Source organism: Chironomus tepperi, unplaced genomic scaffold (assembly GCF_022539635.2).
Source record: "Chironomus tepperi strain 1889 unplaced genomic scaffold, CSIRO-AGI_Ctep_v1 contig_359, whole genome shotgun sequence".
NCBI classification, from domain to species: Eukaryota; Metazoa; Arthropoda; class Insecta; order Diptera; family Chironomidae; genus Chironomus; species Chironomus tepperi.
The window spans coordinates 2,543,668-2,685,045 of record NW_027226481.1 but is presented as its reverse complement, the minus strand read 5'-3'; the positions used below and the strand labels follow the sequence as shown (position 1 = coordinate 2,685,045).

Here is a 141,378-nt window from a genome sequence, read left to right as displayed (position 1 = left end):
AGATATACTTTTTTTTGTGAATTTTCATGTTGTTTTGATTGTAATTTGAAGATGTTTTTGAGGTATTTTAGATTAATTTTGTGTCTTCTGTTTCAGTCTGATGAGCAGTAAACAAATTAAGATTAGGCATCTTGTAATCCGTTTAATGTGTGTTAAGACTGTAAGATGATATTGGGTATGGATGAGGATAGTGGAGATGTTTGAGGTGTGCATGGCAAAAATGATCGATTAATGTTAAGATTCTGGAATAGCAGAAGATTCTCGAAGCCAGCTAGAAGACAGGGCCAGCTTTAGACGTTTTCTATACCTTGCAATCGGCCTACGTGCACTCTTGCCAAGGCAGTGAAGTAAGTAAATAATGTTAATGACTTTCAAACAAATAATTTCAATTTTCATTCAAAAACACTCTAAAATTCTCTTAAAAAGTCTATATAAAGCCACAAACTCCTTCAAAACTCACCAATCGTGACAAATTTTTCATGTAAAACAGAATTTAAATAAAAATTTCCATATGCTTATTAAAAAATCCTTTAAAAAATATTTTTCATGCAACTGGAACTAAATTAATTTTTTTCAGATCCTTAAACGATTTGCGACGCTGTAATATTCCTTCATTGATTATGCATTACTTTCTTAGAAAGTTTTATTCTTTTGATTCATTCTTAAAAAAGTTTTCTTTCAGAAATTTTTTAATTTTCATGTTTTTTGTGGATGAATAATAATTTTAAACACACGATTCATTCAAATTAAGATGTATTTAAGAGAAACGAGACATCATCCATCAATATTTAGGTTGGAGGTATAGAATGTTGAGGTAGGTAATGAGTATTGGAACTTTGTCTTGTTGTCCGATGATTTTGCCTCTTCAAACCGGAGCTCGACGTCGACTTGGATACTAAAGTGTGGGCCATGCTTCAAATTGAGAAGCAAAGCAGCTTAATCTTAGCATTAGACACAGAAGTGTACTATTTTTAATTAGAGAAAGCACGAGGCTTCGTCCTAGAAACGCAGACCTGTAATTCATGCATTTTAGATTAGCAGACCTGCAGTTTTAGACTCTTGCTTATAGTTTGTTCAAGGTTGCATGCCTGCAATTTTGAACTAACCCTAAAAAATACAAAAGCGGCGAGTTTTGTTAAAGACCCAAAATTTGAAGCTAATATAAGTTACCTAATAAGGAACACCAGCTCTAAATGAACAGCAATGCGTTCTAAAATACCTCTTCTATTCCCATAAATCCCAAACTTTCTTCAACATTCTCCTTTCACCTTTTATTTCCAATATTCCATTTCCATTTTCATATTTTTTTTTCAATAACTTTCTTTAACTCACAACAAGAATAGAATCTAAAGAATAAGAAAGAAAAAAAGTAAGACTAATGAATATTTGTATACGTAAATCATGTAAATATGGTCTTTAGCTTGTAATCTCAGGGATTTATGTCAATGTAAATGCAAATAAATTGCTTCGGCACCGGTATATGTGAAAAGGAGAATTGAAAGTGCAACAAAGCATTTTTTTCTGCATTTAAATGATGAATAAGAAGCATAGAATGGCATAAGAAAAAGGAATGAGTGATGATGCGATGAAATTATTGCCATATGTGATGAAAATTATGAATATTATTAGGAATCTGGCAATGCGGGTGTTTGTAAGTGATGTTTGAAAATTGGGGTTTGGACATGAACTGCAGTCTTGAATTGCTGCATTTTAGTTGCTAATTTAATAGTTGCACTCTTTAAGGATTTAGCCTAGCCTAGCAAATTGAAGAATCTAGAACAATTTAGTACTAGACACTCATATTGTCATAAGCACTTAAATACCTCTGTAGAGTAGTCAGCAAGACAGATTGCTCAAATTTGGCGATGCAGCTCAAAAGTCGCAGGTTCAAATCCTGCCATTTGTAGATTTTCAGATCATTGCATATACCTACACTGCTTTATGAACCAAATCAATTCGAAAATGGAACTTAAAACAAACCTTCCGGTCCCCTTTCCCCTCCCCAATCTGGCTAAAGTCACATCCCAAACAAAATGTTGACAAAATATGTAAATTACTCTAAAATCAATCCAAAGTTCACTATCATTCACTAACAGCCCCCAAAAATTCCAACAGATTATTTAATGACAATAGAAGGCTTATGGTCAATAGAATTGTAAGTTGAAAGGGGTGAGGATCCTTCCGATATCATCATTCAATGTTTATTTGTTTTGTGACCAAAAAAAACCAAGTGCATTTCCGAAGATGTTCTCAATAAAGAAGATAAATATTTTGACAATAATAAGTTTTTTTTGTTAAGATAATTTGTCATATGGAACTGAGTGAATGGCTTTTTTACTGCCCAGTTGCAATTCCACGAAAATTAAAATCTCTCGAGTCTCAAAAAAAGAGTTTTTAAATTCAAAAAAACTAGACAAGAATTCATAGGAATTCAGTATGTCAACAAATGGCATGCTTCTTATGTTTACATATTTCAAAATCAATTTGATATTTGAATTCCGGCTAAAGAATAAATTGTCATTATTATAGATATATATTCATACTTTTTAGTGATAAAAAAAAAATTAGGTTGGGTCGTTGCGCGACTTGTCGCCAATTAATGAAAGCATTTTCTTCTTTATTGCACGTGTGTATGAGAATTTTATTTCAATTTCTGAGCTTAATAACTCACTTCCTTTTGGATGAATATTGATGATAGTGAATGTCGATTTATAGTTTTTTTTTGGTAAGCTAGACTTTTTGGGAGTGTAATTTGAATTTATGAATGAATTTTTGTAGATTTTCGCAAGGTTGTGAGCCAAAACGTAAAAAAGTTTGAGCATGACTGTTTGTAATCTAGAATAAATTCTATTTTAATATTTATGGAGATTTTCAACTGATAACTTGAGCAAAAATATTTATTTTTTGATGACTTTATGATTAAGGAATATAAAATAATTTTTTTGTTGTTGATAAGTGCGAAAGCAGCCAGATGGGCAAAGTTCTGTGTCAAAAATTGTGAAATGATTGGAGTAACTTAATGTTATAGTTCATGGAAATTTCATTCATTTTTATATTAGGGAATTAGACAATTCTATGTTAGAATTGGACTATATTTTAGAACTGTAGATGAGAATGACATTGATTTCCTTTAAATCAAAAAAATTGCGATCATCAAGCGGTTTCTAGCGATAGAACCAGCTTCAGACGCAAACCAAGGGACGCCATAGATCACAATTGATCTGCACGGCCAGCAAAGCAAAACAAGCAATCAGTTAAATTACAGCATAACATAGAATTTTGAGAATCTTGTGACATATCAGCGTTTACCTTTATATTCCCCATAACCTTGAAAACCTTACGCACAACTTATAATTTACTCTCAGATTTATGACATTAAAAAGTATGCAGACTATATTTTGAGAGTAATTTGAGCATAACATGTGTGTAAAAGTCTCAGAAATTTAATCTCATTAAATTCATGTTTTCTTATTATGCTTATCATGCTCCTCTGTTCCCTCTTTTCGCTTTCGTAGACAAAATGTATAATTCAACAAGTTGTTGTCTAGGTATTTTTAAGAGAAAAGAAAGTCAAATGAGAAGAAATTACGCTCACAATCTAAAAATAAATAGAGCATTTTGCCAAAAAGAAAATATCCAATTATGAGAAGTTGTAGCTCAATTGGAAGCAACGAAAGTTTCCGTAGTGTAGGGGTTATCACGCGAGTCTAACACACTCGAGGTCCCCGGTTCGAGACCGGGCGGAAACAGTTGTTAGTTTTTTGCAATTTTTTATTATTTTTATTTGAAAAAATTGAATTTTTTGATTTTTTTTGCAGTTTTTAATTTTATTTAAAATATATTTATAGCTTATTAACCCAGTTTAGGAGCTTGATGCTTAATAAATCACCAAATCAATTCTAATGGTCCATGGATTTTGCACGTGCATTAAATTTCCAACATCTTTAAAATCCAAATCAAGGAATTAAAAGGCCTCATCCTCGACCTCACATGCCTTCTTTTCATATGTCCTTAACACAATTAATTCCAACATTTCACCATAAATTTCTATCGATTCCTCGACCATCTGTCTAATGTCAATGTAAATATCTATAGCAAATAATGCACAAGCCCCACAAACAATTATTACAATTAAAATAATACGCTTTATGTCCAATTCTTTCAGCATAAAAATGAAAATAATGGAAATTTCCTCAGAAAATGAGATGTCAAAATATTTTTAAAATTTCTGTTAAATGATCTCATTTCTTTTACATTATTGAATTCATGCATGCACAATATTTGAATAGATTTACCTGTGAGGTCTGTATTGACCACAAAATACCCTCATGATGACGATGAAGTAAATGTAAACATTGACTATTGTTTTCTAGACTAGAATTATTTTACGTCCTTTTGTGTCCTCACTCCCTCCCGGGGATGCATGGAATATGGTCTTATTATTGTCTCGTGTTTATGCACAACGGGGGTGGATGTGCAGTATCTCAATCATGCAGATCATGTCATCCATTTATCAATATAGCAATTTATTGATCGAATATCCATTGATAAAGACAATCATTTAGCCCCTAATGGTGCTATTCATTATTGTTCTTGCCATTCTTAAAAAAATATAATTTCTGGAATTGAATTCTTATCTTCCTTTTTTAGTTCTGGCCACACGTCGTGTGTAATGCAAAAAAAAAAAATATAAAATCTACAGAAAATTATTTCTATAAACATTTTTTGTGTGTGTCCAAAGAAATAAAAAAAGTAAATTCTGTTGGGGGATAATTAAGGATAATTTATGGTTCAGTTAAAAATTTAACAGAAAAGTACGTGTGATTTAATTACATGGTAAATATTTTTTAAGTAAAGAGAATCAAAATTTTTTACGACAATGTAGTTTGTTATGAAGATAGGTAGTTAATTGGATGGCTAGATGATGGAATGAATTTGATGCTCTATGGTTACTCAGGAATTATAAATAAGGAGGTTGGAATTCTAACTTAAAGAAACAGAGAAATTAAAAATTTTTAGCAAAGCTGAGATATGTGAGCTTGAAAACTGAGTAAATCAAGCGTTTACTGAAATGCTGAGAAAGTGAAGCGTTGACTTTCGATGATGAGAAAATGAAGCATTAACTTGACGGTTGATAAAGTGAAGCGTTGATTTCAAACCTGAGGAAATGAAGAGCTGAATTAAGAAACTGAGAAGCACTGTCATAAGAATCTGGAAAAAGCAAAGCATTGATTTTAAAAAAGTAAAGTGTTGATCTGAAGTGTGAAACATTCACTTGAATCAATGAGTCGTTGACTTAATATTGTAAAGCATTGTTTTCAGAAATTGATGTATTGAGCTGAAAATGAAGAAATGAATAGAATTAGTGATGCATTGACTTAAACTAATGAAGCATTGACTTAAACAAATGAAGAATTGGTTTAAAATAGTTGTTTTAAGTTGTTTTAAGAAAGTGGAGCGTTGATTTGAGATAGTTAGATGTTTACTTGAGCCAATAAGTTGTTGACTTGAGAGTTAAGTATTGAAACCTAAATATCAGAAGCTAAGACATTAAACGATCAAATTAAGAAGCTAGGGAAGAAAACATTTAACTCTTCAATTTGAAAATTAAACGCATTGACTTAAGAAATTGAATCCTTGACTCAATAATCTTAGAAAGTTAAACATTGACTAAATAATTTAAACAGGAAAATCACCAAATTCAAGTGCATAGACTCATAATGTCAACAATCAACCTAAGAACCACCTAGCCATCCAACTTCTAATTCACACAATGTTGTGCCTCTACTGATACTTCACATTTTCATCTGCAATTACACCATTGCACAAATCACCGTGCTAATCGAAACAAAGCAGCCGAGAGAGCCAACTACTCGATCGCAAATGTTAATGTATCTACATGCATATTAATACATCCACGTTCAAATGATTTGAGACATTAATGACAAACATGCCTCGAAGGATGAAATTGAGCATTTATAAATTTTAACATTTTTGTTGTTGTTGTTGTTAGATCATTAATGTGATGTACATTAGCTTCTCTATCCTCAACAGGAAGATTTTGGTAAGAAAAAGGAATTTTGTGTGTGAAAATAAAAATTTAATTAATGGAATGAAGGCACACGAACGACTGTGCGTTTAGATGGCCTAAAAGTATTCATTCATATTGTGGGTAATAAACTCACTGCAATCATATCAAAAAACATTTGCCGACGTCGTTTAATGTGCCGCCTGAATCTTTCTGTTCCTCTTTTTTTCCATACTCGGACATCTACAACCTAAATATTATTGCATGTTCCTTCCTTTACCATCTATAAAAAAAAATTTGAAGAAATGGATAGAATTATAATTGCGATATTACATTCACAGATGAGTTCTTATCAATTTAGGTAGGCATCATATTTTATGCTAAGCTCTACTTTGATCACGTTAATCTCCCATCTATTTTGGCTTAATATCCACATAATTGGAAGCGCCAAAATTGTAATTATGATTTTGGGTGTGTGCTCTTTTGATCGGCATATGGAATTATCTTGTACAATTGATCTGATTTTGAAGTTCGGTTTGTCTAATTTTGGCTGTTTGAGTGTATTTTTGAGTGTATTTAGGATGGGCAGTTTGGGATACATGAAATTTGAATAGAGCCTGTCTAGCGAGAGCAAGGCCTCTGTGGTCGGGTGATTGATCAAGAGACCAGATATCTACGTTGTTAATTCATAAGGACATGAGTTTGATTCCTGCATGAGTTTTGAACTCTCAATCATTAAGAATTGTGTTCTCGATTTCCCAAGGATTCGCTCAATGCTCTCGACTTTTTTGGATTGATTTTAGACTTCAGAATCAGATATTTAATGGGATTCAAAGCACACAGCCCTAAATATTAATCAGAACTGGTTCCTAGGTTTGCTAGCTGCATTAACACTGTACAACTCACTGCTGTATAGCTGAACTATTGTGGATATACCAGTCAAATCTCTCAAACCTTCCATAACACACCGAAATTCCAACCATCTAACAATGCCTCTACAACTTGCACACTTAGTTCTACACACATTTCCTTCATATTCACTTATTTATAGTCTCCCAAAAAAAAAATTTCTTTATTGCTACACAAACGCGCACTTCAAATCGAAATTGCAGGTTTTCCTATCGCCATATTCATTATTGAACAAAAGAGCAAAAGTAAATTGGCTACCTGAAATGTTGCGCCTTAAAGCAGCAGATTTACTCGCAAAAAACAACGATATTTATTCGATATCATCCCGAAAAAAGTATCGTGTAAACTGAGTTAAGGTTTACTTTAAGACACAATACAAATGAGATCAGTAGTCGGGATAATAAATTGGATGAACATTGTGCTCAATAATATGCTTCACATGGATGAAATTAATCGTCAAGTAATAAATGATCAATTATGGATGATAAAGGCCATGAACATGATGCTTATATTTGCTGCTGGTATGCATTTCATGTTAAGGTGGATTGGATTTTTATTTTTGTATCTGTTGGATTGAGATTAGCCCACATTATGTTAAACAATGAGGGTAGATTATTATAGTAATTTGGATTACAATGTATCAAATGGCGATGCAAATTACTTGAATATGCAAAGTTGATTGGATTTTTTAATCTAAAGTAATCTATCTTTGGCTTCTGGTTTCATGTCCATAAAGTTGTAGTCTTCTAGTCTCCTGACCAACGGTCTTCGGTCTTCGGTCTTCGGTCTTCGGTCCTCGGTCTTCGGTATTTGGTCTTCTAGTCTTCTAGTCTTCTAGTCTTCTAGTCTTCTAGTCTTCTAGTCTTCTAGTCTTCTAGTCTTCTAGTCTTCTAGTCTTCTAGTCTTCTAGTCTTCTAGTCTTCTAGTCTTCTAGTCTTCTAGTCTTCTAGTCTTCAAGTCTTCTGAAGTATCTCATTAATATCAACCCATTTACTTCATTCATGCACCTGATTCACATAATCCTGAATGAGATCATTTTGTCAATGAGTTAACGAGGTCGGCATAGTCATAAAAGCATAAAAGTGATCAAATACAATAAAAATTCACCGATCAATGGAACCAGCACTTGTCGTAATCTTCTAAAATCACCTACTTCCAACTCAATAGACACATTGTCTCATTGATTATGCGATTAAATGTAGAAAATTGTCTCATTTTAAGTGCCCGTACCTTTCACACCTTTCGGCATATTCAAAAAAAAAGTCCCTATTAACTCCTTTATTTTACAAATAAATTGAATTAAATTCACATAAAAATTGTTCCTTTCATTTGCCATTTGTATTCCCATTTTTATTGGATTGTCCACTTAACATTTTGAGAATTCCTTCTTATTTTCAGGATGGAATTTGACTTTATCAATGAATTTTTTTCTCTAACCACATTTTTGGTTTATTGTTTAATAGCTTTACAAACAAAGTTTTTTTTTTTTGGGCAAAGAGAAAAAAGATGAGAAATTTCCATCCATTGTTCAACTAGGCAGTTATCTTTCCTTTGATATCGTCCATTTAACATGAAATATGTTTGTTTTTCTTTGACCGCATCTTTTTTTATTATTATTATTTTGGGATAATATCCGCGCACTATTGTGTAAATTTGTATTTGTGTAAAGTGAATTTTATGCTTGTTTAAGAGAACCAATTTTTCATATTATAATGTTTTTAATGGGGGTCGTTCATAAGTGATGTTCATTGTAAAATGGGATTTTAAATAGATGTAGCATTCCAAGCTTCTTCATTGACTATGAACGAATAGCTATGAACGACCATTTACTGATTATAGCTCCAGAAGGCACATGGGTTAAAAATGGAGCAAAATCTGACTCCAAGCCGACTTGACTCAGGCTTGAGGCCAGAATTCATCGAATCTGACATAAAACCAGAGTCATGCTGGGCTTCGGGTCGTATTTTTGGAGATTTAGTGCCAAAACAGCAATATTACATCCAACAAATGAACCAAGCTTTAATTCTAGAATGACTCTTTAATTTCTATTAATCCCTAGTTGTACCCTGCATCAAGTCTCATTTCTCACTGTGAAAATGGGCCCAATTCCTTATGTTGTGCAGTTTGCGGACTAAAATGCATGATTTTTGACAGTAATTGATGCAACTTCAAATAAGAATCCAGCAAAAATCTCCAAATTTTGATAAAACTTAACAATTCCCAAATCTTTAGACATTCCCAACCAATGAATCCCCCTAAATTTGACCAAATCAAACAATTTCGTGTGTTATTTACTCCACTAAAAAGGCACTCAAACTACAAAAAATTCACTTTTTATTTTGGTGTGAATTTTTTTCCCATTTTTTTCGTTGTTCTGAACTCTCGCTTTCGTTTAAAGGCATTTTGTTGATAAAGATGTATGTATGTACATAAGGGCATACAACAATGAATAAACTGCGGCGTCGGCATAATTCCTTTTAAGGATTTATTGTTGTTCGCCTTGCTTTTCTCTTTAAACAACAGAAGAGAATTTTTGTTCTTCTTTTCTTCTTCATTTTGATTCAATCGTTTGATTTTGAATCGAGTGAAAGAAGGAATGAGTATGGTGGGGTATTGGGGTTGGTGGTAGGAGAAGCATTTGGTGATCAGATTAATAAGAATTTGGTCTAAATCGCTAGTTACTTACTTACTTACTTTGCTGGTCGTACAGATCAGCTGAGATCTATTGGCTCCCTCAGATGACGTCTAAAACTGGCTCTATCGCAGGCTGCCCTTTGTTAATTGACAATATCAAGTGCTAATGGCTAAATGGCTAGTTTTAACAACGACTTATGTCGTCGGGATGTGATTTGTTGTCTTTAGAACTGGAAATACATCTACATGGTCAAATTGTCAGAACTGAACATGAGCATGCTCATTAATATGCTTACAAAACTGAGTATGGCAATAAGTATGCTTCCAAAATTTAGTATACCCTTGAGGATGCTTCCAAAATTGATCAAATCCATGAGTACGGTCATTTGGGTGAGTAGGGTCCTTTTCTGATAAGATATAAGCTGGTCCAATCCTAATGATCCTAAATTCAGAAAGTATTACCAAAGACGAGCCTCAAATTCCCCCAAAATGCACCTCATCATCCACATTTCACCTCAATATTCCAGCTCTAAAGGAAAAATAAAAACTGAAAATAACATCCTAAGTAAAGGCTAACGTAAAGTGAGGTGGTTATAAAAAGGAATGTGCTTGATGATAAAATATACATCGACGAATACAAATTGATATGAACTCTGTGACTTCATTAAATGAAAATAAATGTACTGACTGTGCTGCTGCATCAGCTTCCTTTCACAATATCGATTTTTCTTTTATCATCCGATTGAATCAGCTTCGGGATTCCTTTATAAAAACAAGGAATTTAAGTAAAACATAAAAGGAATTGAAAAATCGATTATTTGTTTTCATATTTTACGCTTCGTTTTCATGTGAAAAATAAATTTATCGTGTTTTAATGAAACTTTCAAGTGCTTCTTTTCCATTTCATTAAACTTCTTCCTTTTTTTTCAGGTGAGGATTATTCGATTATTATTCAAAGACTTGATCATGACGGATGAACAGATAAAAATTTTACTTTTTTTGAATTGTTTGGGGATGGTAAGGATGACGGAATTTATTCGGTAATAATATTTTATTGGAGACAATGAGGAGTTAATAATGAGGATGAGAAATGTAAATAGAATTGGAATTTTAAGGAATTTGGTGTCCTGATGAGGAAGCAACTCATGCAGGGAAGCTAGATGGGTTGAAATCCAATTTTGGAGCTGAATGATACTCTTTAGAGAATTTGTCATGTTTCTCGAGTGACACAAATGAAGAAGACTGCGACATAGACATATAGAGACTCAGCTTTGCTTCTTTCATTAATACCAAACAGAAGCTGCCTATTTTTGATAGCCTATTGTTGATTTGTTCCTATTGAGTCTCCTGAAGTCGCGAAAAATCTTGAGTTATATAATCCAAAATATTATAAAAATTAGCCAAAAATACACCACGGGGAGATGGAATTAGGTACTTGGGTAAGATAGGCTGAAGGGCGTTTTACACCTGTATTGCGCGTCACAACCCTTTACATTCCCCAAAAAATTAGAAATAAATGTTAATTAGGATTTATAAGAGTCAATTTAATATTAGTAAATTTTGAAGTCGAATACTGTCGAGTTGTGGCTACTTCTATTTCTTGACGTAAATTTCTGCCAATACCTAAGCTTCATCAAGCCAAAAACTTTACTTAAATAGAAATTGCAACCTGAAACCAGCAATTTTCCCTCTAAAATTCCTTACTCCACCTCAAAATTTCACACCATAATTAATCTTGATTTAAAAAATTAGCAATAAATCCAGCATCTTTCACATTTAAGCAAAAATGCCATCCCAGCCTCCACCTCAGCTATAATTTATAGACACAACAGCATAAATTATGTATCGAATCTAGCATAAATTAAATCTAACACTGTAAAAATTTTCATTAAATAGTTCTCGAATTAAGCAGCTCATAAATAAAGTTTAATGATTATCAATTTTTTGTATTTTCTTTCATTTACACTAACGAAATTCCATTCCTGTAATGTATTGAGAGCTCGATGCAGTTTGTATATGCATATTAAGGTAAATAACGTGAACTAAGTGACCGTAAAATTTATTGATATCGATTTAAATGCAAAAAAAATATTGTTGTCGATACACAATCGAATTTTGTATTGAATAAGGTCTTAATTTATTCATTAAGCATAATGAATGGATATGATTATAGTGCGATTATAGCTTTTGCTGAGCCGGTAGCTGTGAATTCTTCTGATGTGTTAATATCAGGGTATGGAAGCCTTTGAGGTGAATTTTAAGGTAGTTACTTGTGGCTGAGATGAGAATTTTGAATATTTTGAATATTTCTGCCAAAATTAAGCCATAAATTGCACGATTCATGTCAGAATATGTAAAAATATCAAAAAAATTACTAAATTTTCAGTTCTTAATCCCCATTACCATCCCTAGCTAACATCCACCAACCTCAAAAAGCCACAACTTCATCTTAACTTTCGCTGTTCATGAAAAAACACTTTATATTGTAATTGGATGAGCTTCACCTTACTCCGTGCACAAAATAAGATTGTGATAAAGTCATACAAATTGTAATTAAACATCATCACGGAATACAGCATGCAGTGCATGGCAATATTATCATTTAGACTTAAGTCGTTAATGCTCACGAACAAATTTAGATAATCAATGATTTTTGCTTGTAATTAAAATGAGAAAAGCTTATTCGGCACGCAAGTGGATGATAAAAAATTTAAATTAATAACATTTTTGATAGTATTTGTCGTGTGATGGTTTTTAATTGGTTTTGGATTAAGTTTTGAGTTATGGGATATTGGTTTTGGATGGGAATTTGAGGATTTAGGCATTAAATTATGGTATTGTCCATAATTGTCCACATTAAGGCTTTAAAGACGAATTTTTAGTCATTTTAAGTCTAATTTAATGAAGCAAGTTGCGAAAAATCTCAGATTTGTAGTCAAATGGCTTGAAACTGGCCGACATAACGCCCTTATTTGATGGTGACTTAATGGTCACTTAGGTGGTTCAATTGGTGCTAATTTGACACGAATTCAGGCAATTTTTACAATTTTAAAAGCTATAAATTTGAGTCATTTGAAACTAATGCTTCTAAAACGCTCCATACCTTGTAAATTTACAAACTCACTTCCTTACTTCCTCATAATTATCCATTTCAAGTGTTAATTCCCACAAACCTTCAAAATCCATTACAAAAAAACATCACAAAAAGCTTTCATTTAAGATCAAAAATCCCACAAATTTTGTTGATAAAGAAAATTGCGCTTCAAATTACAGATATTTCGGCACTTCCCTTAAGATAAAATTGCGTGATGCTAAAAGAGAAAGAAAATAAAATAATTGCATCCTTTATCCTGTGTCCCGTCATCGTCAAAAAAAAACGAAAATGGATTTGTTACAATTTTCTATCAGCTATGAGACATCTAAAACCAATATCCGATATCATGTATGGATGTGTCAATTTTTTCGGCATTTTCGGAAAGGACGGAGCAGCAAAAAAATGGGAAAATTTTTGTAATTTGACATCAAACACAAAAAATAGATACTTTTTAAGCGAGGCCTATAATTTATTTTCATGTCTCGTTCGTTTTTCGATGTCATGTAATTGTTACCAATCAATTCTTCCTCATCTACGGGCTATAGAAGAAAGGTAGGAAAGGAAGATCGACAGAAAATAAAGAGAAGAAGCATAAAAGGTATCAAATAAACAATTTTCCTATCAGAATCCAATTAATTTTATACAAAAGGCGAGTAAATGATTGAGTCAGAAGCAACTGAAACACTTTCTTATCGGAAATGAAATTTTTTTGTTTAAATTTCTTTCAATATATTTTTTTTTAAACCCGTCTTTGGGATGAGAGCTCATTTGTTTATGTCAGTTAATCAAGATGTTTTGAGATTTTTTAGGGATTCCTACTTAATCGAGTATCTGTTTTAAGTCGGCGCCATTTAAATTCATTGGACTAAAAAAAAAGTATCTTTTTTAGATCGCAACCTTCCAAAAACTCGTCCTTTCAACTCTGCTGCTTGAGACTATTGTCCGAGTGATGGAGCTTCTTGGCTGAGCCTTCTTGTGTCGCTCATGTTGTGTACCTTTGACATTCAAAAACTTGTTGACAAAGTAGACCGTCCTCCGAATTGCTGTGATATTGCACTTGTAGTGCTAAAGCTCAAGCATCAATTCTGATAATGCTCGCGGTCCTGCAAGGATCCAAAGAATCCAGTTGTTTAGCTTCAAATTGTTAAGTCATTTTATGTTTGAACTTGGTCGTCGTTGTTAGTTCTAGACCGACACTTTCATTTGGTTTCTTAGCTGTAGCTTAAGAATTACGCTTTACTTACGGCCAACTCAACCTGTATTAACCAGAGTCTTGTTTAAATCTGCCTCACAATGTTGCTTAAATTGACGGTCATCACCACCAGAAGGAGAGGTTGATACATGGTGTGGTTAGGTAGTACATTACGTGTCTGCGTATATTTTCCATTCTCACACCTTAAATAGACCACTTTATTACAGTCACTGCTACATAATATAATTTCAAAACCGTTCATAACCCTTTCAAATCCCAAACAATTGAATACCCTATTCCATCACAAATTACATTCATCCACTTGCTACCGCTTCGAATACAGTAACGCATCATGAAGACGATGATGAACAATGAAAGGTTCAATCAACAAGTTGTTAAATTGAAATGAGTATGATATTACACCATCTAAATGGATATTCAAGTCGGTTAAAAAGTATGTAGGTAGCATACCATATCGTGATACAATTCATGAATGAATATCAAGAAATTGAATGAAAGGATGAAGAAATAAAGAGAAAAAAAAATCAGAAAATGGAAATGAGAATCATGTCGGTGGTCCAAAAAAGCATTTCTTCACCTTTCCTTTTTCTTTATCTCGTCCGTCTTATTTTTCATTATTCAATCCCAGTAGTTACTTTACATTTCTCTTTTTTTTTTGGTTCTCGCGGAGTAAATGCGTTTGACATGCTTATCATTAACTTATTTATTTTATATATGGTGAGATGAGATAGAACCCATAAGGAAAGGATTCGTAAAAAAGAAGAGAATTTCTTCTTGCTGTTTTTGGAATTTGATAGCGTCATTGACATAAGAAATCGTTCATTTGTGAGATATATCCATAAATTGTTCAGACCACACTTGATCGAAGGTTAAATTCGGTAGGATGTATTTGGAATATTGAAAAATGTTGAGAATATGGAGACGTTGATGATAAGTGTGTGAGAATTTCAAGGTTAAGTGATATTTTGTTGCATTATGTGATGGAGTTTACAATGTTGGTGATTTTAGTTGAGTCAATTTTAAGTTGTTGCTTCAAATTTGATTCAAATTGAAGACTTTGCTTCTAAAATGATTCAATTTTATGTTTTCGCTTGAAATTTGAATTGCCGCTTCAAAATTGACTTAAATCTGAGTTATTGCTGTAAGATTTACACGTTAATCAAGTCATTGCTGCATAATTGACTCAAGTCTTTAAGTTTTTGCTTCAAAATTGACTAAATTTTGAGTTTTTGCTTCAAATTTCCCTAAACGCTTCTAAATTGACTCAATTTTAAGTTAAGACTCTATAATTCACACAGTATTCAAGTCATAGCTGCAAGATTGACTCAAAATTCTCAAAAAATATTGAAATATTGAGTCATTGCCTCAAGTTTCCAAAAACCCGCTAAATAATTCCCAATTCCCATAAATTCATGTTTTTAATTAAAATTGTAATTCAGTCCAAAGCCATTATGCAAACAAATTTATCAGTAATTCCACTCTATTTAGCATAAAACGGTAGTTTATGCTTATACTCCCCCTAAAAATTCAACATCGCACAGCTCAACCCTCACAAAAAACTACACTTTTTTATTTACCTTTCTTTCCCATGCTAATCAATATACCTTAACAGCTACACCATATAAAAACTTCATGTAATTCTCATTAAAATGCAAAAAAAAATATGAATTTTATATTGCGTAACGTTTACTTTTTTTTATGCCTGGACATGCTTGAGGGTAGAAATTATTTTATATATATTGAAATATAATTTTTTCTTTTTATTTGCGTGACTGATCATTGATCTTACTTTTATTCTCTGTTGCAAGTAAATAAAATTTATTGTATGTGATGATGATTGATCGGACGGATATTATTGGAGTTTTGTGTATGTGCTTTGTATTTGTCTCTTACTGATGGATTGATAACAAAAAAAAGTGGCGGTAGAAGATGATGTGGGATCTTTTTGTTGGCCTGGAGGGCATCAAGGTATGGAATTTTAGGTTTTTTGGTAGATGAAGGAGTTGCAGCGCAGTTTATGGATTGATTTTGGTGTCTAGTCTAATTTGAGGAGCTGATTAGAGACAACGACCTAGATTTGAACTAAAATTACAATATTTCCATCAATTTTTGACAGTCGACACTCAAAAGTTAAGGCTTAAAGCTCCAGATTGACCATAAACTGTCAAAACTACAGTCACAAGACAATCTGACCAATATTCTCATCCCGTCCTAAATTTCCAGTTCCAAAACATCTCCAACAGACTCTGCAAAACTAGATCTAAAAAACCATCGACCCGACTGCATCCCAAGCAATCAATAATACATTTTTTTAATGGACATTTTCTGGCGTGTGAATCTTGACGCCATTTATCGCTCATGCCGCCGTCTTTCAATCTCAATTTTTTTAAACTATAAATATAATTTTCTTTCAATTTTCTGTCTTCTTTTAAGCGATTTCTTTCTCATGAATTCAAGTCAATTTCAGACACTTGTGGATTCTATGAAACATAACATAAAAAAAAATATTTCATAAAAATGATGATTCTCGGCTTGATGTTTGTGTGGATCATAAAGAAAAATTGATAATCATTGAACCGTCAAAACAAATGTAAGAATAAGAATCAGATTTTTTTTTTCATTTATTTATCGCTTCACAGAACATCATCCTCACTATATAGACATCAACATCTTCATCTACATAGAGACGCAACGAAAAGGATTAAGTTGTAGTTTATTGTATTATTTAAAAAAATGTTATGTCTATTAAGCGCTATAACATCATCTTAAAAACCAATTCAACCAACGCATTTAGTCGATGATTTAACTTTGAACTCTTTTTTTTTTTCATCTTCCTTTTCATCGCTTTTACTTTGTTCTTTCGTGAGAGAACTCGAGTAATTGCGTGGTTTGTGTAAATTGCGTCACAATTTTTGGATGTTGAGATGCAGTGTTGGGTTTGGGTGGCTTGTGTACAATTGTAGTGTTAAATGCTTACTGTAACTTACTGTAATCATGCTTCTATGTGGAATTCAGTTAATCCATCTATTTATGTTGCTGGATCTCTCACTTATGCTGTTTCAGAACTAAAAATGACAAAACCTTGTCTTGATTTGGGTTTAGATTGATTTTCAAGAACGTCAATTAGTCCAGCTAGCCAATTTGAGATCCAGTAAGTACAATTGTCCGATTAAAGCTTGAATTAACAATCTGCATCAAATACAGACATCCAGTCTGACAACACTGCCGGCTTCTTGTGGTTTACTTGAAATTTTTCGTAAATTTTTGTTTGATTTTCTCAAAAATATCAAATTAAGGCAATTTCTTGCGGTTTCTTCCACATGATAACTAGTTTAATGTTCAACCTTTGATGTATTCCTCAAGTACCTCCAATTCCCAATCATTATCCACATCACTTACAAATAAACAGTCCTAATACACTAAATTTTACGAGGTAGATAAATAACCAATGTTTATTAAACAAAGCATCAATCGAATGATTGAATAACAACCGAAAATCTACGTTCTTATTATGTTCCACTCTCTTATTCCGGACTAATATCCATAAATAAAAAGTAAAGCGGGTCCGATGCAGAACAAAATAGCTCTCTCATAAAGCGGCGGCGATGAAATTTATTGAAGCGTTTAATCTCATGTTCATTCTGGACTTGAACAATTATTTATCTTTATTTTTTTTTCCTCCCATTTTTATGCTTTAAAATGCAAGTATTGAACGATGTCTTATGCCTCATCATCGTCATCGGAATCATTACTGACCGGATTGTAGATTTTTTTTTTTATTTCAATGGTGGGACTTTATAGCAAAGGAAATGGAGTTGATTGATGGGAATTTGTCTGGATGTTTGTGAGGTGGAATTGGAAATTGAGGCGAGAATTTTTACTGAATTTTTACTGAACGCACTTTTGATGCGAGATTTTTTACTGAATGCACTTTTGATGCGAAAATTTTACTGGACGCACTTTTGATGCGAAGATTTTTACTGAATGCACTCTTGATGCGAAGATTTCATTTATTGTCCTTTTGATGCCTTATATACTAAGATCTAAAAATGCGCCTCATGTATCAATTTCGCAAAATCCAACTACTCAATGTCCAGACTCACAGCACACAACTAGAAAAATCCTTTTGTTGTGTAATTTGAGAAGCTCAAAAATCAAACAAAAAAGAAGAAAAAAATCGACCTTATTGTATCATTTTTTAAAAGATTCGCAATGGTGGACAATGGACTGAAGATCACAATTTGTCATCTTTTTACGATCCCCATTCATAGCTATTGTGCATGTAAAAAAATGTCCTAGATATAAAATTTATTGTCAATATCATTGTTTATTTCTACTGACCTGTGTAATTTTTATCATTTTGCTTCTTTTATTGCTGCAAAAAAAAATTTATGTCAATGAATTGCAATTGAAAGAATCGAAGACATAAATTCAACAAGAAATGGAAGCAAAGTGAGGATGAAAAATTAATTGATTGGCTTTCATGCGTGAGAAGGTTTCACTTCTTATTTTTTACGTGCTTTTAATTTCATGTTCAGATTTTGCAATGTGGAACAAGAAAATTATTGAAAAGATTTGAAAGGATCTTGTGTCTGAATTGAAGATGGTATGAAATTTTTTGGATTTTAGTCAATGGGACATTGTTGTGCATTGATTGCAGATTTGGGAAGGTGAATTGATGAGCATTTTTTGTTGGAAGCCGTTGGAAGTATTTATCGGTAGTTGTACAGTTTTAGTCGAACATTTAACAAATATGATCAAAAATTGAGCAATTTTGGAGGTAAATTGAATAACTTTGAAGACAAATTGAGCAAATTTAAAGGCAAATCGAGCAATTTTAACCAAAAACTGAGCAATGTTAAACGAAAATTGAGCAATTTTAAATAAAAATTGAGCCACTGAAGCCACAAATAGAGCAACTGGAGCCAAAAACTGAGCGTATTTGCTGAAAATTAAGCAAATTTGGCAGAAAATTCCCAAATCTTAACAAAAACTAAGCATTTATGAACAGAAGTTATAAAAACAGTAAATTGAGTAGATTTTACCATAAATTGAGCAAATTTGACCAAAACTTTCAAAAATTAGAATAAATATTGAGCAACATTGACATTAAACTAAGCAAATTGGAACAAAAATTGAGCAAAATGGCCAAAAACTGAGTAAATTTGAATAAAAATCGACCAACTTTTGCTATAAATTGTGATAATTTGAATGAAATTGTCAAAAATGAAGCACTTCCAGAAAAATTGGTCAATTATGATCAATTCAAAACTAACAAACATTCAATTTCTTTTAAAATTGACCAAACAAGCCATTAAGAATCGAAAGCATCTCAATATTCAATCATTAATCGTCAATCAATAAAAAGACGTAATATACATAAGATCTGAAATGTAAAATAATTAAATTTAATTCTCATTCTATCGCTTCGATGTAATTAAGATAAGACGATATAAAAGAATAAAATAAAATATTGAAATTAATTAAAATAAAATTTTCATTTAGTGTCTTCATATTTAGCTGGTGGATAAATAAGGTATGTCTTATTTTTGTTAAGCATGAGAATATAAATGTTTATGTCGTACGTTGAAACTCGTTCCTTTTTTTCGTTCACTTTCAGTTCGTTTCAATCTCAATTACATCAGTGAAAAAAAAAACATTAAGTGCTTCTTAAATAGCCTTTGAAGCGCGCGCCTCGATTGGGTGGAATAAATGATTTCGTCCGTAATTTTTTTAAGATCATTTTATTAAGAATATGTATGTGTATATAAAATTAAATTGCAATTTAAATGCTTTGGAGATTTGAGACATAAATCGGATTGAGGGGGACTGAGGCTTGGGTGAAAATTTATTTTTCAATTTTGTCAACCTTAAAGACCCTCAGAAAATCAAATAAATCCTAAAAATTGCCTTAAATTGTAAAATTCCATCATTCCCCATAGCATGTCCCCCTCAGGTGCAACCAAGCAAATCCACATCCATAAAGAAAACTCAATAAGACCATTATACTCGTTTTCTCATTAATTAGATTCATCAAAATGCTTAAAACATTGCTTCTACCACTTGACTTTGACACTCAAACGATCGACATCGTTAAAAAATTGCTGTAATTTTTACGCACATTTTTTTATTTTCTCTTCCTTTTCTTGAGAAATTGTTTAATTACGACTGCTTTGTGAGACTTTAACGCCCACATTATTAATTAAATTCCTTTTTGTTTTTGCTATATATAGGTTTTGGCTTACTCACTGTGGCTTCACATCGTCTGTAAATGTAATCTATACGTTTATGTATGTTATCATCTTAAATGATCCAAACAGAAGTTTCTGTGAATATCGATGTTATGGAGTTAATGGGATGTGAGAAGAAAGTGGTAGGAACTGAAAAAAAGGAAGACGAAGATAAATAATTAATAAATCAATTCTATGGAAATAAATCAAGTGTGATGTTTTCTTTGCATGAAATATCATGAAATATTTGGATATCTGGAGTTTGAAGGCTGTTGCATGGTCGTTGTCTGGTAGCTCGTCTCCGGAATGATAGCTTTGAATGTCATCTTTAGGTTGCTGTTCTAAAAATGCTTTAAATTGCTGCTTTAAGTCATTGCTTTTAGCCTTAGCTTTGAATCGTTGTTTGTGGATCAATTATAAGTTCTAGCTTTAAAGATCAGCTTTAGACATAGTTTACACTAAGCTACGACATCAAGACGCCGCCTCAAGTCTAGTCTAACCATATTTACATGACAATTATTGCATAACTTTCTCAAACTCAAAGAAAAAGCCGTCAGACCATCTTGAACACTTATGCAAAAAATCCCAAAATGTTGTCTCAATACGAACTGTTAAAGCATGCATCCACTTGAAATTCTTGTGCATTTTTAAATGGTCATTAACCAGACAGACGACAAATATTATAGAAAGTAGCAAGTTTTTCAAGATCACCGCTCAAAGTCAGTCAAAAATTTCAAAATATTATCGAATATCCACTTGAACAAAATTTGTCTCATAAATCCCTAACTTCCACTTATCTCACATAACAATCCCTTACTCTTGATCCCCATAAATCTCCATAATCCATTAAAATTTCGTCCATCGTTTCATTCCAATGCTCATGTCCGTCGCAAAGCAATTAAAATTTGTACAACACAAGGCATCAAGAGGCACTAGCCGATCATAAATCTCTAAAATTTCTCCCCGAGGCGATTCTCTAAGGCGTTTGTCAATTTCCTCTATTTTTTTGCTGCTATTTCCTTGAATTTGTCAGATTTTTTTTTGTTGGATATGTTTCACATGTTAAATGTTGTGTCAAGGGATGGAATGGATAGTTAAAGATCAGTTCCTTTTTACTAGAGAAATGTGCAATAAAGTGACGAAGAAAAAGTATCACTTTACATCATAGAATTAATGTATCAGCAACTGGCATTATTAAAATATTCAAAAGTGTGCATCTTTTTTAATTTTTTTCTTCATTTTTGTCACTTGAAAATTATAATTATAGTGGTGCATGGGGTTGATGTTTTGAGTCTATGGCAACAGTCGACGACGACGACAAAAAAAGATGCCAAAACTTGTTGAAGCGTGTGTCATTCATTGATTTGAATAAGACTTCCGATTCTATTGCTGTCTAGTTCTTTAATAAAGAGTAGGTTTGGCCGTTAGCATAAAAAAATCGCTCGCTTTTCAGTCACGTGTATTGTGAATTGCATTTACCTTTCCTCCTTCTTTTTTTTCTGTGTGCTTCCTTTAATATTTTTTTCTATTCCTTTACATTACAATGTATGATGAAGAGTATGAAAAAGGATGTTAGGGGCATTCGTTAAAGGAAGTAGGAGAGTTCATGAATATTCTTTTTTGTGTACCTTGTACTGTGTTAATCACATGATCAAATGGCATTGCAAAGATTTCATAATTCATAATTGCATCTCTTATTGTAAAGGTAAGAAAATTTTATTATTTTCAAGGACTCCAAGGGGTGAATAATTTTGGGTTGGTGATGGTAGGAAAGATTTAAGGAGTTTCATACTTACTTCCTTATTTCTATCGGCTCCTGAAGTTGGCTCTATCGCTGACTACCGCTTACCAATTACCAATTCAGTGTTTTATTATTACATAAATTAGAGTGTTCGTGAGTATACTCGATCTATATAATAGTGCATGCTCATTTTATTAAGCATACCTATGATGTTAGTTGTCTGTCTGGAATTATGATAACCTTTGAGCTATCAAAGGCTCTGGAACTCAATTTTTTAGTATTTAGCCTCAAGATGTCCCAGCAAACAGAGTAACGGTATCCAACTTTCTGTATGTTAAGTGATCTCAAGGAAGACCAAAGACTTCCTAGATTGTATGTTGAGAAAAAGACGATGTATTCCTCAATGTTCCAAACTAGGAGAGGGTTTTGAAGGATTGATCGGCTTTAGACACTCAACGCACGCCAGTAGGTCCATGTGCCCTAGTCTTTGAAGTTAAAGTAAGTAATATGTTGCATTAAATCAGATCTAATTCGAGTCATAAGTCACTTAATCAGAAAAGCACCTTTAATCATAATAAGCAACGTAAATTCATCCAACTCTACCATAAAAATCCATATTAAGAACAAACAATCTACAAACATCCATAAAAAGTTCCCCATCCCCTGCCCTAAGTACTCTCATAGCAGATATAATTCTACACAAAAATAATATTACAGTAATATGAGATATGCACATATATTCATGATATAAGCAAAATAATAACGTACCTTCTGAGTAGTTTTTAGAAATTAAAATCAAATCATGCACAAAAGAAGATCAGAAAAAAAGTTGAAGAAGAAGAAAAAATGCAAAAAAAAAGACGAGAAGCAAATAAAAGAAAAATAAGTTGAAAGAGATTTGATTTTGTGATACACGCGTCGCTCATTGTGAATAAAAGCAAAACTAGACGTCTTTAGAATTTGTTTTTTTTTTCTTTAGTTTTGCTCCTCTTTTTATGTATAACAATTCAATAAATTGAGAAGAAGAGTCATTCGACAAGAAGATGTTTTTTTTTTCTCCTTGTATGCATGTATTTAAAGCTATAATTTCATTTAGATGAGTATATTATTAAGTAAATCGTAGTGCAAAAGGAGGGAAAAATAATTCTTGAATTCTATAGAAAGCATGAAAAAGTCTTTTTGTATTTCGATTTCACGCAGTTTATCATTTGAGATTTTTTTGTTAATTGTAGAAATTATTGAGTGATTTGCATATTCTAACGGAGATTTTTAAGTTATTTGGGGAAATTGTTGAGATAATTTTGAATGCCCAGTAAGAAATAGTCTTATTGTTGTTTATAATCTATAGTTTTAGGCCAGATAAGAGAAAATTCCTTTAGAAGCAGTTCAAGGAGCACCAGTCGGTTAATCGATTCAAAATTCGGTTTAAGGTCGACGTGGCTCAGACATGATGTTGAATTTAAACCGATTCCGTCAGACTGGAGCCAAAATTTTGATTGATTAACCGATTTCTACTATATGAGTAGATATTGACCCCGAATCACATCTTTCGCCGCCACAATAGGTCGGTATCAGCAATCACAGTGCCATAGGAGCAATTTCATGTCTTATTGTTAATACAACGATGCAGTGGTGCCCTAAAGAACACCTTTTACTATTCGAGAACTGGATACTAACATGCTATTATGAAATTTTGACGTAAATTTGGAAAACGAAACGTAAATCTTCCAGTACAATTGAAAGACCTCAATGACCGAGTGTTTCTAAATAGCATACATATAGAAAAGCTTGAAATACTCTCTTTAATAGAACAGTGAGTTCGTTTCCGTTTAAATGTTGATTCCTCGATTATTTCTTAGAAATTTCAGTTCATACAACAAGGAATTACATTTTGTTTACTATCTCCACACTATAATCTGCTTAAAATCACTGATCAGTATGAATTATTTCACAAATGAAGCGATCAAATCACATATTGTGTCAAACAGTTCCAATACTTCCGGCTATGACAGAGATTCAATTGATTTAATCTTATAAAATTGTCATAAAATCCTTGCTAATGTGTCAAAATATACTCAAATAGCCAATAGATTCAACAAGTCCATTATTCCTTATAAAACTTCCTTCCATTCTCAAAAAAATCTTTCTGACCGGGGAAGTATTAACTGTTTACAGTTAATAAATGCTTTCTAAAAAATGTTCCTTTTTTATATCCTTTTGAAATTTATTCACCTTTTTTGCTGAGTGCTGTGTGAATTTTTAATAATATTATATGGACATTCACAGACACTTCAACCTTCAATTTACGAATAAATGGCAATTTTGTACCGTTGTTGGGGGTGTTGTTCTGCTTTCTAATTCTTTTTACCTGAGAAATTGAAGAATTTTTTTTTTAAAAATCATGAATTTATGAGGACTGTCAGCATTTTATGTGTGAATTTTGAAGGATGAAATTAAAAATTTTGAAATATTAAAGTTTAATAAAATTCAAATAATATTGAAAAATTATAAAAATTTTGAAAGAAAAACCAAAAATTGCAAATTCACTAGAATGTTTAAAAATTCTCAAATGTCAAAAATATTTAATAAAAAAGTTGAAAATTTTAAAAAATTCAAAAAACTTCTCACAATATTCTGAAAAATCAAAAACTCAATTAAAATTGACAGCATTTTCGAATGTCAAAATTTAAAAAAGTCAAAAAATCAATTAAAAATTTAAAAATTGAAAGAACTCAAAAATTCAATGAAAATTGAGAAATTCTGGAAAATTAAAAATTCAAAAAAGATTTCAAAAATTTCAAAATATTCAATAGAAAGTTTAAAAAATTCTCAAAATTCAAAAAAAAAATTTAAAAGTCCTGAAAAAGTTAAAAAAAATTCAATAAAAAAACACAAAAATTTTCATTTTCAAATAAACTTTAATCAACGATTTATTATTTTCAATAATCCTTAAAGAAATAAACATTTCAGTACCGAAAAATATCTATTTTCTAAATTCTTATATTTAAATGTCTTCCAATTTTGTATCTTAAACATAAACATAATAGTTATAATAATAATAAGAATAGTTCAATGGCAAAAAAATTCATTTTTTCTCTCATTTTTCGACAACATCATTGATCATATTTCACAAAATATAAAATAAGGTAGAATTATGCACAAAAAAGTGCGCGTCTTTTTACAAAAAAGAACATTTTTAAGGCACAATTGTGAGTTACATCACAATGATATTCTAATTTTCTTACATAACAAAAGGTCCAAAAAAAAAATGAGAGAATTTTGCTTTTTATGACATAAAAATATTGAATTTCATTTATTGTAAACTGTGGCCCCATGAGAAGACTTCTTTTTGTGTCAAAAATGTCTTGAGGGATTTTTAATTTTTTTTTTTTTAAAAAAGATGTCAAAGATATTTCTTAATTCTTAAGAGATTGAGGTTCTTTACTATTCATAATTATTTTACATGTCGAAATGACTAGAACAACTTTAGTTAATTAATTATTTTAAGATCTTATGCTTAGTACCTTCTAATAACCTCATATCCCTTGATTTTTTAAGTTTCTCAGTCTAATTATGACAATATCAAAGTTATTTTGATTGAATGCTTTATAAAGTTGTGGATTTTTAAGGTTTTTGATTCACTGGGATGCAATTAAGCTGAATTGTTGCTGAATTGAGCTGAATTGAGCTGAATTGAGCTATTTTCTTGCTGAATTGAGCTATTTTGTTACTGAATTGAGCTGAATTGCATATAATCTTCTCAAAAATCCCCAACTTCCTCTCCACAAGTCGCTGCTAACTCAAATTTCCATTTTCAAATTTGATTCACCTCGCCGATCCAATAGTCCGTCACTTAATCCTAAAGTTTATTGTCTTCCATTTACTATATACAAATTTGACATTCCATTGGATCTAATCTCAGGCTGCATCTCATCCTAGTCATGAAAATTGAATCATCAGCAAGTCGCGTTGATAATGATCGGCTTCTGGACATGCCGCAACATTCGCAAAAATTTCAATTAACTTGTGTGCCAATGCATGTTGTACTCTTTATATCGTAATCAGCCGCATGGCATAAATTGTCTCTAACTTAATTTGTACTCTCTCACGTTAAAAATGCTTAGAACTCATTGGTTTTAATTAATTATGATGTTCGTTTTTTTTTTATTTGGCTGTTTTGGCTGCTGCTGCACGCAACACACTTTCTTCTTATTTAGTTTTTCAGTGTGCATATCTTCATTTGGTGATGAGTATCAAGTAGACATCTGTAAATGTATAAAAAGAATAAAAATTCATGAGTTTTTGTCACAAAAGAATAAGAGAGAGAAAATTATGTAGAACAAGAATATTCTGACGATGAAGGAACTGGATGTCCTTATGGTGACTTTTGTGCCAATTTTTAAAATTAATTAAAATTGAATTTTTTATTTTTTGGAAGAAATTGAATTAAAATTTAAGAATTTGAATTGAATTTCTAACAAAATTCCCACAAGGGTATGTCAACATCTTATAGGAACGAATGAGATGAAGAAGCAAGAGAAGACAGATTTTTTTTATGTTCCTTTTCCGTCGTGCATTTCTTTTAGCCATACATAAATGAACAGAAATAAAAAGAGCGACGGCAAATCTGCTACACATATTACGATGAGAAAAAATAAGATGCTGCAGAATGAAGACAAGAATAAGAATGAAAGAAGATTTTTGAGAATTTCATTGTGAAATGTGTCTTGATCGGGACTGTGAGATAGTGGGATAGGGCAGTTATATGTTTCAATTTTTTTTTTTTTTTTTTGGGAATGTTTGAGATGTTTTTTGTGAGATTTGATCTAGTTTTTGCTGGATTTGAATGTAGGGGGTGTAAAGATGAGTTTTGAGATGTTTTGAAGATTTTGTAGATTTTTTGCAGATTTTTAAATTATTTTTCATCAATTTTTAAACATTTTAAATAGAAATTTAACTAAAATTTCCAATTAAATCCCCAAAATTCTTTCTCACAATTCCAAAATCTATCAATCTTCTAAATAACGATCACCGAATAGACGGCATGGAAAGATAATTAAAAGAATTTCTTTTTTTCATGTCATTTTAAAGAAAATTGTGAAAGATATATAGAAAGATATGAGAATAGGTTATTAATATCCCTTTTTTGTTAAAAGAGTGAAAAAAATATTTATTATATCCTTAATGACTTTAGAGATTTTTGTTGATTTTTTAAGGGTGTTGGATATTTTTTTAAACATTTTTGAAATTTTCTAATTATAAATTAAAATTTTGATTTTTTAAAATTTTAATTTTTTTTTTAATTTTAAAATTTTAAATTTCGTTAATTTTTAAAGTTTTAAATTGAATTTTCAAATTTAAAATTCTTTAAATTTAAAAAAATCTTAAAAATTCCCAAAAAATCCATCAACCTTAAGAAATCCATCCCCAAATGCAGCAAGTAAGGCACACGTGAATTCTTGCTCAACATTTTTCAATTCTTTGTCCTTCACAAAAGATGACATTTCTTAAGGAACAACACAAAAAGAAGTCTTTTCATCCGTAAACATTTTCGATTTCTTTATACGCAAAAAATGCTCAAAGTGAGTTTCCATTATTTTAATGCACAATTCCTTCATATCGTCAGGTAAAAAAAGTTAAATTTAAGAAAAATTCGAAACCTACCTTCAAAAATTTTATTTCATCTCATTCCGTCGATTTTTATGCTTGTTTACTGTGTTTGCCACCATGCAATTGCATCAAGTAATTCATCATCATCGGCACTGACTGGCGAATAATTATTCTCATATGTAGGATGAACGGGTTTATAAGGTGTTGATGATGTTGGATACATTTGATGATGATTATGAACAAGTTGATGGTGTGTCATGACCTCTGAATGATATGATGGTGCAGGTGAGGTTGATTGTTCAACATAATTATCAAATGGTTCCTGTTTGAAGTTCATTTGATGTCCCTGAATGTGATTTGGTGTATAACTCATTGTACTTGATGCATCAGATGAATATGATGGAGTTGGTGACAGTGATGCTTCCGATCGTGGTAAAAATTGTGATTTTTCTGAATAGTATGAACTTGTGCTGGCACTTGCTGAATCACTATTTTCACTATCTTCGAGTAAGTCTTTTAAGCCACGAATATATTCAACTGCCATTTTTAATGTATCAACTTTACTCAATTTTTTGCTTGCACCACGTCCACCTTTTGTCAATGTTGTTACAATTGTCTGTGGAATGTGTTGTCTTAAATTTGAGAATCCATTATTCACTTGCTTTACACGATTTCTCTCGCGTGCATTACGACGTTGTACGGATGCAGTTTGCGTTGCTGGATATTGCATTGATCCGTAATTATATTTTTTCTTCTGAACATTTAATTGCACTTGATTGGCACCGTTCGATGTAAGAACTGTTGGTGCTGGTGCAATTGGACGTTTACCATACATCGGCTGTGATTTTTGGGCCGATTGAATCATGTTTGCTGGTAGCATTATGTAGTTATTTGAATGCATGGCTAAATTTTGTCCTAATGTCATTGTATTGTGTACTGCTGATGCCATAAAATTTATATTTTTTCACTTGATATATTTTTTTGGTCCTTTTTTTCACAAAAAGTTTTTTTTATTTTTTTAAAGTTCGATTTTTTTCACAATTTTTTAATATTTTTTTCAAGATCAACTTTATACGTCTGATCTGTTGCACTGCTATCGATGAACTAAATTCTTAATTTTTCTGTGTCAAGAACTTCCAAAAATTATTTTTTTTTTGCGCTCTTTAAATTTTTTTAAATATTTTTTATAAAATAGTTCAAGAACTAAAAAAGTACGTTTGAACTGTGTGATGATCGCGAGCGTTATGTATGCTTCGTCCTCGAGCCCTTCGCTTTAGTACTCTGTGTACTCTGTTGAATATTATCTACCTGCTCAAAAAATATAATATTCCTTGTTCTTATGATTCTTTATGCTCTTCTATGCTCACTCTCCCTACCCTCCCCACTCTCTCGTCTGTGTCTTTTTTTATCAATTCCTCTTTCATTCCGTCTCCCACTATATTCGGACGTAACACGAATGAAGGAAAATATCAAGTTGATCCGAAGTTGAAGCCGAAGTCGATGTGTATGAAGACGCGTGCCGGTATCCGAATACAACAAATACAAATGCAATGGCACATGTCTTGCAAGATGTTTTTGGTGATCGTGCGGCACGATCGTGTGTTGAAGAAAGACAGCAAGATGGAAAAATTTCTCTGGTAGTTGGAATTTCCCCTTCGACTTTTTTTTTTCGGGAGAGACACCCACACAACTACAAGTGAAACACAGCACTTGATGCCCAAAAAAATAAAGAATAAGAATTAAGGAAGAAGTAAGAAGAATCTAGAGCATGTAAAATGAGAAGATGCTGCTGTTGCTTCTGTTAGAACAGCCAAAAAACTTCTTATTTGAGAAATTTAATGAGAAGCAGTTGTGCACCAGATTTAATGGAAGAAGGATGGCAGGAAAGGTGCTACACGATCGCTTGCTTTGTCTCACGATATATACGAAAAATTTTAATATTATTTTTTTTTCGAGAGCACAAAATTTATTTTTATGATTATGTTTTATTTTCATGCATCGGAATTGCCATTTGGGGGACTTTTTTTGTTGTTGAGGCTAAGACATTAAGTGAAGGAAATTATTGCAACATTTGCACTTAAATTTGATCGTAATTTTTGGGCTCTTTACAGTTTTTTTTTTAAAAAATTTTAAAAATTATTCAAAATTTATTTCTTAAGTTAAGCCGAGGAATTAACAAAAATTTGGAATATTTTTAATTATTTTATAAAATTATTTCTAATTAATTAAGTTAATAAGTGTCAAAAAAGTCGTTTCAATATTAAATAATTACACAATTTACTTAGTTTAAAATCATAAATTTATTCTAAATATGCTGAAGATTTTTCTGTTCCTTTTTGTATTTTTTTTAAAAGATGTTTAAGATTTTTTAAGGTTCCTAAATTTGCTGCACAAAAAATGCTCATAACAGAATCATAAAATGCATCGAATGACCACTTATGTTGAAGACCAATAATTCTTTGAAAATATTTGGAAAGGAAAAAATTGGGAATGGACTTTTTTGGAGTTTTGCAACTTTGTTGTTGGATAAAATTTGTGAAGAATTTAATTTTTTTTCGATTTTTTTTTTTTTTTTGGTATTTTAATTTCAATTTCATCCTTTATTTTAAAATTTGAATTCAAATCTAGATTTTGAATTTCAAATCAATTTAAATCTCAAATTAAATCTAAATCTGAATTTCAATTTAAAATTTCATTTGAAAAAAAATTTGAATTGATTAGAAAATCTTAAATTTTTTTAAATTCTTGTTTTTTTTTATTATAATAACAATTTTTACAAGAATTTCAACAAATTTAAAAGTCAACTCAGATTTTAAATGAATAATCGATTCAACTTCGTACAAAATTCATCTTGAATTCTAATTTTGAGTTTTAGTCCAAAAATTCAAATTTAAATCTGAAGTTTAACCCAAAATTTCACGGTAACTTAGCCGATCACCTTAAAAAGATCTTGTAAATTAGTCAAATGCCGTCTAATGTGACGAAGATCAGAAACCGTTTTAACAGATAACATTAACAGCAATAATCCATCAAAAGTTTGAAATATCTGACTAATTAATCAAATTTCAAAAATAAAGTTAATTTAACATTAATTAACTCAAAAATTCCGTCTTAAAAAAATATATTCTTTATTATGACCAAGCACATCATCGAAAATATTTATCAAAGATCGAACAAAATTCAAGAATCCTTCCAATTTTTTTATTATCCTTTAACTTCATTATTAGAAGTAAAATTTATTGCATGTCAAAAAATAAGTCGAAAACCTGAAGGATAAATGATTGATTATTCCAGCATTATAATCCTTTTTGAGCTCTTTGTTCTTCAGACGATGGCCTGATGATCGGCAGCTTGAAACAATTTCTCATTGCAAGAAAATGAGAGAAATATTAATAATTTATTTTATGACTTTCACAAATTTTTTTAATATCCTTTTTTAAGGTTTAAAGTTTTAAGCGCCGATTTGAAAATAAATCTGTTTAATGAGAGATTTGAGCATGAAAATGATGAATTTTTTGGGAGGATATAGGAAGTTCTGTTGGAATTAAATTGAAGTTTGAATCAAATTTCAAATCGAATTTCAAATTTTATAATTTAAAAAATAAACATAAAAAAGATTTAAATTTCTAAAATTAAATTTGAAATTATTTAAAAGTTTAGAAAAATAAATTTTAAATTTGAAGAATATTAAAAAAAAATTAAAAGTTTAAAACCAAATTTCAAATTTTCCAATTCAGAGAAATATTAATATCACACTTTTAAATTTTAAATTTAAAGAATTTTAATCAAAATTTTAAAATTTTGAATCAAATTTGAAATTTTAAATTCTTAAAAAAATTTTAAAAAGTTTTAAAGTTTCAAAAATTCAATTTAAAATTCATTAAAAATTCAGTCATTTAAATTTCAAATTCTAAAAATTTTAAATACCAATTTTAAACACAGCATTCAAATTTAACCAAAAACTTCGAATCTATTCTCAATAATCCGTCATATCCACCTATATATCCACTTCAAAAAAAGTACAAAAAAACAACTTTTTCTCACAATAAATACAAAAATCAGAAATTAAAAGAAAATAAAAAAATTTTTCAAGTGCGCAAAAAATGAAAGAAAAAAAAATATGCAAAAAAAGCAGAAAAGTAATAAGAATTCCAACAACAAAAAATCAGACATTTCAACAGCAGCAAGAGAAAGAAAAAAAAAATCATTAAAAAATTTGTTCGAAAATTAAATGCAATTTATGTTGCATTGTTATGAACACTTGTATGTTTATACTTTAAAAAATGTCGAAATCTACTCGACTTGCTGCATAGTAGCTTAAGAAGATTAAAAAAAGAACAAAGGAGTCAGGCAAAGAAAGGGGAGAACTGCACTTGATTTTCATACTTATTTTTGTGCATTCTTATAAGAAATTATATTTGGAATTAAAATATTGGAAATTATGTTATGACTTTAGATGCATGCTGGGGTAAGCTATTGTTAGAATAGAGCGACTTGATGGAACCGTTGGGATTTGTTTTCTTTGATGGAATTTCAAGGAGCCTTAACACGCAAACAGCTTGCTTTTATGGGACAGAAAGACCACTACGGGATATAAAAGCGGTATCTTTGCTTGAAAGGGATTCCTGAAATTCGAGGTGACTTCAAGCTCTGGTTTCAAGTCTAAAGACCTGAACTTGAAGTCGAGTTCAGTTTTACATGAAATCGAGTCGATTTGAGTCGACTTTTCCATACAAAATCCGAGTCGACTTCAAGATCTGCTATAAATTAGTCTAAGTGAGTCCTAGCTTCAATTATATAGATTAAATTAGACTATTTGGAAATTCCTTGTTAATGCAAACCAAATTTCTGATACTTCTGAGTGAGTTCAAGTCCCAAAAACGGTTTGAATCCAGAAAACCTACCTAGATTTATTATTATTATTATTATTAATAATACCTAGATTTATCTATGCTACTTACATTCTTGGTCAAAGCAAATTTTCCTCATTGCTCCGCTTTAAAAATGTCAAAAACTGCTTCTATCCTTCTGCCAGCTCAGAATAAGCCAAGTCTGCCTTATATCTTTCCTAAATTTATGTCAAAAATCACCTCAAAAACTCACAAATTCCTCAACATCTTAATCTACAGCAACAATGTAGCACCAAACAACACATAAAATCTCCTTTCTCAAAAGTACAATTTTATTCCCATCCATATAACCATAACTTAATAATGCACAGCACATTCCAATTAGCACAGAACTTAATGACCATCATTGTCCAACTCCCACACGAACAAATTGTTCACGATCATATTTCTTATAACTTAATCTGATGAAATTTTTATGTCTCAATTTGATGATCGTAAAAATCCACAAAAAGTCGTCACTGAGACAATTTTCATCAAAGAACGAGAGAAGTCAAAGGATTGAATATGACATTGCTTACACGCAAATTCAAACCTGCTCCTAAATGGCGTTTGTTCTTTCATGTTATATGCGACTATAAAGAGTCATTTTTATCATGAAATTCACATAATCATGTGCAACATTGTTGCTGAAGACTTTTTTTATCCTCTGGACTTATTTTTTTGATGAGGACACTTAAAAACCAATATTAAGCACCAATAAATGTGATCATCAACTAAGTCGATTTTAAGAGATCTTTAGATAATCAAAAAATGTTTGAGGTTGTTGAGGATTTACATGGGAAAGTTGATTTATAAAGCGCATTTCACTTGAGGTTAAAAAAAAATTTAAAATTTTAACGGCTTTTGAAAATTTGAAATTATAAAAAAAAAATTCTTGAAAAAAAAGTAAAAATTTACAAAAAAAGTAACAACTGTTTCCGCCCGGTCTCGAACCGGGGACCTCGAGTGTGTTAGACTCGCGTGATAACCCCTACACTACGGAAACTCTCGTTGCTTCCAATTGAGCTACAACTACTCATAATTGGATGTTTTCATTTTGGCAAAATGCTCTATTTATAGATTGTGAGCATAATTTCTTCTTCTTATTCCTTTCTCTTTTCTCATTTCGTGAGAAATCACTCTCTATGAATCAATCTTAAATATATACGCTCAAAATGAAATCAAAAATTGACTTCCAAAAATCCCAGCTCTAAATTCCACTTGCAAAATGGCAAAACAAATTTCTACTGACATAAAGTCTTTAAATATGACTTCATCTCACATTTTCGAGAGCAAATAAAAATTCAATTAACGCTCAAGTGTTTGCCTGTTGAATGAAACTGGTTCTCTTTGTGCCTTTCTTTTTGCACTGTTTAATTCACGCGGTATGTCAAGACTGCAGAATTGAAATGCAACTTTAGTGCAAAGTATAAGATCTGATATGAGAGATCGTGTCAAAATAAAATTAAATGAAGGAAATGAGGAAGAATTATTGCTTTTTGTGGAGTAGATAATGTGTTTGGACGTCTATATGTCTTCTAATTGTGAATTTTAATGTTATCGAGATTTTGGGGATTGGACTTGATGGATTGTTCTTGTTATTCGCTGGTTGTACTGATCAATTGTGATCCATTATCTCCCTTAGATGTTTTTTAAAGCTGGCGTTATCACTGGCTTCTGTCTTCTTATCGCCGATACCAAATGCCGTACTTTCTCTATCAGGAGCTTCTCTTTATGTGTTCTTAGGTCTTCCTCAGGCTCTTTTGTCATCAACAGAATTTGACGTTAAGACCTTATTTAATGGAGCTTCTGCAGATCTCCTTAGAGCATGTCCTGCCCAACGGAGCCTGTTCAGTTTAATTCTTCTCACTACATCAGCTTCGCGATCGGATTTAACGGATGTAGGGGCCCAGAGTTAGACACTCCAATGATAGAGTTAGTTCAGTAAGTACAGTACAATACATTCAAGTGTCTGGCTCTTGGTAGCGGCATAATAGTTCGTATTGAACGCCGTATTGAACGTCGGATCGCACCCAATTCCATTCACTCCCCTGCATTTGAGTACGTCCCTTGCTAGATGAGACTAAAATACAGTATTGAATTTACATTTGAGATTACAGTTCCCTAGAAATTAAAAATTCATTCCACTTACAGCCATTTACGTAAAATATGAAAATCACATCGACAATAAATCTACAAAACAAATCTCAACAAACCGATCCTTTCCCTTTCCATTACTCAATCTTGAACTTTATAAATCATTCATCTGAACGTGACTAGTTTTCATAACAAAAACATAGCAACAATTTCTCAAGAATAAAAAGAATATCCATCTACAGGAAACATTTAGCAAGATTAAAATAAATAAAACATTAATTACCATGCAATTTAATTCAGTTCTGATCGTAAATCAATTAACGCATAATTTTGAGATTTTTTGTTTGTGTGCGTAGGAGAATTATCAATGACAGTTAATTGCTAAAGCAGATTCTGCCTGCTAATTATGATAGATGCTGAAGTTAGAAAATGTTTTTTCATAATTTATGTGAATTTAATAGCTCGTTTAATTTATTAAACATAATTCGTTTGTTTCTGGTGTGTAGGCTGCGCCCTTTTATGTAAATTGAGCTGATTCTGAGAATTAAAGGTATTAAAATGATGAAGTTTTAATTATTTATAGACTAGATTTGATTTATTTAATTAGATTTGTTTAAAATATTGGATTTTAATGTCTAAAAAGTGGTTTTGAGCTCATCGATAGCTATCTTGTGGTTTAAACTAGGATTGTCCTGGTAGGGGTTCATTTTAGGAGTTTAAGGACTTTACAGCACACAAAACTGCTTCAAAAATATTCCAAAAATCAATTACCCTTCCATATGACTGACCATATGCCCTCCAGTCGTACTCTAAATTCTACACCTTTTTCAATATTTTATTCACAGCTATATCCAATATCCAATAAAAAAATCTCTCATGCCGCGCACTTGGCCTACATATTGAATATTCAAATCATCTCTTCCCAATAAGAATCCCTTACAATAATTTGAATAAAAGATTCATTAATAATGCCTCTAAATTAACCATCATTTAATGATGACTCGAGTCAATCGTTTAAGGCTAATTCCTTCTATTATTCTAATTTTATTCCTTTTCGATCATCATTCATCCAACGGCGCTTATTTGTGTATCAACAACACATCTTTTATGGGTGCCATATTATAAATGATTTTGTTATTTATAACGACAATAAAGATTATGTCGGTCGACTGTGGTCGGTTCTTTACTCTTATTTTTTGGAGTATCATGATACGATGTGTTGAGTGGCTTTTCATTGTACAACCTTCAACCTTCACAGCATACAAAATTTAAATAAAGAAACCATTAAGAAATGTGGATGAGTGGGAAAGGATTAATCAAATTATTATGTTGAATGGGACGACTTTATTGATTTATTATGTGAGTGTTGAGTAGTTTTTGGAGTGTTATTTACATGATTAGATGATGATGAGGATGATTTGAAGTATGTTGAATTGTGATTGATACTTAAATCATGAAGAAGAAGTTAAGAGAAGTGCTCGAAGTTGACTCAAATTTTATATGACTTGAATCATTAAAAGATTGTTGAATATTGAGGTTTAAGAGCTACTTCTGCTGGCCGTATAGATCAATTGTGATCCAAGACTTCTCTCAGATGACGCCTAAAATTTGCTATATCACTGGCCGCAGTCTGCTTCCTTCCAAGAAGCTGAGGAGAGCAAGACATGAAAATGGTCATCCTGAATTAGGCTCAGGTTCCTTCAGTATTAAAAAATATTTAAATCAAATAGGTGGATTTGTCATTCATCAATTCCTAGTAAAGAAATTCATATGATGTTCAATTATCGGCAAAATTTCATTGGCAATTCATAGTAAATTTAATAACTTTTTGCTGAAATTTTCATTAAATTCTCAATTCAATCAAATGATTCTGTGTGCAATTTACTCCTCAGATTCCCACCAAAAACCCATAAATTACCAAAATAGCATCATCAATAGCATAGAGACACTTAAAACTTTCCACTCGAGTGAATTCCTCAACTGAAAATCTCAATACTCTTTAATATCTGCGACAATAAATAAAAAGAAAGTCCAACAATAATAAAATCCACAAGAATATTCAGTCGGAAGTCTTTTGAGGTTTTTTTTTTTTAATATTTTTATATTTTTCTGCGTCAATGAATAGCCATAAAAATTTTGGCTTCTGTTAGTAAAAGATACCTTAGTTCCTTCCTTTATGACCTGCAAGATGTGTCTATTTGCAATTGAAATTTGCAATCCTTTCTTATTGTCACACACATAAATTTTTTTCGGCATTGTCATTTTATGGCCCTCGTCTAATGATGGGAAAGGTGAAATTCTTATGGATATAAAGACATCAAAAAATATGAAAAATAATAAATTGATTTTGTGTTCAAATCCCTTCCATTGAATGAAATCACTTGCATATCATCAGAAGAAAAGGAGTCTCTATTGTCCGCATTGATACACAACCAAGCCAAACAATGGAGTTGTATTACTATTATTTATGAGAGTAGGAAAAGGACGAAAAGGATAAAAATTTGTGAAGGATTTCTTTCTTTTCTCATAGATTTCTCATAGTAAACAATGGATTTGTCTGTTTTTCGATCAAAAATATACAAATTTTTAAATTATGAGAACTTTTTTCTTTGTAGCTTCTAATGATGAGATTCATAGACGTTTGCATTTGAATAGATGGTATTATTGGTAGGGAAGTTTATACTCAGTGTTAGGTGAAGAGGCGCATTTTTTGAGATATTAAACCTTGTTGAATTAATGACGTATTCAGAGGGTAAGGAGCAGGGTGAAGGACAATCGCAAACGCCTCTCCCTAAATTTTTTGGAATACATATTCAACTCCTCCTCGCTTTTCAAAAACGGGAATTTTCCCGGGAATTCTCGCTCCCGATTCCTGAAATCAGACGGGAATATTTCCGTTCCCGAAGGTCATTCCCGTTCCCGTTCCCGATTCCGAAATTTCACGGTAATCAGATATCTGTAAACCCTACTTCAGCAGAACGCCGACTAGCTAGATCCAATTTAAATCACAGTCTCCTATCGCCGACCTGATAACGGATTTTGGATCGACTAACCAGCTTGTGCTATTTTCAAGCTATATATATGATAGCTATAGACTATAGTCCGTGTTGTGTCAACAGGATCGACAGAGTATGTCAATCCATTCGAGCCATTCAATACATTCATATTCTAAGTGATTATTGACTTAAGAGATTTGGTTTTAAATCACACCTTAGTCCAACCTTGTATTACATGAATTCCGAACAGGACAAATCAGTTAATCAGGGTCATACCAGCTAGGCATCAAATGAGAGTCATACTGGCTTGGGACTGGAGGTTAACCGATTTGTGCTATACAAGAATCTGGATAACTTTTAATCAAATAAGGAGAAAATCTTGAAAAAGAGTCAAAATTTCATATTTAAGAACAGTAAAACGGACAAAACGTCATTTCTACAGCATTCAAACATCTCCAAATTCTAAGTCCACACACCAAAATCAAAAAAGGATTCAAGCCGTCATAAAAAGAGAAATTGTAATTTTGGATGCATTTGATTATAGACATAAAAAAAGTGAATCCTTCCATGAAAGTTGGTTCTACCTAAAGAAAGATGATCCTTTATTTTATTGTCTCATAGACTCCACAAACACAAAAAGTTACGATCTTTTAGAAATAAAAATTATTCATAAATTAAAAGGTATAGCATAGAAATTTATTGGAATCAGCATTTTTGATTTTATCCGATCATACAAGTGATTCTACAACAACAAAATATTAAATTCATCAAATTATCATAATTTTCATTCTTAAAAAGCTATAAAAAATGTGAGAGATGTTATCGCTATGAATTTATTAAGGAACCACACACAAGAAGACGTGATTGTTTGCGTGAAAAAGGCTTGATTTGTAGATTTGAACACGAAAATTGGTCATTAATTAGTCGGACGAAATGGAACGTGGAGAGATAGGGAATGATTTGATAAAATATTTCGGTAGAAAGGCGATGATTATGGATGAGATGTGAATAATGAGCAGGAAATGCTAGGACGGAGGCTGTTTTGGACATATTGTTGGATTTAAATCTGTTCAATTTTAGTTTGTTGCTTCTCAAAGTGATGCGAATTGAATTGAAGCTTCTCAAAGTGATGCGAATAGATTTGTGGCTTCTCAAAAGTGATGCAAATAGATTTGTGGCTTATTTAAGTGATGCGAGGAGATTTGTCGCTTCTTTAAGTGATTCAAATAGCTTTTCTCCTTCTTAAAATGATGCAAATAAATTCATAGCTTCTCAAAGTGACTCAAACAATTCAGTTTCTTCTCAAAATAATACAAAAACTAATAATTCGTTTAAAATTTCATCCTTTTTAACAGTTATTGATAAACTAACAATAAATTAGCAGAATTATTAAATTTATTGTCTGAATTTCTCAGAATCAAAATGCAACATTATACTTTATTCCTCATCTATCTTCCATTCATTTCCAAAAATTACACAATTTCTCAATATTTTCTTCCTTACAAATTTGAAATTCGATATTTTAACAAAGTCTTAACATTGTTCACCTATCAAATAAAGTGTTTATAGTGCAATTAAGTTATCATTCATCATACTTTACGATGTAAATTTTTTTATTTGTTCCTTGAAAAAATTACAACAATTTTTGAAATTTAAAAGCCAGCAGTGAAGCGGAAAGTTTTGTAACAAGAACCTTTGATAAATGACGAGTGTATGCAATTGATGATTTGATAATTGAAGTAAAAAACAATGCACAAAAACAAAAACATCTAATTGCAAATTAATTGCACATTTCATGGTTCAAAACATTTGTCAAAAATATATAAAAATGTACTTTTTTTTGGCAGCCGCTCAAACAAACAATTGCCGGTAAATTTAAAGAGGAATTGCCGAAATAACATTTTTATTTGTTTCGATTAAATGAATATTTATCGATTCACATAATAAATTTGACATATTTTGAATGTTTCAGGAAATATAAGTAAGTAAAAATTTACAGTAATGCATGAATTTGATTTGAATTTATAAATTGTGAGAATGTCCAGAAAATTTTGATTATCGCAGATTTTCTTTTGATATTATTTCTTCGTTTTTCTGAGTCAAATTGACTTAAATTCATTACACGAAAGTCAAATAAAAAATGTAATCGCATCAATTTATTTCAATCGTTAAGTGAATCGGCCAAATTGACACATCATGCACGCACAAGTGCATCAATCTCCCTTGGGTTGACTTCTTGGGAGATTTGTGGAATGTAATTTAGACGATTTTGATGCAATCTTGGTGGTTTTAAGGTTGAATTGCTTCAAAATTGTGAATTAAATTGAAAATTAATTTTTAACGGTTTTTTGAAATTTAAATTGAGTTCCTACAACTTGAAGTTGGTTGCAAATTCAGTGAATTTCAAAATAATCCAAGCAAAATGTCAATTTATCAAATCTAGCTAAATTAACAATTTAGTTAAATTCCAAGTGATCAATCTCATCCTAAACAGTAAGTACAGCAACATTTCACACCAATCAATATGAAAAATCTCCCAAAATCATTCAAAGAACAGTAAAAAGTATTTTTATTTCATTTGAAATTAAGTTCTTATATCATTTACGATGGTACACAATGTTATTCACAATTTTATTTACTTAAATACTTTATTTCTTAAAATAATTCATTATTATTATATAGCATGATATCACATGCAATTGTACAATTAGGATGTCAGAGAGAATTTTGCACCAAATACATAATTTGATCATCAACAGAAGTTAAAGAAGGAATGAAAAAAAATCGCAGAATTAAATTACATTTCAATCATTTGAGGCAGTGGCTAAGACTTGTGGCTCGATATTTTAATAATTTCTTTTCGTTTTTTGCTGTTCATTCTCACTTCTCATCGTCGGCAGTATGTCAAACGAATTATTGAAAATTCACATCACATGCTTGCTGCTTTTTGTGGACTTTTAAGCAAATTTTGATGTATTGTGTGGGTTGAGTTGGGGTTTATCATCTAAAACATTACAATTCCCATCAAATGCTTTGAAACCATATAAATGTTTTAAAATTTCAAATTTAAAATGACCGTTATTAACTTTAATTGCTTTAATTTAGTCAAATTGATAGTTTTTGATCAAAAAAGTCATGCAAAGTTTGAGAATCTCGAAATTCCCCACAAGCACTTAATAATTCCTTGAGGACTGTCAAAAAACATTACAACAGGATGAGAAGTGATATCTTTATTTAATTATAATAACATGAATTACACCTGAATAAGTAATTCATCACGTATGACACATAAATATTAGTACTCCAAACCGAATATTAAGGCATCACACATACACACATACATACATGATGAACAATCAGGATAAACATTCATTTCATAATTATGATGATAAGTACTATATACTGTGTATCATTTTCTTTTAAAATTCTCCAAAATTCTAAATAAATGGAGTATCGACCAGATGAGCTTAAGCAAGTGAATAACAATGAAGCAGAATAAAGAGGAACATGATGATTTCTGTCTATAATTTTCGCACAATGAGAAATGCCGGCAAACGCGTGAATTTAATTTTTTTCACAACTTCTCACCTTTTCGCTCGATTTTTGTTATTTTTCAGTCCATAAAAATGCAATGAAAAGGTTGACTGGTGAGAAGTTAGGTGTAATGTGCTGCTGTGCTAGAATATTATTGTGTTTTAAGTCGTTGCTTTGTAGTAAAATTTAAGTCGTTGGCTTATTGTTCGGCTTTGACGTAAAGTCGTTGCTTCATATTTAGTTTAAAGTCGTTGCTTTACATTCGACATTAAGTCATTGCTTCATAGCTTGAGTTCAAGTCATTGATAAACAGCTTGGCCTCAAGTCGTTGCTTTATGTTTGGCTGAAAGCCATTGCTTTACATTCAACTTAAAAGCGCTGCTTCACAACTTGACTTCAAGTCGATGCTCCACAACTTGGCCTCAAGTCCCTGCTTCATAGGTCGGCTTCAATTCATCGCTTCAAGCTTTAGATTCAACTTAAAGTCCTGGCTTCTTATCACAGCTTCAAGTCGTTGCTTCATAGCTAAGCTTCAAATTGTTGCTTCATAGCTCAAATTTAATTTATTGCTTAAAAGCTCGGTTTCTAGTCGTTGCTTCTTAGTTTGGTTTCAAGTCGCTTCACAATCGACTGAAAATCTTTGCTTAAAGTCGTTGCTTCCTATGTCGGCTTTTGGTCGGTTTGAAGATCATTTTAATGTCAAATTTATTTTATTTGCCAACTTTACCCAAATCCCACAAAATTTTAGGCACAGATCTTCTTGATCTCTCATCGAATTTCGATTTAGGTGCAATTTTTAGGCCGAAATCTATAATTTACTAATGATATTGCATAAAAAAACCTTTAGAGCATATACCTTTGGCACAACGAACAATGAATATAAAAAAAAAATGCAATTTAAATGAAGTTACGATAAATTATTGCTGCTTTTAATGAATTACACATTATTGCTGCATGTAGATGGTCATTAATGGGTGAGGAACAGCTAAAGTGTTGCTCATAATGATTTACTCATTAAACTTGCTTTAGGTCAATTATAAATGACTTTCCAGTCGCATCACAATGAACAAAATTAGAAATTGCTGCTCGTCTTTATCGGTACGAATAAATTATTGGACACTTTATTAAAAAAAAAAAATTGGATGTGCTTAGATTGAGCTTGAAATATTTTTCAACACCTATATAAGGTGCCGATGGAAACAAATTAATGATCATGAGATGTTTAGTTGAAAATTATTGGATGGATGTTTAGCTTTAATGGCATTTTTGTCACTTAGCATTGGCATGGTCAAATTAATTTTGGCTATTATTGCAAATTAGATTTTTTGATAATGTGCAGAAATATTTAGGGATAATTTGTAGCCTTCTTCCGTTGAGTCCTGAGGGCATTTAGACACCTTAATGGAACATATTAGTAATTTAGATTGAAAAAGTAAATTAAATTTTAACGACTTTTTGAAATTTGAATTTTTCACTTACAATATTTAAATCTCAAAAAGCCGTTAAATTTTATTACTTTAATCTTTATTGAATTCTTCACGACTACTGAATCAGCTACCTTAATCTCCTCCAATCAACTCTCATTTTAATCCACAATCTAATTTATTCATCAATATTATATCCATGCCATCGCATTATCTGCACAGCTTCATTTTCCTGATAATCAATTTTTAAAATCGATAAATTTCATAAAATGTAATTTAATCCGCGACACTTTAATGTCTTCATTAACGTCGCTTATTCTTATGACTTAAAAAAATTTATTCTCATTACTTTACCTTAATCTCTTCCATAATCCAGCAGCTCATGAGACTTTTTCTTGTGGCTAAAATAAATTTCGGGTTCCTTTCATCAAGTGCCAATCATCAAAATTAGATCATATCGATTTATTTGATGAAAAATCATCAATACGATGCGATTTAAAGGCACAAAATTACAGAGCGGATGGTTGATATTGTAGGTGACAGTGCTTTTATGTAACCTATGTAATTATCTACCCATGAGCCCCTGATTAGCTTCTTTGATTTTGGGAGAAATGGGAAAATATTAATTAAAGGTTATCGATGGAACAAGAAAGTACCTTTCTCCCGGGGACTAACGGATGTATTTGTTAATACTTAATAATTATTGATTTGAGTCATGAGAACTATGAATGGGAATTTTTTTTTATAATTCTGGAGCAGTTCGGAATTGAATAAATATTTTATTGATGTTGATCTTTAATAAAAATTAGGAATTTAAATGGGAAGGTAAAAATGGAAATAAGGTGAATTTTTTAAAGGAGAAATTACAAGTTGCGGAAGGGTCATTAGAGGCTTTGAGGCATTTTGGAGTGGATGATGAGTTATGGATTGATATTCTGTCTCTTGAGTCAAATTGTTGAGGCAATGACTTACATAACGTCAAATTTTTAATGCAATGACTTACATGAAATCAAACTTTTGAAGCGTCACGTTACATTAAAGTCAAATTTATAATAAAGCGATGATTTAAATTTATTTGAATTGACGTAACGGATTTAATGCGTCGAATTAAATTAATACTTGAATTTTAAAGCATTGACTCAAAAACAATATTTCAAATCGTTGATTTAATACTTGTTTTCAGTCGTTGCTTTCTTTAGAGCTAAATTTATAGTTTTTAAAGCGTTGACTTAGAGATAAACTTACGAAACATTGAATATAGGCACAAACGGTTTGGAATAAAATTCAATAATTAATTTAAAGTCACACATAAAGAACGTCAACTTATTGTGCAACCAAAAACTAATTTAATTCAAAATTAGTCCCTAATATTATACCCAAATATTCAAATTCCAACCAATAAATGCGCTTATTCCCTAATCAATTCCAATAATCCACCAAAACTTCCTCCACAGAACCTTCATATTTACATTTAATACGTGCGTATATTTTTGTATAAATAAAACACTTTAAACAACAAAGACTAAATCAATAAAAATCGAATCCATTCTTATGGTACGAAAGACTGCAATTAGCGGAGAAGAAAGAAGCGCCCGAAATCCAATAAATTTCTTTTAATTTTATTTCACCTTTCTCCGATGATTTTAAATTTTTGTTTTATGGATTCTCAGGAACAGGTCCATAGTTTTTAGTTCCACATATCACGAAATGTATATCCACCCGTAAATTTCCGAATAAAATCAAATTGATTCGCCTTAAATTAAATTTATTTTCACATGTAGAACAATTGATGGTGGCGCTTCAAACATAAAAGGAAAGAGGTGGCAGCATGGCAAATTCAATTAAACAACTGTAAAGGTAGGCGTTAATGGAAAAATGTTTTTCTTGTTTCTGTAATTTTTTGCGCAAAGGCTGCATTGATGATGCAGCAGAAATTTGCTTTTTTAAATGTTGCTGATTGACCGAAAACATTTAACTTTTGCATCATCAAAATATTTGTAGATAAACATTTTTACATCCCATTTTTCTGTTGGGCAGGTATAAATTAGATATGGATGATGATAATCTTATTAGTGATGTTTTATTTACGGGTGTGTGGATTGGTGTGATGAAGTTCTTAGGAATTTTGAGGTTTTGGATAGTTTTAAGGAGAATTTTGGGGTTTGATTGGTGATTAGGTTGCTGATTTTGATGAAGCCAGCCATAACCAGCTGAATTTTGGCTCATTTCGCCTCGAATGTTGCTCAATTCTTTCTAAAATTGCTCAGTTCTTCTTAAATTGCTCAATTCTTCTTAAATTGCTCAATTTTATTCAAAAATTTGCCAATTTCAATCAAAAAATTGCTCAATTCTATTGAAAATTGCTCACTCTTGTCTCAATTTGTTCATTTTCATTCAAATCTTATTAAAATTAAAGCAATTTATCAAATTAGCTTCAAAGCCCAAGAGAATGTTGCTCCTGTACACATCAAATCCACACCATATCCAAAATTACACCAATTTAAATTTCCATGCCAAAAATTGCATGACGAATTTGCCACGGATTATTACATTAAATTACTTTTTCTTTACTTTACAGCTTCATCACTTTCCAATACCTCTTAACTGTCCCATTAATAACAATAAAGTAAATTTCTCTAAGGGCTTTATCTCATAATACTTAAATTGTGATGATGGTGAAATTTTTAAATAATTCAGTGCAATCCATTACAATTATCTTTATATGCTTTTATTTGGTGCTGATAAATAAGGAAGTGTTTTTTATTTGTAAATTACAAATTGTTACACGCACAATCGGCATTACTTGAAGGAAATGAGGCAGTGAGGTGGATTGAGAGGATTTTTGAAGGTTTTTCATAAAATTCTTGAATTTTGTTGAGTTTTCGACAGGAAATTGACCAAATTCAACAGAAAATGGTCTCTAGACTCTCATCAGACTCCCAACTAGCCTTTCAGACACCCAAAACATCAAAATTCCAAACAACCCAATCTCCAACTCTGTCAAACCAAATCAAAATCCGATCAAAAAATCCTTTTTTTATTCCGCACTAAAAAATCACAAATTTTTATGAGAAATTCCACGACACAACTCAAATCCGACCAATGAAGATTTTATAGCTCCTTTCAGAATCATAAAATTGAGTCGTAAGATCAACATTTACACAGTCTGGCCAACATTGTCACCCCTACATTATTAACAGCGTTAAATGCTTCTCAACGATAATTAACTGCAAGGCAAATATTATAAAAAAAATCATTCAGTTAACATTGTTGCATGCTTATTATAATTTGGAACGTGTTCGTTTTGTATCTCAATTTGTTAAGACGCTTACGAGACGGAGATGGTATGGAACACACAGGAAACTCTTAAAGCCATTAGATAAGTCAGTAATATCAATAAATAAATTTTAATTCATCGACGACATAATTTCAATTCAAACACATAATTTAATACTTTTTATTTGTTGATCACGGTTCAGTAGCTAATGAGAATCTGAAATATTTGCCATAAAGTCACAATAAAGTTGGATATGTTTATTGGCATCTTAGAATTTAATTTCATTATAATTCTCGTACGTTTTTTGTATTTTTATTTGTTACGTTATGAAAGTATGAGTAGCTTGTAGTATTTCGAGTAGCATTGAACCTTGGCAAAATTTGAACACCTTGCAATGTTTTGTTTTTTGTTTTTTCTTTTTTTTTCGGGGCTCACATTTAGTTTTCTTTTAGATTTCGTTGGGGTAGTCACACCGTGTATTATGATAGAAGGATCTATGAATTTAATGGGTAATGTTTTCATATCTGAACAAATGAATGTTTATTTAGTATTTTTACAATTAATTCGTATGGCCAGAAAATTAGGGAAGGAAGAACATATCAAATGGGTTATTAAGGACGAGCAGACGCAATTATCTACACTCTTAAAAAAATTCTAAAATTTAATTTTAGATTTGTATGAAAAAATCTAAAATTTAGTTTTTAACATAGCACCTAAAACTAAATTTTAGATTTTAAAACTAAAATTTTAAAATTTAAAAACTTAAATTTTTAATTTTAAAATTTTAGTTTTAAAAATTTTCCTTACAAAAACTAAAATTAAAGTTTTAAAATTAAAAATTTAAATTTTAAAATTCTAAAATTTTAGTATTAAAATCTAAAATAAAGTTTTAGGTGCTATGTTGAAAATTAAATTTTAGAATTAAAAATTAAATTTTAGATTTTTGGTTATTATTTCCTGGAATAAGGAGCAGAAAAATTTCAAAGTAGCCATTAATTATGACTAAAAACACACAAGTGTAAGTAAGATAGAGAAAGCATGCATTGGTAGTTGATAATTTGGTATCAACTTTTTTAAATTTTTCATACAAAGTTGGCACATACTTAATCAAGTGATTTCTGCATGCTCTTGTGAAGTTTTATGAGAAAATTTTTTCTAAAAAAATAGTTTTAGAATTTTAAAATTCGGGTTTTAGATTTTAAAAATTAAAATTTTAGAATCTAAAATTAAGTTTTAATATTTTAAAATTAAGTATTAAAATTAAAAATTAAATTTTTAAAGTAAAAAAAAATTTATTCTAAAACTAAAATTTTAGAATTATTTCTAAGAGTGTAGACACACGGAGTAGAAATGGTCGAAAATCCTACCCTAACCCAATTTGGTTCTAATTTATGGCCAGAATTGATCGAATCTGGATTGAACTATAGCCACGCTGTCCTGGTGCTGGATTTTCAGCCATTTTGACGAAGTCAACCTTGCGGATTGAACCAAAATTTTTGGAATCATATGAATTTGACTAACAATTGGAATAAAGTAGCATAATAATATCCCATTCTAGATTTTGGACCTTAGTATTGAAAATTCGCAAGCGGTAGCCAGCGAAAGAGTCAGCTCCAGGCACAAACTGAGGGAAGCCATAAATCACACTTGATCTGTATGGCCAGTGAAGTAAGGAATTAAGTAAACCCTTCAAAATCTCAATTTTCCCTTCAAACCCAACTTTCCATTCAAAAACCCATAGAACCTTCTCCATACGGCTCGAATACACTCAACCAAGTTCATTACAACAACACACTTTGTTTCATTATAAAGGAAACAAAAAAATATATGATCAGGAAGAGACGAGAAATTAAGAGAAAATAATATTTTTAGAGTAGTATTTTTTTTCAAACATGCGTACATATAGTGTAAGGTCTAAACTCGATTCGTAAGGAACACGAATAACAAAAAAAAAATGATAATAGTAACAATAATGGAAGACACATAATATTCAACACACACCTGCCTCCCTGTATTTAAACTCTCAACGATGGTAAAAAAAATATATATGAAGAACCAAATATTGTGTGTATATAAAAAGGGAGCGTGTGCTGAAGGAACCAAGTGTCTTATATTGATTGTTGCATCGGATGTAGATGAAGAAGTTTCTTTTGTTTTTAATTTCGCCTTTTTGGCCTTTTTTGTTTAATATTTGAACTTGCTTTTTTTGTTTCTTTTAAGTAAATTTATTTATTTGCTATGCAATTTAGAGTGTATGTGCGATATTTGATGAAAGTTTTTGGAGATTTTTAGAATGAGGATTGAGAAAGTTGAGTTAAAGGACTATTAAGTCTAAGGACGATCGAAATTAAGTTGATTGTTGGAAGAAAGTCTTTTTGCAGGTTGTCTTGAGTCAGATTGACAAATTGTCTCAGTTTTCATGGACTTCAAAATTGTTCGAATAGCACAAGTCGGTTAGTTGATCCAAAATCCAGCACGAATCTATTTAAGCAGAGTTTAAGCTTAATCTGTCAAAGTCTCACTTGTTTGGGGTCGGATTTTTGATCGATTAATCGATTTGTGCCATTTGTGGTGATTCTTAAAGTAAATTTAAAACTTAAGGAACACAATTGATCGAGAAATGAGAATTTTAGAATTTCTTGGAGCTTAAAATCTTAAATTTTGTAATTTTTGTTTTGCGAACAGCTCAAAGTCTTATAAAGTGCATCACGACGTCGCGATAACAACGTCAGACTCAAAACTACCCTAATGGCACCCTGGTGATTGATTTCATAACTTCATAATGGCAACAAGAGCGATTTACTATATTGTGCCGCTCAGGCTTTCCATTTAAAAGGCATCGCATTGTTCAGAGCTTGATTTCGACTCAGAATTTGCATCAAAAAGTCAACTCGACACCATGTGAAATTCGAGTGGACTTCGAGCTCTTTCTTTGCTTAATGAAATTCAACCAATTGTCTATTTTTCAGATTAATCAATTCAAAATGTAAGTTAAATTGTAAAACTAACAATTTCAGCATGAATAATTCAAAATTCATATGCTAAAAAACATTTTCAATCAGAAAACTGTCAAAATTTCATCAAACTTCCTCAATATACCAATCAGATCATCCACATTCCCATATCCTTATCCATACATCCATGAGAAATTGTAACAAAAACTTTACAATCTTCCTTAATCCATCCAAAATAATGCATACAATTTGTTTATTTCATGAAATTTAATATTTTGTAATACACATTGCAATTTTTTTTTTATTTTTTACAATCGACATTTCCAATTTTTTTTATTATTATTGTTACTTAAATCTTCTTCCTATTCCATCAATATCATTTCACAAACAAAAATATTTTAAAGCATGAATATCCCCAAAAAAAAAGATGTTTTTGTATTTATTGAGCCGGGTGTTTCCGAAAAACGCAACTTTTTTATCCTTAGGATTTTTTTTTTATATAATGCACGTGAAAATAAAACTCAATTTCTGAGTAAAGACGATGAAATCTAAAAATTCATGAAGTAAGGAACCTTCTTCTCGTCCTTTTTTTCACTTTCGAATGAAAATTTGAAATTTTTTACTTCTTTTTATTAACAAATTTTTTTTTTTTCTGTAATGTAATTTCAATGTGCCGGTGTTGAGGCCTCCACATACTTAGTAAGTGAAAAACATCTGCTGATGGAATGGTTGTAAATGCATATTAAATGAAGAAGACAAAAGAGATTAAAAATAAGAGAAAGAAAATGAATAAAAATTATATTTTTTTTCTGGAATAAATTCTTTGATTAAGGATGGATTTTGGAAGTTAGAGCAAGTGTTTTTATTGTCTTTTTACGGATTTTGATTAGATTTGGACTAGATTGTTATTGAAAAATTGTAGGAAGTTTGATAAAGTGTGGTTACTGTCAAAAATGAACATCTCTTCATCAATTCTAGGTTTTAATGCAAAGTAATTCCTTATAATCCTGATCAGAGTAGACAGGACTCAATTGTAGAGGTACCTCCACTGAAGCCCGGATTCCCAAAGTCCTGTCAACTCTTATTTGGATGACGGGGATGACTTTAGATTAGTAGTTGCTTTCTCAAGTATTCTCTCAACTTATTCGCTAAGATCGCTTAGATTTTCCTCATGGAAACCGCTCTTGGTACCCGAAATCGAGTCAAATCTTCTGCCAGTCTAATGACTTCGCACTCTCCAATGAACATTTTACCAAAAAGCAGTTGATGTTTCAATTTTGATTTGCATAAATATCAATCGACACAATTAAACAAGACTTCGTCACATGCCTTTAAGGGTTCCAATATCAAAGCTCTGTTATCAACATCAAATGAAGGCCGCCTTCATGTACAAATCATGACATATTCGCTCACAAACAATACAGCCTAATAAATTTTGTCTGAAGTCGTTCGACATCAATTTTATATCAAGTCCAGACGAATTTTCCATATAATTTCATAATTAAACAGTGATACAATTCAGCACACAGACGCTAAACATCAATGACCAGTCAAATTTAGTTTCAATACACACTAATTATTTTATAAATTAATGGAATTTGTAATTTTATTCAAAAAAAAATTTAGGACCGCATGTCTGACAATAATGTATATATTTACCTCTCTTTTACGGCACTTAAATATTTTGTTTTTACCTCATCTCAAAATGATAAAATTGAATTATATAGCAACATGTAACTCCCCAAACGATGTCCTCAATATACAATGTTTCTAACAACAAGTGACACAATCTGTAATTGGAGTTGAATTTGCGAAAAACAAAATTGAAAGCAAAATGTGCGGCAATTATGAGCACAAGAACAAGACATTGTTAGTTACATATCAATTAACAAATGGATGTCTGCTTGTTTACACAATGTTCTGTCAAAGTTCTTCGTATTGGATGAATGGGAATGAGCTGGAAGGGCACACGTCGTAGAGAAGGTGAGCATCAGTTTCTGCAGGTTGATGTGACTCTGGGGTTTTACTGGATCTACTTCACATCATAGTCATGCCAGCATAGACACTAATTCTCTTAATTTCTAGGCCGTATCTATTTGAGGTGGAATTTGTGAATTTATAAATGGATTTTAAGGAAATGGTAATTTTATGGAAGGTTTATGAAGACCCAGGGTATATCAATGCAACGTACCTAAACACAATTTGTGTGTAAGGAAGGATTTATGAATTATTGTGAAAATTTGATTGAATTTCGATTGGATTTTAGAAGAAATCCTTAGAAAATTTCAGAAAAATTCAGGAAAATCTTGTAAAAACTTCAAAAATAAATCACCAAAAAAAATCCAACAACATCATCAACAAGACACCAATTAAGCCCAAAAATCATTAAAATATGATAACTCAATCAACATTTCCGCATTGCAATTTCGGCCGTTCAGTCACACACCATCCATTCATTATCATCTCATTAGAGAAAGTATTTGAAAATTTCCCATCGGTAAGCGAGACGGTTAAATTCAACAAAAGAGACCACGGCATGAAATTCCTTATGATTGCAAAACCAGCTGCGAAACTGCGTGAAGTCAAAGCATTAAAATTCATAATGGAACACGTTTAAAAGGCACTTAATTGATAACAGAAATGAAAGAAGTTTTTTTTTATAATTTCATTAAAATTAAATTGATGAGTTTGACGAACTTGATGCCTTTGTGGAGCAATTCAGTCTCAATATTTTGTGCACATAAAAAAAAGATGTAATTAAGACATCGTCATGAGATTTCACTTTGATTGACACTGACAATTGACTACATTGTCGATAATTTGATCACTTGCTTGTAACTACCATAAAAAGGCACTGGCGTCACTTTACTCAGAATCTTTAAAACTTCAATGATTTTTAATCTTTTATGTATTTTTACTGAAATCTTCTCGTAAATCTTTCGGTGAATTTCACAAGACTCATTCCTACCCATTTTTGGTCATGACAAATTAATTCCAATCCAAAAAAATAAAGTCATAAAAAGTAGCGAAATTTTTGTATGTCTTGATTCAATTTAAATTTGAAATATGTTGACGCGTATGCCGTCAAATTTGAAACGTCTCAAAGTGATCAGACAAAAACTAGTCTGAGTCAATACATGATGTATGAATGTTGATGGATTCAATTGTCCTGGACTAAGAAACGCATGAAAAATGTGAAAAAGTCGTGAGAATAAAATATTTTTATCCACAAAACCTTTTATACATCTATTGTAAAATTATTTATTAATGCGAAATGTGATGGAAAGGGCAAGGAAAGGGAGAAATATTAGCGTGGATTAATGGAGCTGGATATTGCAATTGAAAAACGCTTTTCAGGTAAATGTCGGTCAGAAGAAGTTCTCATGTCTGCTGAATGTCTGCCTGATGAGCTTTATTGGTTACAATTCTGTCAGAAGACTCTGCTAAAAGACTGCCGAAATTATTTTAATTTTGAAATTCTGGCAGAAAATATTTATCGGCTAAAAGTCTTCAAAGATTAAAATTTGTCTGCTGAAAGTCTGACTTATATTCTTAATCATTTAGAATTCTGTCAGAAGAGTTTTTCGGCTGAGAGCCCGTCATATTAAACTCATTAATGGAAAGTCTGTCAAAATATTTGTCCGCTTAAAGTCTGCCAAGATTAAAATTTGTCCGCTGAAAGTCAGTCATATCAATTTCAGCTAGGAGTCAGTTGAAAGATTTTTTTCCGCTGAAAGTCTGCCATAAGATTATTCCAGATGAAAGTTAGTCAGAAGGTTTTTTCGGCTGAAAGTCTGTCAACTGAAAATCGGACTTAAACATTTTGTATGCTAAAAATCTGTCAAATGATTTTCATGATAAATCTTTTCGGCTGAAAGTCTGCCAGAATTTTTTTCGGCTGATAATCTGTCAGAAGTAAATTTATCAGCTGAAAGTCAGAAATAAAATCATTTGCTGCCTCAAAATCTACCCCCAATTTCCCATTCCACTCAATCCACGCTAAAGAATTTCACCTTCAACTTCCATCAATCGTCCACCAACAGCTCAAAAACCCATACCAACATTATTCATTCATTCTATATACATTTTTCATAACTCAATTGATTTTTATGTGTTACCATATCCAACAAGCACTAGTGCAACTTCATTGAATGAAGTTATCTAAAGCATTATACGATCATACATCTACATCAAAGCGCACAGAGCGCAATAACATTGTGGCTTTGAATAAGAATAAGCAAGAAAAAACAGACGAAGAACACGTCGTTTCATAAAATGCGATAAAAGTCATGTAAACATTATGCTCGATGCTTTTTTTCATTACGTTTTCTGTCCATTCGTTTTTATTGCAATGAATTGTACACCTAATGGCATTGTTTTCAATTCTTTTAAGACATAACAGAGTTGAAATGTTAAATAAAGAAGAAGACGTGAGGTTTTCTAATCTCCATTCATAAATTCATGATGTATTATTTATGGCTATTGATTTTCAATTGTCTTTAAATGCGAGACTTGATGGGGATTGTTATGATGGTGTTTTTGAGATGTTGGATATTTTTTAGAAATTTGCTATTTTTGTGTTGGTTTGAGGACTTTTGGGAATGATAATGCTTCACGATACACGAAATGTTTCGTGATTTCAAATCCAGAAAAGTTTTAAGCCGTTGCTTTGAAAATTGAAGTTCTAATGCTCAAAAATTTTGAAATCAAATCAAATTTGAGACGTTTTTTAAAGATTAAGCTTCATTGAAGTCTTTGCTTCAAAATCAAAGTAAATTTGAGTCATTGATTTAAATCCAAACTTAACTTGAGTTATTGCTTTAAAAATTTTATTTAAATTTGAGTCGATGCTTCAAAAACCTTCCAATTTAAGCTTAAAATTCAAAAATTATATTGCATTTTTGCTTTAGAGTCAAGATAAATTTAAATCGTTGTTTTAAAATCAAGGTAATTTTGAGTCATTTCTTTAAATTCAACTTATGTTTGAAGCATCGTCTTAGAATCATTTAAATTTAAGGTATAGCTTTAAAATTTGATTAAGTTTGAGTAATTGCTTTTTAATCAAGTAAAATATGAGTTGTCACTTTAAAACTTAAATTAATTTCGAAACTTTCCTTTAAAAATTGAACTTAAATTTAATAAAAATCAATAACTCATATCCTCAATATTTCACCTAACCAAACCCAATCAAATACCATCCTTATATCAAACAAATGTCTAAAAAAGTGAACATATTGATAATTTCACATATCAACCCAATTCCCATTAATTACAATTTTAATTTCCTCAAAACATTATGACCAGATCATTCACAATTTATTCAGCATAATTCACCGTAATTAATCAGAAAATAAAAATTCATTTAACATCGATTTATTTTCTAATTCATTGCCCTTTAAATTATTCGATTTTTATTGTTCTGAACAGGACATTGAATTATCGATCAAATAAGGATATTTTAATGCACTTTTCATGAAGGGGTCAGGCAATGAATTGCATTAATTTAAGGAATATAAATAAAAATTGTTGATAGCAAGTAATGATATGGTTGAATGGGTTTGTCGATGGATATTTTGATATGGATATGTTGTAAAATTGAGTTTTTTATTGTATTTTGTAATGAAAATAGAAATTTTAATAAATTTTGAAATTGTCTTTTAAATTTGAAATCTTGAAAAATTCAAAATTTCAACAATTTTTTAAATTCAAAATTCAATTCTAAATCCCAAGCAAAAACCATAATTTTAAATCCACTTTGCATTTGCAATTTTATGAAACACTTTAGTGTGTGCTTATTGGTTCATTATCCTAAAGCGACTCATTTATTGTTATAGGATTTGCGCCTCATAACATGCTTGCGAAATGTGAAAATTTATAGTGAACATTATTCAAATTTATCAGCTCATGAGTAGAAACGAGAGAGAGACCCCAGCAGCATTTTTGGTCTCTTCTTTCACGAATAAAAAAAATGAAAAATAAGTTTCCAATTGGAATGTATTTAACTGAAAACAAATATTTACAATCTTCAATACGATTTTATTGGCATTATAAATACAGAAATAATAATAAATAATTTAGAGTTGTAAGAGTGAGGATGATGAGGGGATGAGATGGACTTCCAGGTGGGATGAATAATTATAATTATATTTGAAAGATTTGGCATTAAAAATCTTAAAATTTGATTGATTTTAATTGAAAATATTCAAATTCCTCCAAAAAGTTTCAGAATTTTAGGCGAGAATGACAAAGATTGAGCAACAATTGACAGAATTTCTTCCGAAAATGATAAAATTTTTGAAAATTCTGACTGAATTTTAGCCAAAAAGGACAGATTTTTAGCTTAAAGCTGGGAAAAATCAGTCGAAAATGACATATTTTGGAAATATGTGACAATATTTTACCCGAAAATGGCAGAATTTCAGAAGAAATTGTCAGACTTTTAGCTAAGAATGACAGACTTTTAGCCGAAAATGGCAGACTTTTAGGAAGATTCTGACCGAATTCTAGTCGAAAATGACAGACTTTTGATAGAAAATTGCCAAATTTGGCCAAATTTTAGCTGAAAATTTTTGAAAAAATTGAAAAAGTCACAAAATGAACCCCTTAACCCACCCGGAAGTCAATAAAAGAAATAAAACTTAATTCAGTTTTGGAAGTGGATCAACAAACAGTCAGTACAGCGTTCATATAAAAAGTTAATTTATTTTTATTTTGATATTTATTTTTTGTTTTGTTTTGAGGGCACGCACATAAAAGTCTCGAATTGTTTAGTGTGCCATAATTCGCAAAATGCAAATATTCTCCATCCAATGAAAGGGAAAATCAAGAACAGAAAAATAAAGATTTTTACATAAATTTATGTGCTTTACTTCAATATGAATTAAGATGCAAACTAATCATTAATTTTTAATCTAATTCATGTTTATGGGATGGAGAGAATATGCAACATATTAAGGCTGGAACTGATCTCTTCATAGAATTTGTTATTCCTTATTTTTGTTGTATTTTGTTCCATAGATACAATCACATGCATGTGCCAAGTGGCGAAAAGTAAATATTTCATATTTTTATGATTTATTAGAGGATGTTAAAGTCATTATATCAAGAACGTGTAAAAATTGTGGTCAGGGAATATTCAAGTTTGAATAATTGCTAGAAATTTCTATGACTTATGGTTATAATTACTATTAAGTGTTGGTTAAACGTTTGAGCTAGTTTCGGCAATCTAAAGGAAGTTCTAGCATTAATTTCTATGCATTAATTGCAGTTAATTATTAAGTTCTGCAAAAAATCGAATTTTTAGACACTCCCACTGTTGTTCAAGCTGTTACAAAGACTCAAACCCTCTTATTAACCTATAAACCTAATGCAATAGCTGATCGACTCATCAAGAACCCAAAAATGTCACAATAATGACCTAATTCAGCACCACATCATCCCCACTGGTTGATCAACATTCTAAGAATAAACAACCGATCGATAGCAAAAAACTATAACATAAATCAAACTACAACGTTTAGATATGACGTCTTATGTTGATGAGGCATAAAAATGCAAGACAGAACGAAACAAAAGCACAAGAAATAAAAGATTCAATAAAAGCAAGCGAAATGCTAAAGGAGATGATTTTAATTAGATTTTTTTTGTGTATATACATTTGAATTGCAATTTCTAAGCACATATCAAGTGCATTAGAGTTCTCACAAGCTATATCATGTGAAGCCACGAAAAAAAAAATCGAGGAATTGATATCTCAATTTAATATTTCTTCTCTTTCTCATGTGCATGCATCGTATATATTCTAATGAAGATGCTTTTTTGATTTATTTTCGCTATTTCATGTCATTTTTCATTTCGCCATTCGAATAGCTTTTTGTTTGTGTGGATCATTAAAAGTTGGAAAATATTGACATCATAATATTAAAATATTAAATTTGACGGTGGTCTCGTCTGGAAACTTTACCTTTTTAACAAAACAAAAATTGGTGATATAAATAATATTTTTGTGACTTTTCATGAGGAAAGTGAAGGCAATTTGTGGGAATTTATAGGGTTAGGGATGGCTTTGGTGATTTCTGGGGAATTTTGTTTAATTTTTTATACACGCTGAATACTTGCTGAATGAGGGAAGAATTCTAAATAAGCTGAAAATGCTAAATGAACTGAAAATGTTGAATTTAGCTGAAAATGTCGAATTCAATTAAATGAGCTAAAAATTATGAATTCAACCAAATTAGCTTAAAATGCTGAATTCTGCAAAATCAGCTTAAAATGCTGAATTTAACAAAATAAACTAAAAGTGCTAAGTTCAACAAAATGAGCTGGGTTTGCTGAATTTAGCCATAAAACCTGAATATGCTTTATTAGGCAAAATTAATTGAATATGCTGAATTCAGTAGAACAAACTGTATACGCTGAATTCAACAAAACTAACATGCTAATATGCTGAATTTAGGAGAATACGATAAACAAGCTGAATTCAGCAATATCAGCTGAATATACATTATTTATCTGATTTAATAAAACTCCTTAAATTCCTCATTATTATCCAAAAACATCCAACTCACCCTTTCCCTTCACCAAACAAAGAACCTCCTCAATATTTATGAAAGGAAGTAAGAAATTGAAGAAAGTGAAATGATTGAATCATAAGCTGAAAAGACCATTTGACCCGAGCGACGGTTACGATCGAATCTTTTGTTATATCCATCTACATAATAATGAATGATTGAACGAACCTACCTGTCTTCGATCATTTCATATTCTCTTTTGTTCATTTCATTTGTTGACAATTTTCATAAATTTTCATTATGATTGACTTTTATTGATGTCATAGCGATTCATTAGTCAAATGAGATACAATTATGATGTTCTTATCCTTCTTTCGTCTGCTTTATGCTTCTCGTTTCTATTCTCTGTTTTTTTTATGGCTACTGTAGCTTATTCATCAATTTCAATTCTAGACGACCTTATGAATGAGGAGTAAATAAGAAGATTTTATGATTGAGATAGGTTAGGATGAATATTTATTCATATTTCGGGAGGTTTAGTGTCTATAAACATGACGAATATTTTTTGATTTATTTAATTTGATAAAATTCTTTGTCTTTATGTCCAATTAATTGCTTAATTTATTTTGGATGGAATAGGTTAATGTAATTAAAGGTTTTAATAGTTTATAGTCACGAACAATTAATGTTTTACAAATTTTGATCTGTTATCTTTGTTTGTTGATAGATTACAGTGATATGGAGGAAATTTCATGCTTTATGAGCTATAAAATGAAGTTATTTTGCCCTAAAGTGTGACATAGCCTTTAGCTTGCACTCTAGAAATGATTGTCATCAATTGGAGCTGTACATTTACTAAGTTAACCTGATTTAAACAATTTTCCGAGATTTTCATTGTTCATTTTTGCAATTTGCATTAAAATTCCGTAAGAATTGATCTTAATTAACCATAAAATCTAAAATATTCAATCTCAACACTCCTCAAGCACTGCCGAGTAATCAACATTAACCAAACATTAACAATCTGTTCCCCTATCCATTCCACTAACTCCATAATCCCAAAATATCACCTTAAGACTGATCTACTTGAGCAAATTTACACAAAACATTCGTCAAACTCAAACATTTTTAGCCATGAACATAATAAATCCATTCTTACATTACCAATTACCAGCACACGACAATCATAATGTAGAAAATATTGAGATATGAAGTTATGATTATGCAAAGCATATAATAGACTCAACGTATCAATAAAAGACGGTGTAATTCATACTGCAAGTTTCATTATTAATTTAGATTTTGTGGCGGTTGAGTTGTTTAGTTGTAAGACGAAGTGTGGACAAAGCAGCTGTTGTGTGCAGTTAGTTGGTGATTTATTAAGTGGTAAAGTGAGAGTTATTTGATAATAATTTGAAATTTTTTTGACAAGATGTATGAGAATATCCAAAAAAATTAAAAATGGCTTTTTTGTAGTTTAATTAAATTTTAAAAAATTTCGAGTAGCCTAATCGATAAAAAGCTAGCTTATATCCAAGATGAACTCTTACAGACTACCTTAGAACTTATCTAGAACCAACAAATCAACGTTTTGTGGACCAAGAATTCAAGAAATATTTCAAAATTCAACAAATTGTCAATATTGCAATCAATTTATCCAATAAGTCACACATCCATACATAAACCAACTCGCTAGAAATGTTTCTATGTCTAAATATAGTCTTAATCACTGCAATAATCATAACAAAGTGGATTAAATCTGATTAGTGTCATGGCGCATTAGTAATGTAATTTACTCTGATTAATATGGATTAAGCCAAGATTTCATAATTTTAAATTGATGTGGAGGTTAATTGAAGTTTATAAGAAATAGAGCAGTGCCTTATACATTCCGAACAATTCATTTTCCATTTGGTTACACTAAACTAAGGGGTGCAATGTATAAAGTATTGTCATAAATATTGACTGTACTTTAATATAGTGATAGAGAGATTGGACTCTGTAGAGAATCAATCTGGTGCTTAATCGCCAGTCACAGAGCCCTTCTTATCGTACTGTTAAATTTGCTTATATATGGCTCGATACCCCAGATTCCACTCGGAACCCTTCAACTCTGAACTCTGACTAAAAGAAACTTTACAGTTATAATGTCCTTCCTTCATGACAACTTAAAATACCGACTCTAATTAACTATTTGTCTAATTTAATTAAAACTAATCCACCATTTACCCACATACCTTGCCGTACACTTGACACTCAATGCAAAATCACCATCCACATTGAACTTGATTCGAGACCACAAAGAAGTCTTTCAAGTTCAACAACATCCATGTCGTGTGCGGCAAAAATAAAAGCCATAATTATCATGTAATATAATTAATCTATGCATGGATATTGATTGCAATCTTGACACCTCAAATTAAATAAATTAATAGACTAAAAGAAGCAAATAATGTGTGCATAAGAGTGCAGTGACTGCAGAATTTAATTATAGATTTGTGTTGCTGTTTGTAAAGTACAAGAATTTAATTAAAAATTTATAAATAGTTGTGGTTTCTGCAGAAGTAATAGGCACAAGGTTCAATCAAAATGAGTAGCACGAGCCTCAATTCTGTGCAGCAATTCTATAAAGATAAGATTATATTCATAACTGGAGGTAAGATTGGCACTTTTGATGACGGAGTGCGTATCCAAAATGCAGGAACAGATTTTGAGCAATTCCATAATTAATTCTATTTTTAAATTGACAGCAACTGGTTTGATGGGGAAGGTTTTACTTGAAAAATTGCTATATTCATGCTCTGATGTAAAGGAAGTAATCATTTTAATCAGACCGAAACGAGGAAAAACGGAACTAGAACGAGTTAATGATTTTTCAAAGAGTCCGGTAAGGAAATGGCTGCTTTGACCAGTTCTCCTCTATATAAACCAAATCTGTATAGACCAAGACTGAGTTCTAAATTTAATGGATACAGCACTTTACTCCATACTGTCCCAACTCCACCAAATAATCCACAATTCCATTTCCAGATGTTCCAACGAATTCTCACCGAAAAGCCATCAGTTATGACAAAAATCACCCCAGTTTATGGTGACATAACACAACCAAGTCTAGCTCTAAGTCATGAACATCTACAGAAAGTTCTAAAATCTCACCTTGTTTTTCATGCCGCAGCGTCATTGAGGCTTGAATTCACACTCAAACCGAACATTGTCATGAATCTCGTCGGAACTTATAATGTCATTGAGATTGCAAAACAAATGCCGGAACTAAAGTTGATGATCCATTTTTCGACTGGATTTTGCTGTCCGGATGAGGAAATTTTAGAAGAGAGAATTATTGACACTCCGGAAGATCCAATGGATTTGATAAGATGCTCAAAATGGATGACTGAGAAGGCTATGGAAACAATTCAGCCACACTTACTTAAAGTACATCCAAATACTTACACATACACAAAGCGTTTAGCTGAGATTCTATGCCGTAATGAGTTCCGCAATGGAATGCCAATTTGTGTCGTTCGTCCATCAATTGTACTTCCAGCATTTCAAGAGCCTCAAGTTGGATGGATTGACAGTCTTAATGGACCTGCTGGCTTGTTCATTGGTGCTGCTAAAGGAGTCATTCGATCTATGCTTGTAGATCGTGATGTTAAAACGGAAGCAATTCCTGTGGACATGGCAATTAATGGAATTATATTGATAGCCAAAATTGTGTCTATGCAGGAAAGGTGAGTGAAACTGAAGTGAGAAATTTAACTAAATAATTGGCTCTAAAACCTCAATGCTTACTATTTCCTTACATTCTAGATCCCAAGAAATTGAAGTCTTCAACGTCACAGCAAGTGAAGAGAAGAAACGAAGTCTTGGATACGTCCTGAATGCCACAAAGAAGTTTAACTTTGAGATTCCAGCACAAATTGGACTTTGGTATCCAGATGGAGAAATCACAACAAATAAAGTCAAGCATAAAATCAATGTCGCACTTTTCCATTGGGTGCCGGCTTACTTTATTGACTTTTTGATGTTCTGCTTCAGACAGAAGAGATTGTGAGTATTGAAGAGTTATTTTTTGATGCTATTTGGGTTTAGAAGCGCCACTTAAAAGGAATTTTATTCCCGAGCAACACAGTAGGTTTGCTAGGGTACCGCTACGTCGCCGTATTGTTGGTAAAACGCAAAATTGCCTCAATGGCATTTTGACAGCTAATTTCGATCCATTTTTGTGGCAAAAATTCAATTTATCGTTTTGTGCTGCCCGGGATTTTCAGAACCTCTTCTATAATTAATTCACCTTCAAAATGACAAAAGACCGCACAAAACATTTTATTTCCACACACAAATTCTAAAACATTTATCATTCATTCACACAAGCTTCTTCTTCTTCTTATCGCATTTTATTTTCTATCACACAGCATATTCTCATACGTCACATGACTTTTTTCATCGCACACGCACTTCATACTAATCTATTTTTAATCTTTTTACGTCGCAAGTTCATATAGTACCAAATGCCAAAATCAAATATCAATGTCAATGTGGCCGAGCGGTCTAAGGCGCTAGACTCAAGTGTAATAACTTCTGATCAGTAACGCAAGTTATATGAAAATCAGTTCTGAGTGTTCTAGTCTTCTTCTGAAGGCGTGGGTTCGAATCCCACCGTTGACACATAACTTTTTTGATGAAAATGATTCTTTTTCGGTATTCTGAAGGATCGCGGTTCGAATCTACCTGCAAGCCAAGATCAAACATCAATGTCAATGTGGCCGAGCGGTCTAAGGCGCTAGACTCAAGTGTAACAACTTCTGATCAGTGACGTCAGTCATATGAAAATCAGTTCTGAGTGTTCTAGTCTTCTTCTGAAGGCGTGGGTTCGAATCCCACCGTTGACACATACTTTTTTGATGAAAAATTCTATGAAAATTATTCTTTTTTTTCCGGCGTTCTGAAGGGTCGCGGTTCGATTCTAGTCGCGGGCAAAAATTCTTTTTTGTTCTTTTTTGATAGATTTTGCACTTTTATGAAAGTTTATGATTATTTGAGGCAAATAAAATGAAAATGTATCTCAAATTCATCATTTCAGCATGATCCGCATCCAAAACAGAATAACTCAAGGACTAGAAGTTCTACAATTCTTCACAATGCGTAACTGGATCTTCAAATCCGATAAATTCAAGGCCATCAATCAGCAACTGTCCCCAGAAGAATACAAAATGTACGTAAATAAATATTCAGGCATAAACATTTATGGTGAAATTAATTTAATTAAAAAACTTGATGACCAAACCGTGTAAGAATAATTTTATGTCTCCAATAATGCCTTTAGTGTTGGCAATAACACGGAATTGAGCAATTATGTTTGAATGACGAGAACTAATTTTATTATTTTCTAACAGGTTCTTTATTGATACACAGTCAATACCCGACAGTTTTGAGGATCAATTTATAAGAAATTGCCTGCTCGGTGGCCGATTGTATATTTTAAAGGAACCAATGTCGACAATACCGAGAGCAAAAATTCAAATGAGAATGTAAGTTTTAGCCATAATTAAGGCACTTGGTCATAATGACTTAATAACAAAGTTCCAAATAAATGACTTAATTTTCTTACATTTTTAGTGCTTATTTTGTGGATCGATTCTGTAAACTTCTCTTTATTTATTTTATGATAAAATTCTTCATTCAACTCTTCACACGAATTCCGTTCGTCGAGTCCTTTATATCGTCATTTTCGGACAACAGCAGTGCATCAATATTTTAATCATAACGACGAATTTATAGCAGCAAAAATTTTTATTATGGTTTCCTGTGACGAACACATAAATGAGAATTATTTACTGCTTAATTGTAACCATAAATTCCCAACATAATACAAGACTTTTTTGTTGGAACTAATTTTTTTGATGAAAGTTTTATGATTTAAGAAATTATTTACGAGACTTTATAAATGTTTTTATATTGATTAATAAATTTTTTTGGCTCATTTATTGCTGTGAATTGGCTGTGAATTTTGATACTTATTTTAGCAACATTTGGCCAACACTTTGTATTTTTTGATTCAATTTAGTTCATCATCAGCATCATCAGCATGATTAGATTGTATGTGGACATGCATATGGTAATAGTGAAATAATGAAGGCATTTAAACGGAATAGTGTTGTAGCTGGCGGTGAGACACAGGCTTGCAATACTGCCCTTGGTTGGAATCCACAAGGGAAAAGGCATCCAGGTGCTCCAAGAGCAACATGACGTAGGACGGTAATGAAGGAATGACAGTTAGATGTCAAAACTGAGAATTTGCACAAGCTTTGTGATACAGCCAGCAACAGAGTCAGATGGAAGGCATTTTGTAGCAACCTAGGCTCCAAGTCGGAGTATGGTCCCAGTAAGTAAGTAAGTAAATGCATATAGTAATGCTGTGGTAGGAAACTTGTCAGTTTAAAATAGCTTGAGCAGCAAGAAGAGATTGAAATCAGTCTTTAAGTAGCTATAAGTGTAACATGATATCTTGTCGAAAACATGGCAGCATGACAATCCAGTAGTGACTATCCTGAACAGCATAACGTGTTCGTTAGAACACCTCTTCGTTGCTGTTTTGATGATGAGAAGTGAATTTGTCCATGCCGACTGATTTTGAGACATTTTTAAAGCAAATTTGAAGTTCGTCTCATTGTACCGCTCGGGTGCGGTATGTTGATCGGATGAGTGTTGTTCCTGGGGTCTACCGGTTGTTTGACGAACGTTACATCACTATAACAAATCAATTACTCATTAATCAATACTTTTTACAGAAACATGAACTATTTGTTGAACAAAATTACTATTTAGGCTCTAGAAATTGTGGCTGTTGCTTGAGAATGATTAAATTTGACTGTAAAATCTACACGTCTCATCTATCCTGATCTACAAACACATGATCAGCCAAACTGAATGTTTTGCTGTGTCTATAAGCCCAAGTACTAAACTACTACCCCACACAGTTCATTTATCTTCCCTCAAAGATCACTATCTTGTTTAGGTTGACCATAATTCCACTAAAGACTGCCAAATGGATTAAACATGTTCAAGAATCCTCTTTTAATTACTCTCTAAAAATTGAATTTTAGGATCTTTTCCCAACACTTGAGCCTTTGAACTCTCCAGTTCTTAAACAATCAAAAGAACTCCGCCAACAATTCTCAAATAACCAAAAAAACAATTCCCATCACATCTTCATCCACTTTAAGCAGCGACCATAAATCAAACATTAATTTCACTTTAATCTAAAGCTTAAAAATTCACTAATCAAGATGTTAAATGAGAATAATAAAATCACATTTTTTATGACAAGCATATCAAAATTTGTGAAAGAAGATTCTCAGTCGGTAGCCGTCAAGAAGTGAATTTTTATTCCTTTTTATCGTTTCGCTTGTTCATTTTATTGCTTATAAAGTAAATCATCGATTTATCTTCACATTTGGATGCATTCTAATGGATAAGAACAATAAAAGTTGGAAGGTTAACAATTTTTTTTGTCGATGAGAACTTTTGGATGAGAAATTTGGCATAATCTGCAGAATTAAATAATTTTAAGGATCAAAATATCCGAAAATCGTCTTCAAAAAACCTTCAACTCCCGACCAACATCAAAAGTCACAAACAACTATGCTGTAAAATATCAAGTCTAGTCGAATTAATCTATCGTCATTATTATACATCACGCATGTCCATAAAACATCACTAAGCTTCTCTTTTGAATCATTCTGCTCTCTTTTTCTTTATGTCGCAAGCTGGATGACGATGAAAAAAAAAATTGCAAATTAGATCTCAACATTTCTATTCTCGTGTGGCTTCTATTGAAATGGCACGTACATCTGATTATAATTTTTTGATTAGAGGAATTATCATGATTTTAGATTTATTTTTTTTATTGTGGAAATGAATGCTGGGGATGAGAGGAGTTGGTAGAATGAATAGAGTGCATTATTAGGCTGATCGGTGCCCTTGAACGTTAGTTTTTTATTAGTTTCTTTAGATTCTAAGCTGATGCTATTATTCATTTGAATTTTGATGCATTCACTTTGATTTTAGTTCCAATACAGCCGAACTTTGTGAGTTTCAGTCAAGAATCCTTGAATTCTGAGTTAAAAAACTCAAAAATCCCTCAAATTCACATTTATTTTCCCAAAAATCCATCCAAATGTACTCAAATTAACTTTAATACATTACTACCCACCGCATTTAAAACGCACACTGCATCCATGCGACCATTAAGCCATTCATACATAAATTTGAGAATTATTGAAAACCAGACCAAACAAAATTGATCTTTAATTGGACATAAGTATTAGGAAATTGATCAGTTTTAAAAGTTAAGAAAATGCGAGCAGAAAAGTTCATTTCATCAGCAAAGACCGCACACATTAAGGGACATTAAAGCAACGAAATGTTAAACAAACATTTTTTTAATGTCTTAATTTTGCGAAATATAAAAAATTTGAGAGAAGATTGGAATAAATGCACAAGAATGAGTTTTAGTGCAACGAAATGAAATGTGAGGATGAGGATTATTTAGAAATTGAATATTTAGCGGATTTTTGAGGGAATGGAGGGGAACTGGAGGTCAGTTTGGGAAATTTAGTGAGGAATGAATGATATTCCATGAGATTATGACTGCATGTAATAAAAAGAATATTCTAAAGACTCTCACTCGATCCTAAAGACTCTCATTCGATCTAAAAGACTCTCATTCGATCTAAAAGACTCTCATTCGATCCTAAAGACTCTCATTCGATCCTAAAGACTCTCTATCGATCCTAAAGACTCTCATTCGATCCTTAAGACTCTCATTCGATCCTAAAGACTCTCATTCGATCCTTAAGACTCTCATTCGATCCTAAAGACTCTCTATCGATCCTAAAGACTCTCATTCGACCCTAGAGAGCCTCATTTGACGTTAGAGAGTCTCATTCAATCGAAATCACTCAAAAAATGCGCTTTATGCCCTCCATACTCTTAACCCCACTTTAATAACAGCTCATAATATTCATTTTTACAACATTTATTTCTCCTCGTTTCCTTTCCTCAGCAAAACAATTTAATTTTCGATTCCAATTACTAAAATTCTAATTACCAGTTACCCAACTGGTTGCAAAGTAAAAATGTTGCAAAAAAAAATTCTTTCAACAAGTTTGTCCATCCATGCAAGTCATTCAGTCCAAAGAAGTTTCATTTTTTTATGATTTCTCTGCCTTCAACGTCTTTCTTTTATGCACTTTTCTGAGAATTCTTTTTCAGTTCTTATGCTTCTTTTTTTTTGTCAGAAACAGAAGCTAGCAAGACATGAGAAAAGATGAGGAATCAAAAGTCAAAAAAAAAAAAAATTGTTTTGTTATTCACTCGTCATACTGTGAGTGAATGCATATAAAATGCACATCGATCATTTAGTGATCTACATTCCTTTTTGATTGTGAATCTCTTTTCATCACCTCAACGAGAAATGCTTAAAATCATGTCAATGAATTGAATGAAGAAAGTTGGAGGCTAATTTATCAAATGATTTATTGTTTGGCTGATTCTTGTTTAGGAACAATGAATGGAATTGGATTGGAGAAAGTGTAATAAATTTTAGACTTGTTTCTTTTGATATCAAAAAAAGTAAGGATATTTTGGAATTGAGGATTTCTATGGTTGGTTAAGGGATGATGAGAGTATTCGGACCGTGCAATTCGGATTTATTCGTCAAATCTTCGACATTACTCGATGAAGTTCGGATTTATTCGTCCAATCTTTGGCTTTATCCGTTAAAGTTTGGACTTGTTCGTCAAATCTTCGACATTACTCGATGAAGTTCGGATTTGTTCGTCAAAACTTCGGATTTATTCATTGAAGTTCGGATTTGTTCGTCAAAACTTCGTTAAAGTTCGAATTTGTTCGTCAAAACTTCGACATTATTCAATGAAGCTCGGATTTATTCGTCAAATCTTCGGCAATATTCGGTGAAATTCTGAATTTCTTCGACAAACATTCAGATTCATTTAGAAAGTTTGCCATGATAAACTAGCCTTAATTCATACTCACTTGACCCATATCCACCAGTCTAGATCAAGACCACCTCAAATCACGGTGTGACATCATACAAGCACTCAAAAAACCACAATAAAGAAGAAGAATTTCTTCTTTCTTCTATGATAATCAGCATTTCAAATCACGCAATTCCATGTACCTGTTGGATGTAACTTTTATCTCATGTTCCTTTTTTGTGGATCCTTCTCGTTGTGTGTCTTGTCCTTCAACTTTCTTTACTAGCATTTTTAAGGACTTATCAGCTCATAAAGTTAGATAACAATTTTTTTACGTCTTGTTCAATACGTGAATGAAGTTTTTTATTGCATTGGAACTACATAGGAATTATCTACCATGAAAGTGACACAAGAATTACGTCTACCATTCATGATATTTAGGAAATGAAACTCTATTAATGAAATTGTAAAATGATAAGACATAGGAAAATGATTTTCCACTTAATATGGACCGAAATTGAACATGAAATTGAGATATGATAGCACCTCCCTTGGTGGCGACACTGACGATCTAATTAAGTTGAGACACGAGGACACGGGTCTTTAAGATATGAGAATCAAGTATTTTTAGAGGAAATTGAGGATGAATTTTGTCATAAAATTTGGAGTCATCAATAAAATGAATGAGAATGTCTATTAAAATATCTGAACAATTTAATGGAATTAAGATGCATGGACATGGGTATTTGAGATATAAATTTAGTAATAAAATTCAGGATTTTTAATAGACTTTCTATAGAATCTTAAGGAGTTGTTAGCTGATAATTTTTATCTGCTGGAACCATGTATTTAAAATTGATTGATTTTAATTAAAATTGAATCTGAGAATTTGAGGTTAGAAAATGCAAGCTTCTGAACTGTTTGTTTAGAAAAACTAATTCAGAATTCAGATTTGCTTGTCAATTTTGGAATGAATTGTTTGTCAAAATTTCAGATTGATTAGTCAATATTTCAGGTTTGCAAACAATTCGGTTTTATTCGTCAAAATTTCGGATTTATTCAACAAAATTTCGGATTTTTTCGCCAAAAATTATAGTTTGCTCATCAAAACTCGGATATGTTTGACATTGTTCATCAAAACTTCGTATTTGTTCGTCAGAAGTTCGGATTTATTCGTCAAAATTTTGAAATTTCTCGTAAAATTTCGGATTTGCTGGTCAAATTCGGATTTATTTGTCACAATTTTGAATTTATTTGTCAAAATTTCAGATTGGTTTGTCAATATTTCGGGTTTGTTCGTCAACAATTCGGATTTGTTCGTTGAAATTTCGGGATTGTTCGTCCAATTTTCGGATTTGTTCGTCCAAATTTCGGATATCCTCGCTAAATCTCGGATTTGTTCGACAAAATATCGGATTTGCTTATTAAAATTTTTGATTTGTTAATTCAAATAGATACAATTCAGTTTAGTTCATCCAGATCAAATTAAGTATCTAAGCAGCTCATCCTTTTCTCTCCATAAAATCCCCAAATTCCACTTTATTTAATTTTGCTACTCTTCAAACTATATTTTACAATTTCTTTGAATTTTATTGATCCTATTCACCTCTTTTTTATTTTTTATTTATTTACGGCACCCAATTCAAAGCACTTAAGCACCACATTCCATCGAAAAAAATCATCAACAATGCACACACAACAAAGGAGTAGAAAGGCTTATGTAAGATTGCATTTTATGAACCAACAATAAACAAATATAAATGAAAAGCATTTTTGCAGTATTGTGTTAAGTATGAAATAAGATTATGGCAAATAGAAAAACTTAGTCCATTGTGGTTAAATATTACAAGACTTGTGCCGATGGATATGCAAATAATAATTTTTCTACCTGAAACTTTTTTTTGCATTTTTTGTGACACAAAAAAAAAATTGCGCCAGATTAGAAATGTGTAGCAGAACGGAGGAGATAGAAAGTAAATAGAAACCAAAATTGATGACTTTACATTACGAATTTTTTAAGAGGATTTTCAAGGACTTATTCAATTGACCGAAAAGGATGAAAGAACACCATTGTCTGCTTGCCGTACAGCCACATGAATAAAGAAATCCAATTTTATGTTGCATAAAATTATCACAATTGAGTGAAAGTCGAACATAATAAGATGAGCTCATCCTTTACATTTCAAGCACTAAAAATAGAATCAATCAATTCCCCTTAATCGCTTTTCATGTTTTGATCGATATTAATGATCCATCATGCATTTCTATTTACATCATGATGCATCAACATGCTTCATAGAAAATTTAAATACAAACGAGAATTTTCTATGGTCGCATTCAGCCGTACACAAAATGTGATGACAAATTTGAATTTAGGACTTTTTGTGTAGATTTTTTTTTGTGCATTTATTCATGCAGAATGTGATGCAATTGTGGTTATAATGGAAGAAAGTTTTGTTGGAGGATTAACTGGATATAAGTTGGAATTGCTTGGGCTTGGTTTAAGAGCGCATTTTTTGATTTAAATTGAGAGGGCAATGATTTTTTACATTCATGACTATTAGATGATGCCGATTTGGTAGCTTTGTGCTTGTTTGGCATTGAATTTGTTCTGAATATGGTCTATTCTGTCACCTTCTGAGTACCCGAGTAACAAAAGTCGGTGAATCTAAAATTCGGTCTCAATCAGACGTGACTCTGACTTGGTGTCGGATTCAATTTAAATTTGGATTCAGTTTAAATCCAGACTCGGTTTGAATCCGGACCAGATTTGAATTCGGACCAGGTTTGAATCCAGACCCGGCTTAAATCCAGTATTAATCCAGACTCACATCGGTCTGGCATTTTAGAGCGTTTAACTAAAGTATGTAGTCAACCGCATTTGAATTTTTACCACTTGTTACTAAATTCAATGCCACTGTTTTCTATTGCCATTAAAGATCTGAAGCCAAATTCAAGAATCACAAACATCCCGAAAATCGTCAAAAATCCATGAAGTTAACCCAAAAATTCCAATCTCATCACAAGTCAAACAGGTCAAAATGCCATCACTCCTCCATCATGATCCTACAAAAATCATCATAAATTCCACTCTAAAAAAGATCCTGTTATATCTCCAATAATAAAAGCAAACCAATTAATAGTAAAAGATCAAAAAAAGGCAATGCGATAATGGATGAGAGAATCATGCGTGAAAATTAAATGTCGGCTTTTGGATGAATAGGAACAATCATTAAACCGTGCTATCGACTCTTAACATCTGAAATCTTTTTGAGTGCTCATGTCCCTAGCATGTCTGAAGAAGCCGTGAATAATTTTGCGCCAAAAAAAAAAAAAAAGAATTCGAAGGAATTACAACCTGGGTGGGTCATAAATGCTTATCAAATGACAATTTTTAATAAGTATGAAATCGGACTTGAATGGAGATAAAACAGAGACTTTTTGTCTTCTTCCTTTTGTCTCTTCGGATATCGATCATTAATTTCTCATTCTCTATTGTATGTCCCCTCATCCAGCATTAAAAAAAAATGACCAATTCAAGTAGATGTCCAGTAAGTGCAATAAATATAATTAAATGGATATTAGACACATGCGTATCCATTGTTCATCACCTACGGATTTGCAAAAAAATAGTAGAATAGGAAAAGAATTGAAAACAATTGTTGCCGTATGTCTTTAAGGAAAGCGCCTTGGTCTATTGTGTCAAAAAGAATGACAATAGTCAGGACATTTCAGACAATATGACCATCAAGATTTACCTTTTGTTCTGTACAGTTCACGCCTTTTAACAAACAAAATATTATTTTCAAATATATGTGCCATTAGATTCTATTTACTCGACTTTGTCTTGCTTTTGTCTGTGACCATTTGTGGGCACTTTTTAAATTCCAAGAACTTTTTTTTTCAGAACTTACAAAAAATCTTTAATTTATTATTCACGGTAATGATTTTTTTATGATTCCTTCTTCGAAATTTGGTGTTCTTTTTGGTCCAGTCAGTCTTCAAGCCACTGTAAAACCAACAATTTGGACAGAAAATTTTAATTAAACTCATTTGCAGCTTACAGCATTTAAACTTAATACAGATAATAACTCAATTATTTGTGGGGCTGTTCTGAAGGAGGTTTTATTGACTTACGCATGGTATGACTGTAACTGAGATTGCTGTTAAATATTTTGAGTACTTCTTTCACCTGAAAAGACATGCTTTCCTAAGGAAAAGTTTGTTTAATTTCTCAAATTTGCTGACAATTTTCGCTCAAAGGTACGGAATTTTTAACTTTTTTAATTGAATGATGAGTTATGGGCGATTTTCAACAGAATTAAAGGTTCTTATGTTTTATGGCGATGAAATTATTTGTGGCTTGTGATATAATGAGTTAAAATTTAACTGTTCATTTGATCGTTTGTCGTGAGGATGACTGATGGCCATCGATGAATGAAGAATTTGTTAATTTGCTGTGGACTTTTTTGTTGGATTTTTTTAGAGGTGTTAAATGAGTTTAAGGCTATACACTGTGTTAAATCGACTAATAAATTGATGATTCTTGATCAAGGACCGCTGAAACTGATCAAAAAGCCTGTTCTGGGCTAGAAATTTGAATTCTCAATTTTACATCTAGATCGTCATATATTAGCCTTAAAAGGCAATGATCATCCTCATATGGTCTCATAAACGCATCACATCTATTAGTATGCTTATTGCCTGTTAATATAAAGTTAGATATCAAGGAATTAGCCTAGCATGAGCTCCCCAATCACAAATAAATGAATTTAGAAACAACTAAACAAAATCTCCAAACATAATCACATGCTACTCAATTCGACAGTCATTTGACTAAAACGCAAAACATAACCTCAAAATACCATAACAAACCAGCAAAAAAACACACTAATAAACACTCAAATTACCATTAAAAATTATCAAATACTCTCCCATATTCCTGTTTCACGTATCGTGACCATAAACTCCTATTCAAATATTTAAACCCAAAAATTTGCCATAATTTAAACTGCAAAAAAAAATTCCATTTAGTGCGCTAATATTGCATAATTACGGTATCGCCTAAACAACTCAAAGATCACCAACCTCTCCGTCAATTTGCGATTCTAAATTGCGAAGAAAAGAAAAAGTCTGCAAATATTTGCAGTTCTGAACGTGTCTGGAGGCGACTGTATCAGTTATCAACAATTATTAAGCCTAATTTTACTGTAAATCTTACCGCACATAAAAAATTCACAAAGAAGCCGTGCTCAGATGTCTAAATGAATCTTCTAAATGAGTTTGGCACCATATCCATTATCCAAATGGTGTTAGAAGTTTGTATGCACAGGACCTGACATATAATGATGATAAAAATATGTTTAATAAAATTTGCATGGTTAAAGACGCGTGTCGTTGTGAAAAAGAAAACAAATTGTAAGTCATTTGTCATGCACTCTTATCATATCCAATTTATGTGCGCACGCCTTATTGAAACATGAGATTGTCGTACTGTAATTAAAGTTTTTCCTTTTTTTGGCATTCCATGTTTTTGGGAATCATAAAATTTATAGTTTGATATATTTTGATGTGAGAGAAGATGTAATTTTTCTTGAAGATGGATGTCCTTATGGGAATTTTGGGATGAATTTTTTGGTACAAACTTGTGTTACAATGTAAATTGCTACGGTATTGAAGGACTGAATATAGTTTCTGAATATAATAAGTCTGTTTATCGATCTGAAAACCTGAATCAAGTTGGTGTGATTCAAGATGAATCCTTAATCGAAACTGGCATCAAACTAGAGTCACATAGGCATAAGACTGGGATTTTGATAGATTAACTGATTTATACTGTTCGAGGATTATATACTAATATGCCAAAGATGCACCAATACCAGTTGACATACTCAGAATTCGTCGAAAATGGACTCATTTTGTTTAGTTCTGTGATATACTGGTTCTTAGTCATCTTATATCGTTTCTCTGACAGCCAAGCTCTAACTTTAAGTAAATTTCAGGTCATAATTGATCTAAAAAGCCAGCGTAGTAAAAGAATAATAAGGTATCATGTCTTAATGACGGTCTTATGTTCTCATATTCCAAAGATTCCCAAAAAATCAATTCAAATTTTCAGATCAACAAATTGGTAAGCGACATCCTAATATAATGCCAGATTCAGGCGTCACATGAAGGTACCGTGGATGTCAAGCTTAGCGATCCAACCCAAATCTCCCAAAATCATCCTACAAGCCAATTACACATCAAATACTTGACATAAGTGATCATGGTTAATAAAAATTTTTAGTTTCATCAAACTTCACTCCTGTTTTGATCGAGAATTTTTAATCATTTTACAAGATACTTTCAGCATTTGCTCGTTATTGTATGTCGTTAATAAAAAAGAGTTTGTTCCAGCACACAGAAAAAGAAAAATTTTGGCAATGTCTTTTGTGCATGATTTTGTCTTCCCCAAATTCTCCTTATTGCTTTCCGATCGATCTTTAATAACACAAATTAGTTATTGTCGTACTCATTTCACGTACAGAAAATAAATATTTGCATTTTCACTTTATGGATGGTTACGGTGTATTAGCCTCTAACTACATTGAATGTTATTAAAAGAAAAGGAGAAATATTTTGTTACTTTATAATTATAGGACGTGCATGAAAATGTAATTGATTGCTTACCCAGGGAAGAAATGATGGGGTTTTGTGATGGCTTTGAGGATGCAGTGGCATCAATTGGGTAAACATGATGAGTATTCAGGCTTAAATCGTGTCAATTTTGCTGAAAAATAGACAAATTATGTCAAATTTGATGGAAATATTCACGAAAAGTTCAAAATTCTTCAAGAATCAACCAGACCTGACCCCACTCAGACCCCCAAGTCTACAGCATCAGCACAATTTCTAACTGGTCAATTCTATCTCGTTTCCATAATTTGCTTATTTTTTTTACACCGTCAATTTCAAAGCACAACAAAGCATTGCTCATTTTATCCTCAATTCTATACATTTTTCATGTTCTGTAAGTGCATAAATCAAGAAGCACCAGTGCATGTACATGATACAAAGGCAAAAAACAAAATTAATTTCGTTAAAAACGCGAGAGATGAGAAATTACAGTCCACACAGTATTTATTGAATTTAAAAAATATTTGAAGTGTTTTGTACTCTACACTTACTATGACAACAAGCCATGAGAGGATGATTTAATAGCTTCACATGGTAAATAATAAGTTTTAGGGGATATAATGAGTGAGAAATTGTGATACGCTTTGGATAATTGATTATTATTGTAATATTTTAAAAATAATTTGTTTTGAATGGAAAATTTTCAATTTTATTGAATTCAAAAAACTTTGAAATTGAAATTTGAATTTAGAAAATTTTTGGAAATAACGTCAATTTTCCAAAAAATATTAGAAAGTAAAATTAAAATTATTAAATTAAAATTAAAAGCTGAATTTTTAAAAATTGAAAAATTTATTTATTTAAGGAAATTTTTCAAAATTTAGTACCTAAATACATGAAATAAAATCAAATTCATCAAATTTAAAAAAATTAATAAAAAATAAAAAAAAGGTTAAAAACGAAAAGTTTTTGAAATTTATAAATTTTTTTAAAATTAATTAAATTTAAAAAATGATAAAAAGTTTTAAAATTTAAATAATTGAACTCATAATCTATATTTAAAAATTCAAATTTTATATCTCAAAATTCAAAAAATTTTAAATTAAAATATTTAAATTCAATAATTTTAAAATTTAAATTTCAAAATTGAAACATTTTAAAATTAAAATATCAAAATTCAACAATTTGAAAGTATTTGAAATTTTAAATGACTTACTTTCTAAGAATATCCAAAATACCTAATAAAAACTTGCTAATTTATTATCTTCTGCCATAAATGCGCCACATCATCCACTCCCAAAATCTCATTTCCACCATCATCATCCCGCCTCATCTGTCCATTATATCCACAATTAACTAAAATGCCCATACCCAAACACTGCTTATTTCGAACATTCTGATCCTTCAATTTGATATCGTATGTATTTAGGTGCTCACATACACATCTCTTTAAGACTTGATTATAAAGATTGAAAAAAAAATCAATTGATTGACGGTAAAGACATGACGGTGAACTAACCGTGAAATTGAAACAAAAAAAAAAAAAAAAAAAATTGATCAAAAATTTTATGACTTGTTGCGGTTGATGGTGATAAAATAAATGAGTGTACAAATGCATGAGAAACAACAGCAAACAAAGAGACAGTAATTGAGGATCATTTTTATAGACCTATACATATGCTTAAAATATGCAATAAATACATTTTTTTGGGGTATTTCTGTGAAATAATGGAAACCGCAAATTAAAACATAAAGTTTATACTTTTTTTGGCATCAATTGCAGCATTGCTGTAAGTTAATAAGAGACATTCATCCTTACCTTGTGTAAATAGTTGAATTTTAATTAAAGGTCGTAAAGTGTGGTCGTTAAATTTTTTGGAACTTAAGGTGGCAATTTTGGTGAATTTTTAAGTAAATTTATTAAAATTTACCGCAAAATTGATTTTTTTGTGTGCATACAAAACTTATTAAACCCTTCATTATGGACACAGAAAAAAGTGTTGAAAAAATGATGATAAATGATGCATTTAATTCCATTGACCAAAGCTGCACATTGCACTGCAATGATCATCATCCATTGACTAAACATCTTTACATATTTCACGCACTCTTGTATTTGACTATGGAAAAAATTTTCAATAAAGGATAGAATAAAAAACCAACAAAGCCATAAAGCACGAGTCACTTGAGCAGATGCACCTATTGTAAGGTATTTGAATTTATTTAGATCTCCTTTATATAAAGCAATCCTTTTCTTTTTAATGTTATTGAAATTTGTTTTATTTTTTTTTTATTCTTTCTATCATCTTTCAACTTTTTTGATGGAAGTAGATCAAATGTGGTGTATGGATGATCAGTGATGGAGCAGTTATATAGTTTTGAATATTATTTTGTTGGACTTTTTTAGTCTGATTTGAGTTTGACAAGACTTGAAGCTTCAAAAGTCAAGCTTAGAACTGAAATTCTAATTAGAAGCCTAATTTTAAGGCAATACTTCAGATTCAAAGTCATTCTTTAAAGCATTACTTTAGTTTTGAAGCCAATCTACAAAGCATCACTTCAATTTTGAAGTCAATCTTCAAACCAACACTTCAGTTTTGAATCCAAACATCAAACCGAGATAGATTTAAAGCAATACTTCAATTTTAAAAGTCAAGCTTCAAAGTGAGACTTTAATTTAACAGAAGCTATGATTTAAAGCAAAACTTCTGTTTTGAAGGCAAGCTGCCGAAAATTCCTCAATTTAAACAGTCAAACTTTACAGCTAGGCTTCAATTCAAAAGTTACGCTTTAATCAGTTTTAAAGTGAGACTTCAGTTAAGAAAATCAGTATTGTAAAGCTAGACTTCAATTTAAAAGACAAGCGTTAAAAGGAGACTTCTATTTAAAAGTAATTACTTACTTCGCTGGTCGTACAGAACAGTGATGATTCATAACCTCCCCTACGAATCGCCTGAAGCTGACTTTATCCCAGGCTTCCACTTACCAATCTCCGATATCAAGTGCAATACTATTTAAAAGTCAGACTTTAAAGCAAGACTTTCGTATAAAAGCAAAGCGGCAAATCAAAGCTTTAATTTAATTCTTTGCCTTTAAAGCGAGAAATTTTAAGTTTCAAACTCCAATCCTTCTCCAACTCCAATTCCTTCTCCAACTCCATACTTCTCGAGCCAACCGACCTAGTATTCTAAACAATTGAAGATTTATGCATGTAAAAGTAAGAATATGAATAGAAGATATTTTGTATCACTGTTTCTTCTCTGAATCCTTTCATTCCATCTGTTTCACTCTACCTGAAGATCATTTTGATTCCTTTTTTTTCACAGCAACTCTCGAATCCTTTTCACACATAAAAATCTCTCCTTTTCTTATTTTTCCAGATCCTTTTTTTGTATTGGATGAGATATTTTTGTGATTTTTTTTATACAAAAACACTATTAGTAAGTATGACAATGGAATATAGGGTGGTTTATATTTATGATTTTTGCTAAACATCAACTCTTTTAGTTCTTGTCTTTTGATACACAAAATATCACATTTGTGCCTTGATGCGGTGTGAGAAAATTCAGTTCCAAGAATTTTTTGTGGCTCTTTTGTATGTGATTTTACAATAAAAAGGATTGAAATTGGAAAATTTGCTATAATTTATTTAGAAAAAATATTTTTTCAATCAATTTTATGCAAACAGTCAGGAATATGGATGCGAATCTGTGGGAAAGGTGTTCATGAATTATGAAATATGTGAATTAACTTTTGCATCTGCTTTTTATGGCTGAAATATATTCAATTTTTTTTTTTTGTGAATTTTCTGGAAGGGTTTTTGAGGTCGAAAATGTGTAACTGGTGGTAATTTAGAGATTGTATCATTAATCATTAAGTAAGTGCGTCATATCGTCGCATTATTGGGATATGTACTGTCGAATGGCATGTTGGTGTATGTTTTGGTGATTTTGTGTTCATGGAAGGACAGACAACAAATGTATTAAAGGTGTAGCAGCCTTACGACACTGTTGTATCTCTCTGGATATGAAATATGACATGTTTAAGGAGTCAAAGTGCTTTAGATCATACTATGGTTCATAATTCATCAAATTATAGTTTATTTTCTTCTGATAACTTGCGTACTTATCAAAAATGTGCATACATTGCCAAAAATTCAATCGAAAGTAATCAAACTCGGCTAATTCCTTTAAATTATGACTTCAAATTCAACTGATCAATAAGGATTCTCAATGTCAAGTATTAGAATTTTCAGTCTCAGTCTGAGTCTCCCAGTGGAGACCTAAACTTCGAAGAATTCCAATATAGTCTTGGATCCGATTTTGAGGTCAAAATCTTGGTCTCTGTACCGGTCTTACTCTCGTTCTCGGTCTCAATCCTGGCCTCAATCTTGGTGGTCTCGAAAATGCATCCAAACCGAGCCTTCGAGCAACCCCACTGACCATCATTGTATCTCAAAAACATACTTCGTCTACCTTAATTACAATCATATAACTTTTAAATGATTTTTAATTTCAATTTGCACAGATAATTTCAATTGCAAATTTCTCATTCCAACCATCTTCAATTTCAATTAATTATCATCCACGAACGTCTAATTATTTTAATAATTTTATGGTGTTGTCCTTAATTGCTTACAGAATATATAAATTATTCAAATTTGGACCTTCTTTCGTTATCGGCTATTCATCTTTTTGTTTTTTATTTTATTTCGTGACTGAGTTCATTCATTCGTACGTCCGTCGTTATGCTTATGCTACAACTGAGGATGGTCACTTGCTTTTTTTTCAGGTGGAATTTGTTTTGCAGGGGATGCTGAAATTTAAGGGAGATTTGATGGCAGTTTGTCGGAGTTGGTTTAGATGTTTAATGGGTTTTTGAGTTCTAAAAGTAAAGCAATGACTTATTTTGAGTTATAAACTTGAGGCTTTGACTTATTTGAGTACCAAACTTAAATCAATGATTTATTTGAGTAACTAATCCAAAGAAATGACTTATTTGAGTCACAAATTTAAGGCAATGATTTATTTGAGTCACAAACTTAAAGCAATGACTTGTTTGAGTCACAAACTCAAAGTAATGACTTAATGCGCCTTCATAATCACCGTCACTACTTGAAAATTCTACCCACAAACATTTTTGCCTACCTACAAACATATTTTTCTCTTTTTTTGAAGTTTCGCGCAAATCACTTTCGTTTAAATTAACATTGAAATGCATGCATCACTTTTATTTTAATTTTGTGCATTCCTTTTTTCTTTACATTTAACTTTTACTTTCCTCGTTACTCCCCAATAACCAATTATGTCATGAATAACATATATGGACACATAGAGAGCACTGCAGCTACAAATATGATGAGAAACGATGAGAGAATTTACATAAACCAGTTTCGATGGCAGTAGAATGTTTAAAATATTACACCAACAAATTATGGTGCAATGCACTTGAGTCATGTAAATGTCGCATGCAAAAGATCTTCTGGTACTCAAATAATGTCAAATAATTCTCGATGCGGTTAGACTTTTTTTTGATTTTAATGAAAAACTTAAACAAGCTTATCATTTTTCCATTAAATTTTTATGCTTGTTTCGTAAAAGAGGCGAATTTTTGATGGATGGTATGAAGGAATAAGAATAAAAAATATTTAATAAAAATTACTACGTCGTCGTCTGTTTTGTCATCCTTTGATGTTATCAATTTAGATGGTTAGTCGGAAATCAAGCATGAATAATTGTTTATTGGTAGATGGTACAGTAATTAGATTTTGTTTGATTACTAGAGAGAAGGTCGCGTTGGGAATGGAGGTTGTTGAGATTTTAGAAGCTATAGGGAGTCATAGAACTGAATATGAATGAATTTGGACAAGAGAGAGACCATTGTACCAACAAACTCACATACCGGGGCATTAATTCATCTAGTTGATGTATCAAGCCTTATTTAATGTCAATTCAAATCAAAACTAGCCCTATAAACCCAACAACTAGACTATTCCACGCTGAAATGACCTTAACCATCCCCCAGCATCCAACAAACTTTCAATCCCATTCACAAGAATTATATCAACAACATTACATTCTATCATGTCCATAGTGTTTATAATAATGGCTAATTCATGTTTATATAACAAAATTGCATCAATATTATCATTACCGTGTTCCACATATGCACAAATATCTATACAAATTCATATCATTGTAATACTAAATTCTCGTTATTTATGAACAAGCTTTATTATTACTTACGAATGAATGATATTCTTTTGAAACAATTTCATGTCCAATCATATAATCACTCAATTTTTATTGCCGTATTTTGTTATACTACAATCATAAATCATTTTTGTAATTCGTCTCGTAAAACTTGTCCTTTAAGAATAAGAAAGAAAAAAAATCCTCTCGGTTCTTATCATTTGGTAAATTTGATAATGAAAAGAAACATGGAATGGATATCTGGCTGGTTTTTGTGGAGCTGGAAATTATGGAAAAGGTGAAATTTGAGTGCACTTTGGGCTGATGAGTGGATTTTAGTCTCAAATTGTTGGTTTTTGACTTAAAAATGAATCAGTCTATGCGGTTTCTTCATAAGTCCATAACATAAACGATTTAGAACCGATTCCGAATCGTTGAGAATCATTCAAATATCAAGACTGTTTCGGAATCCTTTGAGCATACTCAGAGGCTCTAAGAAGAAGAGTAACTCCCTTTGGACCACTCTGACTAGACATTTCTAGTGACATAGACCAGGTCTGATCACAGAACCCCATTATTCTAACCTCTATGCCTCTTCTGGACTCAATACATTCCCATTCCCTCCGAAAAATTCGCCACATCCACAAAAACTCCAATAACTTCCCCAACATCATCTCCAATTTCTCTTTCATTCCATTCTTCCTCTTCTTTATGTCATATTAGTATGATACGAATCCGAAAAACAACACTGAATATTATGGCGCGTTCCAAGTGCACTTCTTTATTTTACTTCAAAAAATTTCATATGCAGCAAAAAAAATGCAACTGCAATTACACATTTTTTTATTATTATTATTGACCGTCGAGCGTCGTTCGGAGTGAAAGCAAAGCAATGCAGCTTGGGGATTATTTTTTTTTTGTGTTATGTTATGCTTCAAACAGATTGTGTTTAATGTAAAGCATTTTATAGCATTTAAAAATAATGAAAAAAAAGAGAACAAAATCGCGAGTTCTTAAAATGGCACGCGTAATGCACTTGCTCAGTCTTGTTCTTTTTTAGATGCAAGGTGCTTTGAATAATTGATGGAATGTATAAAGCAATGATGCTGAACGGAAGCAGTTGAAATTTTGGATGAAAATCGAGAAATTTGAGTGGATTTAATGAGATTTGATTTATGGAATTGTTATGGGTATTTTTGGATGGAACTGACGTAAATACGTTGAGCTTGAGTATTATTGGATGTTTTGTCGATCTCTAGTGGCAATGACTGATGTTATAGATTGCCCTAAAGCCTCAGAGTTTCCTAACAGACTTCACATCATTTCATCACGTCCCTAAGGTCAATATCCTCTTAATCCACCTAACAATACAAAGTAATACGCATCTCACGGCCCAATTTCTCCATATCCATCCATCATTTCACATTTCTCCTTCATAAATTTCATTACTTCCGTCTTAATGGCAAACATCTCACTTAAATCCGAAATTCTTAACCAGAATAGCAATAAGAAGCCAAAAGAACTGTCATAAGAAGCCAAAAGAACTGTCATAAGAAGCCAAAACTCCTTAAATCATTGTATTAGGTCAATCTGTGGTTTTAACTTCTTACAAAATATTTTTATGAGGTGCTGAAAATTTATCAACAGCCCGATAAGTTCCCATAAATTAAGGAACATTTCTCATAAATTAAATATTTCCATTCATAAATTATTGAGAGAAATTCTGTGGCAACAGAAAATAATATCAATCAAAATAATTTTCATCATCATGCCACACTTTCAAATTTCTTTCACTCAGTCTGCATTGCGTGTGCTGTAAATTTAAACGTTTTGGCTCGATAAACGCCATCAATTATCTGTTTATAATGAAATCCTTTTTTTTTTTTGATTGAATCAATTTTTTTCGATTACTTAAATTAAGTTAGGAATCACGCGAGGGCTTTTGATTGGGGACCACACAATGTAGTTGGATTGATGTGAATGGAAATTGTGGATTGAAAGGATTTTTGGAGGTGCTGAATTTAAGAATGATTTAAAAATTGTGAAATTTTTGATTTAAGAATTATAATTGTGATCTATGACCTCCCTGATGGCGCCTAAAGCTGGTTATATCGCTGAATTGCGTCTGCCACATATAAATACTAATTGCAGAACTGTCTTTATCGACAGCTAAATTCAAAGAGTTCTTTGGACGTCCACAGACTCAATTCTATTAAACTAAACTCAAAAAACCAAGAAGAAATCTAAAAAATCATCTAAAAAACCACAAAATTCATTCAAATCCACTAAAACACAATATTTATTATATTTTTGACCTGGCGCCCGACCCTTTAGCTTTCATAATTTATCACCCATAAATTACCTCTTAATGGACACTCGGCGATCCCATGTGTTGTGTTGCAGAAAGCATTTTTGGTGTTTCCGCTTTTTTTTTTTGTTGTAGATGTTTAACACCTTTTTTTTCTGACTCTCGGTGTGATTCCGCATGATCATTATCAACACATTTCGGAAATGGAACAAAGGAAAATGAAATGAACAGTGTGATTCCGAAATTGGGTATGAATTAGGGACTAAAGTTAGTAATTAACAGTAATCAACGTCTCATTTTTTTTGGCAAATTATCGACTATAAAAATATTGATGGGTTTTCGATACTTTTTAAGAGCATTTTGAGTGGCTTTAAGTGATGTGTGATTCATAAACTCGGCTATTTAATTACAGCCTGTAATTGAGTTTCTTAAAATTCCATAAATCATTTTAATAATTGGTGATTTTAAAAACATTTGAATTTCGAGTTGAGTTGAATTTTGAAACAATTTTTGGGGATAAAAATCACCTGGAAATGATGTGGAAGTGTTTAAAATAGAAATTGGGTTAAATTTGCCGTAGATTAATGAGTTGGAATAGGAAATAGCTGTGATATTTGAGTCGTAGTTAAGGAAATCATGTTGATTTTTGATTATATTGATAGATTTGGGTTGAATGAATAATATGAAATGAAATATGAAGTCATTTTGGAGAAATAGTGATGGTTTCTTGAGTATCCGAGAGCTTTTGTCTATAGTAATGCAGATACGAGCTCTAGGAACCTTATACCTTAAGGAAAACTTCACATTCATTGATTAAATCAACTTATGAATTTAGAATCAATCGTAAAATCATTCAGAAGAGCGATGACAAATGCTTTGAGGCTTCTTTGGATTCAATAGACATTCTACGACTATAAACAGTAAATTCAACCGTCTCACATAATGACGAACGTCATTTGATATTTAAACCAATCCAAATCTTCATTTTTTCACACAAAACTAATCATAAATACAGTAAATACCCGAACAATCAATAACAACGATCAACTGTTAAATGATAAACCTTTGAACTTCAATCCACAACCAAAACGACGTAAGCGTAATAATTATTTAATCACACATCAACGACTAGACGATTAACGTTATTATAATATTAAAAAATATTCAACACAGATACAGCAGCAGCAAAAAAACAGAACTCATTAAACACGGAAGAGTAAAGCTTCTCGCTCTCAACTGTCAGTCGATGTTATGAAAAGCAATCGATGAGAGTCAAGAAACTGAATTTCATGTCATTATTGTGTTCAATTAAGTTTGCGTGCTTCTTATCATTAATTGGTTACGTACAGTGCTCTGGTGTTCAATGTCGCACGAAAGTTACCTTCATTTATAGGTGAGATAATTAGAAGTTTTGATTTCAGTGTTGGATCTGTGATTTTTAATTGATTTGTGAACGGTTTGAGAAGTTGTATTGCAATTAATCGGCTTTTTACATGAGAATATTCTTTATAAAACTATAAAATCGATTAAGAAACATTTTAAAGTTCTTGAACATTGAAATGAGTCATCTCATATCCAGTTACGTTCATATAAAATGGCAAGGTCACTTGTATACTACAAAAACTAGATCTGAAAGCATCGACAATACTTAAAATCATCAAACCATGAAAGATAAATATCATTTTATTTACGAAGATGTGTAATTTATTGTAAATCAGTGGTTTTAAATATTTTTTTGTGTAGTACATATTTTGCTAGCAAATACGTAACTAGGAATATTTTTTCCAGTAACCAAAACTGTTTAAAGTTAGTTCAATGATAATCGAGAGTTAACTGAAACCAGCAAGTAATTAGAAAGTCATTATTAGTGAGATTTGCAAAGAAAATTTTAGAATTTTGATATGTCTTGGCCGTGCACCACAAGGGTCCAATTAGCAGCTACATGGGAGTCAAATGGAGTTCTGTGTTGATTTGGCAACTATTTGGTTGTCACATTCAATTTGGGGTTCCTTGTGAATTCTCATGGACCTTTAACTTTGCGTCGTTCGAAGTATTTACACTTGCACTTGATTAGCAGCTCTAATTAATTCAAAATAAATTATCAAAGCATGTAAATTCAATTATAAACTGCACCTAGAATATTCTATTAATTAAAACCTTCATTTGCCAATATCGATAATATTATTTATCAATCTAAAGCAGCTGTTGTTTTTGGTCACTTGCAATGCAATAACAAAATAATTCAATTACTTGGTTTTTCCGCTCTTGATATTATTACCTTATGAAATTATTACATTATTACCAAAAAAAGTCCAATCTACTAAACATTCAATTGTAATTCAGATAAAAGTTTATTTTTGTTTCATGACCCTTTTTGTTGTTCAAGTTCTAGATAAGATTAGAATGAAAAGCTTTAGACAGGGGATAATTTGGATATTATGTGATAGAACAAAATATTTACAAGTCGCCTGGAAAGCACACGGTGTAGAAATAGCCGAAAATCCAGCTCTAAGACAGCAGAACCCTGTCCTTAGGTCAGATTTGATTAAATTCGGCCTGAAATCAGTGTCAAGTCAGAATAGGACTTGATATTAGTCATGTGTCTTCCGGGTCGATTAATCGGTCTAAAATCCAGCATTTGACTGGCTTGAGTATGGGACAGTTCCAGATTTAATGGTAATATTTTCTGATTAGACACTTTAGACATTACATTCGAAAGATCCCAAGTTACAAATTGCAAATAAATTAATACTGTTCTTATCAATAGCTCTAAATGTGCCTCAATTAATATCAACCAAAAATTTCACACTTTTATTGACATACACTGAAAGTGGACAGACATTTTTATCATAAGTCATCAAATTTAAATGAATTTTAATTATTTTAATTTCCTAGAGGCTATGAGGGTCACACTCTATTCGCTGAAAACCTTCATCATGTTCTAGATGACAAAAACTTTGATAAAAATAAACCGACAGCAATTTACACTTATGGATTCCTACAAACCCCATTCATGCCATCAGTCCGTGCAATTCTTGATGCATACTTAAAAGATGGCAATCAAAACTTTATGATTGTTCATTGCGATAGTATTTTTACATACAGTGTTTTTGTAAGCTAATGACTTAAAATTTAATTTAATTGCTGTAAATTTATAACTTCCTCTAAACTTATTTTCAGAATGCGGAACAAATTGCTGATGACATCACAGATAGTTTATTGAAATTTTATGAAGCTGGCTATAGCAAATTTCATCTAGTGGGATTTTCTCTTGGTGCTCAAATTGCCGGTCTTGTTGGACGAAAAGTCATCAAAAATTCTGATGGAAAATACAAAATTCCAAGAATTACAGGCTTAGATCCAGGAGCCATTATGCCATTATTTGGAATTTGGAAACCGAATCCAAAGCCAAGTCAGATTTACGCTGTTTTTGCTCCTGATTTTTAATCAATTAACCGATTTGTACTATTCAGGTTCAGTCCCAGTTTTGAAGAATTTTCACTATTTTTGATCATTTGGATCAGAATTGAAATCCTCTATACAATAAATACACAACTAATAACTTTCTTTTCAGTGGTTTCAGTCTGCAGTCACCTCCAAGCTCCAGTCTATTGGGCTGAAAGTGTCAGTTCGAAAAATCCAAAAATATTTCACTCGCAAAAATGTGAAAATTATGACAAATTTTTAAACCATCAATGCAATAGCTCAGAAGGAACATCCATGGGACTTCATGTTAATTTGAGGTCATCAGGAAATTTTTATCTCCAAACAAATGACGAGCCACCTTATTCGAAGGATTAAAGAGTTTCAAAATAGGAAACCTGGCCTGCAGTTTTCGGTTGTTCCTGTTCAAGGGTGCAGGTTGTTTGTCAGCAAGCCTGTAATCTTGGACAAATCTAAACTAATTTTAATTTAAATATTTTAATTTGTATTATTTATAGAAAAATCTAAAATAAAATTATGATTCAGTATTTTTTTGAAAAATCATGTAGTTTAAGTCGATAAGATTAGCAACACTCAAAACCAAATCAAACTGGAAAATTCTAAATTTCAAATCTAATCAACTAAAAAATAAGATTTGGCACTCTAAATTCTATACTACCGTGGAAACTAAATTGATAAAAACTAGATGTTAAGCCAGCAATCATGACAAATCACATAGATTAGGTTAGAATGAACTCTTTAGTGCTTTTGTTACTAAAGTTGTAGATTACCAATAAGTACTCCAGAATTAGACGATCCAAATTCATTAAATCCCAACAATTTCTATTTCTGTTAGCCCAAAACCTGCTCAAAACCTCTTCAATTTCAATTAACAATTTATCAAGGCACTTTACCAAAAAAAAATTTCAAATAATTAAGTCTGGCTTGTGAAATTAATTTCTTCTCGGCCAAAACGATAAAGTCATAAAACTCTTAACCGACGTCAAACCCAAATTAACAAGATTAAACACCTGAATGAAATTTAATTTTGTTAAAGCTTTGCCAAAATTGTTGTGTCTGAGAAATTTCAGTCTAATATCGATAACAAAGTCGCTAAGCATTGAATGCTTCCGAGCAAAACTTTTTTTTTTTTTTCATAAAAATCACGTACGCCAAGCAACGCGTCAAAAAGTTTATATTAAGATAACGGCAAATGTGTGTAGAAGAAGGGGTTGTACATTTTAGTAATAGTTGGACCGAGATTGAGTTAGGTCAGGATAGGAACAGGTAAAAGTTGATTAATTGTATGGTTAAGGAAGATCCATAGGTGTGCAAGAACTGTTTGTAGTTGTTAAGAGTTAAATAAGAGGTTGTGCAAGTTCATTGGACTCAAAAACTGAGGTTAGACTTTGAGTTTGCAATTTTATTTGGAAGCATGTCTTTAATGACTTTCCTAATGCTGTGGTTCATTAAGCCAGGCCCAATTAGAACTCGAAGTCCGCTTCAATTTTATATGAAGTTCAATCGACCTTCTAATCCAAAATTCAAGTCGATTTTGAGCTTTGGGTCCAAATAAGGGAAATTCTGAGCTGCATTTTCAATACAGCTGATTCCTAAAAGTGACACCTGAAAAATTTCCAATTTTGAGATTCAAACCCATGCCCAGAACATTATTTTTAAGTTTTGAACCATGGAATCATTCAACCTCACAGTCAGTCATACTCAAATCAATAAATAACCTAAATTTCCATCACATTGCACCTCCCCTTGCATCAAAGTTTTATTTATAGCGCTTTTATTTCAAGCTTTCAGCTGCGAAGAATTAAATGATACGCAATCAGTGATTAGACTTAATCTCAATTCTTATTTATGGACTGAAGAAAATATAAAAGAAAGTTTTTTTTTGACTTTCAGTTCAGATCTTAAAATTGTATCGTTTAGTCATGTTCGGCAGAGTTTTAATTGTTGTGGCTGCTCTGGTAGCGACGTCTAGTGCACAGAGCTGTTTGAGCTTCTTGTTCTATACAAGTGCCAATAACATCGTCACATATTCAACAGCAAACTTGACAGATATTTTGAACAATCCAAACTTCAACAGACAAAGAGTCACAGCTCTTTACATGTATGGCTTCCAACAAGGAATAAGCACACCATCAGTTGTTCAAGTTAGAGATGCATACATTCAAAATGGAAATCACAATTTCTTGCTCATGGATTGTGATAGCTCTTATACAGCAATTGTAAGTGCTGAGGCTCAAGTTGATCTTGAAGTTGATTTCGATCCAATTCGAGTCTCCTTCGATCCAATTCGAGTCTCCTTCGATCTCCAAACTGTTTATTCCTCTTATAAATCTTATTTATTTCCTTATCCCAATTCCAGAACGCAAACAGCCTCGCCGATGAAGTTTCCGACGTTCTTTTGCAATTCTTCAATTTAGGATATGAAAGTTGGCATGTTGTTGGATTCTCATTGGGAGCTCAAATTGGTGGCATGACTGGACGACATGTTAGAAGGAAGTCACTTAGACGATTCAGTGTTCCAAGAATCACTGGAATCGACCCCGGTCAACTTCCAATTGGGCTTTTCAATGATATTAATGCTGATGATGCCAATTTTGTTGATATCATTCATGTTGAGACTGTTCATTTTGGAACTGTTAATGCTGTTGGTCATGTAAACTTCTGGGTTAATGGAGGTGTTACACAGCCAATGTGTACTGGTGCTGTTGCTGTTGGTGAGTTGATTTGACTTAAATTTAGTGGAATTTGTGGAACTAACTCTCAATTGCCATTTCAGTTGTCGCAACTTGTGCTCACTTGATGGGACCTACATACTGGTCCGAAACCCTTACAGCCAACAATCCAAACATCTTCAGATCACAACAATGTGAAAGCTGGAATGTATTTGTAAACAATCAATGTGGAAATACACCAACATCACCTATGGGAATTGGTGTTAATTTCAATGCACGTGGAAATTACTTCTTGAGAACAAATCTTGTTTCTCCTTTCTCGTTGACATAAGTGAATTTGAGGGTCTTAAGGCCTAGAGTCTGGCATTTTCTATGAAATATGCAGAATAATCTAAAAGTGTATCCGAATTTAATTAAAAATGTTTTTGTTTAAAAATTTAAATAATTTAACGGTTTTTATTGTAGATTGGATAATTTTATTGAAAATAAATAATTTTAAAATTTAAAAAATTGAATTTATTTAAATTTAGAGGTACAAATTTTAGTAAAATCAAAAGTTAGAATTTTATGAGGCAGTCTTAACATTTTTGAGACATTTTCAAAAAAATTCAAATTTTAATTCTCTTAAAACTAACAGAAATCAATCAAAAACTCAATAGTTCTAAATACAATTCTGCTCTTTTATGGTTTATCATCACAACGTCATATTCCTTTATGCTAGTAAATGAACTACTTCAAACTCATTCTCTAAAAATCACAAAAATACTAAACTTTCAAAAAATAAATAAAAAAATCACAAATAAATCCTTATCGTCTATGCGTAGCTTAATACTTAATTAATAATTGGTTCGATAAGCATGATATGGGATTTATTGATTTCTGACACACCCTACCACAATAAAATTTCCCCCGAACAAAAAATTCCACGTTTTATCAACTTCCTTTTGTTTTAATTGCGAAACCACGCGACGGCAAATTTGTATCACAGAGGATATTGTTTTTGAAAAATTTTGATAAGATATAGTTCGAATCTTATCAAATTTTTCAAAAAAATGCCTACGCATTAAATAAATAGTGCAGATCACTGACTGTATAAATATAAGAGTCCTTCCAACATTTTGATTTAATTCAGTTTGAAGACAGATTTTAAACTAAAATGTGGTTCAAAAGTTTAGTTTTGTTGAGTGCTTTAGTGTCAGTGGCTCATTGTGATCCTCGACTTAGATTCATTTTCTACTTTGGATCTACCCAATTTATTGAAACAGCCGAATTTACTGCAGCTAATTTAGAAACTTTAAATGCACATCCAGCATTTCAAAGAAATATAAGGACTGTTATGTTCCATTATGGAGTTGGACAGTCAGTCTCATCAAGTCCAGTCTTTGACATCATTACTTCATATTTATTCAATCGTGAATATAATTTTGTCGTTGTTTCATATGAGAGTAATAATGTTGTGTCGACTGATGTGAGTAGCCTGTACCAAAATTGCTTCTAGCTTGAATTAGGTCAGCAGATTTAGGCTCTAGCGTGTAGTTAGTCTAGAACTGCTGTCTTGCAATTTTTGACGAACCCTAGCTTAATTCAAAATATAATCCATAATTTCATCCTTCAATTCCAGACTGCAGTTGATCTCGCTGAAGGAATTGCTACATCTCTCATCCGTCTCTTCGATGCTGGCTACAGCTCTGGTAACATGAATCTTCTCGGATTCTCACTCGGTGCCCAAATTATGGCTAGAGCTTCTCGTCGTGTACAAGCCATCTCTAACCGTAGACACATCATTGGACGCTTAACAGGACTTGATCCATTCAATATTGGACCAATCTCAGCTCTTAGAATTGGACGAATGAGTTCAGCTGATGCACAATGGGTCGAATCAATTCATACAGAAAATCCAAATCGTGGTGATCATTCATCGACTGGACATGTTCAATTTTATTTCAATGGAGGTGTTTCACAGCCACAATGTACTCAAATTAGTCCAATTTCACGTTGGGATTGCAGTCATGATTTTGCACTCTTATATTGGTCTGAGTCAGTTAGATCAAGTGTTTTCACATTCCCAGCACTTCAATGTGGCTCATGGGAGCTCTACACTTCAGGTGCATGCAATAGTAACAGCATTGGACACGTTGGAAGAACTACAGAATCTAATTTGAGAGGTTCATACTTTTTAAGAACTAATTTGTCTCCACCTTATGCTAGAGACACAGCATTGCCTTAAAAACTATTCGACCTTGGCTCTAGAAACGTTGAGAAACTATGACGCAGTTACGATAAACCATAATAAGCAGTAATTAATTAAGATAAGAATATAATTTTATGAATGAAGTTGTTTATCGAATAAAATAAATGTTATCGTGAATGAAGTTCGGGATTTTATTATCAAAACACGTGTTTAATTTTATTTATTAAGTTAGTAGTGGATTAATGGCTGTGACGAGCTAGGTTGGAGTGTTTATCTGGACATTCTTCTTTCTCTAAAGTCAAAATATTTGGTCAATGTCTATCAAAATTAGAATTTTATGCTTTATATTGTAAGAATCCCTTGAGCATCATTACAAGAGCTTCTTGAATCCTCAAACTGATCGGATCCTTAATACTCCCAAGGTTCTAATGACAAAAGTGCACTTCAACATAGCATAGCCCGAATGGGTATTTTAATACACTTTTAAATTGCATATCAAGTGCTCTTACGTACTGAACTACTTTGGCTTGCCAGTAAATGTAGCACAATGCTCACTTAAACCATCATACTGCTCAAAATCCAACATAAACTACAATACCTTTATCAAAACAACAAACTATTCCTACCAACAATATTTTTGGTTATCATATCAACAAGGAATATAAACTTCAGATAATTTAATTAAGTGATAAAGCCTTATGTGGGTCCCTATCAGTAAATACTCAATTTTATCAATATATTAATTTCACAAGCATCCGTTCGATAGCTCATTTCGTTGGCAAATTTAAAGCGAAAATGTTGTTCAAAACTTTAATTTTATTGGCTGCTTTAGCATCGGTCGCAAATTGCGATCCAAGATTGAGATTTGTTTTCTATTTTGGGTGAGGAAAAATTTAAAGGAATTCCAAAAAAGACGTTAAAAATTTAAATTTTGAATCCACAGAACCGACTTTGTTGAGACAATAGAATATAATGCATTGAACTTGGCTAATTTGTTCAATCATCCATCATTCAATCGCAATGTCCAGACAATTATGTTCCATTACGGTGCCGGTCAATCAATCTCATCTGTTCCAGTTAATGATGTCGTTACTTCTTACATCTTCAACCGTAATTACAATTTTGTTGTGATTTCATATGAGGATAACAGTATTGTGTCAACTGATGTAAGTGTCCATTTTAATCAGCATTAAATCCATATTAAGCATAATTCCTGTATTTTCAGACCGCTGTCGATCTTGCTGAAGGAATCGCTGAAGCTCTCATTCGTCTCTTTGATGCTGGACTCAATTCAGGCAACATGAATCTTCTTGGATTCTCACTCGGTGCTCAAATCTTAGCTCGTGCATCTCGTCGTGTACAAACCATCACAAGTCGTCGACATATTCTTGGACGTTTGACAGGACTTGATCCATGGAACATGGGACCAGTTGCAGCACTCAGAATTGGACGATTAAGCTCAGCTGATGCACAATGGGTAGAATCAATTCATACAGAAAGCTCAAACCGTGGTGACCACGAATCAATTGGACATGTTCAATTTTTCTTCAATGGAGGCGTTGCGCAGCCACAATGTAATCAAATTAGTCCAATTGCTCGTTGGGATTGCAGTCATGACTTTGCACTTACATATTGGGCTGAGTCAGTTAGATCAAGTGTTCGTACATTCCCAGCTTTACAATGTTCGTCATGGGCTTTATATGAATCTGGCGCTTGCAACAATAATGATGTTGGTCACATGGGAAGAACAACTGAGTCAAATTTGAGAGGACCATACTTTTTGAGAACAAATATGACACCACCATTCGCCAGAGACACAGCATTGCCATAAATTGACCTTGTTGACATCTTGTTCCGCCCACAAAAGTGAAAAACCCAATCCTGATAAGAATTTATTTTTGACTTAATCTTCTTATTAACATCAATAAAGTTAATTGACAAGCTTAAATGATATCTAATCAGTAAAGACTTTTCATTTCTCTCTATTTGGTTCATGCAAAAAAACCGAAGACATTTTCTCTCTTAAATTTCAGTTGACATATCGCCACTGAACGATTTAGTCATGATCGGTAAAAGTTTGGTTCTTCTTTTCGCCTTTGCGGCTATCGCGTCTGCTGATACTCGTTTTAATTTCATTCATTACCATGAGTAAGCATAAATTCATGTTTCATCACTGATCATCACCCGAGTGGACATAAATACTTTGGAGCTGGTTAAAGACTAGTTCTAACAAATTTTTTGTCCACTTGTGTGTATTTCATACGGAAGTCAATCCAGAAAGTTCTCTGTACATCCATTAATAACACAAATCATTACTGTCTATCCTTACAGTGGCACAACGACTGAATACAGCACCGACACACTTCCACAGATTTTAACTCATCCATCATTCCGTCGAACAGGCGAAACAGTTGCTTTCCACTATGGAGCTGGACAAAATCTTGGATCGGCAGAAGTTTCGGACATCATCAACTCATACATCAGCAATGAAAGGTACAACTTGATTGTCATTCACTACTTCAACATGGAAGTTATCAGCACTGATGTAAGTTGAGGCTTCTATTGCCTTACTGTCTTCATTAAGACATAGTAATCAACCTCTAACTGCACATCACTTTACTCTTATTTTCTAGAACGCTGTCAGTCTCAGCGACGTCCTTGCCACAACTTTCACTCGACTTTTTGACACCGGCTACAATTCAGGATTCATGAATTTTGTTGGACATGCACTTGGTGCTCAAATTCTTGCTCGTACTTCTCGTTTGATTCAAAATCGTGCCAACTTCCGTCACGTCATTGGACGCTTGACAGGATTAGATCCAGCAAGTATGGGACCAGTCGCCACAATTCAAATTGGACGATTGACATCAGCTGATGCACAATTTGTTGAAACTATTCACACTGACGGAACATTGAATGGCGATCATTTGTCGTTTGGACATGTCTCATTCTTCCCAAATGGAGGTGAAAATCAGCCATTCTGTACAAATACGATTCCAACAATAAGAGCTAACTGCAATACTGTCTTTTCACTTACAATGTGGGCCGAGTCAGTCAGAGCAACTTCACAAATTTTCCCATCATTACAATGTGACACATGGCCACGATATACAGCTGGTGTATGCAATAACAATCATATTGCACATTTGGGACGAATTACTGATAATAATTTGCGCGGAACTTACTTCTTGAGGACCAATAATGCACCACCATTCAACCGTGAAACTCCATTCCCATAAATGACTTGTCAAAAATTATAATTGGAACTAAAATAAAATTATCAAGCAACAAAAATAATTTTCATGTCTTCAAGTTTTATTTTTGTTTCAGTTCTAAAATTGCATACCTTTATAATCAGTTAAGGATTACTTAATCTTATCTGTTCTATAATTAATACCTCCAATAAACAGCTTGATTTGATAAAAATTAATCAAATATTTTTCAAGCTGTAAAAGTTAATCGTCTAGTACTTTCTGAACCTTGGAGACATTAAAATGTTGGGGAAAAGTTTGTGCCTTGTTTTTGCATTTATTGCATTAGCGAACTGCGATGCTAGGATTAGATTTAGATTTTTCCATCAGTAAGTGGGTTAAATGATGTCAATCATTCCTGAATAGCACAATTTGGTAGATTGATTCAAAATCTGGCACCAAATTAGCGTTATTTTGACGTAGTTCCAAGTTAGAACCAGATTTGGCTTTAAATCAGAGTCACGGCAGCCTGAAGCTTGACAGATTAACTGAATAGTGTTACTCGGAATTGAATTTGACTCAAAATGGTCAATTACAGCCTTTAAAATCTGTTCAAGTGTTAAACTCTTAAAGCTAGTATCTTCATGATTCAAACTTTCCTTCCAATTCCCATTAACATCGCCACAGTCTCCACCAACATCACAAACACTAAACAATCCAAAAAGTCAACCAAATAATCCAATCTTTTCCAAATTTTCAGAGGAGTTGGAGTCGGTGACTATACCACATCGAATTTCTTCGAAATCATCAGTCATCCTAACTTTGTTCGTACCAGACAATCAGTAATGTTCCATCACAGTGAGGACAATACTCTTACAACACCACAAGTACAAGATGTTTTGAATTCATATGCAGTTAATCCGGAATTGAACTTCATTATGGTCCATTATGACAATGCAAATACAATCAGTACTGGAGTGAGTAAATTTTATTTCATTTTATGGCAATTAGCACTTGATGAATGAGTCAAGTATATCCAATCATCCTTATAGAACTGTCCTTACCTTAACATAACAAAGAAACTAATAAATTTTTCATTTCCAGAACTCTGTTGACTTAGCAAATGGAATATCCACCAGTCTTCTCTTCCTTTTCAACAATGGCTACAACTCTGGCCTTATGTCATTAATCGGACATGGTCTTGGTGCCCAAATTATGGCTCGTGCATCTAGAAATGTCCAAAATGAGTCAAATAGGCGTCATATTATTGGCAGATTAACTGGTCTTGATCCACTTGATATTGGTTTAATTTCTGGACTCACTCTTGGTCGATTAAGCTCAGTTGATGCACAATGGGTTGAATCAGTTCACACAGAAGGAAGTAATTTCGGTGATTTAGGTTCAAATGGTCACATTGCATTCTTCGTCAATGGTGGTGTAACTCAACCAATGTGTGGTCAATCACTTCCAGGTGCTAGAGCACGTTGCAGTCATGAATTTGCCATGACATATTGGGCTGAGTCTGTTCGTTCATCAGTTCCAATATTCCCATCACTTCAATGCGATAACTGGAATAACTTTATGGTTGGACAGTGCAACAATAACTTTGTTTCTTATATGGGACGTGCTAACTGGTCTGCTAATTTGAGAGGAACTTACTACTTGCAGACAAATATTCAGGCTCCATTCTCTAGGGATCGTGCACCTCCATTTTAAATTGGGATTTTTGGATTTAATTGATTATTTTTGATGAATAAAAGAATTTATATGAATTGCAATGAAAATTTGAGTTTTTTGAATGATTTGGTTCCAGAATTTTGGATATACTCTGATGTACAGTGTAATGCATGTGCTAAATTGATAAAGATTCCTAGAAACCCCTACAAAATTGATTATTTACCTTCAAAACTCTTTAATAATCCCGATAATTCCAAAAATTCAATAGACTCAAAACACCGCTATTTACCACCCTTATCATGCCTAGTTTTTGTAAATAAAAAAACCCACAACTATAACAAATGTTCAATAATTGTGATTTTTGTACCCATTAACAGCTTAGTGTCCTTATCATTAAGTTTTCACGTTTTTAAAAAATTAATGACGTTTATCATTTTTTTGAAAAAATCGAACTATAAAAATGAGAAAAATAAGTTTTTCTAGACATTCTGTGTCTACTATTAAAGGAATAATGTTGGTTAAAACTTTATTTGTAGTTTTATCATTGATTGCCTTAGGCAGTTGTGATTCTCGTATCAGATATCGTTTCTTCAGAGAGTGAGTAGTTTTTTGAGGAATTTGAACTCAAAATTTCTAGCAAAATTCACATTTTGCTTAAAAATCCTTAAAATTCCAGAAATTTCTAACCTTAAAAAAATTATTCCACAATTCCAGAGCAACATACGTCGATGACTACACACACGCCAACTTCCACACAATTTTGACCAATCCAAACTTCGTTCAAACAAGACAAACAGTCATTTTCCATTATGGAGCTGGTCAAACACTTGCAACACCACAAATTCATGATGTTGTGACTGCATATGCTGTAAACAGACAATTCAATTTCATCGTCATCTACTACGACAACATTAACACAATCAGCTCAGGAGTAAGTTAAATTTAGCAAGTCAAAATTTATTGAAATTTCAAAATTTACCTTTAAAATTCCAGGAAGCTAATGCACTCGCTGAAGGAGTCACAGTCAATCTTCTCGAAATCTTCGATCGTGGCTACAACTCTGGTCTCATGAACCTCCTCGGATTCTCACTCGGTGCACAAATCATGGCTAGAGCTTCCCGTCAAGTTCAATCACGTTCAAATCGTAGACACATTATCTCAAGATTGACAGGTCTTGACCCATGGAACTTAGGTCCAATTTCAAGTATCACAGTTGGAACATTAAGCTCTGCTGATGCCCAATGGGTTGAATCAATTCACACAGAAAGCTCAAATCGTGGTGATCATGGATCACGTGGACATATTGCATTCTTTGTTAATGGTGGCATTAGTCAGCCAATGTGCACACAGACACTTCCAACAGCAAGATGGGATTGTAGTCATAACTTTGCACTTAGTGTTTGGGCTGAATCTGTTCGTGCTGCTTCTCCTGTTTTCCCATCACTTCAATGTGACTCATGGTCTCAATTCCAAGCTGGACAATGTAATTCAAATCAAGTTGCTAACTTAGGTAGAACAAGCATTAATACATCAATTCGTGGATCATACTTCTTGTCAACTAATATGCAAGCTCCATGGTCGAGAAATCAAGCTCAACCTTAAAGAGTTTTGTGTATGAAGCAAATGTGGCATGAGGTAGGCATTTGGAATCTAAATAATATCCTTAGAGTGCTTTTTAGCTTCTAATGATGCCTTGTGTCGCTCAATAAGTAAAATTGTTGAATAAAAACTAATTTTGGTGAAAAAATATTGGAATTACTGAGTTTCTCTTGCTGCTGATTCTCAAATTCTCTCCCAAAAATTGAGCATTTTATAATTACTCAAAAAACTTTATCTAATCTATTAATATTATCTCAAAAATTCAATAATCAGGGGATATAAACAGGTTCTAAATGTTATCATAACAATTAAAAATTCAGTAAGTAATTACCTTTAATCTTATCATATTTAATAACACCCATTGACGATAAGTAATTCAATATTTTTAGAGACTTTTCAATGTTATGAAAGTTTATTTGTGTTTCTGACTTTCTCGAAGCAATGAAGAAATTTTTCAGAGTTTTTGTGATTTTTGTGGCATTTCTTAGTGCTGTGAAATGTCAATCGTTTGACGATCAGTTGATGTTTGAGCAATTTTATGGGTAAGAATTTGTCGGTCTTGTGAATTCAAGTGTATTCGACATTTAGCTATTAAATTGGATGCTGTGACTGATTATTGAGCATTATCTAAGGAGCAATCCAGGAATAATATTAAGAATTTGTCGACCAAACATTCACACGACGTAGAAATGGCCAAAAATCCGACCCTAGGCCAGCATGATTCCGATCTAAAGAAATATTCGGTGATATTCGGCCTCAAGCTATGGTCAAGTCGGTCTGGGCCGGATTTTCATCTATTTCCACACCGTGTGCTTTCCGACAGCAAAGACTTGTCTTAAAATTGCAGTTTCTCGTCATATTGCCTTCATTTTTAAAGGATCACACTCTCGATACCGACTCTAACTAAGACATTGATGCTCAAAACTCAAAAATCTAATCTCATTCTCATTCGCAGCTCAGCATTCGATCCACAAATGCAAATCTATGACATTCGATCATTCCAGAACATAGTCAATCATCCACACTTTAATCCAAATGCACCAACAGTAATTTTCCATTTTGATCAATTCGAAACAAATCGAGATCAGCAAGTTGTTGCAATCATATCAGCTTATCTGTATATGATGGAATATAATGTGATTCTTGTGGATTATCAGAATGTTGATATTATTTCTGATGATGTAAGTCTTCAATTTTGGCAATATTTTGAAGTGATTTAATGAGATATTTATATACAGGCAGCACTCGATCTTGCTCACAGTGTAGCCCATGGTCTTGAAGGCTTTTTAAGACATTACAATCCACAGTTAGTTCATTTCTTAGGAAATGGTGTTGGTGCCAATGTGATGTCACACGCAGCTGAGATCTTAAGCGGTGCCGGAATTACAGTTTCGAGATTAACTGGATTGAATCCAACTAGGATCTCACATCATGCATCATTTACTGACACAATTCATACTGAAGGTAATTTGTGGTATATCCTAAGTTTTGGCATCGCCTTAAATTATTTCATTCCAGAAACAAATTTCAATCCAAATTATGTCGGTCAAGCTTCATTTTTCATCAATGGCGGAACTCATCCACAACCCAGATGCACTGGTATAGTCTCATGCAGCAGAGATTTCAGCAAACGAGTCTGGTCAGAGTCAATTCTGTCTGAAACTCCAAACTTCCCAGCTTTGCCTTGTTCCAGTTGGATTAACTTTTTAAATGGTGAATGCAATCAAAATGTACCAATTGGAAATGCCGGACTTCATGCACATCGCTTGTTACGTGGCAGCTATTTCTTGCAGACAAATACTAGAGAACCATGGTCGAGACAAACTGCTTTGCCTGGAACACCTGCTAATTGATTTGGTTGAATTTTGGTAGGTTTTTATTTTATTGGTTGTTTGTTGAAGTTTAAAGGTGACTAATGAGTTTGTGATGCTATTTGTCGTCTTGAGAAGCTCAAATAGCATCATGACAGTAGTTGTTCTTAGGACTAGACATACATACTAGTAAAATAAAAATTAATGAACTGAATGTGATCAATAAAGCTGACTTTTATGTGATTTTAACAAATGTGCTTCAAATTTAGTTTCAGAAACATATTGTAAGCATCCAGGAAGCTCTTAATATCCCAAAGTAATTAAAATTAGTCATTCAATTGCAAAATTCACTTCTATTTGCATTTCCTTTAATTATTCAATAAATCAGCATTTCGTAGTAGATTTACTTCCTATTGTTTCGTAATTTTGATTAACGAATTTTCCTCTTTGAATAAATAATGTGGGAAAGCTTTCTTAATTCAATAGAATTTTCATCAGTATTGTTCATCAAAATATTATCTTATCTCATTTAAGATTCAGTTCTGTTCAATTTTAGAAGCATTTGATTTTAAAAACAAATTTAAATAATTAAAATGAATTTTAAACTTTTATTATTCATCGCCGCAACTTTGATAGCATCTGCATGGTCGATATCCTTTGGAAGTGCACCAGAAATGACAAAATATACAACAAGCTGCATGATTGAAAATAGAATAAGTCCATTAACGGTTAGAAAACTCAAGAATGGAGACTTAAGTGTGAATGATAAGAAAAGTCAGGTAATTATCTTGATAATTTATAGGATTTGCCAAAATTGTGTATTTCTGGAGAAAGGACGGTTTTGTTCAGACCTACAGTTTTTGGATGAAGCTTAGAAATTCATAGCAGCTATGAACATTCATATCTCGCATGGAAATGGGTGGAATCCGAATTGCCATGAAACTTGACAGAAGATCGACTTATCCGTATCAAATCGACTTGGATATCAATGGAAAAGTTGAATCAAGTCGATTCGACTTCATATAAAATTCAAGTCTGACCATCAGCTTCAAATCCATTAATTTTCACTTCCATTTCCAGTGCTTCATTAAATGCCTCCTCGAAAAAGTCGGACTCATTGAAGATGGGGAGTTCCTAACGGGCAACTCAAGTAAAATAATTGAGCTATCAAATGGAAATGAAAAGATTCTTAGAATTCACGAGATATGCAAATTTTTTTTTTTTTAAATAAACTTTTTATTCATTAAATTTTTAACTTAATTATGTACAAAGTTTGGATACATTTTATTTGTATTTAAATTTTTAAGGATTCTGGCTTATCGCATTCATCACTTAGTTTTTGATTTTATTTTGAAATTGTTTTGCTTTAATTTATGTTGTGGTTTATTCGGTGTTTCGCGACGCAAGACGAGTGTTGAAATTCGCTTGCAACTTTCCGACGTAGTCCTCAATAGAGGGTATTTTTGCTTCAGTATGTAGATCTGATATCCTTTCATATCTTGTTTTGTTGAGAACAATTCTCAAGAATTTGTTTTGTAGTACTTGTAGTTTTTGTAGATGTGTTTTTGCCATCCGTTCAAATGCTGGACAGCCGTATGTGAAGATGGGTCTCACGGCTAGCTTATAGATGAGAAGTTTGTTTCGAACGTCGAGATGTGAGTTCCTGCTGATGAGGGGATAAAGTAGTCTTAGTGCAGTGTGAGCTCTGTTGGTCACATATTCTACATGCTGCTTTAATGTCACTCTCTTGTCGATTATCATTCCCAGATATTTAGCTTCGGTTTCCCATTTGATGTTTTCGTTGAGGAATTTGATGTTGTCTCTTGGAAGTTGCCTGGAGTACCTATTTGTGATGAATAAGGCTTGAGTCTTCTGTTTGTTGAGATTTATTTTCCATTTGTTCATGTATTGTTGTACTTTTCTTCCAGTGTGTTGTAGATGTGTTACAATATCGGCTGAGTTTTCTGCAGAATGATACAATGCAGTATCATCTGCGAAGAGTGCGATATTGTTAGTTGTTTCTCTTACAATATCATATGTGTAGATGTTGTAGAGAGTTGGTGAAAGCACTGCTCCTTGTGGTACTCCGAATTTGATTTCATTGGTTTCTGAGAACTGACCTTTAATAAAAACTGAGAAAGTTCTTTCACTTAGGAAAGATCTTACAGTTTTTATAAGTGGTAGTGGAAACCCTAATTTGATCATTTTAAACAAGAGTCCGTTATGCCAGACTCTGTCAAATGCTTTCTCCACATCTAGGAAGATCATTCCTGTTGATTTCTTCCTGCTTATGTTTTCCTTTGCTGTTTTGATTACTTTGATGAGTTGGTGAGATGTTGATCGTCCTGTGCGAAAGCCACACTGTTGAGTCGGAATGATGTTGTTATCCTCCAGATGCTCGTTTATTCTATTCAGCAATACTCTCTCCAATATTTTGCTTAGGGAACTAAGCAAGCTTATTGGCCTATAGCTGCTCACTTCGTTTGCTGGTTTGCCAGGTTTTGGGATCGGGATTACTTTAGCTTTTTTCCAAACTTTCGGAAAATAGTTAAGTTTGAGACAAGTGTTGATGATGAACTTCAAATATTCGAAGCCTTTTGGTGGAAGATTTTTGAGGAGTATGTTGTTGACATCGTCTAATCCTGGTGCTTTAGGATTTTTCAGATTTCTTACAATGTATGAGATTTCCTCTACATTTGTAAGTTCTGTGCAGTCACTATTTTCTCCTTCCAACGTTTCCTTCACTGCGTTGTCTACTTCCTGGGTATGTACTGGGTTGTTGTCCTCAAGTGGATTTTCGTGAGCTTTACGAAAATAGTCACTGAGAACGCTGGCTTTTTCCTTATTAGTGATGAATGTTATATCTGCATCAATCAACGGTGGCATCGATTTTGAACCTTTCTTGCAATGCTTTGCAATCCTCCAGACTGTTTGGTTTGATGGTTGGATTTCTGAAAGCCGCTTATTCCAGTTTGTATTTTTGAGTTCCTTAATTTTGTCTTTGATGACTTTCTGTAGAATGTTTAATTCAGTTTTGAATTGATTATCTCTGCTGCGTTGCCATCTTCGTCGAAGACTTCTTTTCGTCCTGATTAAGTCTTTGATTTCTGGTGTGAGCTTTGTCGATTCAAAGTTGATCTTTCTCTTCTTCACAGTTTTGTTTCTTGAATCCATGATGAGTTCTGAGAATACTTTGATATGATGTTCTATCTCCTCTACGGTGTTGCATGGGTTTTCCAGAGTGCTGTCTTCGATGCGACGAGTTATCGAGATATGCAAAGATATCAAGGGAATCGACGACTGCGAAACCGCATTTTTATTGTTTGAATGTTATATGGACAATAAATCTTTGTGAATATTTTTAATTGACGTTTCAGTGTTAGTGGACTTGTAAATTTGCAATAAATTTAAGTTATTGGCTTCAAACATCACTGAAAGATGCATTTCGTAGTAATGTCGAAAAGTGGAGTCCCCAAGCCGAAATGAGTATCAATTGGAATCAAATTCACTTAAATCCGGACACGTGTCTTACTCATGCCGGTCTAATGGTACTATTTTTCGACTTTTCTATGCTGTGTATCTGTCTGAATCATTTTATCATGTAGATTTGTAGATTATCTAAAGCTTCTATCTTTAGTCACTGACAACGTGCAACACTATAAACAAATCAATTAAAAATCGCCGACCTAGCAAACCAGCAATAATGTTGCATAATGTCAACAATTTATCATTCGCTCATGCTTGTCATATTTCAATTTTCAAGTTCAGCATGTAATAAAAATAAATGCAAAATTAGCAGAAACAGTTATGTAAAAACAATGTATTTCGGGAAGTAAGTGAGAAAAAATATGAAATTTAAGCATTTTTACAATTTTTCGAGTACTTCATTTACATATTCTCCCACCAGCTTTAGAATAATTCATTTCCAACTATAAATTAGTGTATCATCAGTACGGAAATTTATCAGAACTTAAAGTGCATTCAAACTGTTAACATCAAATACAGAACTCAAAAAAATTCATCATGAAATTCTTAATTGTACTCGCAATTGTTGCCGTCGCTGCTGCTGCTCCATTCACTGAGGATCAACTCAAAAAAGGCCAACAATACGTCAAGAAATGTATTGGAGAGACAGGAATTGCATCAGAAACTGTTGCTAAACTTAAGGCTGGAGACTTCAGCGACGACGACGAAAAAGTTCAGTGCTTCGCTCTCTGCTTCTTCCGTGAAGCTCAATTCACTGATGCCAATGGAAATCAAAACCGCAATGCCATCGTTGGTAAATTATCTGTTGACAAAGATCCAAAGGCTGTTGAAGCTGCTTATGAGAAGTGCAAGGGAGTCGATGGTACATCACCATGCAACAAGGCATTCAATGCTTACAAGTGTTACCGCACTGCTGGCTTGTTCTAATTCTGAGATTGAACTTTTTGCATTTATCGCGAATTTTTGTTATCTAAAAAATAGGAAAAATTTTTGTTAATAAAATAAATTATTGAAAGTTGTAAAATAATGTTGGTTTTTAAGTAGTTTTAGCTGATTTTGGAGAATTTTGGATTCAATTTAGCTTAAAATCGATACTATCTCTATATTGCAAGTCATATTGAAGATCGGCAAGCAATTGAACTTCCATCCGATCCTTAGATGGGATTTAGACCCTTTGATGGATCCAGAGGAGGTTATAGACCACAATAGATCTGTGTGGTTAACGACGTAAGCCTTAATGGCCTTAATGGCCTTAAGTGTAACTTAAAACCAGAAAATACTTAAAATTTGCAATCCATACCTTACTAGATTGCAATACAAATCCCATTAAATATTAAACAAGCCCCAATAAACCCCAAAACATTACTAAAGCTCAACACACACTCAGAAAAATCACGTTTTGCCTTTTTCTCTCTCCATCTCTCATTAAATGCTTACGATGAACTTGAACTTGACTCTGTTGTTGAATATATTGTATTATTTTTTGCAACTTGATTTAAATGAGAGAGAAAAAAACCGGTCAATGATTATTAATGATTATGACACATGGTGTGTCTATACATACCGTCTATAAGCGTTTGTCACTGATTTCGAGGTGCAACAAAGGACTTTTTTGCTGTAGTTTTAACATGTGATGGTAATATTTTATGGGATGGGGTTGTTTAGATGTTATGGAGCATTGAAAATTAAAGGGATGTGAGTAAATTGTGGATAAAATTGGAGTAAATGGATATTTTACAAATAAAAATGAATTTTACAGATTTTGCAGTTCATTTACCTATTAAATGTCTCAAAATACTTACAAATTGGACCAATTCTCTTAATCAACTCAAAATTTCTCTAAATCCTGACTTAAACAGGTTGACCATTTATTTATTACTTACGTTTCGCTTCGAGGATAGAGTAGATGTGGATTGTCAGAGATATTGTGATATAGAAAGAGGGATCAGTACAAAATATCAATTTTTATCGTTACATAATAAGTGAATGACCCCAAAGTGAAGCTAATGATCTTGATTCTTGTTTCTAATACAAAAAAAATCAAATCGTCGCGTGTTCAAAATGTTCATGAGGACAAAGAACTTAAGAACCAAAGAGATAATTATTCATTCGAATGTAAAGTTAATGATAAAGTTACTAAGCAAGTTGCTTCTTCTTAGCCCAGATTTGGTTTAAATTATCTGGCATGGCTCCGAGTCCGGCACTGAATATGACACCAGAGTCACCGGAACTTGAGGTCGGATTTTGGATGGGGTTAACTTGTCCTTTTCGAGTAAAATTTAAGCTTACATCTGTAAACCTAGAATTTGTGTTTGCCTTTTTTGCATGCCCTTAAATCAGCATGCACTCCTCAAATCATCCTCTACAACCTATAATCTCTCAACATTTAATTGCATTAACTGCAATAAAACTCATTTAAAATTGTCACAATAAAAAATGACTCAATAAAATATTAATATGTATGACAATAAGCTTGTTTACTTTTGTATCCACAATAAACATTGCAAACCACGTGAGAAAAAGAGGATTTCTGCAAGATATTCAATAATGAAAGTGAAATTATTATGCAATAACAATAAAAAAAACGTATTAAGTACAATGTAAACAATCTCAGCAATTTAAGTGTCTGCAAAAGTGCAACTCATCATTGTCACATTAAGTCTGCAACCGAGACACAAAAATATCCAAAAATGGGAATTAAAGAAGATTTAATTCTTCTTAAAAATTAATCACAAAATACGAAAATCTCATAAATTATTGAGCATCGAAATTCAGTTTTTTTGCATGTAAAATTTTCAGTATAAATAAGGAGATCATTCTGATGCAAATCACCAGTTTCTGTTCTGAATTAGACGGTGCATTAGAAGGAAAAATTTATTAATTAAAAAAATGAAGGTTTTAGTGCTCATTGTCGCTGCATTTGTTGCTGTTAATGTAAGATTTTTGATATTTTTTGAGAAATTTTGAAGCTATTCACTGTTGGTTAGGAACCGGTACAATTAAAGAGTCGTACGGGCTACAGTTGGATAGTATTCTGTGCATCCACTCGGTTGCCGTGTCCACAGCATTCAAATTGGTCGCTCTAGTCTAACACTGTAGCTAGAATTAGCAAATTGGATATAAATCTGCATAGAATCTAATTAAAACTATAAAATAGTCAACTAATTATCCCCAAAATTCACATTCAGGCTCAAACAGCAGAACAAAAGGAGAAGGTTAAGCATCATGTTAAGCTTTGCTCAGAAAAAGTTGGAATCCCAGAAGATGAGGGCCAGAACTTGGTCTACAAAGTGATCACCGACAATAAAGAGTCATATCAATGCTTTGCTAAGTGCTTCTTAGAACAATCAGGTATGTTAAACCCTAGTTGAACATGCTGTGGTTACTCGACGTCTAGTAATAGATTTGATATTCTATGGCAAGTTCCACAAATGTCGAGTTTGCTGCTAGAGCTATGAAATGAGCTTTTAGGGTCCTTTTAAGGGAATATAGAAGTAATCCCCAAATTTACCTTAAAAACCTCTAATCCTTAATTCCCTTCAGGTTTCATCGACGCAACCGGTAATTTCCAAAGAGACGTAATCTTCAACAAACTCAGCATCGCCCTCGGCGGTACAGAAGACGCCGAAGTTGTCACCAATCTCAATGAACTCATTGACACATGCACAAAGTTGACTGGAAGTGGAGAATGTGGAACTGCTTTTGAAGTACAAAATTGTTATTGGAGAAAGATCCATGGACATTAAAACAAATAAATAAGAAGTTCACTTGACAAGAATTTTGAATTGACAATTTGAATAAATAAGCTGAAGACTGCTTTAGCTAATAAAGATGAATAATTAATTTTTGAAAAATGATCCGAGTGTTTTTGAACTTTGTATTTAGATTCTAAGTATTTTCAAGATGTTGAATTAGCTGTTTCAGAGCACATGCAAATTATTTTCTTGTTTAATAGCCTAGCATAATAAGAAGACATGCTGTAGCTTCAATTGGAATTGATTCAGAATAATTTCGAGACTATACATCGAATTTCATCATTCTATGTCCACAGCATTAACATAATAAGATGTAAATATGTAAATTCTTCTCTCACCTCTTCAATTCCACTGAAATTTCACTCTGTGACTCACCATATAAGCTATAACATGTAACATTGACCAAATTATCAATAAACTTCTTTCCATTTTTAACTTTTGTCACATGACTGTTGATAGAAACACTGCAATGGACTGATAGTAGCGAGTTGTTATTCTTTCTTTCCACTGCATCTGATCGAAGGTTATGTACAATTAGTAATGTTTGGACGCATCTCATCTTCTCGTACTTGTTTACATTGAAAGCGAAAGAAGAAAGATAAATGGAAAAGTAGAAAAAGCAGACGAGCAAGAATTTATTCATGAAGAGATGATGAGTGTGTGACATTTGTCCCTTGTGGATGATTTTGTGGGGAAGTGATGTGTTCTGGAAGATTCGAATGGAAATTTGGTTTGGTTGGTTTGAATGCAAAGCATTCGTTCTTTGTGTAAAATGTTAACACGGATAATAGACAGCTTTTAAAGGTTCGAAAATTTGAGCAGAAATGCGTTCTTTTTGCTTGGTGCCAGATTGGGCTTTACATCGACTTAACCTAGCCTCGATATCGGATTTATCAATATTGTGCTCTCTTTTTTTGCTAACTTACTTCTTTAGCTTATTTACTTACCTACTTCCTAGGCTGGAGCGCACGAGGGCCCATTGCTGCGCGTAGGTAATGTCTGAAGACAGCTCTATCCTTCAAAACCTTCTGTCAGTTCGGAATATTAAGGAATCTAGCGTCCTTTTCAACACATCCAATCCAGGAATTCTTTTGCTACTCGTACAGATCAATTGCGGTACATGACCTTTCTTAGACTTTTCCTAAAGCTGACTTTCGTCTGCCATTTATCGAAACCAAATACAATGCTATCTCTATCAACAGCTTCTATCCAAATTACAGCAATTCTCTCGGTCATCTTCCAGAGTTTCATTAAATTCTAACAAAATCATCACACCACAACATTCCCCAAGTTACACTGCATATAAATGAGCTGACATTGTAAGAAGAAAGGCATTGCAAGAGCCTCTCATAACTCAACAAAAAGCACTCACAATACTATAATCGGTAAACAACTTACTATTCAAATAATTATAATGTCGATACACTCATCGTCACCTTTAGCACACCACACATGTAAGAAGTAATATAGAATATATCATAAGATGCTCAATTTGAATTTATCAACAAAACAAAATTTTATTACTGTTCTTCTTTAGACTATCCTCCCCACCATTGACCATTTCATTTTGAACTTTTTCAACCTTTTTAGACTATATAAAGCCATTCACTGGCTTTCCGATGAATCAAAAATATTTCAGTCTTAATTCAGAGCTGATTGTTTGTGTTTCAAGAAAAGAGAATTCATTAAATAAATATTCAAAAATGAAAGTTGCTGTTGTACTTTTGACATTTGTTGTCTGCGCTATGGTAAGAATTATTCTTGTTATGCAACAAGTTCTTGTGATTTTGGATCGTGACTTTGTGAAAAGTGCAAAAAGAATTTTTACAAAATATTGAGAGTTTCGATGGATTGTTCTAGAATTTCATTAGAAGATCGACTGGAACCAAGACTAATATCTTAATAATCACAGCTAAACAGTATAGATTAGCTTAGAAATACAACTTTCTTGAACATTCTATTCAACAGAGCTTAAAATCGACTCTGATTTTGTATGAAAGAAGGGAACAGATTTTATAGAGCTCATCAAGACCCTTTACTTCACTTATAATTCATTTAAATCCAATAAAACCTCAAATTGCATCATTTTTTCTTCTTAGGCTTTTCCACATCATGATGGAACTGATCATGACGATGCAGAAAGAAAGGAGAAAATCAAGAAGATCCACGAATACAGCAAGCAATGTGTTGAAGAAACTGGAACAACAGAAGAAGTTTCTAAGAAACTCGTTAATGGAGACTTCAGCGTTCGTGATGAAAAGGCTCAAGTGAGTGTTTTTTGAATGTTAATTAAGACATAACTAATAATTTTTGGTATTATTTTCTCAGTGCTATGTCAAATGCTTCTTCCAAAAGTGAGTATAAAAAATTCAATCAAGTTTTTAGAAAATTTAAAGCTTATAAGTCCTTTGAACTCTAAAAATCCACCAAAATTTCTGAATTACAAACCAAAACCATTTAATTTCTATTCCCTCAGAGTTGGCATCATGAACGAAGCCGGTGAACCACAATCAGACGTTATCTTAGAAAAGCTTAAGAAGAAGAAGGTCGATACTGAGGATGTTGAAGGATTAGTCAAGGATTGTGTCAGCAGAAAGGGCGAAAATGACTGTGAAACTGCTTTCAACATCTACGAATGCTATAGAGTCCATGTTACATACGAACATGAATTCAAGAAGGAAGAAGAAAAGAAACCAGAATAAGACTTTTTTGAATTTTAACTCTTTTTTGTAGAGTTTGATGAATAAAGATTTGAAATTAATTTTTTGATGGACTGATGAAATTTATTTGGTTTACCGAAACCTCGTCCTTAATTTATTTAACCTGTTTTTTATATAAATAACATTTTTTATTCTTTTTTTTTTTTCTAATTGGTCTTTTTGTAAACTTTTTTTTGACCACATTTCAATTGCTCAAAGCAAACATCATGTCATATTACGAATCACTTTCCATTAATGTATTTGATTTAAAACCGACGAGGTTGATATCAAGTTAGACTCTTTTTTGTTCCGACCTATGTACTGAAGTAAATAAAGGATTATATTATTATTATTATTATTATTTGGTTTAATTAATGATTTTGGATGACTTTTCATGGCTTCTAGAGAAAAATAGAAGAAAGTTTCAGAATTGTCAATATTTTATTCAAGAATTTTCGTTAAAAAGACTGAATTGTAGCTCTAGTAAAAGCTAATGAACTGTATTATGCAAGTATTATGTAATTTGAATACAGAAAGAGATGAGTTGAAATCAAAATTCGAATCTTAAACTAAGGAACCAAAATTGAATCCAAAAAGCATCAATTGTTTAACTCCAAGCTTCGATTAGCTTCATACTAATACCATTTGATTAAGTTTGATACATACGTAATTTAAGACCTCCAATTTAAAATATATCAAAAAATATCAACAATCAATTGAAAGAGTTCAATAAGACTCGAAACCAAAGCTATGATCTGATAAATATTTGAACGCTGGCAATATTTAGTTCTTTGCAGACATGTATTACGGGTCTTTCATGAATGACGTCCAATATTTAGATTAAATGGTAAGAAGGTGTGAGTTGGGTATGACAATCTAAACCTGAATAGCACAAATCGGTTAATTGATTAAAAATCCGGCCCCAGGTCAGCTTCAGTCTGCCTTTTAGCTTATATGCCAGTTTAGTAACCATGTCAGAGTCATGCCAATCTCGTGCCGCACACTGAATCGATCAACCGGCTTACACAATTCCAGAAAGACTTCTTCTTTAAAATGTTGTTATCAACATGATAACAAGCTGACCAACTTCAAACAAACTTCTTTAACACATCACTCATGTACAACACCTTATGTAAATCAATATTTTCATTCTGTTTTGTTTATTTTTAACTCAGGGATTCCCATACTTATACATGATTTGCAATTCAAATCAAATTGACAACAACAAAAAAGAAAATGAGCAATCAACCGGCATTTTTGACAGCTACATCAATCAAACTAAAACAGAAAGCACTTAATTAAGCTAGAACTTGAATTGGATTTGGTTCTTGATCAGGGATTTTGGATGGAGTTTTTGGGATTTTTTTAAATTTTGTTGGTTTTGTTGTTTTTGAATGTTGGAGATGCAAGGATTGGAATCTTGCAATATTTCACGACCTAGGACATTAAGGTACACACAAAATTGGATTGAAATCCATAAAATAATTGCCTAAAAATTCAAAAAATGGAAAAAATTAGATCATTTCAGACTTTTGTTCCCTAAACATATCAAACCACTCAAACTCAAACTACTCATTTCTCCTAAATGTCTTGAACATCATGTCGAGTCAAGATATCAGTCACTCATCAAAATGAAATGTTTATTTGCTTATTCTTACTGCTGTTATCCCCACTACTCGATCATTAAGCTGACTCGTATCATTTTTTTGTTGTTTTCTTCTGCATGAAGAAAAAAAAAATCTGCGCTCTTTTGTATAAATTGATTCTCATCAGTTCCATTCAAATCATTTTACCTTCTTCTTTCAGCCGTTTTGGGTCATAGTAGTTCATAAGGTTCTGTGGATTAAACTTTAGTTTTATAAAGTGTTCAAAATACAAACAAAAATGAAATTCATAATCGCAATTTTTGTTGTAATCAGCATTGCAAGCTTAACATTTGCTGATGAGAAACATATTGAAGAGGCAAAAAATAAAGCCGAAGAATATATTGCAAGTTGCAAAACAGAAACTGGAATTTCGGATGAGAATGCAGATAAAATTAAAGCTGGTGACTTTAGTGTGAAAGATGAGAAGGCACAGGTAAGTGTTAATATGTTATTTTGATGTATTTATAGGGAAGCGTTGGTAAATGATATGAAATTTGGGGAATTAGAGGAAGGATACCCGAAAATACGATATAACCAGTTAATGGCAAGTCAATGTTCGGTTGATGTTTAGTTCAAACGTATTTTGTCAACTCGAGATTGCTGTATTGCACTCCTAAAACATCACTAAATAGACAATTGAGTAAAACGAAGCTTTAGAAGTCCAGTTTATCCAGAATTTCTAGAATTTTATTCATTTCCACCTTTCACTTTGTGTACTTCCCAAATTGATAGTTTCTGAGATTCATTAGCAATCTGAAGAATAGTTCCGCATTTTGAACAAGTTCTTCTTCTTGTCAGAACTTACATCGACATAGATAAAGGAGTATCTGAGGCTAAGCAAATGAAATAAGCTTTGGTTCTCCAAATCTAAACTGAGTAGAGATCTTGACATAATGCCCAGTTAATTACTAGACCTACAGACGACTACTGCCAAGTTTTTTATGGAAAGTTTCCGAGAAAACATCAACTAGTCGACCATAGGTCAAGTAAATAACTAGACATTATGTTAAGTTGTTAAACATTTCATTAATTTTGCAATTTAATCAGCATGTCTACCTAAAATGCTACTAAATTCCCCATCTATCCAAATCATATGACCCCTGAACAGTTCCCATCATCCCAATTCACACTGTGATAATTAAATTAATTATTGATTTTATTTTTGTGTCATTTCAGTGCTTCACACATTGCTTCTTCAAGAAGTGAGTCATAGAATTTCCAATAATCACAAAATTCATGTAAAACAACAATAAATATTATTTTTAATTTCAGAGCCAGTTTTGTTAATGACAAAGGAGAGATTCAACCTGATGTTATGATCAGTAAATTATCACACAAGCCTACCGAGAAGAATGAAGCACTTGAAGCATTGATTAACAGATGTGTCAAGGAGAAAGGCGAAAGTGATTGCGAGACATCATTCAAAGTTTATGAATGTTATCGTGGTGGTGCTGTTGCTGGTTCATTGTGATAATTTTTTGAGGACAATCAGTGACTTTTTCAGATTTTTTGTGACTAAATTTTTAAAAATTGAAATAAAAAAAATTTAAAATTTAATTAAAAATTCTATTCAATCTTGCCTAGCATCTCCCATGACCCAACGTCAAACTCTCTTCAAGACATCATCTTGTTTATCTCCAAAAAGTAACAGACTCATGTGGTCATCAACCTTTGTCTTTATTTCATTTCATTTCTCTTTCTAATTTCCATAATTATGTCATGAAATTTCAGGTTTTCTTACTGAAATAAACAGAAGAATTAACAGTTACTTGACTCACAGAGAACATTTGAAAGCCCCCACTTGAGGCAATTTTTATGTTTTGGTCAATTTTTAGATTCCTATAAATCTTATTTGTAATTTCTTAACGTCGTTTAGTAAAGTATTAACATTTGAGCAAAAATGAAGGTTTCTTTGAGATTTTGTGTATTTTTGTACTGCGTCGTTGAGGTTCTGGTGAGTATTTGACAGTAAATCCTAATTATTGGGCCAATGTCCTTAACAGACAATGAAACAATGAGTATACTCACTTAAATGAGCTTATTTACGAGTATACTCATGAAAATGCTTCTTGTCTGCTGGACTAAAATCTTACAAAATTCACAAACTTTATTCCAGTCCCAAACAACCCAAAACATCGAAGCCATCAGAGAAAAACAGAAAAAGCGAATAGAAATCAGTCGAGCCATGAGATCGTGCATATTTGAGAACAAAGTGACATACACATTAGCAGTTCAGTATGGCAAAGGAGACTTCAAGGATGAAAGTGACAAAGGAAAATGTTTTTTGAGATGTTTTGCTGTCAAAATGAAGCTGTTCGATGCTGAGACTGGAAATCCACAGAAGGAAGAGTTGTTGAATTATTCATCATATTTGTCGGCTGAGGATCTGCCGGTGAGTATGAAATTTTAGAAGCTTAATTGATTTAATTGAAATTTCTATCCACAGTTCAATGAAATAATCGACACATGTGACCAAACAACAGAAAAAAGTGAAAATCAGTGCGATTTCGTCTTCAGAATGTACAAATGTCTTTGGAATGGCATCAAAAATTCACCAGAACCAGAAAGCTTAAGAGACTCATTTAATGATGTTTTTGGATTCAATCAATTGTTTGACGAGGCTGAGATTAAGGCAGAATTGGAAGCTGAAACTGAAGGGGTTGTTGAGGATGAAGTTGATAATGACAAGGAGGTTCAGGAAGTTCATGTTAAAGAGTGAATGCTGATTATGTTGCTGATTATTCATTTTGATGCTCTTGAATAGCATAAGTCTGTTAATGGATCTGAAATCTGGCTATCGTGAGTCGAATTTAAAATGAATCACGTCATTCAGATTTTGATCAATCAACCAATTTGTGCTATCCGAGACTGTTCCAGTTGTTACAAAATCATACAAATTTCATTAAATTAAATAAACTTTTTTTTACCATTTTTTAAAATTGAATTTTAATTTTCGACCAAATTAACACCTTTTTGGTAGTCGAGCAATATTAAATTAAAATTTTTCAGCAATATTAACTCAATTTATTAGCCCATTCATGAAATTCTTAGTTTATTAAATTCTGAAAATCCGCATTGCAATTAAAAACTGCATAAAATTGTATAAACATTTACAAAATGCTGACGAAAAATTTTCACAACAAAAAAATATTTAGAGTTACCAAATGGAATCAAAATTGATGATCATGCTGAGTAAAAATTCAATTTTAGAAACTGTTTTTGTGTTTGGTCATTTTGTGTCAATTGAATAATTTATAAACGCCTTTTATGATTATCTTTGATATCGACGATAAGTCCGAGGCATCTGTGAAACATTTGAAGTCTAAAAATTAAGTGATAAAAGTTCTAAATATTGAAATTAAAACTTTTGTGACAAGAAAATTAAGAGATGAAAATTTTTATTGCTAATGACATTAAAAACTTTATTAAATTACGTGTTGACGGTTTTATTTGGAAGTAAAATAAGTAAATTATGCAGATTTTTAAGGAATTTTGTGGATTTTGGGCTGGTTTTGTGTTTTAATTTGCAATAAATGTAAAATTAAATCAAGTAATACAAAGTAGAGTCGGAATTTATTGAATTAAGAAATGAGGCTGACTTAGTTGCTTAGTTTGCTGGACTTACAGATCAATTGCCAATCATAGAGATGTCTTTCTGTCTATTTGGTGTCAGTTTATCATCAATTTCAGCTTAAAACCCTAAATTGGTGTGTTTAGTCAACAAACTAAATCATAAGTTATTGACAATAGAGTTCTAAGCGGTACAATACGACAATCTGCATCTTTAACCTGATTTCATCTTTAAAATGGTTCAAAATCAGTCAATTTCGCCTTTTTCAGGGCAGCTTAGCGTCTATCCGTAAGTTAGATGACATAGTCCAAGCAAACATGCTGTTCTATTCAACTAAAACACTCAAAACCAATCCAAATCCAACAAAAATTGTCTTCATCACCAAAAAAATTTGAATTGTCTTTCTTAAGACCCCACAAGAAAGCCTTTCTACCTCGTTATCCTCAACAATTAACTCATTTTGTTCAACATTGATTGATATCATCATTTTATCTTTGACATTTCCATTTATATCCTCTAAAAATCCCATTCATGTTACAGCAACATCACTGGCCATTAGTTTAAATTAAATTAAACAAGAATCAAAAAAATCAAGGAACATTATTACCTAAAATGAAAGTTGTGAGGCATAAATTTCATTATTTTTTTGATTGCCTTTCAACACGGAAATTTTAAAATAAATGTGAATGAAAATATTTTGTGTGTGTGAAGATTTGATGTCTGATTTGATATTATTCCTGTAAATTAAGTCACAGAAAGGATCTTGAATATTCCAACATGTTAATTTTAATGAAAAGGACTCGAAAAAAGGTTAAAAAAGGACATCCAAAAAAAAAGGCCAGAAGAGAAATTTGTTAACAAGATTTTTTTGACAACGATCTTTATCATGTCCCTTAACCTGTCTATTCCTTGATCTCTTAAAAAACACAAAAATCTCCTCAGGCATAGATTAAGAAAGTCATCAATGGCAACTTAATTAAATTTCATATTAAAATATTTTATTCATTTTCATGTTCACATTCAGACATCCACAAAAAATATGATTATTATTATTATGATTGTAAGTATTTCGTCATTAAAAATGCGCTGCCAGCATTCTCAGCTTCTACATGAATAGTGATTTGTATTTATGTTGTTTGGCATTTTTGTGAGGTATTGAAATTGCAAATTAAATTAAATGCGGTAAGTGAAGTGCAGTAATTTTTATCTTACCTGTTTTTTTTTGTGTAGCTTCTTGCCTGTACTGCAAGATTTTGGATGAGCCTTTTTCTTGCACTTCGCAATTAGTGGTGTACGCAAAATATCGAGTTGGAGAGTGATTTGTTGGGTAAGTTCTTGTTGACTAAAGCGCTTAGGTCCATTCATTCTTGGGTTTTTGATTTCTTGATTCATTCTTGGATTCTTGAGTCTATTCAATAGGATTTTGATCCTAATTGTCGTTTGTCTTAATATAAATTGTAGGTAGGACGCTGATTTAAGATTTGACAGCTTTAGAAGTACAAAATCAAACAGCTTGCATCTAAAAATTGAAAATTAATCTGAATATAAAGGGTCTAGTGAGATCCAAGTCACTCTGATGACTATAATGCCATCCGCAGCTGTATTGAGAAACGACTAGCTTCATTTTGTACAAATTTAATTCAAACAATCTTTAAAATAATGAATTTAGTCAATATTACCGGATTTCTGAGCAGAGACCAGTTTCTGAACCAATTTGTGATACCTATTTGAGGAGGTATGGCTATTTTTGGATAATTCCTATCCTAGATTCTCTAGGGTTAAGGTAGAGTAACTTTTTGCAACTAGGATAGGAATTTTTCAGGGTAGAGCTACTGAACCTAAAAATTACAATCAAAACCAGCCACAAACTCTGAAAAATGACCAAAATTACACCCAAATTGACCAACCTCATCCAAAAATTCCAGTTTTTCTTAATACAACAATCCTCATTCTTCTCTCACACATATCTTTGTATACAGCAGTAATACATCACGTGTGAAACGAAGAATTTATATTCGCACTTGCCTAAAATACAGCATCGCAAAAAAAATTCCAGAATGAAAAAAACAACAAAATGATTTATTTGTAATTAAATGTGTTAGAGGCTATTTACATGAAATCCAACAAATCCACTAAACCATTAAATTTAATTAGAATGAAGCCGTTTGTACAGGAACAAAACTGCAGCTCATCAGCAGTCGTCATTATGTGGATATTGAAGTGTAATTTATGTGTTGTTCATTGCATGTAGATTATTATTCTTGCGCCTATGGTTTTAGTTTGTTTTTTATTCTTATTTTAAGTCAGTCAGTGAATATAAAAATTATATTTGCATTTACTCCTCGATGCGTTTCCATAAAGAAATTAAATTGCGAGATTAATTTTTTTAAAGGCATTTATGCACAGGTTTTTGTAACTTAATCGGATAAATAACAGACGAGCAAAATCGCATTGAATATTGTGGGAATAAACATAATATTTTAAACACATTGATACTCCATGGTGAATATTCAATTATATTGGACTGGGGATGTGTTTGGTGGATTAGTGGGGGTTGTTGGATTTTTATGAAGATTATGACTGCATATTGTTGAGCAGGATTGTTTCTAAATTCTATTCATGTCTTCAGGTTAATTATTAGGATTCGTTCATGAAGCGTAGGCCTGCATTTCCTGCATTTTAGATGCTCAGGCCTGCAGTTTTCGTCTGGATTTTATAGTTTGTCCATGGCTTCGGACCTGTAGCTTTAGGAGAACTCTACTAATTGCTGAACATTTTAGATTGTAAAGTTAAGGCTCAGCTAACATTTAATTACAAAAATGAAGGACATACTTGAATTTCTGTGGATTTAGACGTTTAATTTCAGATATTTATTGTAGATCAAAATTGAGATTTCCAAAGATTTTTCAATCTTAAATCAACTTCAATTGTAACCTAGTCTCGATGTAAAGGACCCACAAGTACCCATACACATTAAACCCATATCATACCCAGCAAAATCAACATTCCCAACCAAACAGCCCCCAATTCTCCTTCCTTAAAATTTCCCTGTCAATTATTTCACATTTTTAATCACCTCAACTCAGTAGTACTGCATGCCAAGTTGAGTTAAAAAATATTACCTATATAAAAGTATATAGACGATATTATTATAAAGACTGTGGCCTCAAGTAAACAGATTTCTTCATTTTTTTCTTTCCATTCCTTCAAACCTGATTCAAGAAAAATATTGTTTTTACGCGTGCCGCCGAAATGTAAAATTCTCATCAAATGTGAAATGTTTATAGACTTGTATAATCATTGAGAATCTTCTTACTCTAAGCTGAATTGCATTAATTTACTTCTCTTTTTTTACTGAGGGAATAATTTTTTGCGGAAAAAGTCAGAGAAGAGCATTCGGGGAATAATTCTTTGTAAAAACAAACATCAACGCTTGTCTAATTTTTGTTTTGCTCTTCGCTCACCGCAAGAGATGTGAATAAGAAGTTGAAGTTGCTTTTTAGAAGTAAGAAAAAATGTAATAATTGAAAATAACAAAAATGTATAATATTGGATAAAAATGGGAAGTGTTGTGAGGGTTTGTCATGGTTTTGTGGATTGTAGGTTGGTATTTAGTGGATGAGATAGGGTTCAAGGCACTTTACGGTCAAAAGTTTTAAACGATAGCCTTATAGAATCACGATCCCGATCAATGAGAGACTTAAACAACTGTTAAAGAGATAAACAAACTGGAATTTGCAATTGAAGTGATTTGGAACTAAATTTTAAGGGACAACTGATTACTTGAATTGCACATAATTCCAAAAAGGTCAAAAAAGCATCAAAAGATCTTGTTCAGTCATTAGATAGCCATCAAATCAAATACCACTCTTCATATTACCCAAATCAATCAATTATGCATCATCTAACTTAACTTGGACTTTACTAACGCAATAATTCAAAATCAGACCCTAACTTCCACTCAATCCCATCATTCACAACCTTAGGTAATACAAACTAAACATCAAGAAAGAAGAAACAAAAAGTATAATACAATAAAAAAAAGTGTGCGGAATGGATTAAAGTATTTGAAAATTGGCCTTTACTGCTCGAGTGTTATTTTTGTAGCCTCCTTTATGTGCCAAAAAAAAATTATTATTTTTTTTGTTCTTAAACTTGGCCATCAGCAAAATGTTGATCTCCAAAAACACATCTACCGTCCGCGTCTAATCGCCTCAAAACACTCGATCGATACTCTTTATTTTTTTCTGGCAAGAGGCTAGTTTGGGTTCTTATGGCTGTATACATTTATATTTTTTTGATATTAATAAACGGTGATTTATTGCTTCCACCCAAAAATATTTATTCTGCTTTTTTTTATAAGTATTGACCGCAAAATTTGATTAAAGACTGAAGATAAGAACGTGGAGCAACTCTGTTAACAAGATCACATCTAAATTCATGTGTGTCTGATTTTTATGATGATATTATTTCTTTGGGGACATTAAAGGTCTGTGAATAAATTGAGTTGAAGGCTTTGATGTAGAAGAATTGAATTGTCTTGTTCCCGAGCGGCATACTGAAGGAAATTTTAGCTTTTTCTGCTTCAGACAGCTGTCATGGCTCAGTCATGTCTTGGGTATGATCTCTGGCAGTCTCTACGATAGTCTAGGCACTTTACCTAACATTCCCTAAGTCCAGTCATTAACAGACCGACGTGCTTGATCACAAAACGACAACATTCCTTCCCTCGGACTTCAAACTCATTTCTCATGTAATTTAGCTCTCAATAAGAACTAATTTGCCAATTTCTCTTCACGCTGACAATTTTTTATTTTGCATATTCCGCTAATAATATGTCATTTTTACACTTTCAGCCATAAAATAAAGTCGCATCTTCACACTTGTTTTGTAAATGCTCTGTAATTTACAGTTTTGAAATTCTTATAAAATTTACTAAATTACAACTTATGGATGCTGTCAATAATAACAAGGCTGGCATCCATTTGAATTCTTAAAGGTGTGAAAAAATATTATTTTAGTTCTTTAAAGATCCTCGAAATGTATTATTATCACATTCAAAGCATGACATTTTCTAGATACTGTGACGATATTTTTATGGTTCATTATTAAAGTCAATTGATGTGCATTACATGATTAAAAGGATGTTTGACTGATATTTGCGACAGTTTCAGGCAATTGTAATTGCTATGAAGATCGTTACTTAATAAAATTGTATTTTTAAGTGACATTGTGTGACTGTCAAGGCTTAGGCACTTAGGCGAAAATTGTGAAATTGTCAATTTTTACAACTTTTGTCGTTTAACGAATGTTTGAGGTCTAGAGCCGGTTTCCCAGCATACATTTACTTCCTCATTTACATTTGATGCATTTCATAAGCTATATTATAAAATAGGAGCAATGCAAAGAGTATTAACATACCCAAAAGTAGGTAAAATCATAGAAATAGAGAGATGGCCAAGTGTAGGGGAAGAGGCATACCGAGAACGGCCCTTGGTGACAGCACAAAGCAGAAAAGACTGCAAAATTCAATTCTTAAATTTTTTACCGATTCCAATGAGTAAACAACCCCATAAAATGCCCAATCTTATGCAAATTTTGATAAAAAAAATCAAGAATTAAATAAAAACTTTAAATTTTATTGAAATTATTGTAATAAAAAATCAAAGTAAGGCTTAACAACAATGTCTTACTAATCCTATTATCAAAAGACACAATCAACAGCTACAAAATTCCTTCACATCCACTCAATTCATCATAAAAACTTATCTTAAAGCTGAATATTTAGCAAACATTATTTTAACATTTTAATGCACTCAATCAAGTCGTTTCCCACACTAAAATCTGCATCCACAATCTAACATTGTGTTTAATACATGCATAAAAATCTAAAATTTTACAGCATAAATTTATCCTAAGTACAGCATATTAACAAGGCATTTTGCGATCTCGTGTACACATTTTCAATAATCTTTGATCATAAATCATCAGCAGAAGTGAGTACATCCAAAAAAAATGTGCATCCGCATCACATTTCAATCCATATAATTTTAAATAAAATCTTTGTTACACGAAGACCGCGAAAATATCGCGATCGGTGAATTTTTCGTTTGATGCCAGCAAAAAAATAAGATCCACAATTATTTGTTGTATATTTTTTTGATTGATGAGATTGCGGTGCTTCTTTATCTCACACTTATTTGTTTGAATATTGTCGTCTTTAATTTTCTACTCGACTTACAACATGCTGGATATTTTCTGTGTATTTAAACATTTTCAAGATTTTTGCAGTTATTTTTTTGGGAGATTTCTTGATGAAAATCTAGATTATGAGGAAGCTATAGCTCAGATTAGTAGCAATCTCATTTCATGGTACTTAAGAATGACAAGGAAAGCGCCATTAAAACGCTTCTTAAATTATATTTCTGTACATTGATGCTGATACAAAAATCGAGATAACAACAAAAGATCTCTTTTTTATTTCTTTGCAACTTCTTTGTATGGATGAACTTGGGGTAGCAAGGAATTTGAGATTATATTGAGGAAATGGAGGAGTTTTGGGTATTTGGTGATGTTTTGTAAGTGCAAGTGACCTCCTCGAGTAGCATAACGCAGTAAATCTTAATATTTACCATCATAATGAGGATAAATCAGTCTTATGAAGTAGGCAAAGCATCTATTAGGTAATGCTGAGGTTTTATCCTTGGCAAAGCTACAAAGCAGCTATAGCACAGCTTTGTCATGTCAAGAATCCATCCATGTCACTCATAATTAGCTATATCACTAACTATAGCCTACCAACACTAAGTACATCGCCTCCATCTCAACAAATTACCGACCACTTCCCTCAAAAATGCACTCCATCATCTCCACATACTCCAACTCGTAACCAATCTTACTTTATCTCTTATAAACCTAATCACATCTCTCATTTTATTTTTTTGCTTACATTTTAATTGCATATTCAAGTCTTATCCGATTATATTGAAGAGAGTTAAATAAGATATTTCAAACTTGTGCTTTAAATGAGCTGAGAATTTTTTTTACCTCTTTATTTTCCTCTGCTGACTTAGATTGTGATGGTCGATAAGAAGATATTGCTGCATAAAGAAACGAGATTTTGCTCCTCTTTCGGAATATTGCTATGGGATTGGGTTAGAGTCGAGGTGGTTTGAATGAAGATTGCATTAATGGAAGGCACATTAAGTGAAATGTTTAAAAACAAATTAACAGAATGTTGATCGAATTTGACAAAATGTTTTGAGTTTTGTTTGGAAGAGATATTAATTAGTGGGGTATAAAAGGCATTGCTGGGGTCTTTTACTTATTATGATCAGATTTTAGGGGTCTGTAAGTATTAAATAAGCATATCATAAGCCTAGAACGCGTAATATAGCCTGAGCAGCCAATTATCTCATGAAATAGAGCTAGGAATGGAGATATTGATGCATTTAATTTAAAAAATTGTAAAACGAAGCCAACGAACTAAAAACATCAATTGAAGAGCTCATGAAGGATAACAGACATTAAAAGCAAGTGAAATAAGTCATTATCAAGTAATAACGTTGATCATAAGGCTTTATAAGGCCTGAATTTTACAGAAAGCCGTCATAATAATGATATCCTCAAGTCATAGACTCCCAAAATATAGTCGTTACGCATCTTCTTTCCAAAAAGAGAAATGAGCTCAATTTGACACCTGATCTCGTCGTCTGGATGCGTATAAAAATTTCAAACTCCAGCATCTAATTTGCTGGCATTTGCAGTCATACGAAACAAATTTCATGCAAATTAATTCCGTGAAAAATTCTTAAAGCAAGTAATTTTGTCACAATTGTGACTGACAGCTTTCCTTCATCTTTCATTACATTCTCTCAAAACATCAAGTCTCAAAAAATAACAGCACATTTTGCCAAAAAAATTGAAAGTCACTTAAAAATATCGAAGACGAAAGTGACATCAATTAAGGCACCATTTGAAGATGCGTCAAATTATGCAAGACTAAAAAAAGGAGCTGAAAATTATCTCCAAAATATGTTTTCATGGTTCAAATGCAATAATTGCTAATTTTCATTTTCAATCTCACGTCAATTGAATAATTTTGTTTTTATTTCGTCGAAAAAAAAACGCGAAAGAGGCAGCACAACACAGAAAAACAATTGCGACAGAAGCGAAAGTAAAGAATTTTTTGTGCTCGCGGCCACATTTGAGATCATTAAATTGCATCACTCTTATCTTCACTTGAAAAAATCATTTATTTTGTTTTTGTTGCCTTTTACAAATGTGTGGATACTTGTCATTCAACTAGACATCATGTACGTGGAAGATGAGAATGATGAACGTACGCCGGTTGAATTTTTTTTGTTTCATTATTGATCAATTGTGAAGTTTTTTAAAGAAACAGTTTTGAATGCCTCATGCCTCCCTCTTTTATGTACTAAGCTTTAAGAGCATGCAGATTGAGGGATTGTGTTCTCGTTACATCTCGAAATAGCACAAGTTAATCCGACACCAGGTTGGGGGGATTGACCGAATGAATTTAAACCGAATCGGGCATCAAGCCATAGCCAAGCCAGCCCTTAATCGGATTTTTGATTGATCAATTTTGAGCTATTTGGGATTAAATATACTTTGAGAATAGTCAGAACTAGAAATCAGATATGATATAGATTGGACACAATGTAACTAAAGTTGAGTCGACATTGGTGAGTGAGATTAAATTGGACACATCTAAGCTACATTAAGGTTTATCTAGAACCTAAAACCAGAAGTTAGTAAGCAAGTATAAAGAAAACTGTCAGTTTCTCAGCACTTTTGGGTTCTCACATCCGATGTTCCCTTGGTATGCTCTTTGACGATCATTCAATTGAGTGTTGATGATGACTGTGAATAAAATAATGTCCATTTTATTCTCTGTTAAGTCTAGGGCGTCTTTGCTACTTCTGAATCCTACATAATTGCTAGTTAGAGCAGTAAGCTCACTGAACTACCTATGACATATCCTCAACATCCTCAGAACTTTCAAATAACCCAACATTCACTTGACATCACCTCAAAACGGCCCCTCCAATTCCATCCAAAACATCACTCCACAAACTCCCATCATGCATCGCTAAATTTTTTAAAGCACTTACATTTTTCGCTTCTTTTTTTCTCTCGCTCATTCACTTGCAATTACTCATTGGATCATTAAAATGCAAATGACATGTTGCCGATTATATTTTATGTTTTGGACATGCGTAAATATTTGAATAAATGGGGAGGCATAAGCTCGACAAATTCTTTTGATTTATTGATAAGGAGATGCTTTTTGTGTAACTTAAAATGGAATAATAATGAGAAAATGATGTGGATTTAGGTAAATTCCTGTAATTTTTCAAAGTTCATGTAACTAAAATTGAGAAATTTCAATTATGTGCTTTAATTAATGATTTATGCTGATTATTATCAAAAATTGAAAATTGATTATCCAGTAAGAATTCACAACCTGATGTCCATGTTTGACTACCCAAGCATAATCTTTAATTTAATCCATTTGCCGAATAATGGAATTTTAATCTCATACATAATCGAATGTGGGTCCAATAAGAAGTAACAAACTTGTAAATCCATCATGCGTGGATTCAATTTGTACGATCATCATCATTAACCTCACAGCATTAAGAAATATTTTCAAATAAAAATGCATCAATTTGCAGTTAAGCATGTTCATGTGTGTACTTCCTCAATATTTTTTCTCTGCCTTTTTAACGAGAATTATTGTTGATAATTCAGTCAATTTTCAATACATTGGATATAGCTATGAGCAATAAATACGTGAAATCGCTTCTTAAATCCTCAACAATTGATCATCCCCGATTTAAGACACTTTAACGTTCCCCAGATCATCATGATTGAAAAAAAAGGTACTTTTGTACTGGATTATATGAAAGAAAATTATCACTGATGCCCTTTACACGTACATTGTAATCATGTACAGGCATGATGTTTCAATATTCAGTACCGTTTTGTGCTTCTGCTATTTGATACTTGATTTCATGGCATCTCATTTTCTTCAAGCACGTTGATTGAACATATTTTAGTAAATATCAGCCAATTCATCACATACATCGTTCTTGATGCTTTTCCCCTTTCATCAAGTGAGATTGCGAAAGAATGAACGAGTGAGTTGGGGAGTTATTGATGTTGGATGTGGATGGTGAGCAAGAATTATTGAAATATGTGTCTACGGCACTTGGAATCAGCGATTTTCAGGTTTTTTTTAACAAGCACCTACGAATTACCTGTGAGGACAAATTATCTAAACATTAACCAGGAAAACAATTTGTTAGAGGTCTGTAGAAGGGTTATACAGGCCATAGCAGAATTGTCAGACCTCCTACTTCAACGGAGTTCCAATACCCCAAAGTCCACTCAAATCTGATCCATACTTTATGACAACAAAGCCCCCAAAATGCACCGTCCATCCTTCATCCGGTAATAATAAAGCTTAAGAAATTAATTTTTAATGTTCCTTTCTTAATTCCAAAACATATTCTTACTCTCTCGAGTCAAGTAAGCACAATAAAGTTTATGATGTGAATTACATGCAATTTCCATTCCTTTTGTGCATTTCTCTTACTTTTTCGGTGAGTTCATAAATGAAATGGATTATTGATAATAACAGATAATTTTTGGCTATATGTGAAAGAAGTATGAATTACTTTGTAATGATTTGATGTTCTGTATGTCTTATTCCATCTTCAAATATCCCAACAAACCAAAAAAAATAAACAGTTATTGAACAGAAGCAGTCGAGCGGTATCTCGAGCAAATGAGAAAAAATAAGATGTGAAATGATTGCAATTTAATTTTTATGATGATGCGCTTAAGCCTTAAGAAGAGGGTTGAAAACCGGTGATTTGGGATTGTAGCACGTAGCGGATGTGTGATGGGGATTTGGAGAATTTAATGGGAGTGAGGATTGTCACTTTTGGTGGTCAAGAATGTTAATTCAGAATGAAGTTGTAGAATTGTCTTTTGGACCGATAAAATGTCCAGTTTAGAAGATCTTGGTCAGTTCTTTGTCAGTTCCAAGGCTCTGTTATATTGCCTGCCTGAAAATGGATGTTAATTCAATGGTTTTGTGGAGAAATTTCATGAAAATTAGTCCCTAAAAACCCAAGCCTTTATCCATATAACGTGAAGTCCCTCAAACTACCTTAGACATGCCACACATAAAATGCGCTCTAAACTCATCCTCAATACCCCCCAAACATCAAATTCAATTACATATACCAACATTTACAAGAAATTAGCATTTGAAATGTCAATTTATGTAATCATATGCCGCAAAGTCGGTGGCCATAAAAGTTCTCATCCACCTTAAGCCTAAGATTGCGAAAAACATACATCCAGTAATTATTAGTTATATGATGGATATGCAATTGCATTTTTATGAGCATTTCAGACATTTTTAAAGAATCACTTAAACATATGATATGTAGTGATAGCTTTTTCCATGCATTTTAACGCTATTAGAATAATATGATGATAATGACAGAGCAAGTAATTCATTTTTTTTTTAATTTTATGAAGTATAATTACAACTTTGAAATGTCAATACCTTAATGGTCGGTTTCAATGTTTTAACGTTAAATTCTTTCTCAGTCTTTCTCTGTCGTTACTTTCTTAAATGGACATTCTCAATTTATTATTATATTTATTAACTTATATAATTGCATTTTATTTGCACATAAACAAGATTCAATGTAAACAGTGGAGATGAGTATAGGTGGGATGCGACACGGGACAATGTACAATTTAATGGGAATAAAATTTAATTTTGTTGAATTTTAAATTGGTTGGAAAATAATTTTATGAAATGTTAATTTTTTCGGCATGATGCTTCCTTTAGTTACTACGCTGGACATGCAGATCAATTATAATACATGACCACCCTCAGGTGGCGCCTAAAACCGACTCTATCGTTGTCTTTCGTCTTCTAATTGCTAATATCAAGTTGAATGCTGTCTGAAGTGGATTTATCATTGGCTTTTGATTAATGACGCATGTTTTGAGGTTTATGAAGCTCTAGATTCTTTGCATTGTGTACAGGATGTCATATCAGGTCATTCACCTACCATATCAACTAACCAGCAAGTTTTTTGGGTTCTTTACTTTTTAATTGTCCAAAAATTATTCAAATTAGAATGGAATTTGGTTGAAAAACTCTCTCAGAGCTTACCTAAGAGCCGGAGCTTGAATTCGACTTGAATACATGTAAAGAATGCAAAATCAGAGTCAATTTTGAGCTCATTGCTTCCTTAAATCACAACAGACCCCAAAGTAAACTATAAAATACGTTTAACTTAAAAATTTATTGAAAATTAAAGTTTCAAATGAATCAAAACTCAATATTCAAGTTCAAAGAATGCATAAATCCAGAAAAAAATCAAGTTATATCCAACAAAACCAGAACCTAATCATCCACGACTTAAAAATGATCTAATAATCAAAATACAACAGCATAAAAAAGTGATTATGCCAAGAATTAATGGAAAAAAATGAGAAAGAATAAATATTTAGTTCAATATATTTAAGTAAAGAAAAATAAGGAAAAAAGAGAAGCCACGAGCCATGAAAGCAGGTGTTTTGAGGGTTTTTATTTAATTTTTTTTTCTGGATAATGTAATTTGAATTAACAAAAAATGAAAAAAATTGAAAATGTTTCAATTCATAAAGCAAGATAAAAAAAAAATCAAAAAGAAGAAGAGGAAATGTCTCACTGTTTATTTTGGATTATTTACTCATTGCATCGCTTTTTTATGAATTTATTGAAATGTATTGAAAGATGTCGTCAAATATTTTGGTTTGCTTTCTTACTTCCGAATTGACTTGAGGCAAATAAATGACAATTATGGTCTTATGAAGGCAGTTTTATGTTGGCAAATGCACGTGTTTTTTGGATATTATTGAGAATATCCATCGGAAATTGGGTATCGACACAAAGGACACGAAGGAAGCCATGTGGATGTGGAATCCAAATTAATCAATAAGCCCGACAGTCGCTTATAATATTGTGAACATTATATTGCAAATAGTTCATGCTAATTCAACGAAATATAACATGAGCTCTTAGCAGGAATCAAACTAACAGCCTTGTCAAGTCTATTTTTTCTGATTTTCAGTAAGATGCCTAATCATTCGGCTACTCAGGTTTAACCAGAACGTGCTATTATCCGACAATATACCAATGCCTCTTAGAACTCAATACTCTAAATTCCCTCACTTCCAATACCAGTCTACACCATGACTAATGAACAAAACCACTTCTTTTTCAGTCTAATCAACCCTCAAACCAAATTCCATCCACCTCATTTGCAATTTTTGTCCATTATTGTCCAAAAAGAACCAAACCAAAAAGTGACCCACATCTAAAAGCCGCACTAATATGCCATAATCCAATTACACAATTCTTTCAAATTTTACAGCATATATTACATAAATCTAATGACCACAATGGAATGATGAATCGGGAGTGAGTGCAATTTATTTAAATAATAGCTCAGTAAATGCAAAGTTTCTATTTAGATGAACTGAACTGATGCCACCGCAAGATTCTTTTCTTCTTCTTGTCGGTCAGTTCCTTTGAGTTTGATCGGTGATGCAAAAAAGGAAGAAGAAGACAAAAGAAGGAGGAACAGAAATTCCTTTTTTAAAGAAGATATTTTTTTTGGACACAAATCCGTCTTTTGTTTGTTTAAGAAATGAGATTTTGAGGGAAGATGAAAATTGCTAGAAACTATGGATAATTATAGATTTTGGCATGCGTATTTGCGTAAGAGATGTAAGGTATAATTTTTGTGTAATAATATTCTAGATGATACAAAAATTGCTGCAACATTTGAGAATGAAGATTGCGGCAATATTTCAACAAATAACTTCAAATAGATTTTTGAAGGCTGATATGCTGACTTAGTGTGGATATCAATCATTTAATACTGGTGATATTTGATGAGATTTTTGAAGTTTTGATGAGTAATTGACCAAATTTTGACCAAAAACTTCAGTTATACTAAATATTAAGTAAATACACTCAAAATCAATGGTTTTTGGACATACATTGCATTTAAAGGTCATGCTAGCATAAATCAGTGATTTCAACTCTGAAGCGATTTGTTAAGACAAATTTAATTTTTCATCCTCAATATAGTCTTCTAGGAGCCATTCATGATAAGATCAAAGCATTACTACGTCTTTAAGTCAGTGCAACAACGTAACGGAACTCTACGACCACATGATGCTGTTTAGGCTCTATGTATGCTGCTAGCTCCTAAACTACATAAGTAAACTAAGGCAATTTAATGAAATTCACTCGAAAGGCATTCAGTCATCAAAAAGCTGCCCCATGAAACCATTTGTCATCCAACACTCATGCCAAAATCCATAAAAATTGAGGAAATTCTTTTTAATACCACAAACAAATTACATTAAATGATTAAAACTGTTTGCAAATTTAACAAATTTCCAATTCCTCAATTCACCATCCCGCACATCAAACAATTTGTGCCTCAAAAATTTACCCTCAATATACAAATCTATTTGTAAATTTCATTACCTATTAAATCACAAAATCCATTCAATAAATCATTGCATGAAATTGCAGCACATGTCGTCAATTTTATTGTATCTATTATTTCATATCACAGTACAGAATGTAAAAAGTACGATAATTGGGGGTTGGTGACACTTATATAAATGAAATAAAATATTTGTACAATATACATGAATTGTATCAATAAGGAGCACATGTAAGAGACAAATACAGTGATGGAAGAAGAATGAAAGTCTTATTTTGAATTTATGTATATATACATAAATGTGTATAAGGGCAGGTGGTGGTTTAAATTCCAGTGCATTGAATAATTATACATACATTTAGGTGCATATACATGCACACACACAGAACAATTCCTCATATTTTTTCATTATTATTATTCAACATATATACAGCATAAAAGCAACAGAATTAAACAACCTGGTGAATGATCATAAATATTTGCTATAATTTTATTTTTTTCTTTAAATCATGAAATGTTTTGTCAAACAGCATATGGCACTGCTGTACTTACAGAAGAGATAAAAAAAAACTTTTTTTTTGTCTCATTCCACCCTCGAATATTTTTCAAAATCTAGCAACAGCCGCGCACATAAATGAGTAAATAAAAGCTGATGAATAAATTGAGTTGATTTAATACGTAGGCTCGAGGGTTGCTGAATACAGGAATTGCGCCTTGATTCATGCATAATATTTTTGAATGAATATTTAATTGAAATAAATTAGTTAGGATGGTTGAGTGGACTGTGATCATGTGTTGCTATTTAAGGATATTATGTAGGGGTATTTAGAGTTGAATTTAATGGATGTAAGTGGATATTTGGTGGATATGGTTTGATGGATTAGATAATGAGAAATTTCTTGAGTTTGCTGCTAGTTAAGGCCAGTTAAGGGCAGTGGTGTGCAACTTTTTATTTTTTACGGCACACAAGATGTCATTCATTGGTCTAGGCTTTGATACTTGTCATTTATTGCAAATTTGGATGCTTTTCTTGCACAATAGCATATTACTTCTACAGTACAACGTATCCACTAGGGTTTACGACAGAAAATGGGGTTTGTAGCTTTGTGCTCCTCAAGAATTTAATGGATGTAAGTGGATATTTGGTGGATATGGTTTGATGGATTAGATAATGAGAAATTTCTTGAGTTTGCTGCTAGTTAAGGCCAGTTAAGGGCAGTGGTGTGCAACTTTTTATTTTTTACGGCACACAAGATGTCATTCATTGGTCTAGGCTTTGATACTTGTCATTTATTGCAAATTTGGATGCTTTTCTTGCACAATAGCATATTACTTCTACAGTACAACGTATCCACTAGGGTTTACGACAAAAAATGGGGTTTGTAGCTTTGTGCTCCTCAAGATAACCCAATAAATGTGTTTAAAATCATTGAAATTGCAGAAATGTTGGCTAACAGACAAGGAGCATATTCAGATGGCACAATTAACATCACGGTAGGGTTCATAGTATAGTTTATATAATCTAAATCAAGATTTTAGACAATAACATCGAATTTATGCTGATTAAGCTGCTCTACAAACTTTAAACTAGACTCTCCAACTAAAATTGCGTCTCTTGCATGAATCATCTAAGTTTACATTCCTAAATGAAGTCTAAATTCTCACAGAATATCGCCAAAAACAGGATATTGAATCTACCTTACAGGATATTCATAAACACACAAATTCAAACATCCCAAAAAATATTTGCCTGTAATCCTTTTTCTTAACCCATAAAAGAAATTAAAAAATCTTCAAAGGCAAAAAAGGAAAACAAAAAAATTTCTCATAAAATTCACTTTCTCATCATTGACTCATTTTTAAAAGAATACAAATATCCGCTTCCTCTGACTTTTTACAACATTTAAAGGCATGAATGAGCTAAAAATAATCGAAAGGCTTCAATTAATCAAATATTGACATTATCAGCAAAATTTTAAATTTAAATCTCATCATTTTTGTAAATAAAAAATTGAAGTTAAAAGGATTTTTGGAGAAAGGAAGGAGAAAATGAAGAGGAAGAAAGTGTTGGAATTGAAGATCGGGAGAATATTATTGATGAATATGAGAAATTAATACTTAATTACATTTTTATGAGAATATTTAAATTAAATATTGAGGAAATGATGGCACAAAATTTAGAAATGATGTTTGAAATTCAAATTGTAAATTGGCGCCTTTAAATTTGAATATAAAAGCATTTTTGACAAGGTTTGACTCAAGTACGAAGCCAATATTAAGACTGGTGATAGATAATGGCTAAATTTGCTATACTTAGGCTCTATACTAGTAATCAAGCTGATTACTAGGACAAATTACAATTTATTACAAGCCTAATTGACAATAAGACCGAACTGAGGTACCATAGTAATGTTTTTGCATGTTCTTTGCCTTTTAGGGCTACTAGCTTCTCTAAACTGCTTGCTGTTAACCCTAACAGTCAAAAAGCATGCTTTCTTATTGCAGAAAGATCACTAAAGTACCTAAAAGCAATTTCTGTGCCTGTTAGGCTAACTATATTAATTTCTTAATGATTTAAGTCAATCAACGCTCTTAATATGTTCAAATACTTCAAAAAACATCAAAAGTTCTCACATCCATTCAAAATTATTACACTACAAATTACGCCTTAAATATCAAATTCATTATCACCTTATTACTAAAATCTAGATCCATTTAAAATCTCCAACTAATTTTATTATTCATCCTTACAAAACCAGGTCTAGTTAAAGAAGCAATAAAGAACAAAAGGAGGTTCAACTATAGTGCAACAACAAAAAAAATCCTCCGATTACATAAAATCATTTAAATTCACATTAAAGGTTGAAACAGAGACTAACAAATTAGCTATTTAACAAAGATGTGTGAAGCAGTTAATAAAACTATAGAAAAATGTGAGAAAAAGAAATATTTTCAGGTGTTTATTGTAAAATATTTAATAATAAAGTTATTTTCTAATATAGAGCGCCATTTATTGTCTTAGAATTCTTGGAATAAAGAAATGTGAGCAGCACAGCAGTAAACATTTAAAAAGGATTACAATAAAAGAGCGCGCAAGCTAGAGACGTGGTTTTATGGCCGATTTTTAACTCTTTGTAGAAGACCACAAATTTATAATCGATAAAAACATTTAAAAGTGAAAAAAATGCAGCGATTTTTATTAGCTTTTGATGATTTTTGTATCCAAAATTCTCAATATTAGATGCCTTATCCTCAAATACTCAATAACGCAATCATTCGCAGCATTCAACAAATTTAATTTTTTTATTATCATAAGAATCTTTACTTCATTATGGTTAAATTGAGAATTAAATTGAGGCCCAACCAACTCGATGAGCATGCTTTGTCGAAAATGTGATTCAAAATCAATTGGTGAATTTATCTCAGTCATAAAAAAAATACTATAAAATGCAGTCAGAAGAAATGATTGCAAATAAAAATTAATTGAGGTTGTTGGGAGGTTGTTTGGTGTCTAGAGCGCATTTTTAGTTTGAATTTGGATGATTTAGGTCTCGATAAGAAGCAGATCCAGCTATTGATGAGCTCTAAATGAGGCAATAGGCTGTCGTAGGTCTTTAACATGGAAGCAGGGAACAGGTTGTCTGGATTCAGTGATCTTCAAAGGCAGTCAATAATTCTACGTCTCCTAAAACCTCTCCAAACACATCCTTTCTATAAATCATGCTTTAAATCCACACACATAATCCTCGGCTACCCAATTTCATGCTCGCGACCGATGCATACGAATAAAAAGTTTTTTAATTAAGTGATTATTTGCACATTCTGAAAGGATTTCATTTTCTCATCAACTTGAGACTCGATCGATGGTATGAAAAGTATAATTAATCCTACCCAGAATGTGTCTTTAAATCCCAACTTTTATGGATCTTCAAGAATGAGAAGAAACACATTCGCAAGTGCGGTAAAATTTTTGATAAATTAATTCGCTGATTCTAGAATCAGCAAAAAGACCAACAAGTATTGTGAATGCATAACAGAACAGATTACCTTTAATTAGTCTGACTCTTTGAGTCACAAATTCGACGCTTTATTTTTATTATACATTTATGCTCTCATCGCAGTCTTGCTTACTTAGCGCTTAATTAAATCTTAATTAAAAATTTCCATTTACTCACTCGCTATCTCCGTCGATGTGCAATTTTTTATGCTTATTCTTCTTGTTCTTGCTTGTTTGCTTTGTGTGAGAAAATATTTTTGATCGAAAAAATTGCAATAAATTGATTTAAAATGATTAAGTGACTGGATTATTGTGGATCCATCCCCTTTGAACACTTTTTTAATTGAAGTTTTTATTTGATTTGATCTCTTTTGAAGATTATGAAGATTCGTTTGAGATCGTGCGGCTGATTTTGGCACGCTTTGATTGCTTTGATCATGTTTTTTATCGGTTATTCCAAATATTACTCAAATTTGTTTTTGATTTTTATTTCGCGAGCAGAGTCTAGGGTTTGCGCATCTGAATGCGTTTCTAAATGCATCTGAAAATTTAATCAAATACTTTAAAAACTCTGAAAATGACAATTTTTTAATTTTTTTTAAAAAAAAAATAAAGTTAAAATATCCAGAATATAATAATTTTGAATTTGTTTTCCAATTACAATGATGAAAAACTCTCAAAAACCCAATTTTTCATCATTATTTACATAAAAAATTTCCATACAAAAAATTCAAATTAATGCATTTTGATGCATTTGGATGCATCTGGATGCGCATCTAGAACAAAAGAAACTGCATGCCTGCGCATCTTGGCGAATCCTAGAAGCAACCAAGAAGAACCAATGCGATCTTATTATTTCGGTTCCAAAAAAGTTTATGCAAAAATGATCGGTGATCTATAAAAAGTTTAACGGATCAAAATAATTTAAAAGCATTAATTAAAAAAAATTTTTTTCCGCAACGCCCCTGTATTGTACTGGCATTCAATAGTGAAATTGGAAGTTAAGAAAAATTTTCAAATTAAACAGATCAATTTATCTAATTAGTGTTTTGCACAATGCTCATTGCATTCAACAAAAGATCAAGAAGTAAAAGATAGTGAAGTAAGTTAAGGAATTGGCGATTTATGCATTAAAATATGAAAAAATAATATTCCGGCATTAAGTGGTGTTAATTCTAATACTTTTTTTTTTACTATATATTGCTCAATAATTATCATTTTAATGCTAATTGCATTAATCATAATTAAAGCATGATTAAAAAGAAATGAAATATAAATAATTCCAATTAGTATAATTCAAAGAACATTTGATTTAAACAAAAAAATATTTCTTATCGTTGAAACATCTAATAAAAAGCCATAGACTATACGTCATTTTTGCTCTAGTGTGCGTAACGTATTGGTGAGCACTTATTGGTGAGCAAGAAAATGTTTAATTATGGATTGTAAAGTTAGCTTTTCTGATAAATTCTGTTCGATTATTGAGCAATGACGAAAGACACACGGCATTAAGACGTGGCCTCATATCAGTGTGATTCTAACTTGTTGGGTTAGATTTCGTTGAATCCAACTTGAAGCTAGAATCACACTGGTCTATTTTTCGACTTTTTTTTTAAAGTTTATATGCATTTCCTGAATATGCAATAAGTAAAATTCTTGATTTTTTAACAATATTGTTTTCGAGTCAATTAAATCTTTATACCTATGGTTTTTCATTATTTTATTTCAGATTTAGCTAACAAAATTCATAAAATAAAGTGCAACTTAATTAACAATTCAAATATAAAATAATTAAAATACAAAATCGTTAATTATTCATCATGAGCGATAATCTGGATAATGAGAAAAAGCTTGTTGGAAAAATGCAATTTCGAAATGATCTTCCGATTGATGTTTATGGAATAGATGGCATTTATAGAAGAGGATTAGACAAAGATACAGACTATAAAATAGTTGTTCGAGAAATAAACCACAAAACGCTACAAAAAACATCCATTGATAATGACATTGAAACGACAAAAAAATTTAAAACTATAACTTACGTTTTGAAAATAAACAAAATTGTGAATGAGAGAGATAAGACATACCTTGGATATGAAGAATATAAGCATACTCTAAGAAAATTAATTGAACTTAATGATAAAAAGAGTATAAATGAAAATAAATTAAAGTATTTATTTAATGACTTATTTAAGGCAGTTAAATTTTTTCATGATAAAGGTTTTGCCATAAATAACATCTCTGCCGATAATATAGCTGTATGTGATGAGGATGAGAGCGATAAATTGAAAATATTCAATTTGAGTCGTGCAGAAAAGAGTTCAAATTTCACACAAGACATCAATGATATTGGGCTTCTTCTCATTTCGCTTATGAATGATAACGACTCTGATAAATCGCCATCGGAAATATTAGATGAAATGAAAATTCAAAGTTCTTTGAAATTAAAAATGGACTATATTATTAATATAGTTAAGCAGCAGCCATGGATTCAACCTTATAATATTAACCTGTTCGCGCATTTGATTTATTGTCTGGTTGAAGCTAAGAATTGCGATTATACTGTAATCAGTCTATTTCCAAGACATCCTTACTTCTGGAAAAAAGCTGATATAAGTGAATTTATTACATTTCTTAACCTCCTAAATCCAACGGGAAAGAAAAATGGAAAAACAAAATTTCTTGGAAAAACAACTGACAAACTAAATGCCATTTTAAAAAAATATGATAATTGGCAAGAAGATTTGCATGAGGAAATTCAAAAAATCCTTGGTACAGGATATCTCGAAAGAGTTAGCGAACTAATGAGGTTCATGAGAAATAAGGTAAATACTAGACTCTAAGAAAACTGATCTTATATGATTATCTTAATAAATAATTCACAATTTACAGGACACGCACTATTGGGAAGAGAGCAAGGAATTGCGAGATTTCTGTGACAAATTTGGTGGATTTATATGTTACTTCCTTCAAAAACATCCTAATCTTCTATATGATCTATTCATGTATCACTGGAGAGAATCATCAGTTCCAAATCTTTCGTCATATTATCCTAGTTGTTTTATCTCTGAAAATGTAAATGATATATTTGACGAGGATGCTCACATTTCCACTCATGGACCATCTGGACCTAAAAAAGTTAAAGCAAACACAAGTCCAACAAATAATATTCCAAGTGGACAAAACTCCGCAAGAACGAGTGCTCAACTGGACGTTAACTTGCCATCAACTAGTTATAATGCAATTTCACCATCAGCAAATTCTTCAACAGTATCATCTCATAGTATGCACAGAAGAAATGTACAATCTACACATCCAGATAGCAATCAATATCAAAGAAATAAAAAAATTCTTAAAAATCAAGTAAAAAAGTGAAATGAGATAAAACGTGCGTTCAAATTTCTGTACAAAAAAGTTTTAAAAAATCTAATTTTTGTTAAATTTATTATAGTTTAAATATTTTAAGTTCACCCTGGTATTCTCGATGTCGGAATTTAGATTTGCCAAGATCTTTAATGGACTTGAAACACTGTATTCATCGTTTTAATTATTGTATAATTTTTCTTAAATGTAACAAAATAGTTAAATAGGCATTAAGCCAATTCAAATTGAAAATGTATCCAAACTTTGTACATAATTAAAAAAATTGAAACTGCCTTAAAATGGATTTTACATTGATAAAAAATATTTAAATAAACAAATAATAATAATTTAAATAATAATAACTTACTCTATTAATCCCATTTTTCTTAAGAATTTCATAAGAAACAAAATATAAATTATTAACTAAACCAATTAGGAAATCAAGATGAAGCGGACATTCAATGCTATTGAACTCATTTCCTCTACCATACTCGTAATCTTTTCCCATTCACATCCACAATACAAAGTACTCTGATTTTCATTCATTCAAATTTATCACAAACTCATTGAACTGATATTGAAGTTCATTTTGTGCCTCAAAGCGACAATTTTTTTTACGTCCAATATTTCACACGCATTCAATAAACGACGAGAAAGCTTACAACAATGAGAATGAGACTAAACAGAAAATCTTTCTCATGAATATAATCGACAAAGAACCAACAAACCGCGTTACCTCGAAGCCAACTTACTTATTAAATGCAATTGCACGGTTTTTGAAGTGTGTGTACTTTATTATGATCGTTTTACAATCTTTTCTTCGAAAAAAAATAAAAAGAGAGACTTAAGAAATATTCTGTATGTAAAAATCGATGTGGACGGGAAGTGAACTGAAAATTAGTAACAAAAAAGTTGGAAAGGATTGTGATTTTGGTATGAAATGGAGTGCATTTTGATGTTTAAAATGTATTTTATGAATTCGGGTGGTTTTGGGTGATTAAAATGCTGAATATGTCCAGTTCAGGACTTGTTTTGACCAAGAATTGGAAAAATTAAGATCATTAGATCCAATTAGGACACCTGATGATTATATTTAGTTAATTTAGTTCCTATTAATTCATATATCAACTACATGAAATTGACCAACGAGCCATACCCTTGTAACATACTCAAAAAAGCCAAAACATGCCATCAATACTCATTCTACTAAATATTCATCCACAAAATGTCCAGCACTTGTCCAAAATACTTCCATGTTGCATCACGACATATCCAAAATTTTACTTTTTCCTCCTGCAATTACATTTTAGTTTTAGAGTAATAATTACAGACATTGATGATAATACCTGTATTATTTTGTCCATGTTAGATTAAAAATTCACTGTATTAGCATGCATACATTCTGTATTTTGATAAATAAGTCATTATATCAGACAATGTTCGTGGTTATTAGTATTATAATTTGCATCATTATAGTGTACATGACTTTATTATCTGTGACCGAATCATTTATGGGAGTTATTGAATGATGAATTAATTTAATGGATGTAAGAAGCAAGTGTTAGGTACGGGATGGATTTAAGTTTGTGATGTGGAATTTTTTGGATTATATGAAGCATAAATTATTGAGGAATGCTTCTTAGTAATGCAAATTTGCTAATATTTGACGAAAATTGGTACATTAGCTTCATATTCTTAATAATTGCATCACTTAATGCTACATTAAGACAGTAAATTGCCAAAATTTCATTCAAAATCACATTAACCAGCTAAAAATCCCTCAACTTCACCCTCAGAAGCATATCGTACATCCATGAAATCACAACATTAACCAAGAACCTTAATCATTGACTAACGAGCATAATCCTCTAGTAATCACATCGAGATATATGACCGGATACTTTACAGGCACAAAAGAAACGAATGATGCACTGATTAGAACTAAAAAAAATGAACTCTTGAACTCGTTTTTGTGCCGCAAAACACAGAAAAAAACAATTCAATAAATATGTAAGATATCTTGAACAAGAATAAGACGAAGACGATGCGAATGAATGCACAAAAGGAACGACTTTTTTTTATTATTTTCCTACCTGTTCATCTCCTTTACAATTTTTTGTTTTATCTTATTTTTTGAGGCGTTAGAGCTCTTCTTCATAAGCCTAAATGCATTTTTTTCTTAAGAATTCTCAAAATTTATTCAAGAATTCATTTTAAGGCACATCACACATATTAAATATAATGAAGATTTCTTTATGGCATCCAACGGTGATCAAATCCATACCACTCTAAGCGTTATCTAAAGAAATTAATTCAATTTTTAGTCATAAAATGCAAGCCTGATGACCATCGTTTGAATTGTGCGATAATTAAGATTGGAATAGCTCATTAAAATCGCATATCTTAAAGAGATTTTTCCACTCTATTATCATAATTTTTGTATTGATTAATTTAGTTTAGGTGAGCAAAGCTGTATTCACCTGTTTGGAATCTTTTCGTGGCTTTTTTTTCGAGTCTCTTGTTAAACAATGACGGTCACCTATGGCGCAAAACAGTCGGAAATGAAATATTTAATTTTTATTGCTCCCATTTTTTACGAGAATCCTCGTTCTTTAGTAATTTATCAAGAAAATTTGATGAAATTTTGTGACGGCTCCTTTTGATATGCTTCCCTCCTTTAAATCCTCACTATAACAATCTTTATGTCCAATGCAATATATCAAAGTGTTGCATAAAGTGGTCAGTTGTGGTGGTTGAAGAAAGCGCATTTTTTTGCTTAGAAATGGGAATAATATGAAGTGGCTCATATTGAAGCTAATCATTCCCTTCAGATTCGGTAAATCCGACATCATTTTAGAATCCCAATGGATTTTTGATCAATTAAGACTGTCACCTTTATTTAAGCTGTTACAAAATCATAAATCCCTCTCCCTACAAAGTAATCAAAATAAAGGAACGACACGTCAATTTCTCATGCATAACTAGTCATTCTCTCTTGCAGAAATTAGAAAATTGTAGCCAATTTTAAGTGCCAACTAAGAGAGTCCATAGTTAACAATTTATCGGTAAGTCAGCGAAATAAGTAAGTGTCCAGCTCTATGTAGGACTCAGTTAAGCATGACAGCAGTCCTTATAATCAGTTTAATATTCAGACAGACAAATAGACGAAGATGTAGCTGATCAAGTGTTAATAATTTACAGGAATCAAGGCTGACAATCAGATCTACATTAAAAGACATTCAGACAAAACATGACCAAATCCAGTCTTTTATGGGTTATCTAGCCATACCTTTCACAATAAAACCCGCAAAAAATAGTCTCAAATCTAATTCTTTAATTAATAAATTAGATTTAGGTAATTGGTCAGCCTCTATTTGTTTTTCCATAGCAAAAAAACTAAAAATTGAGGCAATTTTTTGTGAAAAAGATTGCGGTCGTGCATCATGTGTCATGAAGATTTAGGGCGTGTGAGAAAATGAAATATTTTTTTGATGTCTTAATTTTGTTGGTTTTTGTTAACCTGTTGTATTTGATGCCGCAAAATGCAACAAAACAATGGTCCAAAAATACATTTTGCTAGTGCCATTTCTAAGAAATTTGGGAAATTAGACGTCATCTATATCAAGTTTGATGGGATATGCCCTCCGAGAAAATTAAGACATTAGTTTGTTGCATTTTTTTTATAGTAATCAAGACTCTTTTTTATGATTTTTTTCACTTAAAAATTTTATTGATTCACATTAAAATCCACTCGCATCTTTTTTTTTTGGGTGTTATCAGAATTACAAAATCTCTTAATGGAGAGCACAGAACGATTTTGCGACACACGGCACGCGTTTATAATTTCTTCATTTATGACATTACGATACTCATCATCATTTACCGATCAGCAGATTCAATTTTTATGCAAAAGAAATTAATGAAATTCTTTGAGCTTAAATGCTCATGAACATCTGAATGCTTGCAACAAAATCGTGGCAAATTCATAAAATTATTTTTAATCACTGCACACACTGAAAATTGCTTTATTTAATAAATTTTGTGTCTTTTTATTTTTTGGCGACGCCGAATCTTTTTAAAGACATTTTTTCCGGTTCTGAATAAATTTGTTAAGGAATTCACGGTGGCATGTAATAATGCATAATTTAAATATCTTATTGAAAAAACGTTGTGGGTGAAGGAACTTGATCGAATTTATCATGAACGAAATTATTCGATTCCAGTAGTTCAAATTTCTTAACATATGTCAGTAAACAACCATAAATTTCACCGTCATATGACATATCTTCCAATAAGCATAACACCTTGCTACCCACAGCTTTATTTTTTCGCAGCACAATTTCTCGCGGGGCTCAGACAGAACAAGAAAAGAACCGCGAAAAACAGCAAAAAGAAAGCACGAAAGAAATTATAAGTGCCAACTGCAAGTTGTTTATATGCACCCGGTTGTCATCAACTGCTCATCAATAATTTTAAACATGCATATTCGATATTTTTTTTATAACGTTCGGCATGTGCGTTCTCATTTTAACGGAACTTTTTGTGTCTCTTGCTGCTGCAGTCGAGAACCTTTATAATTATATTTTCTCCCTTTTAACTTGCTGGTTTGATTAAAAAAAATTTGCTATTAAAAATTAAATCGAATGTTTTAATGAGTGTGATAAGGACGAGCATGATGTCAGCTTGTGATACACTTGGATGTGACTTTCTTTACAGGTTGTAAAGTTTATTTGCAGATGGATGTTAATGGTGCGATTTTGGAGCTGCATTCTTGCGCATATTTTATAGTAAGAGCATCATCAAATGCGCTAATGATGCGAAAAATTTCACTGAATGCATTTTTGATACTAGAATGTTACTGAACTCACTTTTGAAGCAAAAATGGTACTGAACTCACTTACTTACTTCTTTGGTTGGGGCACATGAGGCCCATTGTAACGTTTAGAGAACGTCTGTAGGAAGCTCTTTCTTTTGATAACTTCTGCCAGTTCGGGAACTCACTAAAGAAGCAAAAATGTTACTGAACGCACTTTTAAGGCAAAAGTTTCACTGAACTCACCTTTGGCTGGGGCAAAGGATTCACGATAGCCAATTGTCGCGTTTAGAGAACGTCTCTAGACAGTTCAATCTTTCGATAACGTCTGACAGTTCGGGAACTCATTAAAGAAGCAAAAATGTTACTGAACGACTTTTTGAGGCGAAAATTTTACTGAACTCACTTTTGATGCGAATATATTTGAAGCGAAAAATTCACTGAATGCACTTTAAATTCAAAAACTTCACTGAATGCACTTATGAAGCGGAAATGTTGCTAAACGCACTTTTGAAGCCTAATGCATGTATGCATGCACGCGTCTCATTCTAGATCCTCAAACCCCAATTTACAAACTTTTTGTCATTATTATTTTTACTAAATTGATATTGCAATCATTTACTTTTTAACGAGAAAGTCATGCA

General features: G+C 32.1%; 16 protein-coding genes, 2 long non-coding RNA genes and 4 other non-coding genes across 25 annotated transcripts; 19 read left to right on the top strand and 3 right to left on the bottom strand.

Annotated features, from left to right (window-relative positions):
• The first annotated feature begins 3,676 nt into the window (after positions 1 to 3,676).
• On the top strand, positions 3,677 to 3,749 carry TRNAV-AAC (transfer RNA valine (anticodon AAC)). The gene has a single exon. It is a non-coding gene; the product is annotated as a tRNA-Val (tRNA).
• A 21,623-nt stretch (positions 3,750 to 25,372) lies between these two features.
• Positions 25,373 to 28,634, bottom strand: LOC139094967 (achaete-scute complex protein T3-like). Its single transcript, XM_070646202.1, has 2 exons — positions 27,514 to 28,634; positions 25,373 to 26,114 (listed from the first exon to the last, which is right to left on the bottom strand). Exon 1 carries the CDS (start codon positions 28,406 to 28,408, stop codon positions 27,560 to 27,562), a length of 849 nt encoding a protein of 282 aa, XP_070502303.1. The 5' UTR covers positions 28,409 to 28,634; the 3' UTR covers positions 25,373 to 26,114; positions 27,514 to 27,559.
• A 4,647-nt stretch (positions 28,635 to 33,281) lies between these two features.
• Positions 33,282 to 33,354, bottom strand: TRNAV-AAC (transfer RNA valine (anticodon AAC)). The gene has a single exon. It is a non-coding gene; the product is annotated as a tRNA-Val (tRNA).
• A 25,095-nt stretch (positions 33,355 to 58,449) lies between these two features.
• On the top strand, positions 58,450 to 63,067 carry LOC139095067 (putative fatty acyl-CoA reductase CG5065). The gene is made up of 8 exons (XM_070646314.1): positions 58,450 to 58,526; positions 59,688 to 59,796; positions 59,891 to 60,027; positions 60,171 to 60,871; positions 60,951 to 61,190; positions 62,224 to 62,355; positions 62,537 to 62,671; positions 62,760 to 63,067. The coding sequence occupies exons 2-8, from the start codon at positions 59,730 to 59,732 to the stop codon at positions 62,899 to 62,901; spliced, it is 1,554 nt and encodes a 517-aa protein (XP_070502415.1). The 5' UTR covers positions 58,450 to 58,526; positions 59,688 to 59,729; the 3' UTR covers positions 62,902 to 63,067.
• On the top strand, positions 61,673 to 61,808 carry TRNAL-CAA (transfer RNA leucine (anticodon CAA)). The gene is made up of 2 exons: positions 61,673 to 61,710; positions 61,763 to 61,808. It is a non-coding gene; the product is annotated as a tRNA-Leu (tRNA).
• TRNAL-CAA (transfer RNA leucine (anticodon CAA)) lies at positions 61,897 to 62,032 on the top strand. Its single transcript has 2 exons — positions 61,897 to 61,934; positions 61,987 to 62,032. It is a non-coding gene; the product is annotated as a tRNA-Leu (tRNA).
• Positions 63,068 to 83,485: 20,418 nt separating the features above from the next.
• On the top strand, positions 83,486 to 86,242 carry LOC139094939 (uncharacterized). Of its 3 annotated transcripts, XR_011544814.1 has the most exons (4): positions 83,486 to 83,651; positions 85,154 to 85,370; positions 85,439 to 85,731; positions 85,833 to 86,242. It is a non-coding gene; the product is annotated as an uncharacterized lncRNA (long non-coding RNA). The 3 variants fall into 3 exon arrangements; XR_011544813.1 differs by having other exon boundaries at positions 83,487 to 83,651; positions 85,439 to 86,242; XR_011544815.1 differs by lacking the exon at positions 83,486 to 83,651 and adding an exon at positions 84,632 to 84,934 and having other exon boundaries at positions 85,439 to 86,242.
• A 1,345-nt stretch (positions 86,243 to 87,587) lies between these two features.
• LOC139095030 (vitellogenin-1-like) lies at positions 87,588 to 88,819 on the top strand. Its single transcript, XM_070646278.1, has 3 exons — positions 87,588 to 87,921; positions 88,062 to 88,416; positions 88,479 to 88,819. Exons 1-3 carry the CDS (start codon positions 87,625 to 87,627, stop codon positions 88,703 to 88,705), a joined length of 879 nt encoding a protein of 292 aa, XP_070502379.1. The 5' UTR covers positions 87,588 to 87,624; the 3' UTR covers positions 88,706 to 88,819.
• Positions 88,820 to 89,487: 668 nt separating this feature from the next.
• On the top strand, positions 89,488 to 90,768 carry LOC139095025 (lipase member H-like). Its single transcript, XM_070646272.1, has 2 exons — positions 89,488 to 89,842; positions 89,996 to 90,768. The coding sequence occupies exons 1-2, from the start codon at positions 89,531 to 89,533 to the stop codon at positions 90,599 to 90,601; spliced, it is 918 nt and encodes a 305-aa protein (XP_070502373.1). The 5' UTR covers positions 89,488 to 89,530; the 3' UTR covers positions 90,602 to 90,768.
• A 519-nt stretch (positions 90,769 to 91,287) lies between these two features.
• LOC139095026 (lipase member H-like) lies at positions 91,288 to 92,523 on the top strand. Its single transcript, XM_070646274.1, has 3 exons — positions 91,288 to 91,446; positions 91,509 to 91,731; positions 91,791 to 92,523. Exons 1-3 carry the CDS (start codon positions 91,361 to 91,363, stop codon positions 92,394 to 92,396), a joined length of 915 nt encoding a protein of 304 aa, XP_070502375.1. The 5' UTR covers positions 91,288 to 91,360; the 3' UTR covers positions 92,397 to 92,523.
• LOC139095031 (uncharacterized) lies at positions 91,508 to 97,196 on the bottom strand. Its single transcript, XR_011544827.1, has 2 exons — positions 96,413 to 97,196; positions 91,508 to 96,330 (listed from the first exon to the last, which is right to left on the bottom strand). It is a non-coding gene; the product is annotated as an uncharacterized lncRNA (long non-coding RNA).
• On the top strand, positions 92,568 to 93,862 carry LOC139095029 (pancreatic lipase-related protein 2-like). The gene is made up of 3 exons (XM_070646277.1): positions 92,568 to 92,713; positions 92,897 to 93,110; positions 93,199 to 93,862. Exons 1-3 carry the CDS (start codon positions 92,628 to 92,630, stop codon positions 93,802 to 93,804), a joined length of 906 nt encoding a protein of 301 aa, XP_070502378.1. The 5' UTR covers positions 92,568 to 92,627; the 3' UTR covers positions 93,805 to 93,862.
• On the top strand, positions 94,000 to 95,540 carry LOC139095027 (pancreatic triacylglycerol lipase-like). The gene is made up of 3 exons (XM_070646275.1): positions 94,000 to 94,145; positions 94,517 to 94,733; positions 94,861 to 95,540. The coding sequence occupies exons 1-3, from the start codon at positions 94,060 to 94,062 to the stop codon at positions 95,470 to 95,472; spliced, it is 915 nt and encodes a 304-aa protein (XP_070502376.1). The 5' UTR covers positions 94,000 to 94,059; the 3' UTR covers positions 95,473 to 95,540.
• LOC139095028 (lipase member H-like) lies at positions 95,938 to 97,165 on the top strand. Its single transcript, XM_070646276.1, has 3 exons — positions 95,938 to 96,030; positions 96,148 to 96,364; positions 96,427 to 97,165. Exons 1-3 carry the CDS (start codon positions 95,945 to 95,947, stop codon positions 97,033 to 97,035), a joined length of 912 nt encoding a protein of 303 aa, XP_070502377.1. The 5' UTR covers positions 95,938 to 95,944; the 3' UTR covers positions 97,036 to 97,165.
• Positions 97,197 to 97,435: 239 nt separating the features above from the next.
• Positions 97,436 to 99,096, top strand: LOC139095129 (inactive pancreatic lipase-related protein 1-like). The gene is made up of 4 exons (XM_070646391.1): positions 97,436 to 97,574; positions 97,988 to 98,213; positions 98,271 to 98,496; positions 98,551 to 99,096. Exons 1-4 carry the CDS (start codon positions 97,474 to 97,476, stop codon positions 98,883 to 98,885), a joined length of 888 nt encoding a protein of 295 aa, XP_070502492.1. The 5' UTR covers positions 97,436 to 97,473; the 3' UTR covers positions 98,886 to 99,096.
• Positions 99,097 to 99,351: 255 nt separating this feature from the next.
• Positions 99,352 to 102,198, top strand: LOC139095066 (general odorant-binding protein 56d-like). The gene is made up of 3 exons (XM_070646313.1): positions 99,352 to 99,622; positions 99,924 to 100,066; positions 102,084 to 102,198. Exons 1-3 carry the CDS (start codon positions 99,437 to 99,439, stop codon positions 102,196 to 102,198), a joined length of 444 nt encoding a protein of 147 aa, XP_070502414.1. The 5' UTR covers positions 99,352 to 99,436.
• A 388-nt stretch (positions 102,199 to 102,586) lies between these two features.
• On the top strand, positions 102,587 to 103,344 carry LOC139095133 (general odorant-binding protein 56d-like). The gene is made up of 2 exons (XM_070646396.1): positions 102,587 to 102,675; positions 102,751 to 103,344. The coding sequence occupies exon 2, from the start codon at positions 102,867 to 102,869 to the stop codon at positions 103,254 to 103,256; it is 390 nt and encodes a 129-aa protein (XP_070502497.1). The 5' UTR covers positions 102,587 to 102,675; positions 102,751 to 102,866; the 3' UTR covers positions 103,257 to 103,344.
• Positions 103,345 to 105,169: 1,825 nt separating this feature from the next.
• On the top strand, positions 105,170 to 106,183 carry LOC139095132 (general odorant-binding protein 56d-like). The gene is made up of 3 exons (XM_070646395.1): positions 105,170 to 105,263; positions 105,518 to 105,680; positions 105,873 to 106,183. Exons 1-3 carry the CDS (start codon positions 105,219 to 105,221, stop codon positions 106,073 to 106,075), a joined length of 411 nt encoding a protein of 136 aa, XP_070502496.1. The 5' UTR covers positions 105,170 to 105,218; the 3' UTR covers positions 106,076 to 106,183.
• A 1,492-nt stretch (positions 106,184 to 107,675) lies between these two features.
• LOC139095130 (general odorant-binding protein 56a-like) lies at positions 107,676 to 108,866 on the top strand. The gene is made up of 4 exons (XM_070646392.1): positions 107,676 to 107,832; positions 108,184 to 108,351; positions 108,413 to 108,438; positions 108,561 to 108,866. The coding sequence occupies exons 1-4, from the start codon at positions 107,704 to 107,706 to the stop codon at positions 108,784 to 108,786; spliced, it is 549 nt and encodes a 182-aa protein (XP_070502493.1). The 5' UTR covers positions 107,676 to 107,703; the 3' UTR covers positions 108,787 to 108,866.
• Positions 108,867 to 110,571: 1,705 nt separating this feature from the next.
• On the top strand, positions 110,572 to 111,993 carry LOC139095131 (general odorant-binding protein 56d-like). Its single transcript, XM_070646393.1, has 3 exons — positions 110,572 to 110,862; positions 111,606 to 111,631; positions 111,702 to 111,993. Exons 1-3 carry the CDS (start codon positions 110,668 to 110,670, stop codon positions 111,898 to 111,900), a joined length of 420 nt encoding a protein of 139 aa, XP_070502494.1. The 5' UTR covers positions 110,572 to 110,667; the 3' UTR covers positions 111,901 to 111,993.
• A 319-nt stretch (positions 111,994 to 112,312) lies between these two features.
• On the top strand, positions 112,313 to 113,305 carry LOC139095039 (uncharacterized). Its single transcript, XM_070646287.1, has 3 exons — positions 112,313 to 112,383; positions 112,546 to 112,821; positions 112,876 to 113,305. The coding sequence occupies exons 1-3, from the start codon at positions 112,330 to 112,332 to the stop codon at positions 113,146 to 113,148; spliced, it is 603 nt and encodes a 200-aa protein (XP_070502388.1). The 5' UTR covers positions 112,313 to 112,329; the 3' UTR covers positions 113,149 to 113,305.
• Positions 113,306 to 133,540: 20,235 nt separating this feature from the next.
• Positions 133,541 to 136,206, top strand: LOC139094909 (uncharacterized). Of its 2 annotated transcripts, XM_070646142.1 has the most exons (4): positions 133,541 to 133,660; positions 134,288 to 135,383; positions 135,451 to 135,946; positions 136,010 to 136,206. In XM_070646142.1, the coding sequence occupies exons 2-3, from the start codon at positions 134,379 to 134,381 to the stop codon at positions 135,931 to 135,933; spliced, it is 1,488 nt and encodes a 495-aa protein (XP_070502243.1). In that variant the 5' UTR covers positions 133,541 to 133,660; positions 134,288 to 134,378; the 3' UTR covers positions 135,934 to 135,946; positions 136,010 to 136,206. The 2 variants fall into 2 exon arrangements, with proteins under 2 accessions (XP_070502243.1, XP_070502242.1); XM_070646141.1 differs by having other exon boundaries at positions 135,451 to 136,206.
• The last annotated feature ends 5,172 nt before the right edge of the window (positions 136,207 to 141,378 follow it).

What these genes read in the sequence shown, in the direction of transcription:
- LOC139095132 (XM_070646395.1), top strand. Translation starts at nt 105,219, where the DNA reads ATGAAGGTTTTAGTGCTCATTGTCGCTGCATTTGTTGCTGTTAAT. An exon ending in CTGCATTTGTTGCTGTTAAT is followed by an intron (nt 105,264 to 105,517) that starts GTAAGATTTTTG and finishes ATTCACATTCAG; the next exon opens with GCTCAAACAGCAGAACAAAA. An exon ending in GTGCTTCTTAGAACAATCAG is followed by an intron (nt 105,681 to 105,872) that starts GTATGTTAAACC and finishes AATTCCCTTCAG; the next exon opens with GTTTCATCGACGCAACCGGT.
- LOC139095067 (XM_070646314.1), top strand. Translation starts at nt 59,730, where the DNA reads ATGAGTAGCACGAGCCTCAATTCTGTGCAGCAATTCTATAAAGATAAG. An exon ending in ATTGTGTCTATGCAGGAAAG is followed by an intron (nt 60,872 to 60,950) that starts GTGAGTGAAACT and finishes CTTACATTCTAG; the next exon opens with ATCCCAAGAAATTGAAGTCT. An exon ending in TCCCCAGAAGAATACAAAAT is followed by an intron (nt 62,356 to 62,536) that starts GTACGTAAATAA and finishes ATTTTCTAACAG; the next exon opens with GTTCTTTATTGATACACAGT.
- LOC139095025 (XM_070646272.1), top strand. Translation starts at nt 89,531, where the DNA reads ATGTGGTTCAAAAGTTTAGTTTTGTTGAGTGCTTTAGTGTCAGTGGCT. An exon ending in ATAATGTTGTGTCGACTGAT is followed by an intron (nt 89,843 to 89,995) that starts GTGAGTAGCCTG and finishes CTTCAATTCCAG; the next exon opens with ACTGCAGTTGATCTCGCTGA.
- LOC139095133 (XM_070646396.1), top strand. Translation starts at nt 102,867, where the DNA reads ATGAAATTCTTAATTGTACTCGCAATTGTTGCCGTCGCTGCTGCTGCT.
- LOC139095130 (XM_070646392.1), top strand. Translation starts at nt 107,704, where the DNA reads ATGAATCAAAAATATTTCAGTCTTAATTCAGAGCTGATTGTTTGTGTT. An exon ending in CATTTGTTGTCTGCGCTATG is followed by an intron (nt 107,833 to 108,183) that starts GTAAGAATTATT and finishes TTTTCTTCTTAG; the next exon opens with GCTTTTCCACATCATGATGG. An exon ending in GTCAAATGCTTCTTCCAAAA is followed by an intron (nt 108,439 to 108,560) that starts GTGAGTATAAAA and finishes CTATTCCCTCAG; the next exon opens with AGTTGGCATCATGAACGAAG.
- LOC139095066 (XM_070646313.1), top strand. Translation starts at nt 99,437, where the DNA reads ATGAATTTTAAACTTTTATTATTCATCGCCGCAACTTTGATAGCATCT. An exon ending in TGAATGATAAGAAAAGTCAG is followed by an intron (nt 99,623 to 99,923) that starts GTAATTATCTTG and finishes TTCCATTTCCAG; the next exon opens with TGCTTCATTAAATGCCTCCT. An exon ending in ATATGCAAATTTTTTTTTTT is followed by an intron (nt 100,067 to 102,083) that starts TTAAATAAACTT and finishes TGGGTTTTCCAG; the next exon opens with AGTGCTGTCTTCGATGCGAC.
- LOC139095030 (XM_070646278.1), top strand. Translation starts at nt 87,625, where the DNA reads ATGTTCGGCAGAGTTTTAATTGTTGTGGCTGCTCTGGTAGCGACGTCT. An exon ending in ATAGCTCTTATACAGCAATT is followed by an intron (nt 87,922 to 88,061) that starts GTAAGTGCTGAG and finishes TCCCAATTCCAG; the next exon opens with AACGCAAACAGCCTCGCCGA. An exon ending in TACTGGTGCTGTTGCTGTTG is followed by an intron (nt 88,417 to 88,478) that starts GTGAGTTGATTT and finishes TTGCCATTTCAG; the next exon opens with TTGTCGCAACTTGTGCTCAC.
- LOC139094909 (XM_070646142.1), top strand. Translation starts at nt 134,379, where the DNA reads ATGAGCGATAATCTGGATAATGAGAAAAAGCTTGTTGGAAAAATGCAA. An exon ending in TGAGGTTCATGAGAAATAAG is followed by an intron (nt 135,384 to 135,450) that starts GTAAATACTAGA and finishes CACAATTTACAG; the next exon opens with GACACGCACTATTGGGAAGA.
- LOC139095028 (XM_070646276.1), top strand. Translation starts at nt 95,945, where the DNA reads ATGTTGGTTAAAACTTTATTTGTAGTTTTATCATTGATTGCCTTAGGC. An exon ending in AGATATCGTTTCTTCAGAGA is followed by an intron (nt 96,031 to 96,147) that starts GTGAGTAGTTTT and finishes CCACAATTCCAG; the next exon opens with AGCAACATACGTCGATGACT. An exon ending in TTAACACAATCAGCTCAGGA is followed by an intron (nt 96,365 to 96,426) that starts GTAAGTTAAATT and finishes TTAAAATTCCAG; the next exon opens with GAAGCTAATGCACTCGCTGA.
- LOC139094967 (XM_070646202.1), bottom strand. Translation starts at nt 28,408, where the DNA reads ATGGCATCAGCAGTACACAATACAATGACATTAGGACAAAATTTAGCC.
- LOC139095129 (XM_070646391.1), top strand. Translation starts at nt 97,474, where the DNA reads ATGAAGAAATTTTTCAGAGTTTTTGTGATTTTTGTGGCATTTCTTAGT. An exon ending in ATGTTTGAGCAATTTTATGG is followed by an intron (nt 97,575 to 97,987) that starts GTAAGAATTTGT and finishes TCTCATTCGCAG; the next exon opens with CTCAGCATTCGATCCACAAA. An exon ending in TGACACAATTCATACTGAAG is followed by an intron (nt 98,497 to 98,550) that starts GTAATTTGTGGT and finishes ATTTCATTCCAG; the next exon opens with AAACAAATTTCAATCCAAAT.
- LOC139095039 (XM_070646287.1), top strand. Translation starts at nt 112,330, where the DNA reads ATGAAGGTTTCTTTGAGATTTTGTGTATTTTTGTACTGCGTCGTTGAG. An exon ending in ACTGCGTCGTTGAGGTTCTG is followed by an intron (nt 112,384 to 112,545) that starts GTGAGTATTTGA and finishes ACTTTATTCCAG; the next exon opens with TCCCAAACAACCCAAAACAT. An exon ending in TGTCGGCTGAGGATCTGCCG is followed by an intron (nt 112,822 to 112,875) that starts GTGAGTATGAAA and finishes TTCTATCCACAG; the next exon opens with TTCAATGAAATAATCGACAC.
- LOC139095026 (XM_070646274.1), top strand. Translation starts at nt 91,361, where the DNA reads ATGTTGTTCAAAACTTTAATTTTATTGGCTGCTTTAGCATCGGTCGCA. An exon ending in AGATTTGTTTTCTATTTTGG is followed by an intron (nt 91,447 to 91,508) that starts GTGAGGAAAAAT and finishes TTGAATCCACAG; the next exon opens with AACCGACTTTGTTGAGACAA. An exon ending in ACAGTATTGTGTCAACTGAT is followed by an intron (nt 91,732 to 91,790) that starts GTAAGTGTCCAT and finishes CTGTATTTTCAG; the next exon opens with ACCGCTGTCGATCTTGCTGA.
- LOC139095131 (XM_070646393.1), top strand. Translation starts at nt 110,668, where the DNA reads ATGAAATTCATAATCGCAATTTTTGTTGTAATCAGCATTGCAAGCTTA. An exon ending in TGAAAGATGAGAAGGCACAG is followed by an intron (nt 110,863 to 111,605) that starts GTAAGTGTTAAT and finishes GTGTCATTTCAG; the next exon opens with TGCTTCACACATTGCTTCTT. An exon ending in ACACATTGCTTCTTCAAGAA is followed by an intron (nt 111,632 to 111,701) that starts GTGAGTCATAGA and finishes TTTTAATTTCAG; the next exon opens with AGCCAGTTTTGTTAATGACA.
- LOC139095027 (XM_070646275.1), top strand. Translation starts at nt 94,060, where the DNA reads ATGTTGGGGAAAAGTTTGTGCCTTGTTTTTGCATTTATTGCATTAGCG. An exon ending in AGATTTAGATTTTTCCATCA is followed by an intron (nt 94,146 to 94,516) that starts GTAAGTGGGTTA and finishes CCAAATTTTCAG; the next exon opens with AGGAGTTGGAGTCGGTGACT. An exon ending in CAAATACAATCAGTACTGGA is followed by an intron (nt 94,734 to 94,860) that starts GTGAGTAAATTT and finishes TTTCATTTCCAG; the next exon opens with AACTCTGTTGACTTAGCAAA.
- LOC139095029 (XM_070646277.1), top strand. Translation starts at nt 92,628, where the DNA reads ATGATCGGTAAAAGTTTGGTTCTTCTTTTCGCCTTTGCGGCTATCGCG. An exon ending in AATTTCATTCATTACCATGA is followed by an intron (nt 92,714 to 92,896) that starts GTAAGCATAAAT and finishes CTATCCTTACAG; the next exon opens with TGGCACAACGACTGAATACA. An exon ending in TGGAAGTTATCAGCACTGAT is followed by an intron (nt 93,111 to 93,198) that starts GTAAGTTGAGGC and finishes CTTATTTTCTAG; the next exon opens with AACGCTGTCAGTCTCAGCGA.